We start from the raw sequence: 123,283 nt of genomic DNA on the forward strand, positions 1-123,283 counted from the left end.
AGGGTATGCCCAGACGTGGGTCCCGTGCTTCCCATGCCACTGGATTCAAGCTAGCCTGGCTGATGAGGGGTGAAACCCCGCTGGGTCCAAACTGGGGTGGCATGGTGAGCAAAAGAACGATGGATTAAACCCAGATCTATGACTGGGGGTGAGTGTTTGACAATGTTCAGCATTCCGTCCATCACTTGTTGTTTTTGCTTTGTCGCCCTAAGTGGGAAGGGTATGCCCAGACGTGGGTCCCGTGCTTCCCATGCCACTGGATTCAAGCTAGCCTGGCTGATGAGGGGTGAAACCCCGAAACCGGTCCCAGGATGCTTGTTTCCGGTCCAGTGGGGACCTGGCTTGGCAGTTCGGTCTGGACTGTTCCCATGAGGAACAGGGTCAAGACTGATTTGCATATGGCTGGGTCCAAACTGGGGTGGCATGGTGAGCAAAAGAACGATGGATTAAACCCAGATCTATGACTGGGGGTGAGTGTTTGACAATGTTCAGCATTCCGTCCATCACTTGTTGTTTTTGCTTTGTCGCCCTAAGTGGGAAGGGTATGCCCAGACGTGGGTCCCATGCTTCCCATGCCACTGGATTCAAGCTAGCCTGGCTGATGAGGGGTGAAACCCCGAAACCGGTCCCAGGATGCTTGTTTCCGGTCCAGTGGGGACCTGGCTTGGCAGTTCGGTCTGGACTGTTCCCATGAGGAACAGGGTCAAGACTGATTTGCATATGGCTGGGTCCAAACTGGGGTGGCATGGTGAGCAAAAGAACGATGGATTAAACCCAGATCTATGACTGGGGGTGAGTGTTTGACAATGTTCAGCATTCCGTCCATCACTTGTTGTTTTTGCTTTGTCGCCCTAAGTGGGAAGGGTATGCCCAGACGTGGGTCCCGTGCTTCCCATGCCACTGGATTCAAGCTAGCCTGGCTGATGAGGGGTGAAACCCCGAAACCGGTCCCAGGATGCTTGTTTCCGGTCCAGTGGGGACCTGGCTTGGCAGTTCGGTCTGGACTGTTCCCATGAGGAACAGGGTCAAGACTGATTTGCATATGGCTGGGTCCAAACTGGGGTGGCATGGTGAGCAAAAGAACGATGGATTAAACCCAGATCTATGACTGGGGGTGAGTGTTTGACAATGTTCAGCATTCCGTCCATCACTTGTTGTTTTTGCTTTGTCGCCCTAAGTGGGAAAGGTATGCCCAGACGTGGGTCCCGTGCTTCCCATGCCACTGGATTCAAGCTAGCCTGGCTGATGAGGGGTGAAACCCCGAAACCGGTCCCAGGATGCTTGTTTCCGGTCCAGTGGGGACCTGGCTTGGCAGTTCGGTCTGGACTGTTCCCATGAGGAACAGGGTCAAGACTGATTTGCATATGGCTGGGTCCAAACTGGGGTGGCATGGTGAGCAAAAGAACGATGGATTAAACCCAGATCTATGACTGGGGGTGAGTGTTTGACAATGTTCAGCATTCCGTCCATCACTTGTTGTTTTTGCTTTGTCGCCCTAAGTGGGAAGGGTATGCCCAGACGTGGGTCCCGTGCTTCCCATGCCACTGGATTCAAGCTAGCCTGGCTGATGAGGGGTGAAACCCCGAAACCGGTCCCAGGATGCTTGTTTCCGGTCCAGTGGGGACCTGGCTTGGCAGTTCGGTCTGGACTGTTCCCATGAGGAACAGGGTCAAGACTGATTTGCATATGGCTGGGTCCAAACTGGGGTGGCATGGTGAGCAAAAGAACGATGGATTAAACCCAGATCTATGACTGGGGGTGAGTGTTTGACAATGTTCAGCATTCCGTCCATCACTTGTTGTTTTTGCTTTATCACATAACTCTACTGTGAATGCACAATAATTTAGGCCTTCAGTGCACCATCTTACTATTAACTTACTATAGCCTTAGAACACGCTGTAGCGGGCTATACCGGCCATTAAAGGCCCGCTCCCACGTTAAAGGCCCGAGCCGAAGGCCGCTACGGCGGATTCTAAGGCTATTAGAACATTCTGCCACTCAGGGCAGAATGTTCTACTAAATAAAACAAATTCCTCAAGAAGCCCGAGGGGATTAAAATCCCCTCGGGCTCCGTGAGGCTTTGTTCACAGCTCTTGCTGTGAACAGAGAGAATATTGGAATGTTGGCGCTGCAGGCTTTTACCGGCCAGTAAAAGCCCGGAGCACTCCACTGTTTTTAATGGAGCTGCCAACATTCCAATGTTCTAATACTGTTTAAAGTATCATAAGGGAAAAGTTGCCACATATAGATCATTACTGTGACCTCAGGTGCAGTACTAAAATGTCTGCTACATCAGTATACACGTTACCTCATCGGTTGACACCTGGAAAGGCCTTACAAACTGTTCCCCAGAACTGCAGGTTTTTAATGTTTGCACAACTGGTGTATCCCAATTCTTAAATTCCTGACTGATAATTCTGGGAAGGAGACACCAGAATTGAGGGGGTTTCAGGCAGCTGCTGTACCTGCCCCCCACTCACTTTCATACTGGAGCAGATAAGCTCTACCCAGCTGAAGGTAAAATACCTGTATACCCCCACCACCCTACACAATCCTGCATTTGGCAAACAAAAAGTTACTGTAAAATGTACCACCTTCTTTAAGCAGGTTGTAAATGCTCGAGGATTTGGGCCCATAATTTCCTCCACAAGGGGGAAAGCATGCAAGGCTGAACATGTTATTCCTCATTGTGGGGAGAAAATATATAATCCCCTTTAGAGGAGACACTAGCTGGCATTGTAAATTTGAGCTGCAGTAGTTCCCAAGACGAAATTACATGGCATTTCGAATGAGGCCCTTGGTGAACTTCAATAATTATTCCACACATCACCCAGGGTTTTCATTTCCAAGTAAGTGAGTGCGTTATGGCAGTCAGTACAGTAGGGGCGTTCATGGTGTACTTTAGCCTTTATGTGCTACTGAAAGGATGCATCCACTCTACAGAACTGACCTAATCTCTCTTTTGTGCTTGCAGTGTTATCTAATCTTTGGCTCTAAATCGATAGCCCTGGCAGCCAACCCTCATTGCTCTCTGTGTTTACAAGTCATTCCTCAGAGGCGCCAGCCGTGAGCCAGTAAGCAAAAACTTCCGACCTGTATAGGTTCAACAGTCTGCTCTTGTTTCAGAGGGATACATACATATATATATAAACATCCCCCAACCTCCTACTGCTCTGTGTTTCATTCTGTTGAAACAAAAGAACATGTACTCAACAACAATATCTCCCAAACTAGGTCGATTTTGCAGGAAGTTTTCTATACAAATATGTAATACAGTACACAGTTACAGCTAACATCAACTTGTAAACTTTGTAAGTTCCTATATTTGTCCTTAAGTACAAATAGAAAACTGCAAATGCGTACTCGGTGCCCACCAGGGTTTATTTTACACATTGTTCCTCGGTGCCACAATCAGCATTTGCACCTACTATTTGTACCCCGGCGACCACACGGTATTAAAGAGGGACTACAAATGCTTGTGCGGTCTTTTCTCTAATATGGATTGCTCTGACGCTATTGGTGTGCCAGCATGATCACCAGGGGAGTGCCCTCATTTGCGTATGGACCTGGCCCCATGCCAATGAGTGAATCCTTGGTCTCTGTGCACATCAGGTTACAAACTCAGTGGCAAAAGAGCCATCAGGAATCACACAAATACTCCATACAAAGGTGGCGCAGTCTGTTTGGCGACCATGAGCGCTATGTGAGAGGGAGGGATGCAGGCCCAGGCATCCCCCAGGCATCCCTCATGCAGGCAGGTGAAGTCACTTTCTGTCTTCCTCTGAAATGTAGGTCTTGTTGGCAAACCGGGGGGTCAGGCAGCTGGTATGCCCTTCACTCATGAGTTGTTATGTGTATTCCACTCACCTTAAGCGGAATCTCAGTGTCACTGTTGGTGAAATCCTAGAATCTGTTCCCACACTTCTAGCTTGGAAGAATGTGTTTTAGACTAGGCCAAATAACTCAATCAGGCTCACAGGGTGGTATTCGAAGCTGAGTGGCTTAACAGTTTAAATTGGTATAGATATCTGTCAGACCACTTTCAGCAAGCAGGGGCTACATGGCCACAGCTGTTTGCATTTGTGGTTGTTTGCCTCTGGTGTCCTGGTTCGGTTCTGGTATAGCTCTGCAGCAGGGTCAAGCAGTCATTGGGTTCTCCGAGAGGTCAGTCAAACAACAGGGGCAATAATGGATTGTCCAATCCAGTGCAAGAAAAGTAGTTTAATAACACCAAAACGAAATAGTACACAGAATAAATGTTAATCACCTCGTCCACACAGAAATCAGTACACTACTTTTAAGAGCAGGTGTGGGCTCACTCTGCGTGCAGATGAGCAGCTCCCCTGGTTTCTGTGACACGTAGATTGGTCCATATTTCGTTTACAAGACATTTCTCTTTAATCTGGGTTACTGTTCAAGCATGGATCTCACATAAATGTGTAGTAAAGTTCACAGTCAATGTTCAGTTCAGGGGATTAGTTCATCTGTAAAGACAAGTACTTATTAGGCTTAAGCACTAGTCTATGGGCCACATCCACACAGGTGAGCAGATGCATTCCCAGATGCCGCAAATTAGACTGGAAATTGTGTCTCCTCCTCATGTAGGGTTTGGTGCAGGTGTAATGGCTCTGTGGAAGTTGGCTTTGTTTGGACAGGTTCGGTCAAACTTGGGGGCTGCCTTCTATTATTCGTCGGTGGTGAGGGTGCCTGTCTTGGTACGCAGAAGCTAATTCAGCACAAGTCCTGTTGTCCAACTCTGTAGGCGGTTGCTGGAGGGGGCATATAGTCAATGATCTGGTATGGCTCACGGTTGACACCTGGAAAGGCCTCACAAACTGTTCCCCAGAACTGCAGGTTTTCAATGTTTGCACACCTGGTGTATCCCAATTCTTAAATTCCTGACTGATAATTCTGGGAAGGAGACACCAGAATTAAGGGGGTTTCAGGCAGCTGCTGTACCTGCCCCCCACTCACTTTCATACTGGAGCAGAAAAAGCTCTACCCAGCTGAAGGTGAAAGACCTGTATACCCCCACCACCCTACACAATCCTGCATTTGGCAAAAAAAAAGTTACTGTAAAATTCTTTAAGCAGGCTGTAAATGCTCGAGGATTTGGACCCATAATTTCCTCCACAAGGGGGAAAGCATTCAAGGCTGAACCTGATATTACTGGGTCTACATGTTATTCCTCATTGTGGGGAGAAAATATATAATCCCCTTTAGAGGAGATACTAGCTGGCATTGTAAATTTGAGCTGCAGTGGTTCTGTTGTCCAACTCTGTAGGCGGTTGCTGGAGGGGGCATATAGTCAATGATCTGGTATGGCCCACGTTGCTTAAACGTAGATACATTCAGAGAGTCCAGCAATCTTTGGTCAGACATTGGTCTATTTCAGTTACTGTTCCTCCGCAAGCAGTCTGGTCTTATGGCCACTCCTCATCTGGTCTGAACAGCCTGGTTTCTCCTTCCTCAGGCAGTCAGCCCCTGTGGGGAGCGAGATATGCTTATTCCTCATCTCAGCAGGTAAGATAGTCTCCCAGATCAAAGGTAGCCTGACGCCTCTTCCATCAAGATGCACAGACTTCAGAGGACGTTGTGAACGCTGAATTTATTACTAATGAATTTTATGTATTTTGGATTAAGAATCTGCATAGAATTTGACTAATATAGAAATAATGTGCGACTTGGAAAATGTGCCCACTTGAGTGACTGTCATAAAATACGTAATGCTTTTATTAAATGAATAATAATATTAATCGAAGTACATGTATTAAGAAAATTGTAGTAGTGTGTTATATTAATGATGACATGTTATGTATTTGCTTATTAACTGTAGGCCTTAAGTTAGCGAGGTTTGGGCCTTGTCTGCTCAACCTCATATTAAGCTGCACTGTTTAATAAAATCATGGGAATGTATGTTGTAGGAAGTTGGCTCTGTATCTACTATCTCAAAGTGAGAGATAGTGTGCACAGATTTTAGGGGTTCACCAAGAGGCTTGACAGAGGCAATAATAGATAATACTAATGCTCTATTTGGGGTAGTGTGGTCGAACATTTAGGCTTATCAGAGGGTAGTGTTAAGCATTTGTTGTACACACACAGGCAATAAATGAGAACACACACTCAATGACTTAACTCCAGGCCAATAGATTTTTATATAGAAACATATTCTTCTCTTAATTTATTTTAGGACCACAAGATTCAAATTGCAGGTAAGTACATTAAATGTAAGGTACTTTGCATAGGTATAGTTAGAACATTGAACCAAAACAGTAATGTAGACAGATTTTTATAAAATGGCAATAAGCTATTTTAAAAGTGGACACTGCAATTTTCAACAGTACCTGGAGGAGGTAAGTACAGTTTAGTTAATACGGTAAGTAAAGCACTTACAAGTTCAGTCTCCGGGGCATAGGTAGCCCACTGTTGGGGGTTCAAGTCAACCCCAAACACCCAGCAACACAGGTGCAGATGTCAAAGAGGAGCCAAAATAACATGGGCGCCTATGGAGACAGGGGTGCTCCGGTTCCGGTCTGCTGGCAAGTAAGTACCAGCGTCCTCGGAGGGCAGACTAGGGGGGTTTAGTAGAGTACTGGGGGGCCCCAAGTAGGCACACAAAACAACCTGCACAGGGGCGGCCGGGTGCAGTGGGCAAACATGGTGTGGGGTTTTCAATAGGATTCAATGGAGGTACCCGGGGGTCACTCAGACTTTGCAGGCACAGGGGGGCTTCTCGGGCCAGCCACCGACTGGGCAAGGGTGAGGGCCACATGCTGGTCGCTGCTGCACCGGTGGTCAGTTTCTCACAGGCCTGGGGGCTGCGGGTGCTGTGCTTCTCCAGGTGTCGGATTTCTTTGTCCCGGGGAGTCACTGTCCGGGGGGTCCTCGGGATTCCCTCTGCAGGCGTCGTCGTGGAGATGCAGAGAGGTCAGCCCAGGGTGGACACATCGTTGGAGTCGCCTGGGGATCCTCTCTGGGTCATTGGTTTCTCTGGATAACGGGCCAGGGGCGTCGGGTGCGGAGTGGTGGGGACTCATGCTTCTGGAGTGATGTGAGAGTCTCTTTTAAAGATGGTTTCTTCTTTCTTTGGTTGGACAGGTCCGCTGCCCACAGAGTTCATGATCCTTTGTAGTTGCAGGGCAGTCCTCTGAGTTGGCAGAAGTCGCTGGGCCCGCAGGCTGCATCGCTGGGGTGCAAGTTCTCTGAAGTAGGAGACAGGCCGGTAGGGCTGGGGCCAAAGCAGTTGTCGTCTTCCTTCTTCTCTGCGGGGGGTTTTCAGCTAAGCAGTTCTTCTTCGTTGTGGGTCACCAGGAATCTGATTTCCTGGGTTCAGGGTCACCCCTAAATACTAAATTTAGGGGTGTGTTAGGGCTGGAGGGCAGTAGCCAATGGCTACTGTCCCTGAGGGTGGCTACACCCTCCTTGTGCTTCCTCCCTTTGGGGAGGGGGCACATCCCTATTCCTATTGGGCTAAATCCTCCAAAACAAGATGGAGGATTTTCTAAGGAGCTGGTCACTTCTGCTCTGGTCACCTTAGGGGTGGACCTGGCTGGAGGGTGACTCCTCCTTGCTTTTCTCATTATCGCCCCAGACTTGCTGCCAAAAGTGGGGGCTGTGTCCGGGGGCCAGGCATCTCCACTAACTGGAGTGCCATGGGGCGCTGTAACACCAGGCTTGAGCCTTTGAGGCTCACCACCAGGTGTTACAGTTCCTGCAGGGGGAGGTGTGAAACACCTCCACCCAGGACAGGCTTTGTTCCTGGTCACAGAGTGTACAAAGGCACTCACCCCATGTGGCCAGAAACCTGTCTGGAAGTGGCAGGCTGGTAGAGACCGGTCAGCCTAGCACTAGCAGTTGGGCTGGCATGCAGGGGCATCTCTAAGATGCCCTCTGTGTGCATTTCTCAATAAATCCCGCACTGGCATCAGTGTGGATTTATTGTGCTGAGACGTTTGATACCAAACTTCCCAGTATTCAGTGCAGCTATTATGGAACTGTGGAGTTCGTGTTTGACAAACTCCCAGACCGTATACTCAGTATGGCCACCCTGCACTTACAATGTCTAAGAATTGACTTAGACACTTTAGGGGCATAGTGCTCATGCAGCTATGCCCTCACCTGTGGTATAGTGCACCCTGCCTTAGGGCTGTAAGGCCTGCTAGAGGGGAGGCTTACCTATGCCACAGGCAGTCGGTTGTTGGCATGGCACTCTGAGGGGAGTGCCATGTCACCTTAGTCCCCACCAGCACACACAAGCTGTGAGGCAGTGTGCATGTGCTGAGTGAGGGGTCCCCACGGTGGCATAATACATGCTGCAGCCCTTAGAGACCTTCCCTGTCCACAGGGCCCTTGGTACCAGGGGTACCTTTTACAAGGGACTTATCTGTGTGCCAGGGCTGTGCCAATTGTGGAGACAAAGGTACAGTTTTAGGGAAAGAACACTGGTGCTGGGGTCTGGTTAGCAGGGTCCCAGCACACTTTCAAATAAAGCTGGCATCAACAAAAGCCAAAAAGTTAGGGGGTAACCATGCCAACAGTGGCATTTTCCTACATATGTCCACAAAAATTAATACATTTATTGTTCACACTGTGTTGACAAAACGATAGCAGATGTCTTTAACTTTCTCATGAGAACTGCTTGCTAGAATCTCTTGTATTAGTAGTTGTTATATTGTAGAATTTGGTGGTGATACAGTGATGTTCCCAGGAGCTAACCATGGATGCACTGACTGGAGTATGACTGGACTACAAAAAGGTTATCTGACGAGTCTGACAATAGGAACAGGAGAAGAGGGGCAATCATCGACATGTGAAGGACAGTTTAGTTATATCTTAGATTTGGGGTTTGATCCTTCTTGGACTAATTGTAAACGTACGATTTCCTGACAACAGGGGAACTTCTAAATTAGCCGGATGGCGTAGAGGGAAGAGTGCCTTATTCTATTCTGTTTGGGGAGCTGAACAGGTACTGATATTTTATTTCTGTCTTTAACTTTATTGCTTAAATTTCTGATGCTGAATGCTGATCCCTTAGATATTGCTTCTTAAATGGTTCAGAGGTTGCTTAGAGACCCCTGTGTCTGAACCATCCCCTTTTACTTCCCGTTGCTGATGCTGACCGAACTCATGTCTTACGGACGAAGATAATTGCAGCTTGCTGATCCATACTGAGGAGAGGTATAACAAAATGCTGCTGTTCCTGTTGTAAGTTTGTTCTTTGTTTCTAGGTACCAACCGCTATTTTAACAGAGCCATTGTTAGATGTTTTCCAAATTAACAATGCTTAGTTGTTAATGCGTTAGCTAAACTGAGATTCTTTAGAAGATTTGGTCAACCGGTGTTATTCTTTTTTATCAGTTGGTTTTTAGACTAATTTATGTGATATTAGCCTTGTTAATATATGGAAATAAACATTCTAACTTTTACATAAATGTGTGGTTATTCATGACCATATGGGTCATGGTGAGCGATGGTTATTGACTCCAAAGGTATATGTTGATGTTTATTGATTATGATGATGTAATTGCATTGTACTTGGGTCTTATGGAGTCACTTGAAGCATAGTCAAACGGTCTATCGAACCTCCAACCTGTCCCCTTGTAAATCAAATCTAAAAGACCAAATAAGCACAGACGCGCTAACAACATACTCTCACCTCTGGGAGACTGTCTGTCTGAGAGACACGAGCCTGGATTTCAGCAATTCTCTGAGTACTCTGAAGAACGTTTCTTTCCTTGGTTTTGAAGAATTCACAACTGGAACCAATTGGGGTAGTTTGGTTCATGCTGTGTGGTGGTTCATTTTCAATTTTTATTCTTTTTCTGCGCTGCAGACAGAGGGCAGGTTACTCCGTCACAACGGTGACGTATGGTGCGTCCACCAAAATCTAAATCAGTCCCTGAGTCTTGGTAAAAGGTGATGGTTTTCAAAGTAGGTTGTGGCGATGTAGGCTCCAGGCAGGAGTACCCAAAACATGAGCACAATGATGTGTGAAACCTAAACACCTGGCTGTCATCAGTTTTGCTGAAGTAGTATTCGGAGAGATGCAAAGGGGCTGGTTCTACTTATCAACTTCCCTCCCTCTAACAACAGACTCTCCTGACTACTCCCATTCTGCCTCCATTAACACAAATGGCAGTACTCAGGAAGGACTAATCAGCAATCACAGACTGACAAGGTTACTAAAGAAATTCTAAAGGCAGACATTTTTCCAGTCCCTAAAAACGTGAGTGTTTAGGGTTACAAACTTCAGCTCAGGAATGCAGTGTCTATACCTCCATTGTATATGGAAGCTGTACCATCTTGTCCTATATAAAGAAATACACAGTGGAGTCCTGCTACCGTTAATGCTTTACACAACATGCACTCAATATAAACATGGCGGCTGGAATCATGAAGGTAACTTACGAGTAGTAATGTTAAGAGTGCGGAGTCTCTGTACTCAGGGCGACGTCTCTGCACTTGTGCAGAGTTTCTGCTCTCTGGGTGGAATCTTCGCACTGTGCACTGTCTGCAGTACATAGTGCAGAGACTACGCCCACAGGGCAGGAACTCCACCCTGAGTGCAGAGACTCCGCAATCATAACTTTACTACTCGTAAGTTACCTTTGTGAATCTGGCTCCGGGTATCATAGCACAAGGATCTGGGTATCTCATACAAGTGGAACTTTATATTAGTAGGGCTAGTAAGTGCCATGCATCTTCTAAATCAGAAGACGGTCTATAGAAATGGTACACTTCTTCCACCTCTTAATGTTGACAAGCCAGTCGCCCCATATCATCTTGAAGGAACACTTGGTGTGCCATTCAGGTCTCAGATCCAGGCTCTGGACCTCAGAGCCAAATGACAGGCCTTGATTTGCATGTGAGTTGAACCTCAAAGAATGAGAATACCAGGTGTTACATGCAATTGGGTCACGCAGGGCATGGGTACACATTTACCAAGCGGGGACACCGCCATCTCAACTTTTATATGTTCATCTTTTTGAGTCCAATAAAAATGTATTGATATTGCATGACTGTTTCCTAGTCGAAGTAGAAATATGTCATCCAGTAACCCAGTAGGTGGGGAATCAGGTGCAGTGAGCTCAGATTAAAGGACGAGACCAGCTGGGGCCCAAATAGGTTTCACAGTAAGTAAGTGAAATTGATAACAATGGTGAATGCAGTGCCGCAGCTCATCTGGCAACCCCACACAGGCGATGCCTGTGCAATAATAACCAGCGGGACTGTGAGCAACTATCTTTGCAGGGAAATGGAGTAATTAATAAATGCATGCATTTTTACAGGATGTCTTGAAAAAATTGAATATTGTCTGCTTTACAATCATAGTACTTGCTGCCATGGTGGAGAAGTGGTGAAACAAGATTGTAACTGGCATGCCCCTGGTGGGCCACTGACTGGACCTCTGCCCTGATTTTGTGTCACCTAGAATCATTATCCTTGAATTACCAACAGATAATCTTTCCACACTCTGGCCCTCATTAGAACATTGGCGGTAAATCCCGCCTACCGCCACGGTGATGGCCTCCAAAAGAACATCACCGTGGCTATCTGCCGTCCACCATATTATGACCATAGCCGGAATTTCACCAGAAGGCTGGTGGAATTCCAGCTACAGTCATGGTGGCGGACGGCGGTAAGGTGCCGCTGCTGGCGGCGGTAAGGTTCCTCTGCTGCCAGCAGCCGCACCACACCAGTAGAACGCCGCCGACCGTATCATGACACATGATATGGCCTGGCGGTGTTCTGCTGGTGGATGCTGCTGCTGGCAGCAGCGCCGCGTCCTGTCTCCTGCCAGAGGACCCCCTGCAAGCAGGTAAGTCAGGTTCTCCAACAGGGGAGGAGGGTGGGGTTGTTGTGGGGGGGGTGTTTGTTTTTGTATGCGTGCATGTGGGTGTGAGGCGTGTGGAATGCGTGTGCATGAATGGGTGTGAGTGTACGTGTATGTTGTGTCATGTGAATGCGGGTGTGCTTTTATGTATGTTAGTGTGTGTTGCGGTGTGTGTGTATGAATGTATGCATGCGTGGTAGATGTAGGTATGCATGTGTATTAGTATGAATGTCTGCCCGTGAAGGTGTGTGTATGTCGGGGGATCAGGAGGGGGGCGGCGGAGGAGGACTATGGGGAGGGGGGGAGCCCCTATCAGTGCCAGGGAAGGAATTCCCTGGCACTGATAGTGCCTACTGCCATGGTTTTCGTGGTGGTAAGATTGCCACGAAAACCATGGCGGTAGGTGGGGTCATAATCCCGATGGTGGGTTTGTGATGGCCGCCTGGCTCTAGCCCGGCGGCTGTTACCACCCTGGCGGACGGGGTGGTACATTGGCGGTTTGGCTTGAGCCAAACCACCAATGTCATATTTTGGGGAAAGGTACCGCCAGCCTGTTGGCTGTACCTTTCTCCAAAATAACGCCATCTGCCAGGTTCATAATGAGGGCGATGGTGTTTCAGTAATTAGCTATGTGTCATGACTAAAGTAACGTTTCTTTACAAATAAAAGTGATGGCTAGACAATGAAATATGAATTGGTATTATGGCCCTCATTATGACATTGGTAGTAAATTCCGAATACCGTCGCGGAGACTGCCGCCAACATAACACTGCAGAGGCGAACATCCTCCCGCCAGATTATGACACATACACACAAAACTGACAGACAAGAGCCACAACCACAAATCCGCCAGACCCACTGTATGTGATAAACTGTCGGAACTACCACCCATACAGTTTCCAAATTATGACCCACGAATCACCACAGCAGACATTCAACAGTGGTAAACCATTGGCGGTGAACACCGCCGTGGCGGATATGGCCACCCAAATACAAAACAGGACAACATTGGCCAGAACAAAAAACCCACACCTGACACAAATACACACACCCCATACACCCACCAACCGCACTATAAAACACACATCCACATCATCCACAATCCTTTGCTAACACGACAAGACAGCTACACTTTGCAACGCTAATCCAAAAGAGAACTGCACACACATATCACAAATACCAATTCATCCAACAAGCACCACACACCACACACCCCACCACATTACACATCACCCTCTGCACAACGTACACACACCACACAACACCCATGTGCCCACAAAGGCACCCCGTTTCACCGATGAGGGATTGCGGGTCATGGTTGAGAAAATAGTCAGGGTAGAGCCACAGCTGTTCGGACCACAGATCCAGCAGATATCCATTGCCAGGAAGATGGAGCTATGGTCGAGGATGTGGACAGGGTGAACACCATGGGACTACATCCACGCACAAGGGATGACATAAGGAAGAGGTGGAACAACCTACGGGGGAAGGTGCGTTCCATTGCAACAAGGCACCAGCTCACCATTCAGAGGACTGGCGGTGGACCCACATCTCCTCCCCCACAGCTCACAGCATGGGAGGAGCAAGTCTTGGCAATCCTGTATCCTGAGGGACTCACTGGAGTACCCAGAGGACTGGACACTGGTGAGTCAACATTTACTACCTATCACCCCCATGACTGCATGCCATCTCGACCCCTCTCCCTGACTCCCATCACCCCACTCCATCCCACACACTGCACCACCCCAATTAACAAACCTAAATGCCAAGCCATGCATCCCATACCCACTGCATGCACATCTCTTCCAGCCCTGCATGTACACCCACCACCAAGGCATGCACAGCGTGGAGAACTAACAATCCCACAATCCATCTCCATACACAAACAAAGGTGGCAGGGCAACAGAAATAATATAGGGGAAGCTAGTGATGCAGAATATGTCACAGATGTAGCATGATACACCACTTACATCCCCACAGGTTCCCCAGGCAATCTCAGCTGCAAGGAGGTGCCACGGCTACCCAATTCCCCACCAGAAGATGCCCCCAGTGATGACAGCAACTCTGGAGCTCTTGATCTGGATGAACTCCCTGGCCCATCAGGGACCACTGGTCAATCAGCTACCACAGCCCACACCCAATACACTAAAGAGCCACCCCCTCAGAATCCAACACCACAGCAGCCACCCAGGACAGGCCCAGGGGACCGACTGGCCAGGAGGCACTCACTAATGGCCTGGGGGCTTACCAACAATCCAAGGACACGAAGGGTCAGATAATAAACATCATGCAGGAGAACCAGCGGCTGCAGGGGGACCACCACCAGGAGATCAAGCAAGAATTGCAGGCCGTGAACACCACCATGGTCTCGATTGCAGGGGTGCTGGGTGATATGACCAACATCATGAGGGACTACACAGCACACCAGGGTGGGCATTTCACTAGCCAGTGTACTGACCAGCCGTCCACATCTGCTGCAGCTAGTGGACTGGAGGCTCTGCCACAGGACCCACAGGCCACCAGCACCCCTCCCCTACAGAAGGTGAACCATCCTGCAAATGGTCCCTGAGACCCAGACAGACACCAGAGACAGTTGACAAGACCAAGACCACTGACAGGAAATGAGCCCCTCCTGAATCTACCCCTTGTGTTCCACTGTGTCACCTGGTCCACTTTGAACTGCCATTGCTCCCCTTCCTATGGCCCCTTGGACACTGGACCTGTGCTACAAACAGTCTGGCCCATTACACTGGACTATTCCCAACCATCACCCCACTCTATTGTACTTTGCATTGTATACAAGTTTTTAATAAACACCCTTGGAAACAACTTGAGTAATAGTGCTTTATCTGATGGTAATGTACAATGTACTGAACTCTAATGAACTGCATGTTCATGTGTAAATGTCCAGTAATATGTTGATCCATCCTATAAATGTGTCTCAGTAGTCTGTACACATCACAGCATTACACTATTGTAGTTACAGCAACATCTGCGATAAGGGAAGGCATAGGTGACAGTCAGTTGGGATGCAAAGGTAATGACTGACATTATGCTACAGACACAAAGCACAACACTGAAATGGAGAAATGTTTAGTTCAACAGTCTTACCTGAGTGTCATTGGAAGTACTGCTGGATCATATCTGTCCTATTGTCCACATCCTTTTCCTCTTCCTCCTCCTCACTGTCCTCAGTGTCCACTGCTGCATTGTCACTCCCCTCCTCCTGCAGATAGGGCACATGCCGTCTGAGGGCCAAATTGTGCAACATGAAGTACACAACAACAATCCTGCAGACCTTCTCAGTGGAGTAGCATAGGGATCCATCTGTCAGATGGAGGCACCTAAAACTAGCCTTCAGGAGCCCGAAGGTCCTTTCAACAACCCTCCTGCTACGTCCATGAGCACCATTGTACCTATTCTCAGCCCCTGTTCTTGGATTCCTAACAGGGGTCAGGAGCCAGGACAGGTTTCGGTAGCTAGAATCACCTGCAAGAAGTGAGGGACACAAATTAGCCCTGCACAATGGCATGGTGTATAACTCCTGAAGGCATACACTGACATACATTGGGTGGGGACTCAGGCTCACTTATAAGCCACACTCTGTGCCTCTGTAGTTGTGCCATCAGCTGTGGGACACTGCTATTCTTCAGGACAAAGGCATCATGCACCGACCCAGGATACTTGACAGTGATTTGGGAGATGTACTCGTCAGCAAGGCACACCATCTGGACATTGAGTGAGTAGAAACTCTTTCTATTCCTGTACACTTGTTCATTGACCCAGGGGGGAACTAAGGCAATATGGGTCCTGTCAATGGTCCTAATAACATGTGGTATATGTCCCATTGCATAGAATTGGGGGAACGCGAGTGGCCCTGCCCATACAATAGGTGAGTATGATGTGCCTGTCCTCCAGTGTAGCCAAGTCCACAAGGGGTCTGTACACGGGTGCTTGCCTCCTTCTCCTATGCCTCTGCAGTGGTTGGTACCTAAGGGGTCCAAAAGTAAGAATGGAGTGACAACAGGAACTATGAACACATTAAAGCAGTGTACACAGAGCATGCTTGTATGTTGGACACTGGAATTATGTAGGTGTGTACATTCGACTACAATGACACACTTATTAATCTGTACATGTGTACTTGCATTAGAAAATGGCAACCGCCTGCCCTGTATGCAGGGACAGGTGGAAGTGAACTCACTCTGCCGGTGTTTACATCATGGCGGGAGGCGGTATGCACTGCAGAGCAATTCCTCATTAGCTAACATGGCCCGCTATGGAGTATGGGAACCAATGATGATCAACACCAGCGGTGACGGTGTTCTCCGCCGCTGATGTGACCGCCTTTTTATTTCGACAACTTCACTTGATTCCTAACCTTCCACAGGATGACATCTCCACTGCGTGTGCTTCTGTGACCTGTGTCTGGAACCTGCCATGGCACGTGCAACAGTGGAAGGTCCCCAGCCTTCACGTCGGAGGAGTTGGAGAGGCTCGTGGATGGGGTCCTACCACTGTATGGGCAGTTGTATGGGCCTCCAGACCAACAGGTGAGTACACCATGGGTACGTTCCATGCAACATGGATGCATGGAGATGTGTCTTTGTGCTGGCAGTGTGTTATTTGTGGGGGGGTGGCTGGTGGCAGTGTTAATGCAGGGGTACGGGTCATGTGTGTGCCTGATGAGGGGCAAATGTTTGTAGGCCAAATGTGTGATAGGCTGGGTTGTTTGGTTCATGGTGTCCCACTATTTGTGTTCCCTCTGCAGGTCAGTAACCCATCAGAAGAAGGGGTTGTGGCGTGCCATCACCAAGGACGTGCAGACCCTCGGGGTCTATAGCAGGCAGAGCACCCACTGCAGGAAACGGTAGGAGGACCTGAGACGCTGGACCCGGAAGACGGCGGAGGCCCAGCTGGGGATGGCCTCCCAAAGAGGGAGGGGTGCCCATTGGAACCTGACCCTGTGATGGCCCACATACTGGCGGTGGCCTACGCAGAGCTGGATGGGCGCTTGAGGGCATCACAGCAGCCACAAGGGGGTGAGTACAGTGTGATTGACAACCATCTCTGTTGCCTGGCATGGGATTTGGGTGCAGGGTACTGTAGGAGGCTGGCCTGGCTTATAGTGGGGACCTTGTGGTACTTACACCTTGTGCCATGTCCAGTTATCCCTTATTAGTAGATTAGTAGTGTTCTAGCAGCTTAGGATGATAGAGGTAGCTATAGCAGAGCAGCTTAGGCTGAACTAGGAGACATGCAAAGCTCCTACTATACCACTTATATCACTTAGCACTATATTATAAGAAAACACAATACTCAGAGTAACTAAAAATAAAGGTACTTTATTTTAGTGACAATATGCCAAAAGTATCTCAGAGGCTATACTCCCTTAGGAGGTAAATAATATACACAAAATATACACACAAACCAAAATCATGTATGTAAACACTTAGAAAAGTAGTGCAAACACTGTAGATCACAATAGAATGCAATAGGAGACAATAGGCCTAGGGGCAACACAAACCATATACTCCAAAAGTGGAATGCGAACCACGAATGGACCCCAGGCCTAGTGTAGTGTGTAGAGGGTCGCTGGGAGTGTAAGAAAACACTAAGGGTGTCCAAGATTCCCCAACCCAAGACCCTGAAAAGTAGGAGTAAAGTCACCCCACTACCCCAGAAAGACAGTAAAGTCGAGATAGGGGATTCTGCAAAGACAACAACTGACTGCAAAGCACTGAAGACGGATTCCTGGACCTGAGGACCTGCAAAGGAAGGGGACCAAGTCCAAGAATCACGCAAGTGTCCGGGGGGGCAGGAGCCCACTAAACCCCAGATGAAGGTGCAAAAGGGCTGCCTCCGGGCTGAAGAAGCCAAAGATTCAGCAACAACTGAAGGTGCCAGGAACTTCTCCTTTGGTCAGAAGATGTCCCACTGCATGCTGGAGGATGCAGAGTTGTTTCCACGCAGAATGACTGCAAACAAGCCTTGCTAGCTGCAAGAGTCGTGGTTGAAGATTTTGAGTGCTGCCAGGGCCCAGGAAGGACCAGGAGGTGGCCCCTTGGAGGAGGAGACAGAGCAACACAGAGAGCCCACGCAGAAGCTGGCAGCACCGGCAGAAGCACCTGAGCAGGCGTTCAGAAGATCTGAGCATGGCGGTCATCTAAACACAACAAAAGAGGGTCCCACGAAGTCGGAGTCCAACTCAGTGAGTTGGACAATGCAGGACGGAGTGCTGGGGACCTGGGCTGTGCTTTGCATGAAGGAAGTCTTGCAAAAGTGCACAGAAGCCCTAGCAGCTGCAGTTCAGGCAGTACACAGGATTACTGTCTGGCGTGGGGAGGCAATGACTTACCTCCACCAAATTTGGACACAAGGGCCACTGGAGTGTCGGGGACACTTGGATCCAGCTCCTGTGTTCCAGGGACCGCGCTCGTCAATATGAGAGGGGACCCAGAGGACCGGTGATGCAGAAGGTTGGTGCCTGCGTTAGCAGGGGGAAGATTCCGTCGACCCACAGGAGATTTCTTCTTGTCTTCCAGTGCAGGGTGAAGGCAGACAGCCCTCAGAGCATGCACAACCAGGAAACAGTCGAGAAAGCCGGCAGGATGAGGCACTACAATGTTGCTGGTAGTCTTCTTGCTACTTTGTTGCGGTTTTGCAGGTGTCCTGGAGCAGTAGGCGGTCGATCCTTTGCAGAAGTCGAAGAGAGAAGTGCAGAGGAACTCTGGTGAGCTCTTGCATTCGTTATCTGATGAGAAACCCACAGAAGAAGACCCTAAATAGCCCTCAGAGGTGGATCGGCTACAGAGAGAGGTAAGCACCTATCAGGAGGGGTCTCTGACGTCACCTGCTGGCACTGGCCACTCAGAGGTCTCCATTGTGCCCTCACACCTCTGCATTCAAGATGGCAGAGGTCTGGGACACACTGGAGGAGCTCTGAGCACCTCCCCTGGGGAGGTGCTGGTCAGGGGAGTGGTCACTTCCCTTTCTTTTGTCCAGTTTTGTGCCAGAGCAGGGCTGGGGGGATCCCTGAACCGGTGTAGACTGGCTTATGCAAGGAGAGCACCATCTGTGCCCTTCAAAGCATTTCCAGAGGCCAGGAGAGGCTACTCCCCTCAGGCCCTTAACACCTATTTCCAAAGGGAGGGGGTGTAACACCCTCTCTCAGAGGAAATCCTTTGTTCTGCCTTCCTGAGACTAGGCTGCCCAGGCCCCGGGGGGCAGAAACCTATCTGAGGGTTGGCAGCAGCGGTAGCTGCAGAGAAAACCCCAGAGAGTTAGTTTGGCAGTACCCGGGCTCTATGATGGAGCCCCAGAGATGCATGGAATTGTCCCCCCAATACCAGAATGGTATTAAGGTGACAATTCCATGATCCTAGACATGTTACTTGGCCATGTTCGGAGTTACCATTTTGACGCTACATATGGGTATTGACCTATGTGTAGTTCACGCGTGTAATGGTGTCCCCGCACTCACAAAGTCTGGGGAATTTGCCCTGAACAATGTGGGGGCACCTTGGCTAGTGCCAGGGTGCCCTCACACTTAGTAACTTTGCACCTAACCTTCACTAAGTGAGGGTTAGACATATAGGTGACTTATAAGTTACTTAAGTGCACTGTAAAATGGCTGTGAAATAACGTGGATGTTATTTCACTCAGGCTGCAGTGGCAGTCCTGTGTAAGAATTGTCTGAGCTCCCTATGGGTGGCAAAAGAAATTCTGCAGCCCATAGAGATCTCCTGGAACCCCAATACCCTGGGTACCTAGGTACCATATACTAGGGAATTGTAAGGGTGTTCCAGTGTGCCAATGAGAATTGGTAAAATTAGTCTACTAGCCTGCAGTGACAATTTTAAAAGCAGAGAGAGCATAAACACTGAGGTCCTGGTTAGCAGGGCCTCAGTGATACAGTTAGGCACCACACAGGGAACACATACAGGGCACACATTATGAGCACTGGGGTCCTGGCTAGCATGATCCCAGTGACACAGGCAAAACTAAACATACATATAAGTAAAAAATGGGGGTAACATGCCAGGCAAGATGGTACTTTCCTACAGGTACTAGTCAGTGGATGCCCCAACATGCCAGTCTAGACATTGCTGCGTGGTCCAGCTTACGTTAATAGGGTGAAATGCATGTTTGTGATAGCTAGGTAGCTGGCTTTCCATGACAGACAGGGCTTAGTTGGTCCCACTTGGTGTGTATCTCGCTGTGTTTGGCTCCTATCAGCTTTGGTACTTAGCCAATGGTATGTCAGTGTGGTCCATACTGCCCATTCTCAGTTTCAGTGTGTGACAGTGAGGTGTATGCTATCTGTGCTGATGGTGCTGTGGCCCTGTGCTCCCTTTCTGTCTCCTTTCCCCTCCTCTTGTCATCCTGTCCATGTGTGCATTAGCATCATCTGGCAAAGGAGCAGGGGCACCAGTGAGTGAGGGAGCTGCAGCCCATGGGGCCCAGAAGGCAGAGTCCACTGATGCCAAAAGAACCAGTGGGATGGAGGGCGAGGGGAGCACCACGGCGGGGACAGAAGGTGATACCACTGACTCTGATTCCTCATCCTATGGGAGCTCCCTGGTGGTGGCGGACCTCTCTGGGACCACTCCAGCTACAGGTTCTACCGCCACCCCGTACCAGCACCGCCATCCCAGTAGTCCCCAACCGAGTTGCCTGTGTCTGCTCACCCAGGAGGGTGGGCATCTCCTTCGCCCCAGGCACCTCAGGCCCTGCCCCAGTCAGCCCTGCTGCCCTCAGTAAGGATGTCATTGACCTCCTGAAATCCATCTCTGTAGGGCAATCAACCATAGTGAATTCCATCCAGGGGCTGGCATCCCAGATGCAGCAATGCAATGCCTTCCTGGAGGGCATTCACTGTGGCTTGGCGGTGCTGCAGAGATCGCTTCAGGCTCTGGCCCCCTTCACTGATGGCAGCCAGTGTCCCTGTTTCTTTTGTCCCCCCTCCAACTACCACTTCCCAGTCCCAGTCTCCTCACTCCCAACCGATCCCACGCACACATTCAGACAAGCATGCACACAAAACATCACACAAGACTCGCACAGACAAACACAGGCAGCACACTTCAGTCCACAAGCACTCACACAGCCAACACCCAGATGCAGACACAACATCATCCACTGCCTCCACTGTCTTCTCCTCCTTCTACTCCCTCACAGTCACACCCGCACTCATGCCTGTATGCACTGTATCAACAGTCCCTGAACCTGCCACCTGTACAGCCTTGCCCACAGTCACCACAACAGCAGACCCTCAGACATGCACTCCACACACCACATGCGCAGTCACCACCATCACCGCATCATGCAGCACACCCACCTCACTTGCAGACACCACCAAAACATACATCCACACATCCTGTTTGACCTCCTCCACCCTGTGTGCCTCCCTCCAAAGACACACAAACGCACTCAGACCCCCAACAGCCATCCCCTCAAACAGGCACACTGTCCATGCCCCTTCACCCAAGCAAGCACACCTCCTCCTCCTCCTACAACCACTCCCTCTACCTTCACTTCCTTACCTCCTCCCATATCCTGCCCCATTGGCCCTAAGAAGCTTTTCCTTGCCTGCCTTTACCTCTTCCCTCCCTCTACCCCCCGTCCTGCCCGTAAGAGGATGGTCCCACCCCCCCCAGCCCAGTACCTCAAGCACCCATTCTGACACTGTTGCACCCCCAAATTCTCCAGCTGCCACTCAGGGGCACATGAGTGCGATGCTGCCCCCCCACCCCAAGGACACTCCTCCGTCCCCAAAATGGACGGCTAAAGTGCCACCCCCTCCCAAACAGACAACCAAGTCCAGGAGCCACCTCCACAACCTAGGGCCAAGGAGACCCCTCCCAAGACAAAGGCCAAGGAGACCTCTCCCAAGACAAAGGGCAAAGACACCCCTCCCAAGATAAAGGCCAAGGAGGCCCCTCACAAAACTAAGGCCAAGGAGACCCCTCACAAAACTGAGGCCAACGAGCCATATCCCAAACCAGAGGCCAAGCAGCACCCTCCAGAACCAGTGGGTAAGGACCCTCCTCCATTACCAGAGGGCAAGGAGCCCCCTCAATAACAAGTGGGAAAGGAGCCCCCTCCAGAACTAGTGGGCAAGGTGCCCCTCCAGAACTAGTGGACAAGATGCCCCCTTCAGGACCAGTGGGCAAGGAGCCCCGCCCGAACCAGTGGGCAAGGAGCCCCTCAATAACCAGTGGGCAAGGAGCTCCCTCCAGAACCAGTGGGCAAGGTGCTCCCTCCAGCACCAGTGGGCAAAGTGCCCCCTTCAGAACCAGTGGGCAAGGAGCCTCCTCCAGAACCAATGGGCAAGGATCCCCCTCCAGAACCAGTGGACAAGGAGCCCCCTCCCAATGAGAAGCCCCCTCCACCACCTCGTTCCCCCTGAGGTGCCTGCCCATTTCCAACATGATGCCCCTGATCAGTGGAGTCCCGATGTTGTCAGGAGTCGAGCAGGGGCTTGGACTTTGCCCTTTGGACATTAGAGACTTTGAACTGGCCTTTGAGCCTGCATGTACATATGCAGTTGTGTGTGTCTTTGGATTTGGTATTTTCATCCAACATGATTACAGTGGTTGGAACAGAGGTATGTGTCCTGGCTTTCTTTGCTCCTGCATACTGTTACCATCGATTTACTCTGTAGCTGGTTCTGGGTGTGTGGTGTGTGTTGTGCGTGTGTGTCACTCTCCCCTTCTTCCCTCCCTCCTTTGTGTGCTAGGCGGCTGTACTCACCGTCGTCGTCTTCGTAGGCGTTGGTGCTCCAGGATGGCCATGGCATGGTACAGCATCGGGAAGACTTGCAGTTCAGGTTCCATGGCAGCCGCGGACTCCTCTGCGTCCCTGGAGGTGAGTGTCTCCTTTTATATGATGTGTTCCTGCCAGTCTTTTGGTGTCGTTGCTACCACCCCGGAAATTCTGGCTGTGGGCTATGCTATAATATGGTGGGCAGATCCTTGCCCTCTGCCTGCCTGTAGGTGGTTACCGACGTTTTCAGTGGTCTTACCGCACTGGCCGCTGGTGTGGTACATTGGCTGTCTATTGGAGGGGTCACCGCCATGGTCATTATTTGGCGGGCATTACCACTGGCCTGGCGATGGTACTACCACTATTACCGGCATGGCAGTAACCTGACCACCATGGTCATAATGACCACCTATATACTTTATTGACTTGGAAGTTTGCACTCCACATCACCTCCCTGAATAAGCCTTGGACTGCCTAACTGTATTACCTTGAGAGTCAAATGTTCAAGGAGTTAGGGCCTGATTTAGATATCGGCGGACGGGTTACTCCGAGTTGTCCCTGGCGATTCCCTGTCCACACTACAAACCTTCGCACTATCATTGTCTGGGGTGGGACTACATCCCCCAGACTGCTTGGCGGAAAGGCGGGACCCTGGAGGAGATGCACTAAAAGCGCTTGGGCTACCCTGCAGCGTGGGTTGTTCCTGGCGGTTCCCTGCTCACACTACGAACTTTGCTACTAACACTGTCTGGGGTGGGACTTCGTCCCCCAGGCTACTTGGCAGCAAGGCAGAGCATTGCAAGAGAGATACTAAAAGCACTTAGGCTGCCCCGCCGTGTGGGTTGATCCTGGCGGTTCCCTGCCCGCACTACAAAATTTGGAAGTATGACTGTCTGGGGTTGACTACATCCCCCAGACTGCTTGGCGGCAAGGCGGGCCCTGGAGGAAGTGCTTGAGTTGTCCCACAGCATGGGATGCACACAGGACACACCTGGCCGAAGACCGGACCAAGACCGGGCCCGTCTTTGCCCAGAAAAGGGTGGACTGGGCTACCCCCCTTGACTGTATTCTTTATTGACACTGGTGAGTTCTTTTGCCGCTCTGCTTTGCTATATTTTTTGTGGCTCTTGTGGGCTATACAAGTGGGAGCACGGATCATGGGCAAGAGGAAATTGACTGGAGACAAAGATAATAGTATTGCTATGTCTCAAACAGGGACTACCCTTGACTCGTTTTTGCTCGTGTGTTAGGTGTGATCACAAAGGTGATAGACCTAGCAGAAAGGCGTTTGTCTCTTGATTTGGGTGCATGGCCATGTGCCTCGCCGTCCTGTTCAAAGCTGTCACCTCTAGCTATATCTAGTGAAGTCCCCCCAAGCACTAACACCAGCCTTCATGATCCTGTTGCAAGGAACAAAAGGAAATTAAAGCAAGGGCTTGTTTCTGGCTTAACCAAAAAGCAAGGGCCTGCAACTGTTCATTCAAAAGACTCTCCCAAGTCAAAGAGTCCTAGCGTACAACACCACAACATTACCTCAGGCACTGCCAGTATGGAGATGGAGAAGGATTTCGCAACAGCCCTAGATGTCGCTGTGGCCAGGGTCGAATCTGTAGTGGCTTCTCTAATCAATCTGTTGGTTTCTACGATCAATGCACTTGAGGAGATGATAACAGCTCTATCCACTAATTTGACTCACAGGTGTTATCCACAGCTATGCTCCATCCACCCATCCAGGTTTCAGAGACTGCCCAGGTTTTTCCAAAGAGTCGTCTTGTACATTGATTGAGAAGGTGGCATGTCCTGTTGGCACCCCCGTCATCTCCAACATCTTGGTGCATCCAACTGGGGAGACAGTGAGTGTGACAACTGCTAACTACAGCCCAGCAGGGCATGGCCAGTAAGGTTGAGAGATATCTGATGGTGGTGCCACTGTCCTATGCCAATTGGTGGCTTCTTTGCAGCATAATCATGGTGACTCTCTTCCCAGCTTAGACTTACCCCCTGCTTGTTGTCCATATGTGGTGGTATTGGCTGGTGTACCATCATTATCCAATAGCAGGCAGGAGTTGGGCTTGAAAACAAAGTGTGCCATTGGCTAGTTTGGAATGCAGATGTTTCCATCTCTGAATATAATGACAGTCTTCCAGTCAGGAGGGTGAGTTGGTTAGGCCGTTCGGCAAAGTCAATTGGAGAGGACTGTGTTGTGATAAATTATAGATATCCGCCAATGGCATTGTGATTAATTACAACAGGCCCAAAGGTGAACAGACCATGGTTAGTGCTGGTACTGACACTGACACCTTACTTTTATAAACCAGTCTTACCACATTTGCTGGATAACCATAGGTCCCAGTCTTTAAGACAGGATGGTGTGAGTCCCTTTGCTGTCCCTACCAATAATAGATTTCAACCACTCTGTGATCTGGAAGGAATTCATTGACACTCAACACCCACGAGAGAGGCCAGGATCTCGTAATCTAGTGGAATGATGACAGAGGGACTCAGCAATCATAACCTCAGTGAATTGATAGGTGATATAGTCCACCCTATGATGCCAGTCACCACCCTCCCAGTCTCCAGTGGGATGACGGCGGCAGGCTCCAGTTCGCCAAACCATATTGAATTGATAGGGGATGGTGCTAACTTTCTGTTGTCAGTTGACACACCCCCAACTAATTTTGATGACACCCTCTGCCAGGGGAATACTCATACCAGAATTATTTCTTGGAACATTGTTGGGGTAAATAAAAAGCTTGCATGTCTGGAATGGGACAAGTTTGTAGGCTGTTTTGACATATGATTATTTCAGGAGACTTGGGCAATTAATCCACATTTCCGCTGTAGGTTTGCTAGCTTTGATCAAACTGCTCACTCATCAAGAAAGGGTTGGCTTTTGTGGGGGCTAGCCATTTGGGTTAAAACCGCTTTGCAATGCCCAGTTCAAGTCATCGATCTTCTCTCTCCCGATGTGGTGTGTGTTGTTCTCCAGTTTCCTTCAGGTGATTGCTTTCGTGTTTATAATGTTTATTGTAGGAGTGCAGGCACGCTAGCTAACTTCCCGGTCACTGAGTTGATTAATGCCCATCTGTTGACACTTCTGGCTGTCCACTTCAGAATTATAGCGGGTGATTTTAATTACAACTTTGACCCCCTTGGTCTTGGTGCAAGCTTTCTGGGTGATACCCTGGGTGGCGGGGAGGTCAACAATGAAGATGGTGTCCGGGCTATACCTACAATGACACTTTCCCCTATCCAGAAATGGTCTTCTGCTGCCCTTCAGCTTAACTCCTTCACCTTGAATAATGGCCTGAATGCCTGTAATGGAAGGGCTCGATCCGACAAAGAGGGAAAACATACCTTTAAACGACTGGGAAGTTCCAGTTTGATGGATTACATTTTACGAGATGTCCAACTAGGTCCACAACTGATTGATATGGGGGTGGTTTCCTGTCAGAATAGGGACCACAATGTCTTGGGCCTCACTTTGAGATCACTAGGTGCTAGACTTTGTAGAGCTGATAATGAATCCTTTGACAATGATGTAACGGATGTAAACCTAAATGGAGCGCTGTAGCCGGCAGCTCGGGCACCCGGGGCAGATCTATGAGGTCATTATTTCAGCCTTGGCAGCCGTGGAGGTAGCCAGGGTTAGTTCCAATAATTCTGCTGCTTGGGGGCTCTTTCTATTATCCACAACACCTTGTTCTCCTCTTTGAAACAACTATTTTTAGTTAAGTCCTAGGCATTTCCAAGGAGACCAAGGGTGGTGACATGGTACCCTAAACCATGTAGATTAATTAAATGGGCACTTCTAGATGCCCTAAAGGGGGGTGTAGGGCACTAATCCAGAGAGCTAGGCATACTTTTAAAGCAGTTATATCTAGGGCCAAGAGAGACTGTAAACTCGCCAAATGGGAATCCCTTTGGATTTCTGTTAGGAATAAATATCAACACTCCTTTTGGCAAGCTCTGGCTGGCAGGGGAGGGGAATACCCACTAAGATCCCTTTTAAAATCACTGCTGTTGCCTGAGTCAGTCATGTTTCACAGTTATATACAGGGAGCCCAGCACAGGATGGTGCTTAGCGTCTTGCGTCTTCTGCTTTTTTTGGGGGGAGGACTGTACATCAAGGTAGGAGAACTTTGCCCCTATTTTGGCTAGTGAGGTTGCTGAAGCAATTGATTAGATTACTTCAGGCAAAACGCCTGGATTAGACAAGGCACAAGGGAAAAAGGGGATCTTTTCAAGGCAGATAAGGACGTCCAGAGTATCTATTATGCCCTGTTATTCAATGCTATAGTGGGTGAGGCTGCCATGCCCTCTACGTGGGATCATCCCTATTTTAAGAAGTGCTTTACATTGCTACCTTCAAATTATCAGCCAATTAGCTTAATTGACTCCTCCCAGAAACACTTTAGCAGGATTCTGCTTGGTAGATTACACTCATGAATGGAAGACATGGGGCTGCTGACTCCTCTGCAGGCTAGGTTTAGAGCGTGAACTAGCACCGTCAATCAAATATTCCATTTTCAATTGCTTTTGTGGAAATAAGTCACCCTGGGTGGAGGTCGCCGATACGTGATTTTTGTGGACCTCTGATCTTCCTTTGATCTGGTGCCAAGGGAGGCTCTGTGGGGGGTGATGGTCGACTTAGGGGCCCCAAGGTACCTTGTTGATGTTATTAGCAGGCTTCATGTGAATAGCTATGCACAGTTCAGGTATGTGTCCTTTGAGGAATTACCGCCACGCATTCTTATAACACGGAGAGTCATACAGAGATGTGTTCTTGTTCTGACCTTGTTTTTACTATATATGAATGACCCGGTGGCCCAGCTAGAGCTTTGCAATCATGACACCTCATGCTGGCTAGCAGCAAGGTCCTAGTGCTCTTGTTTGCTAGTGACCACCCTGCTGGTTTCCAAATACCCTATGGACATTCAAAATCTTTTAAACCAGTTTGGGGTCTTTGGCAAACAGAGAGGCCTGGAAATTACCATATCAAAAACTAGGTTTATGGTGCTCACTCCTTGTCTGTCATCTTGCTCCCATCCTATGTTAGATGGTATCCCCTTGAAGAGAGTCCATACATTTGAATACCTTGGGTTTCTGCTTACAGAAAAATTCATTTGGGCGTTGTAGATCCAATAGAACAGACTAAAATTGGAGCAATACACAGGGGGTTTACTGAGAGCTCTAAGAGGCTTCACTCTTTTCCCAATTTCTCCTGTATCACAAATTTATAACATGCAAGCCCTTGCAGCATCATTATATGGGGGGGCTCTGGGCCATGCTAATGTTGTCAAACTGGAACTTGTGGCGAACAGGTTACTTCGCTCTTTATTTAATCTCCCAGTTAGCACCCCGCTTGTTCCATCAAGGCTTGAGTTGGGGCATAGATCCCTGCTTCTTAAAGCTGGTCTTAGAGTCTTGTTATATTGGAGGCAGATTTGGGCATCCCCCGAATTGCTGACATATTGGTTGGGTCTAGGAAACCCTGGTTTCACTTCATCAAATGTTGCCTTACTGAAATTAGTTATGAAGAGTTATAGGCAGCACCACAGAATTGTTGTGCACTCTCAAAATCGTGCTTAAGGGGGCTTATTGGCGGTATGTGGCTGAAGGGTCTTATAGGCATTAGAAGGGGGGGCTCACACACTGCTGCCTTCCTGGAATTAAAAAATGACTACAAATTGGAAGGCCACTTGGATGAGATTGAGCCACCATTGGCAAAGGCACTTTATGTGAAATTCCAAATTGGGTCCCTGCCTCTATGCAGTTACAGCCAAATGGCAGCAACCTTGTACTGACCTTGATTTGTCCTTTTTTTCTAAAGTGCCAGACTCTATTGAGCATGTTTTCATCTTTTGTCCCACAGATCATGCATCCAGGAGGAGGTGGCTTCTGCCTTTATGGCACCATTTTTGGGTCAGAGATTAGAAGATCGCCTTCAGGTTGTTTAGAACTGACACATCACAATCTGTTGTCTTTGCCGTCTCCCAGTTTCTATTAAATATGTGGCAGATTCAGCTAAATAATCTAAATTCATGATGGCGATCTGGCCTTTTTGTCTCTATAGCTTTGTATGAAGTCTTGGCTAACTGACCTTTCACTGGATTATGACTGGGCTTGATTTCATAAGTATAATCTTTTTTTAACTTTGTATTTATTTTTACTCTTGTGCTTTTGTCGCAAGCTGTTGAAATACAGATTATGATGATGATGATGATGATGATGATGGTATCAGCAGACGGGTCGTTCTGACAGATATCCCGTCTGCCAAGATATAAATTCCATTAGTCCCTGTGGGACTTATATTTCGACAGAAGGGATATCCGTCACCGTTGTGAGAGTTACCCATCCACCGATATCTAAATCAGGCTTTTAGTTGGTGCTCTGTGTATGCTTCAACATTAAAGTAAAGGCCCAAGAAACTAGCAAGAAAGGGCTTTCTTAGCTACAGGTGGAGTTGGAGAAGTTACCCCACATCAATGGCACTTTTTGGTATCAGTACTGGGTCCCTGAGTTTAGACACTTCTGGATCTTGAACTGAAACTCTATCAGAAGAACTGCTGTGCTGCCTAAAGGACTCACCTGGACTGCTTTTCTGGAAGGACTGCTTTTCTGCTTGTTGTCCTGCTGCTCTCTGGCACTGCTGTTGCAAAGCGATGCCAAGCCCAGAAAGCCTCGCCGCACAGCTCCCCGGAACAAGCACAAAGGGATACCAAGACCCTCAAAGCTTCGCCGCACAGCTTCTTGGAACCAACACCGGGTGATACAAGGGTTATCTGTAAGTGTGTACTTAGCTTACCCTGACTAGAGTGGTGGCTCCTGCTTATACAGGGCACATACTATGACAACCAGAAACCCCAGATGTAACACCCTTGATATGTGTATCCTTTGCCTACTGCAATCCCAAATGCTGATGTGCAAAAACTGCAGGAATATCTCTAGAAGCACATTGAAAGATGGAGAGAAAATTCACCTTCAGGGCCAAATGAACTACACAGACAGCAGGAGTCACTCTGAGGATAAACTGGGAGATCAGTGAAAAAATGTCCTTCACAAACCTCTTTTTTATAATCGCAGTTTATGCGGGTATTAAGCAAGTTTTCATCCTGTTAAGGAAGCTCTTCCCTCCAGGGCAATTGAAAATAGACATCTGAAGGTCCTCCAGTCAAACCAATTCACAAAGCTTCCCTTCTGCATGGACAGCTGCTATCCTCGCAGCTATAACATCTGCACCTAGGATTAGTGAGGTTCAGGCATTATGCTCCCATGAACGCTACATAATGTTCTATAAGAACAAAATGGGCATGCAGGCACATCTGAAGTTTCTATGATCCCTTAGACACAGGACTGAGCACTTCTAAGCAGCCTGTGTCCAGGTGGATGGCCTCTTGCATTCAATTATGGGACGAAAAACCAAATAGAACCCTAACTGGAAAACCAACAGCTCACTCTACTGGAGGTAATGGAACTACTGCTGCTTTAACAGCAAATGTTCCCATTGCAGAGATTTGTAAAGCAGCCTGCAGCCATCATGGCTTGATTGTCCCAAGAGGCTTTTTCATTGTCACCTAGATCTCTGGGGATTTTATGTTTTGATGAGGATTTATTTTTTAAAGTAAATTAATGGAATCGGCCAATAAAGCCTGTGTTTATAGGCTGCAAAATTATTTTATTTCACATAAGAAGATGATATGGCCTTTCTGGAGAAGGAAACTATGAAATACTTGTTTTCTTCAGAACATGTGCTCTAGTTTATCCTGAAGGAAAAAGAGGATTATAGGTAAGAAAATTATCCTGTTTCCTCCTCTAATTGATCTAAATATTAAGCGGAAAGCAAAAAAGTGATGAAATATTGTCAGTCATTGTTAAGTGCTGTAGACAGCATTAAAGTTTTTGTTTGCCCACTATCCCATCACCCTTCTTGGGGCTGGTTAACAGCTGTCCTGGTATTGCATTTTGTTGGTGCTTTATACCATGCCAAGGATGGTAATCTTTACTATGGTCGTAGTCCACCAGGGAATTGGGGGTTAAAGGAGCGGATTTCCACTATGGCCTGCTGTGCAAGAAAGAGTCTGAGGGTCATAGGTGGGTCTTGGAATGCCAGGGCTGGGGACTTGCTGGGACTGGGGAAGTTGCCACCACTAACTGTGAGCTGGAAGGTTCCCAAGGTAAACCTGTACCGTCTCCTCTGCATCCTTAGACTCGGTCAGCGTGTACTACTTACTTACTGCTATAAGGCCTGGAAACATTGACACATTTTCAACTCTGAAGAGGTAGCTCGTCAGCAGGTGTGCTGAGATGGTGAACCACCAGTCAACCGTGAGCCACCTAGTGATGTCCCTAACCACTGCCATGAATTGCCGTCCACTTCATTCAGCAGTATTCCTGAAAAGACCGTGTTTGTCTTTTCATGAACAGTACTAGTTGGCATGCCAGCCTTCTCTGCCTCGCCAGGTTCCACATCTGATGACACAAGGAGGAGGATGCGGCTTGAGGAAGCAGAGCCACCGTCCAACTGCAAAGTGCTGTAAATCTTTAAAATGGCTTCCTACTCACTAAAAGGCGGAGAATGTGGTAACCTGCAGATGGATGTCTAGATGGTGCATGTGTGTGTTGGCATACTTTAGCAACACTCCATACGACACATAGACACAATCCACAAACATTAGGCAGCACAGCTTATCTGCTAAAATGGGGCTGTCATTTATGTTATGCATAATTGTGCAAAATGAAAAGCGTCACAGTGCAGCGGGGGTCCCAGATCCTGTCAAAGGGACGGAGCGGCATGCATGGTGTGTGGGAGTCGCACGTGACACAATGATGGCCCTACTGGAGGTAATTATTGACATATGGGGAAACCCATGGCATCTGAAGACACCCAAGCCAAAAGTCCAGCTCGGGCATACTGGAGGTCATTCTTAACGTAGGAGGGAGGCAAGGACCTCAGGACATTTTTTTATTAATGAAGCAAATCTTGGAGCGCATCAGGATTCCTTGTCATACCATGAAAATAAATGGGATCTTTTATGATTGTCCTATTAGAGCTATGGCTTTTTTGCACTTCTACGTGAACATAGTGTAGGAGGCTGGCCTGGCTTGTAGTGGGTACCAAGGGGTACTTACACTCTGTACCAGGTCCAGTTATCCCTTCTCTTATTAGTGTAGAAGAGGTGTTTCTAGCAGCTTAGGCTGATAGAAGGTAGCTATAGCAGAGCAGCTTAGGCTGAACTAGGAGACATGCAAAGCTCCTACTATACCACTGGTGTCATATGCACAATATCATAAGAAAACACAATACACAGATATACTAAAAATAAAGGTACTTTATTTTTATGACAATATGCCAAAAGTATCTCAGTGAGTACCCTCAGTATGAGGATGCCAAATATACACAAGATATATGTACACAATACCAAAAATATGCAGTAATAGCAAAAGGAAGAAATGCAAGCAGCGTAAAATTACGATGTATTTCAATAGGAGCACATAGGCATAGGGGCAACACAAACCATATACTCCAAAAGTGGAATGCGAATAACGTATGGACCCCAAACCTATGTGAGCTCGTAGAGGGTCGCTGGGACTGTAAGAAAACAGTGAGGGTTAGAAAAATAGCCCACCCCAAGACCCTGAAAAGTAGGTGTAAAGTGCACCTATATTCCCCAGAGAGCACAGAAGTCGTGATAGGGGATTTCTGCAAGAAAGACCAACACCAGCAATGCAACCAAAGTGGATTTCCGGACGAGAGTACCTGTGGAACAAGGGGACCAAGTCCAAGAGTCGCGACAAAGTCGAGATTGGGCAGATGCCCAGAAAAATGCCAGCTCAGGGTGCAAAGAAGCTGCCACCAGATGGTAGAAGCTGTGGATTCTGCAAGAACGAAGAGGGCTAGAAACTTCCCCTTTAGAGGATGGATTTCCCACGTCGTGTAGAAGCTTGCAGAGGTGTTCCCACGCAGAAAGACTGCAAACAAGTCTTGCTAGCTGCAAGGGTTGCGGTTAGGGTTTTTGGATGCTGCTGTGGCCCAGGAGGGACCAGGATGTCGCCACTTGGATGAGGAGACAGAGGGGGCGCCCAGCAAGTCAGGGAGCCCTCACAGAAGCAGGCAGCACCCGCAGAAGTACTGGAACAGGCACTTGGAAGAGGAGTGAACCGGAGCTCACCCGATGACACAAAAGGGAGTCCCACAACGCCGGAGGACAACTCAGGAGGTTGTGCACTGCAGGTTAGAGTGTCTGAGACCCAGGCTTGGCTGTGCACAAAGGAAATCCTGGAAGAGTGCACAGGAGCCGGAGCAGCTGCAAATCACGCGGTACCCAGCAATGCAGTCTAGCATGGGGAGGCAAGGACTTACCTCCACCAAACTTGGACTGAAGAGTCACTGGACTGTGGGAGTCACTTGGACAGAGTTGCTGAGTTCCAGGGACCACGCTCGTCGGGCTGAGAGGGGACCCAGAGGACCGGTGATGCAGTCTTTTGTTGCCTGCGGTTGCAGGGGGAAGATTCCGTCGACCCACGGGAGATTTCTTCAGAGCTCCTAGTGCAGAGAGGAGGCAGGCTACCCCCACAGCATGCACCACCAGGAAAACAGTTGAGAAGGCGGCAGGATCAGCGATACAAGGTTGCGGTAGTCGTCTTTGCTACTTTGTTGCGGTTTTGCAGGCATCCTGAGCAGTCAGCGGTCGATCCTTTGGCAGAAGGTGAAGAGAGAGATGCAGAGGAACTCTGATGAGCTCTTGCATTCGTTATCTAAAGAATTCCCCAAAGCAGAGACCCTAAATAGCCAGAAAAGGAGGTTTGGCTACCTAGGAAGGAGGATAGGCTAGCAACCCAGGTAAGAGCCTATCAGGAGGAGTCTCTGACGTCACCTGCTGGCACTGGCCACTCAGAGCAGTCCAGTGGGCCAGCAGCACCTCTGTTTCTAAGATGGCAGAGGTCTGGAGCACACTGGAGGAGCTCTGGGCACCTCCCCTGGGAGGTGCAGGTCAGGGGAGTGGTCACTCCCCTTTCCTTTGTCCAGTTTCGTGCCAGAGCAGGGCTGGGGGATCCCTGAACCGGTGTAGACTGGCTTATGCAGAGATGGGCACCATCTGTGCCCATCAAAGCATTTACAGAGGCTGGGGGAGGCTACTCCTCCCCAGCCCTGACACCTTTTTCAAAAGGGAGAGGGTGTAACACCCTCTCTCTGAGGAAGTCCTTTGTTCTGCCTTCCTGGGCCAAGCCTGGCTGGACCCCAGGAGGGCAGAAACCTGTCTGAGGGGTTGGCAGCAGCAGCTGCAGTGAAACCCCGGGAAAGGCAGGTTGGCAGTACCTGGGTCTGTGCTAGAGACTCGGGGGATCATGGAATTGTCTCCCCAATGCCAGGATGGCATTGGAGTGACAATTCCATGATCTTAGACATGTTACATGGCCATGTTCGGAGTTACCATTGTGACGCTGTACATAGGTAGTGACCTATGTACAGTGCACGCGTGTAATGGTGTCCCCGCACTCACAAAGTCTGGGGAATTTGCCCTGAACGATGTGGGGGCACCTTGGCTAGTGCCAGGGTGCCCACACACTAAGTAACTTAGCACCCAACCTTTACCAGGTAAAGGTTAGACATATAGGTGACTTATAAGTTACTTAAGTGCAGTGGTAAATGGCTGTGAAATAACGTGGACGTTATTTCACTCAGGCTGCTGTGGCAGGCCTGTGTAAGAATTGTCGGAGCTCCCTATGGGTGGCAAAAGAAATGCTGCAGCCCATAGGGATCTCCTGGAACCCCAATACCCTGGGTACCTCAGTACCATATACTAGGGAATTATAAGGGTGTTCCAGTATGCCAATGTGAATTGGTGAAATTGGTCACTAGCCTGTTAGTGCCAATTTAGAAAGCAGTGAGAGCATAACCACTGAGGTTCTGGTTAGCAGAGCCTCAGTGAGACAGTTAGTCATCACACAGGGAACACATACAGGGCACACTTATGAGCACTGGTGCCCTGGCTGGCAGGGTCCCAGTGACACATACACTAAAACAACATATATACAGTGAAATATGGGGGTAACATGCCAGGCAAGATGGTACTTTCCCACACATAGCGCTTTAAAAGTGACACCTTTGTTTCAAAATTGAACTTGGGGACAATATCTTCCAAGCCATCATGGAAGATGTCAGGCTCACTCAGTTCCTTGGCTTGCAGACTTTTTGGACTAGTACTACACCTCACCACTTTTAGAGCTCACCAACCGCCACTGACCTATGGACGAAGAACACCTTCTACCTTTCAATTCACCTATGAAGTTCCTCTTACAATGTGGATTGGTTAGTGGTCTAAATTAAAGCATGATTTTATTCAAATCTTATATGTGGGGCTCAATTATATATGTGTTTTCCTTCTTGTATTGACTGTCAATAAAGTACCTGGATCCCCAGCACATTGGACATTGATTTCTCCCGTAGAACTTCCCATGTTAAACGAGAAAGAAAACAGCATGACTTAAAATGAATTGTCCAAAACATAGTCATGAAAATAAAGTTATTTTTATTGAATTTATAAAGAGGTAAAGTCAAAGTGCAGCTGGATTTAAGACTGTCACGAATAGCAGCCATAAATATATGGTCACAACCAGTTCAGCAGTTGTGTTTTTTGTACATTTTTCAAGACTTAAATGCATGATTTCTCTCTTAGTCGTCAATCAATCATGGCATTGGTATCACACACACTACCCAGAGGCCTCTTGGTTGTTTGCCGCAGTTTGGTAGCCTGTATATGGACTATAGCTAGAAGAGTGCCATAATACATGCTTGTTTCATTGGTTGCTGCTGTCTTCATGACATCCCTTCTATAGTGCAAGCGGTGAACAGCAGAGGATACTTGGGTGTGTTCCAAAAATATGGAATCTTATGGAATCTTATGGCTGATCTTGAATTCGCCTCATTCACAGAAACATGTAATTCCTCCAATTGTGAGTCAGAAATCATCTATTTACATATGTACATCTAGCTCCAATGGCCGTGACAAAATTAAATTTTTACTTACAGGACACAAAGCTAAGACATAATAAATAACATTAATAATACTAGGCGGTGTTGGTCTTGGAATGAGATCCAAAATCCCAAGGAGAAGGTTAAACACTGGGGATTTGTTCAGGGGGTCTGTAAAGTCTTTTGTCACGTGCGGCAGCAGTACCCACATCCTTTGTTCTTGCAGCAGTTGCAGCAGAAGGAGCAGAGCGAGAGGTGGGACTGTCTCTTGGTTCGCAGCAACGACATCTAGAAAGAGAAAGAAATAGGAGTTTGTGATTATCTATGACATAGAAACTCTTCATTAGAGTCTTTGCATTGATTATAATCCTCCCATAACAGCATCACCCTGGTAATATGGGGGATTCAAGATCCAAAGTATGGCATTTCATAATTTACCACACATCTAACATAATCTAAGGATTGTTACTAAAAATATGCCCCAAACCCTAAAAATACTTAGGATTATTTGTGGCTTCTCTTTGCAAACCTTTGATGTAATTGCTCAATAATTGCTCCTCCAGCCTTCTTGGCCATGAATGAAACAGTACTTATTGCTTGATAAATCAACACAAATTGTCATGGTGAATGCAGTGATGCTGCACAACTTTCCAAGCCCTCTTCACATTTTCCGAGACTTTTTGGATGATAAACATTCACTGCTGATTAGCTGGAAGTTGTTAGCAAGTACTTACACATCTTACTACAACCTTATCAGAGGTTCCTAGGGATTGCAGTGAGAACTTTCAACATAAAACTCTGCATTAATTAATCTAGGTTTGTGGGAAATAGTTATTCTAAAATCAATGATGAACGCAACCTGGGGTTATTGGCGGTGCAGGTTACAAAACAATCTGCCAGACTGCGCTGAAATTCCAGTTCACAGTATTTTCTGAACTACATGCCACCTTTCCCTGCAATTACAACATTTATTTTCCTGTCTCCACTTACATGTTCCTCTGAACACATTATCATGTCAATGGCATGAGATGTAATAAAGTGGTTAAGATGCCCTCAGAATTCTTTTGTAGGCTTCTTTACATGAAGGCATTATGACATTCTGAGCGAAGGATCTTCTCCATATCTCACTTCTATATCTGCTAAAATTCTATGTTTGTAGAAACCGGTTCAATATTGGCATTCAAAAGACACTAGCATATTTGACAATGACAAAGTGAAATCAGCTTCTTAAGGTTTTTTTGTCATTTGTATTAATTTGCCCCTTATGGAAAATCAAAACAACATGGTGTGTATACCTTTAACATGACATTTTAGGGCTTGGTTTGGCAGACAGGTTACTCTGTTACAATGTGACAGATATCCAGTTTTACCTTATTGCAAGTACCCTAGGATAAAATGCACTTGTAATAAAGTGGAGAGGATATCCATTGTGACAAACTAACCCATCCCCCAAACTCTAAATCTGGGTATTACTTCTAATAGAACTAACCAGAGTGTTCACGAGTTATACTTTGCCATTTCTGGATCTCCCAATTCCTATTAGGACACAAGACAATAAGAGTGACAGTACTGTGGCATGTCATATTTTTAATGCAAAATCTGAAATGGGTCTGACCCAGAGGTAACTCATAAATCAACATTTCCCACATACTAGTTCGCAACACATGAACATTTGACTCTTTTTGCTAGCATTTGTAAGTGTCCTTTGAAGATTACTGAATGCTTTCAACAAATCAACAAAGGAGGATATATATCCATTGGGCTCAGACAGATGAATGCCTCTCTGCAGGTGGAGGACGATTGTAATGCAAGTGTTGGGGACATGAGAGTCCTGTAACGTGTAATTGCTGACTATATACACACAGGCTGCCTTTTTCTTCAGGTCATACAGCGAAAGGGTATATTGTGAGATGAATATGTGCAGGGGTGTGTTGTAACTCTTATCTAAAGGATGTTGCAGGAATTCACAAGGCTTGGGAGGTCATGTTCTTAAAAGTATATTGGCATTCAGTTTTATTACATGGGAATACTGCAAGGACAGGGAGGGATTGTGGATACTGTTAATTATATTGAGTTTCTATGCAAAAACTGCTGCAAGTTCCAACAAGGGTTGGCAAATAGTTGAGGGATGATGATGGTGTCTTCCGTGGATATGAGTGCTAAAGTAAATTAAACGCAAGACACTGTGTACAGTGTATAGTTCAAATGGTGTATTGTGAAATGATATAGAATTCTTGATTGGTAATGCAAGACAAATATTTCCAGGACCATGAAGGTTCACCTTAGGGGTTAAGTTTTCTCAGTAAGAGTCTGGGCTGAACTAGTTTCAGAAGGATTCTGAGAATGTGGCTCTAAAATATCTGATCACCCCCTTTTGATGTTCATTTACTACCTTTTAACCATCACCCCCTCAATAAACACACTTTCATGGAAAATAGCTCACCAGTAAGCTCGGCTCTTCCAGGGCAGGCTCAGAAAGGCTGACGGAATGGTCCACACTGTCTCTCTGTTGAGAAAAGAGAATGGTCTGGTTATCCAACGTCAAAGCACTGATACATTTGACAAAAGCACTGAAGTGAAGGCCAAGCCAAGACCAAGGCTTGTAATCCAATGCTGCAGCTAGATGTTATACGTGTTAGATGATCATATGTCTACACTTGAGTCAGTAGGAAGATAAATAGGCTGAAATGTGTTGGATTGTGATGTGTAAAAGGTCTATGATGGAGAAGTCTGAGAGGCCAGTGTTTGGGAGTGGGTGGACTTCATCGGAGTGGATAAGGACTAGGTCAGACTTCATGAAGTGAATAACGTACATGCACGTGCCATACAACTCGATTAAAGTGAATGAGACAAATATGTGAGCCAAGAGTGAGTGGAAAGTAAAGAACATAAGCTTGTCCATGGGTCAAATTTCACTGTGTGTAGGAGGGCAGCAATGTAGGAGCTGGTGGTATTTCATTGGAGTGCATAAATCCAGTGATGAGTGAATGGGTGAGACCAAAAGAAAGTGAACGAGGTCATTTCTTCAAGATTTGCAGAATGAAGAGAATTCCCTGAACACATCCATCTGGGAGTTAATGAGACTTTGTTGCATTGGAAAGTTAGTAGTGTAGGGATGAGTGTATTGGGTCAGGAATGAGGACGCAACAGATTTAGTGAACCATGAAGACCATAGATGGGTTATTGGTCCTGTCTCTGTTGAAGCAGACACCATTGCATAGTGTGGAGCAATAGAGTGGGATCAGCGGCCATTGAAGTGCAAGAGACTCTTATGGAGGGAAGGAATAGGGCGGGAAGAGACAGGGGTGGGAGAGAAAAAGACACGCAGGACCTTATACTGAGTGCCACTGATCTGTCCAGTACCCTTGTCTCCTGGAGTTACCAATACTGGGGCACTGGGAACTCAGAGGTGGGCTTATGAGTGGAATTCTGAGGGTCCAAATAAGAAATTACTTGTGAACTTGACTATTGTGCCCCACTCCGCTGTTAATCCCTCATTCATTCACCCATATAGGTTCACCATGAAAGTTCGGCAGCTGTCACCTGCCGGATGCCCAGGTGATGCCGGATAAGCTGTCACTCTGGTGGGGTCACTAACATCCTTTAAAGGCCCCACCACAAACTTGTAACGAGGAGAAGAGGCAGGAAAGGCAGTTGTCAAAACGAAGAATAGAAGCGGGTAGGGACGGAGGCATCTTAACTTTGGTAACTCAAGCACTTTTAGATAGTAAAACAATTCGGTAAAGTATAAAGCACATTGAGTAGTCTGTAAGCGTCGAGCGGGCAGATAATGAACATTAATACGAGAGCACGTGACTCACTACGGAACAAGAGCGCGTCTGTAAATGTGGACGATGGTTTTCTCAGTGAAAGGTTACCTGAGTCCCGGAGATGCTGCGGGTCCCACCCGCGGAGGCGGAGAGGCACAGAAGGGAGCAAACCAGGCAGGCTGCGAGGAGTTTCATGTTCCTCTCTTTCCTCCTATCCGTCTCTTATTTATTTCCCTCCTTTTTTCCTCTCTCTCTTGGCTCTTTTCGTCTCTTTCTTCTTTTGTCTGTCTGGTGCCTTTCTGTCCTTATGCGCCTATCTCTCTCTCTATCTTTTCCTTCTTTCCTTCTCTCTCTACTTTGTCTTTTTTTAACTCCTTTTCTTCCTTGTCCCTCTTTCTCTTCCCGCTCGGGCCTCGCCCCTCGCTCTCGACAGCAGCGGACGGCGGTGATTCCTCTTCTGACGGTCTCCGCTGAGACCTCACAGTATTTATAGCGGGTGAGCCCGGGGTCATCGGGGGTCAGCCGTTGCCAGTAAACAGGAGCCACAAAGGTTATCTCACCTTTATCTCCTGTTTTAGAAACTTTCTGGGAATGATAAAAAAAACACAATGTTGCGCGAACAGGTGAATCGTTTTGGGAATTTTCCTGCTCTTGGGTGAAGAATGGGTCTGACGACTTCACTTAGGGCCAGGCACGGTTAAACATCTCGCAGACATTTCAATAAAGCTAAAGCGAGGTAGTGAACGCCTCATTAAGTGACTTCATTAAAGGACAGGTTATACTGAAGATCTCATTAATATAAAAGCATCAAAGCATATCAGAGTTTGTCCATTTGAAACTGCTTTGTATTAAGTTATTGTCTTTCTTTCTATATTTCTTTCTTTATTTCCATCTTTCGCTTGCCTTATTTCATTGTTGTTGTCTTTCATTATTGCATTCCTTCATTCTTTCTCTGGCCTCTCAAGTTCTTCCTTCTTTCTTTCTCTGGCCTCTCAAGTTCTTCCTTCTGTCTTTCTTTCTTTGTTTCTTTATTTCCATCTTTCGCTTGCCTTATTTCATTGTTGTTGTCTTTCATTATTGAATTCCTTCATTCTTTCTCTGGCCTCTCAAGTTCTTCCTTCTTTCTTTCTCTGGCCTCTCAAGTTCTTCCTTCTTTCTTTCTCTGGCCTCTCAAGTTCTTCCTTCTTTTTTTCTCTGGCCTCTCAAGTTCTTTCTTTCTTTCTTTCTCTGGCCTCTCAAGTTCTTTCTTTCTTTCTTTCTTTCTTTCTTTCTTTCTTTCTTTCTCTGGCCTCTCAAGGCCTCATTAAGTGACTTCATTAAAGGACAGGTTATACTGAAGATCTCATTAATATAAAAGCATCAAAGCATATCAGAGTTTGTCCATTTGAAACTGCTTTGTATTAAGTTATTGTCTTTCTTTCTATATTTCTTTCTTTATTTCCATCTTTCGCTTGCCTTATTTCATTGTTGTTGTCTTTCATTATTGCATTCCTTCATTCTTTCTCTGGCCTCTCAAGTTCTTCCTTCTTTCTTTCTCTGGCCTCTCAAGTTCTTCTTTCTTTCTTTCTTTCTTTCTTTCTTTCTTTCTTTCTTTCTATCTTTCGCTTGCCTTATTTCATTGTTGTTGTCTTTCATTATTGAATTCCTTCATTCTTTCTCTGGCCTCTCAAGTTCTTTCTTTCTTTCTTTCTCTGGCCTCTCAAGTTCTTTCTTTCTTTCTTTCTTTGCCCTCTCAAGTTCTTTCTTTCTTTCTTTCTCTGGCCTCTCAAGTTCTTTCTTTCTTTCTTTCTTTCTTTCTTTCTTTCTTTCTTTGCCCTCTCAAGTTCTTTGTTTCTTTCTTTCTTTGCCCTCTCAAGTTCGTTCTTTCTTTCTTTCTTTCTTTCTTTCTTTCTTTCTTTCTTTCTTTCTTCCTTTCTTTGCCCTCTCAAGTTCTTTGTTTCTTTCTTTCTTTCTTTATTTCTTTGCCCTCTCAAGTTCGTTCTTTCTTTCTTTCTCTTTCTTTCTTTCTTTCTTCCTTTCTTTGCCCTCTCAAGTTCTTTTTTTCTTTCTTTCTTTGCCCTCTCAAGTTCTTTGTTTCTTTCTTTCTTTGCCCTCTCAAGTTCTTTGTTTCTTTCTTTCTTTGTTTCTTTCTTTGCCCTCTCAAGTTCTTTCTTTCTTTCTTTCCTTCTTTCTTTCTTTCTTTGGCCTCTAAAGTTCTTTCTTTCTTTCTTTCGCCTCTCAAGTTCTTTCTTTCTTTCTTTCTTTCTTTCTTTCTTTCTCTGGCCTCTCAAGTTCCTTCTTTCTTTCTTTCTTTGGCCTCTCAATTTCTTTCTTTCTTCCTTTCTCTGGCCTCTCAAGTTCTTTCTTTCTTCCTTTCTTTCTTTGGCCTCTCAAGTTCTTTCTTTCTTCCTTTCTTTCTCTGGCCTCTCAAGTTCTTTCTTTCTTTCTCTTTCTTTCTTTCTTTCTTTCTCTGGCCTCTCAAGTTCTTTCTTTCTTTCTTTCTTTCTCTTTCTTTCTTTCTTTCTTTCTTTCTTTCTTTCTTTCTTTCTTTCTTTCTTTCTTTCTTTCTCTTCCCTTCCTTTCTCTTTCCTTCACTTTTCATCCTGCCTTCCTTCCTTCCCCTTTCTCCCTCTTCCTCCCTCAAAAAAAACAACTTTTTGGACCTGAAGCAGAAAATATAAATTTTTTAAGACTGAACCCAAACAAAAGAGTTCAGCAAAAACCGTGACAAAATACAAAAGAATTGCCAGAAGGCTGGGAGCGAGACCTATTGGCTTTACCAATGCTTGTTTTATTCTGGGGTATAACATATAGCAGCATATCTCTATCAATGTATCCTCCATTCCCACTCCGACTCATCCCAAATCCATTCTACTACTTTAATCTCCTAAATAACTCTGCATATGCTCTTCCCTCCGCTTCCACATCTAACTCACCAAACCTCACTTTTCTACCATGACCTCCCAAACAACCCTACTAAATTCGCCCTCATTTATCTCACCATGCCACTATGATCTCCCTAACTCCTACCACAGACTCTTCCCTCCTCGATCCCCCTTTACTCATCCCAAGCCTAAATCCTATTACCATATACTCCCAATTAACACTTCTGGATTCTTTCCTCCTCCACCCCTCCATTACTCCAGTCAATCTAACTAACAAACTCTCATATCCGCGGCTCAAATTAACTCATAATAATACTAAAACTGTACTCATATTTCCTGATACTAATCCATCACTAATTCTTGTTGGGTTCCGAAGTAGCGTGCTACTCGCCGAAAAGCGCTTCGACGCCTCGTCAGGGGTAGTAAGCGCATTATAAATACTATTACTATTACAATAATATGCATACAGAGTCACAATACTGTACAAAACAATCTGTACAATACTGTAGTTGTTTACTTTAAGTTGAAGCGAACATAATAATCTTATGTTTATTAATTTCCTTAACTTCTATTCTACTCATGCAGAATTTCGTAAGCGCCAGGCTACCAGGAAGGGCCTCTTAGCGCTATGACAACAGGTACCATACAGATAGGATCACACGTTAGAAGAGAGTTGTTTTCAGCAGTTGCCTGAATGCTGCTCTGATTTGGTTTGCCTTAGGTTCTGTGGAGTGAGTTCCAAAGCCTGGGTACTAGGAAAGTGAAGGACGACCTCCACTCCTGGACCTCATAGTCCTAGGGACTTCAAGGAGGTCCAGGAGGGACTGCCGAACGAGGAAATGTCTCCCCCCCCCCTGGAAATTTGGGGAAGGTGGTACAGCCCATGGACGCCATTTGGGCAATTTTTGGGTGTCGGGGAGGGGGATAAGTAAGGGGACATTTTGTGGAGGGCCACCATTTTGGGCAGGCGACATGGTGGCCGGTAGGCAGTAGCAGATATTTTTTCTAGTGTAGTGGTAGGCGATAGTTAAAAAATAATAATAATAATAATAATAATTAACAATACTATACATAACATAAGAATTATAGCAGGCAGAACGTACATTGTGCGTGCATTTAGTTGTGAGGGTAGTGAGGGTGTGCCAGTTCAAAGTCCGTAGGGAGCATGGGCGCGTAACCAGTCAGAGGATGACGGAGCTTACCTGTTGGTAGGCATGGCGGACTATCGAGTGCGGACGGCACACCAACTTTTCCAGGAGGCCGGGTGCATGGACTTTGTCCGCGACGGTGCATTGGAGCACCTGTGCCCGGCTAAGAGAGCGGCGGGCGGAGTGGCGGCGGCCATGCGAGGAGTGCGAGACCCCAGGTAAGACCGGGAAGCCGCGGGAAGGGGCGGGGAGCAGTGCTTAATTTGTGCTTGTTGTGTCTGGTGCTGAGCACCAGCACTTATTTTTGAGGGCCAGCGGTTATTCTTCTGCCCCAAGCATTTGCTGCGAGCAAAAGACACATATGGGAAAGACGAAGGAAGAAAGCAATGGGAGAAAGCAGAAAGCTGCAAAAGTGAGCTGAAGGAGCAGGGAGTGGCTTTAAATGGATTGAAGAGGCCCATGATGGCTTCAGGATTACGCTTCCTCAGTATTCCGTGTTCTCACATTTAATTGCAGCAGCCGCATGTTTAAGTGGAGGGCTTTGAGCACCGGCACCCTTTTATTTACAAATTAAGCACTGGCCGGGAAGGAGCGTAACGTCGCGAGGGGTGGGCAGGGAGCATGCATGGCTTCCCCGACCACAGGGCGGTAGTGCTGTCACAAACACGTCGGGTCATGGCAAGGGCCCAAGGGAGAGTGATCGCCTCGGCGCTCGGCAGCACTGGGACTGGGATCGCTGGCACTGCGGAAGGGATAGGGATGGAGCACAGTGAGTACGGAGGGAAAGCTGGGTGGGCCCAGGGGGCAGGCTTTTTTTGGGGGTGGACTTGGCAACTGGTGCTTCACGTTGAGGAGCAGGGGGCGAAGGAGATAGTGGGGCCAGACCCGAGCATTGGAACAGGCCTCCGGGCAGGTTGGGGGAATGGGAGGAGGCGGGGCCAAGGGGGGTGGGGAGTGGGAGCCAGTAGGAGTGGGGAGTGGGAGCCAGCAGTAGCAGAGCAGTGTGAGGGGGAGCCTGGTATCTCCACAGTGGCACACCTTACTTGAGTGGAGTGATGAGGAGGAGGGGGTTGTAGGTAATGTCGAGGGGGATGGGATCTCATTGAGGGTCTGTCCCCCAATGCGCACTTATGATAGACGTGGGGTACTAGAGTATGCCAAGGATCACTTGGGTGATGGTGGTGGTGCTGGGGGCCAAGGGAGGGAGTGCAGCCCGGAAGGGGTAGGGTGGGAGGACAAGGGAGCAAGGTCAGCGGGCGAGGCAGGAAACAGACAGAAAGGGGTTTGAGGCAGTGATCACCATCACAATGGGCCTATTTTGGCAGGGTGAGGCGATGGAGGAACAACGCGACCCAGGGGGGTTCTGTGCGACCCGGCTACCCTGAGATGAAGAGAAGGCGGGGCCACGAGCGGCCGGCTGGACTATATCGCCGCAGGAGCAAGGAAGCTGGGCATCGGGAGCTAAGGTTGTCCTGTGGAGACCATGTGATGGAAGGGGTTTTGCACCCGACCGCGTCACGGTCTCTGAAGGGCAGCGGACTGGCACATCAGAGCGGCTAGGAAGGATCAGGGCGGCCCCCAGACAGCCGTCGCAGGACGCGGTCCTTGGAAAGAAAGTAGTGCAAGGGTCTAAGGCCTTTGGGAGTGCCCTGCCAGGTAAGTACGCCGAGGGCGTTTATGAGGATGTATTAGATTATGATGGCAAAAGTATTGAGGATGGTAAGATCAGGGAGGATAAGGAGGAGGAGTGATGGAGCACATGGGGGGGGGTCTATCCCGGTCCCTCAGTCTTTACTGTAGAGGTGGATGTTGAGCCGAAGAGCGGCGCCCAACTGGCGAGGCGGACAGCACAGGAGCAGCCCCTGTCCTTGACATCAGGTAAGGGTTTAGAACTAAAACAGACTGGTTTGGTGTCGGTGGCGACTGAGGCGACTGAGGCGAAGGTGGACAATTCGGAGGATCAGTTACATAAAGAGGTTTATGTCTCGGATGTCAGGGTGGAAACGGAAGGGGGTGGACCAATGACTTTGTGGACAGGAGGTGAGGCGGGAAAGCCAAAAGGGGATGCAGACGCTGGCAAGGCGGATGGAAAGGTAAAGAAATTACCCTACATGGGTACAGAAAAACCCCTTGGGGCACACCTTATGTTGACTACAACAGCGAAGATTTGGACGGGAGAATACGTGGAAATGTTAAAGCTTTTACATAGGGAGGTCAGGTCCAAGGAGGGTTAGAAGGAAGAGGAGTATGAGTTAGCCAAGCGGCCAAGAGTCTCAGTTACTATTGAAAATTGGACGGCTGCATTTCAAATATTTGCGAGCTTGTACTGTGAATGCGTCCCCGAGAGGTCAGTTGCGCTATTTAAATACATGGACATCATCCATAAGGTGCAGCTGAATTATGGGGGGTATGCATGGTTACAGTACGATGAGGAGTTTCGGGCCTGAATGTCGGCTGATCCTGAAGTTCAGTGGGGGGAGATTGATATAAACTTATGGCAGCACACAATGGGCCCCTCAAAATTTGGCAAAACCATTTTTATGGCCAGCGGATTGCCCATTACTTACTGGCCCTTTTGAGAGAGTGGGGACAAGGGCAGCAAAGACAGGAGCCTGTTGGGATTACAATAAAGGATTGTGCACTTGTGAATACTGTAAATTTCAACACGTGTGTTCGCAGTGTGCAGGGAGACACGCGCTTATTAACTGCTACGCCAACGTCAACAACTGATCCCTGGGGATGGGGCAGGGTCAGGCCTATCCAGGAGGTAACCAAGAGGGACAAGGTCCAGTTTGGCCCAGGGGGGGGACCAGCCTCGTTGGGAAAAGGCTCTTATTCCAGTTCCCATTCACAGACTGCAGTTCTGGTTGGAGAGGTATGACAACAGGAGGGATGCACAGGTTTTGTCTCAGGGCTTTGTACAGGGATTTAGGTTGGGATACACAGGACCAAGACATCAACGGTGGGCTGAGAATTTGAGGTTGGTAAGAGGCAAAGAGGAGGTGGTGAGACTGAAACTTGAGAAAGAGGTGGCTGAGGGGCGCATGGAGAGCCCTTTTACAGAATGGCCTTTGGAAAACCTTATAAGTTCCCCGATTGGTGTGGTGCCTAAAAAAGAAATGGGGCAGTACAGACTTATATATCGTTTATCCTGGCCAGAGGGGTCATCCGTGAATGATTTAATTCCTGAAGAGTTGACAAAGGTTTCTTATGCGTCAGTGGATGTGGCTATTGCTATGTTGGAGTCCCTAGGCCCAGGTACATTGATGGCCAAGACGGATATTAAATCAGCCTTTAGGCAGTTGCCAGTCAATCCAAGTGACTTTGAGCTTTTGGGAATCCAATTTCAGGGGAGGTGGTATGTGGACAAGGCATTACCCATGGGTTGTTCTATTTCTTGCTCCCTATTTGAGTGTTACAGCACATGTTTGCAATGGATATTTTCCACAATCACAGGGCACAAGGAGGTGACGACTTTTTCTTTGCTGCTCCGACAGACATGGACAGGCGTGCAGTGGTGCTACGGCAGTTTCAGGAAATTAGGGGGGACCTGGGTGTACTCCTGGCCCCTGAAAAGACGGTGGGGCCCGGTACGGCCTTATCTTTCCTGGGTATTGAGTTGGACACGGAGGCTATGATGGCTCGATTTCCGGGGGAAAAACAGGCAGCTATGATTGTGATGGTAAGGGACTTGGTGCGACGGACTAAGGTGATGGCCAGGGACATTCAGGTACTACTTGGCCACCTTCACTTTGCTTGCAGGAAAGTGGGTGTGACTTTGTCAGGGCATCGGTTACCCCATCATCATGGTTTGAATGAGGATTTGAAGATGTGATGTATGTTTTTGGAATCCTTTAACGGCACACCCATACAGTTGTGGATTGTTTGCGAATGGGATGTTCAAATATTTTTGGATGCAGCGGGGACATCGGGTTTTGGTATATATTGGCAGGGCAAATACTGTGCAGAGGAATGGCAGGAGGAATGGCCGGTTGAATGGTGGTGTGGGGGGCGGAGCATTATGTTTCTTAAATTGTTTCCGCTGGTGGTGGCAGTATGCATATGGGGGTCATCTTTTGGAGCATAAAAAAAGTGTTGTTCAGGTTTGACAACCTGGCAGTGGTACAGGTTGTTAATAGGCAGTCCACAAGGGACGTACAGGTGTTGCAGTTGTTACGGGTGTTTGTGTTGGAATGTTTGAGGCGCGACATTATGTTTAGGGTGCAACATGTCCCGGGAGTGAACAATGACATTGCTGATTGTAGGATGCTGGCCTGGCTTGTAGTGGGTACCAGAGGTACTTACATCTTGTGCCAGGTACAGTTATCCCTTATTAGGTAGAAGAGGTGTTTCTAGCAGCTTAGGCTGATAGAAGGTAGCTATGGCAAAGCAGCTTAGGTTGAACTAGGAGACATGTAAAGCTCCTACTATACCACTGGTGTCATATGCACAATATCATAAGAAAACACAATACACAGAAGTACTAAAAATAAAGGTACTTTATTTTTATGACAATATGTCAAAAGTATCTAAGTGAGTACCCTCAGTATGAGGATAAGTTATATACACAAGATATATGTACACAAACCAAAATTATGCAGATAATAGCAAGAAAAGTAATGCAAGCAGTGTAAAATTACAGTAGATTCCAATAGGAGCACATAGGTATAGGGGCAACACAAACCATATACTCCAAAAGTGGAATGCGAACCACAAATTGACCCCAAACTTATGTGATCTTGTAAAGGGTCGCTGGGACTGTAAGAAAACAGTGAGGGTTAGAAAAATAGCCCACCCCAAGACCCTGAATGGTAGGTGTAAAGTGCTACTACCCCCAGAGAGCACAGAAGTCGTGATAGGGGGATTCTGCAGGAAGAACAAACACCAGCAATGCAACAACAGTGGATTTCCGGACCTGAGTACCTATAAGACAAGGTGACCAAGTCCAATAGTCGCAACAGTGTCAAGAGTGGGCAGGAGCCCAGGAAATGCCAGCTGAGGGTGCAAGGAAGCTGCCACCTGTTGGAAGAAGCTTGGAGTTCTTCAAGAAAGAAGAGGACTAGGAACTTCTCCATTGGAGGATGGATGTCCCACGTCGCGATGAAACTTGCAGAGGTGCTCCCAAGCAGAAAGACCGCAAACAAGCCTTGCTAGCTGCAAGGGTTGTGGTAGAGGTTTTTGGGTGCTGCTGTGGCCCAGGAGGGACCAAGATGTTGTCACAGGAGGAGACAGAGGGGGCGCCCAACAAGTCAAGGCAAGGAGTTACCTCCACCAAACTTGGACTGAAGAGTCACTGGACTGTGGGAGTCACTTGGACAGAGTTGCTGAGGCAAGGAGTTACCTCCACCAAACTTGGACTGAAGAGTCACTGGACTGTGGGAGTCACTTGGACAGAGTTGCTGAGGCAAGGACTTACCTCCACCAAACTTGGACTGAAGAGTCACTGGACTGTGGGAGTCACTTGGACAGAGTTGCTGAGTTCCAGGGACCACGCTCATCGTGCTGAGAGGGGACCCAGAGGACCAGCGATGCAGTCATTTGGTGCCTGCGGTTGCAGGGGGAAGATTCTGTCGACCCACAGGAGATTTCTTCAGAGCTCCTGGTGCAGAGAGGAGGCAGGCTACCCCCAGAGCATGCACCACCTGGAAACAGTTGAGAAAGCCAGCAGGATGAAGTGATACAAGGTTGCTAGTAGTCGTCTTGCTACTTTGTTGCAGTTTTGCATTCAGCGGTCGATCCTTTGGCAGAAGGTGAAGAGGGAGATGCAGAGGAACTCTGATGAGCTCTTGCATTCGTTATCTAAAGAATTCCCCAAAGCAGAGACCCTAAATAGCCAGAAAAGAAGGTTTGGCTACCAAGGAAGGAGGATTGGCTACCAAGAGAGGTAAGAGCCTATCAGAAGGAGCCTCTGACGTCACCTGCTGGCACTGGCCACTCAGAGCAGTCCAGTGTGCCACAAACACCTCTGTTTCCAAGATGGCAGAGGTCTGGGAGTTCACGCTGTTCTCTGGCCATATCCAGTTTCTGGGATATGCCCCGTAGCGCTGGGCAGACAGCTGAAGGCGGGTGACATGGATGGGGATGGAAGGGTTTTTCGACAGAGATGGAAAAGGGGTTACCGCATACCAACTTTTGGTAAAATTGAGGGGAGGTCTGAAGCTAGTGGGCCAGGACGCCTCCCATTTTGGGACCCACTCCTTCCGGGTCGGGATGGCGACAGAGGCGGGGATAAGAGGATGGAGCAGAGACGACTTAATGGGGTTAGGGATGTGGAAATCGGATACCTACAAGAAGTATGTGAGAAGTGTGGAAGGGATGGAGGAAAGGGACCGCATTTAACATGTTTTTTCTCCTTCCGCGGGTTCTGTGCAGGTGCGGCTTCCTATCAATATGGTTTGTCGGGCATTCGGTCATCAAGTGGGCCCAGAAGCAAGCAAGAGAAACCTGGACTTGGCTCGGGAGCATTACAAGGTGCGATGGGATGGGGAAGGGGGGATGAGGTGGCAGGAGATATTAGGGAGACTGCAGAAATCAAAAGCCAGGGGTCATTGTCCTGATGTCCTGTTGATACATTTAGGAGAAAATGGTTTAGTACAGGGGACAGGTTAGATATAATGAGGGGCATGAAAAAGGATTTACAGGAAATTAATCAACAGTGGTATGGGTATCACGTTATATGGACAGCTTTTGTTCTGTAGCGAGTGTGGAGAAGAGCGAAGAAACCAGGGGTAATAGAGCGGGTGCAGAGGAAAATCAATAAAGAAATGAAAGGTTTTTGTGTGGCGAAGGGATTTACATATTTAGAGCATCTGGATCTTCAGTTTGAAGACGGGGAATTTTTCAGGGGCGGCAGTGTACACCTGTCCTTCATGGGCATGGAGTTGTACCTGCTCCAAATGAAGGCGATCCTGAAGGCTTTGTTCAAGGAACAATAATAAAAAAAAATGTTTTTTAAAACACAAAGGAGGGGGCCGGCAGAGTAGTTAGATGGGGTGTGGGGGGCAGAAAAATGAAAGCATTCCTTTTAATGGTGGCGGATGCAGAGAGAGTTCACATGACAACAAAGATAGGTATGGACAGCAAATCTGCCAAGACACTTTCAGACTGAAGGGGAGTTGACAGCAGCAGGACAGGACAGACAAGAGAAACTTTGCATTAGAGGTATGCTAGTTGCAGGTTCAATAGTTAGGTGGCAGCAGGAGACAATTAAGGTGATAAAAACGGATTCAACAAAGAAATCAGTATTAAGAGACTATAATGTTAAGGGTAAAGGGAGGGGGAGGGTAAGGTGGGGAGGAGGGAGCGTTTTGGTTAGGTGAAATTTGCTGTATACTGGGGTTGTTAGTTTTGTGAGACAATAGGCCAAGCTTAATATTGTAAGTGCACCTGTTTCCAATAAAGCGGCCTTTTACACACACAGCAAATGTGCTGTGGTGTTATTTGCTCTTCCCCAAGGGGGTCCCATGGGAGACTGCCGAACGAGGAGAGGTCTCCCCCGCCCCAGGAGATTTGGGGAAAGTGGTACAGTCCACTGGCGCCTTTTGGACGATTTTTGGGCATCGGGAGGGGGATAAGTAGGGGGACATTTTGTGGAGGGCCACCATTTTGGGCAGGCGACACGGTGGCCGGTAGGCGGTAGCAGATATTTTCCCACCATCCCTCCCTACAAGCAAGTTTTAGAGAGTTGACGTGGGCTATACATGGGAGTAAGAGGGGTGCTTTTTGGATAATGGGTGCACAAGGTGTTAGCATTGTACTTTGTCGCTTGGGACAGGTGCAGGTGCGGGTGGAGGCAGAGAGAGTTCACATGACAAAGAAAATAGGGTATGGACAGTGAATCTGCCAAAACACTTTCAGATTGAAAGGGGGTGGACAGCAGCAGGACAGACAGGAAATACAGCATTAGGGTTATGCTAGTTGCAGGTTAAATTGTTAGGTGGCAGCAGGAGACAATTAAGGTGATAAAAACTGATTCGACAAAGAAATCAGTAATAAAAGGAAGAATGTATTAAGAGACTGCAAGGTTAAGGGTAAAGGGAGGGGGAAGGGTAGGAGGGAGCGTTTTGGTTAGGTGAAATTAGCTGTACAGTGAGGTTGTTAGTTTTGTGAGGCAAGAGGCCAAGGTTACTATTGTAAGTGCACCTGTTTCCAATAAAGCGACCTTTTACACACACAGCAAATGTGTTGTGGTGTTGTTCCCTCTTCCCCAAGCAGTAGATCACAGTGTTCTGGCAGGGTTGGAAGGAGTATGTAGATTATGAATCATTTTGGGATCCGTTTTGTTCATCGCTGTGTGGGTCATACACAATACCTTCAACTGCATCCTTTTGAGCACTGGCAGCCAATCGAAGCTTACCAGGGCTGTGGTAGGAGTGATGCTTGGGAGTTCTCAGGAGGATGTGTGCTGCGGCATTTTGAATAACTTGAAGTCTTTTTATAGCAGACTTCAGGCCTCTCAGGTACAAGAAATTCCCATAATCAAGTCTGGAGGTGACCAAACCTTGTATAACTATCCCACCCGATAACTCTGCTAACCATCGGAGCAATTTTCTCACGGTTCTTAATTTGCCAAAGCAAGTGCTCTCAGTTTTTTGACTTGTGTTGCCATTGTCATCTTATCATCGAGCAAAAAAACACCTAGGCCCAGATTTAGTAGGGCCCAGCGCCTCCTTGCTAATGTGGCCCAACGATGCCAAAATCGCTGCGCCACATTTACAAAGTGGTGCAATGCATGCATTGCACCACTTTGTAACCCCTTGTGCCACATTTTGGCTGCGCCAGGCATAATATTGCAAGGGAGTGTTCCCTTGTTGGGTGGAGGGTGATAAAATAGCGCAAAGAAATCTAACCGATTTCCTTGCGCCATTTTTAACGCCTACACATAGCAGGCATTAAAAGGAGGCACATCATTATTTATAATGGGCCTCAATGTGCTTTGCAGGATTAGCGTCAGAATTTGTGACGCTAATCCTGCAAAGCACCAAACTAGCATCAAGTTTTTCTCACGCTTGCTCCCTAACTACCGCCATGGTGTGCTGTATCTTTAATAAGGCGCAAACATCGTGGCATTAGGGAGGCGCTAAGGGGCGCAAGAAAATTGGTGCTGCATTGGATGCAGAAACACTTTTCTTCAATCTGCCCCTTAGTCTTTTGACCTCCGATTTTGAGACAGGTCGGCTGCCAAGAGACTCAGGCCAGCTCAGTTCCATTCATCTTGAGGGTTTTTTTCCCACCGCCATCGCCTCAGTTTTCTCCACATTAAGTTTTAGGCTGATTGCCTCCACCCACTCCACGACCTGTTTAGGACAGTCGTTGAGGGAGGCCAAGGTTTTGTCTGTTTGGCGCGAAAGGGAAATGATAATCTGGGTGTCATCGGCATAGAATATTGAGGAGAAACCATGGCTGTTTATGATTCCTGCAAGTGATACGACACACAGATTAAAAAATGTCGGGCTCAGTGAGGATCCCTGAGGGACCCCACAATTTAGAGAGTAGGTGTCTGATAATGTGGTTTCCTCACAGAAATGGAAGGTTCTGTGGTGGAGGAATGAAGTTAGCCACATAAGTGCAGATCTGGATATTCCAACTTGCTTTAACCTCGTGATCAGCACCTGGTGTGAGATGGTTTTTAATGCTAGGCTCAAAACCAGATGGATCAGAGCTGTGGTGGGACCTTTATCTAAGATGGTCTTAAACCCTTCTGTGGCTGCAACTAGAACCTTTCCCGTGCTGCTACCTGGACGGAAACTGCTGTGACGGATTTAAAATATTGTTAGTTTCAAGTATAGTGAGACATATTTCACCAAGACTTTTCTGAGCCCCGGCAAAAGAGAGATTGGCCGGCAAAAGAGAGATTGTCCGGTAGTTTTCAAATTTTTCAGGGTCAGCTTCACTCCACAATGTGAAAGATTTCCATATTCCAAGAGCTGTAAGAACCCTTAGCAATTGTATCATTACATGCAGCCCACAGTGTCAATTATTTGCAAAAATAAACATATTTATCGACTACTTCTGCCTCAAGCAAGTTCCAAACGCCTATTGAATGGCTCAGTTTTTGTTCACATTGATAAGTTAAGGCCCGCCCCCTCCTATCCAACCATCAACCACAGAAGTGACCAGTCTCTGAAGAACTGCAGAATCTGCAATTTATGGTGATGCAACTATCAAAACATCCAACAATGAAACACTATGGACAACAAGGCACATCGACTATAAGTCCAAAATAGCTGAGCTCCTCATTCAATGGAAGATCCACCCATTCTGGAGATGTGCGGTTCGACTAAACATTCTGTTCAAACAATGACAGTGGTCGCTGTTTCACATTATTAATGCTTTATAACTTTTGTTTCTTTGTATTGTTGTAGCTGTGTCCTTCTGGCATTTTATGCAGTATTAAACACACAGATACCAGGGCAGCAGAGGGCCCTTCTCACAGCACAACCTCTCTGGTCGGGAATGTATGACATTTGCATGAAGGGGACCTTGCTGCAACACCACGCGGGTGAACAGAACCAAGCACACAAACCACCAAATGTTAACTACACTGAATGGTAATCACAGTTCAAAGTGAAGAAATATACTACCATGCAACGTAAAAAATTATGAAAAATTTTAGCAATGAGTATCTGTGTAGGTGACACCTTAGTGCAATAAATCCTTGGTACATGTCCTGAAGAGGTCTTTAATCTTGGTGAGATGGCCGAAATACTCCAACATTGTTATACGAAGACCAGTACGTAAAAGTATAAATAGAGAGACTAGGGGGGTTATTACAACTTTGGAGGAGGTGTTAATCCATCCCAAATGTGACAGATATACCACCAGCCGTATTACGAGTTCCATGGGATATAATGGACTCGTAATACGGCTGGTGGTATATCCGTCACTTTACCGTCACTTTTGGGACGGATTAACACCTCCTCCAAAGTTGTAAGAACCCCCTATGTCACTTACCAACGAGAAAGGAGTGAAATACATAATCTTCTAATTAGAATTCTTGTGTTCCACAAATCAAGACAACACAACAAAGGTGTTACCAAAGAATTTGAAAACAAGGACTCACAAACTGCACAAACACATTTTAACTTTTGTAGATTATAGTTGAAGTGATGCATAAATAAAATAAGCGTAATTGGGGACAGATAATTACATGTGAACAATGGTTTCTCATTATGAGTACAACAATCTAGTAAAAAAATATAAAGAAAATAATTAGCTACCAGTAACATGTGAGCCGTAATAACATTAACCGTTTAGTGCCGAGATAATGTACTTGTGAAATTCATCCCCTAGCATGACCTCACTTGTTTTCATTCATTTCATTTTCTTTTTGCATCCCAAACTCTCTTCACCACAGTCCTTGCATAGATGAAAATTCTCACCCCTCTGGTGATATTGTTGATACATAATCCCAAGGATGCTGTTAAAAGCCAGGATCTCTTTTACAAGACGCCCAACAGCATAATTCAAGGATTATTAGTAAAATGTGATCCCAAATCCTTGGTGCAGTTACCCAGGATTGCTTTTGGCTCATCCCCCAAACATGTGGAGGTCACAGTTTAATGGATTTATAAACCTACATTGTTGTAAATTGTACTGCGGATCTGTAATCTGAACATGATCAAAACTTTTTACACCAGAATTGCTGGTTATGTCCATAATTCAAATAAAACATTGGCAGAGGAGGAGCCATCAAATAATCACAATTAAAGACTTTCTTTAATTACTAGCAATTTATTCATTCATTTTCTGTAGTGTGTTCACCTCAACGGAATTGAAAATCGGTCTTTCTCCTATCCAGAAAGGAGAAGTCCAGCCTGAATGTCTAATTTACCCCATACGTTTTTCACAGTTGTTGAGGTAATGGCATTATAACACATAGGTGCATATTTATGCCTGGGTTGCGCCATGCTTGCAGCACCCAATGTGGTACATGCGAATTGCGCAAACCACTTTAATATTTTTGGAGCCACGCATAGCCACTTTGCATAGCTTTAAATGACTTCAAAGATATGGAATAAGGCAAGACAGTGCAAATTGATGCGTGGTCTTACTCTGCCCTGGTTAGGCCTTCCATGGGCGTGGTGGTGGGTGTTCCCACGCAACTCCCTTAGATTTTGACGTATTCCCAGATCCATAAGGACTTGCGAACCTGGGAATGTGGCAGAATCTCACGCCTAACCAGAAGAGGCGTAACCAGGAGAAATATCTGTATTTTTCCTTGTTTTTTCTTCTTTCTTTGTGTGCTGCATTCTGCCCTTTCCCTGTGACACAGGGCAGCACAGCAACTCACACAGGGCAACGCTGCCCTGCACCACAAAGCCCATAAATATGGGCCATGATGTAAAGCATGAAGGTTTAACTTTTACAGCGCGATTGTACCTTAACTACAAGAATTGTGATTATCTCAGAATTTACAAGTACCAGATCTCGAATGAGTATTATACAACTTAATCAAATCTATAATAACGATTTTTTCGGGCTTAACATTTCTGAACAAGAAGAAAGAAGAGTTACTCCGATATATTTGGGCTGAGATGACTCTCTGCCATTAATGGTTTGTAGGTCTGAGTAAATTGGAGAAAAAAATTTATGGGTGGCGAAGGGGATTCATATACAAAAGGAAAACCAGGTTTTACTTTAAAATGGAAATAATGTGTTGAGCCCCTTCCTGCTTGGAATCGTCATGTCCCCTGGCAGACCTAGCTCAGGTTGTCTTCCATGAAGTAGCAATGCAGTCAGTCTTGCTCTGAGTAGGCACTCGGGAGAGTAGAGCGCTCCTTAGGATCTCTTTTCATCCCATAAGCAGGGTTTGCATCTGACCAATGTTGTGTTCACCATCTAAGGTGAAAGACAAGGATTTCCATCTGATAGACAGTTTAATCACAGGCTTCCCAAGCTACACCATCCTGAGAAAGAGCTTATTGGAAATGCTGGCTCCTTCCGCGTCGTCACACATTATCTAACTAGCACTGTGTCTACTGGCAGATCGCCCGTCACACAATTATGCTTGTTCTTTTGTTGTGGTGTTTTTGTTGTACAAGTTTTCAGTCATTATGTACCCAGAAGTGAAATTCTTTCAAGTGTGCATAAGGTGCCCTGTGTTGACAGCCTCTAAAGCATCATGTAACAAAGAGATGTCCATCTTCTGGATAGGGAAGTTGTGCATTGATGCGTACGTCTGCCTTCTTCGCTAGTGAAACAATGGGAATGTGATGACGCAAGGAGAAACTCACACGCTAGCTGGGTGAAGAGTATCATCATGGAGCTGGAAACCTGTACCTAGATACCACACAACACATAAGGCGTTGGGTGCTCTGAGGTGAAAAGAAAGGTGCACATCCTATTCATGATGCATAGACAGTATCCCTGGCAGAGGCATCTCTGGATCAACGATGAGGGATGCACAAATAATTTGTGGACTGATGTAGAGTATTTGTGGTTTCTGGAAATTAAAACCCCAGAATTGATGGTCTCCCTGTATGTTTTGCAGGTCTGCTCTCTTTTAATACATCTTGACAACATTGTCCCATTTGTACAGACAAAATAGCCCTATTTGTCCATATTAAATTCCTCCATTTTGCTCAAGTGTTACTCATTATTTGTAAATCTGTGGTTTTTTTGTGGTCTATAATGTTCACCTGGAGGACTGGATGTATTCCTTCAGATCCAAAGATCAGAATAGATGTAGGAAAGACTTGTCAGAGCAGGAATGCATTTCTGATTAAATTGGTGTTAGCATTGCGGGAGGAAAAGAGGGTGTTCGAGTTCTGTTTCTGTCCCATCAGCAACATGGCAAATCGAGTTTGGAGTTTGGACTTGTGGATTAGATGTTTGTTTCATGTTCCTTATTTGGGAAATGTTCACAAATTGTTGTGCAGAACCCACATCTGCAAAGATGGTTATTTCTGAGTAGAAAACAGTCAATTCGCCACCGACCTTTGTGTTTTTTTGGGAATTCCATAGAAAAGATACACTGATACAAAAAATAGATCAAGTATACATTTAGAAAGAATTTAAAATTCTTTTATTTAAAAGTGGGTCAGCAAATTAATATTCATAGTCTAATGACAACTCTTTCCATAATTAGAAAGAAACAAATAACACCTGATATAGTATAGTGTGTAGTGATCAATCATCTCCTGCTAAGGAGATTTTCTTCAGAGATATTGGTAGTGCTGCTTCTATGCACATAGGCTGTTACATGGCAACATTATTTTTTCATCTTGTTTAACAACATACAAACGTCTGGTGGCTGACTTTAGGTCATGATCAAAGATGTAAAGCCAACAACATAGCTACAACCGCCACTTTGCACTCGTCGAGTGGGAGATTTCCCAAGTACCTGGCGTTACCTCTCCAGGAAGGGAGAGGATTAGGATTGACCTGCTGCCTTGGACAATTCACAAAATAACACACTATGTTGTGCCAATATCATTCTAAAAAGAGGCAGGACCAGACCAGATGTGCCCAGTTACGACTATGGCCACTATGGCATCTGGGGCACACATCTTAAACTGTACTCATTATTTCCCGATACTAATCCATCACTAATTCTTGTTGGGTTCCAGATTAGCGTGCTACTCACCGAAAAGCGCTTCGACGCCTCGTCAGGGGTAGTAAGCGCTATATAAATAGATTACAATACAATACATCTTAACACTTGAACCTGTGAAGGTTTTGATGATTTGTTTTCCTTTAATGTGGTTTCTCAGTTTTCGTTTTTCCATAAATTCACAAACATCAATGAAGGCGTGCTTGTGTATTATTAATAACCCAACAGGCAAGCGCCTGCTTCATGCAGAAGTCATCTCCTTAGACTACCCTCGTATTAAATACACAAACTTGTGTCCAAGCAGAAGTTCATACCTCAATCCATTCTACTTCCATTTCTCTAAAGTACAATCCAATCGAGGTTGTTGCACAAAACAAATTTGCTCGCAACCATGAGTACCACGGTCCGATTCACTTTACTAGGTAACTCTTAAGAAAATAGCATGAGTGAGGACTGGTGAGGTTACTTTTATCAGGTAAAAGCACGGTGTGAAATATATTTGCAGTTGTTGAATAACTTGCTTTTTTGTTGAATCTTTGTTGTATTAAACTGCTGCTATTGAGTACTGTGGCCTTTGACTGATACAATGTCTTAAAATGTGTGCCTGTGTTTGCTACAGATGTTTATATTTTGATCTTACTGTATTGGTATTTCAACAGTAAATTCCAGGCAGCTGCTTGCACAGGGGCTCCGTGTTTACCCTTCCTCTCCACCTCTCACCCTCTCAAACCCTCTGTACACACCACAGTGTGTTTGGCCTGGGACCAAAGGAACAAGGCTCCTGACAGTCGCTGTCGGGCGGCAGACACCAGGGCGCCAGCGTGCACTTCTTGCCTCATCACGTCACATGGTTGGTGACCTCAGCAAACCACCAGATCCAAACACAGGGAGTCCACCAGAGGGTCGACCACACAATGAGTGGAAGACCCCAACTCATCCACTGGTTTCATCTAGTACTGGGAGATTTCCAAACACATCAGTGCCACTGATAGGGGAAAACATCTGCCAATAATTCAAAGATCAATCAGTTAGGGAAAATTGTGGATCCAAAACAGGTCCTGCTGCCTTTCTATATATTTATTTTTTTCGAGAGTTCAGACAGAAGTCAGGGACAAATTTACTAAACTGCCACCCAACGCAATGCAACTGCCAAAAATGCTTGTGTGACAGGGAGGGAGCAGGAGAGCGCTTTATCTACAGAGATATGGCTCTCTCCCAGTAGCGTAACATAGGCCCCCGCAGTTCCCTCTGCATGGGGGCCCGAACTCCAGGGGGGCCCCCTCAGCACAGTACCCTGGCCTGATTGCTCTTGACTGAGTCGGGAGGTGGGCCCGTCTATGTACAGTAAGCACACGCTCTCTCTTCTTCTCTCCCTAGGGCTGGTGCAGATTTTAGCTGCTGTGCGCCACGCACTCACCTTTGAATACAAAAAAGCCTAGGGCACGAGTTATAGTTACTTGCAATAGCTCTAACTGTAACTGCTGAATTTCTATGGTTTTGTGTGAGTAAATTCAGATCCTAACTATAACGTCCCTGTAACCTTTGTTTTTTTAAGTGAATTTCTATGTTTTTTTAATTCTTTTTCCTAATTATAACGTCCCTGTGACCTTTTTTTTAGTGTATATATATATATACACATACACATACATACTTTGAATGTCTGATAAAATGTTATTCGTTTTTACCCAGGTCTCCAATCTGGAAAGTGGAACAAGACCCACAATTTTAGTCGTAGAATCTAATAGTGAAATTGGATGGAGGCGAGATGGGTGATTTCTGTCTTCTTTTTAATTATAGGGACTATAACAGCCACCTTCCGTGACTCCAAAATCGGACCTGGATTGGGTGCCTGCAAAACCTTCGCCACTGGTAGGACCCAAAGTGTAACATTACTTTTCAAAACATCGATTGGGGCACTGTCAGGGCCCGGTGGCTTTTCTTGGCACTCGTCCTAATAGCCATGAGGACTTCCTTAATGTCAGCTGACTGGCTTAAGGCAGATGCGGTGTTAATATCCATAACAGGGTCCACTTCCTCTGCAGCTATTTTGTGGTTAATACCAGAATCAAAAACCTTAGAGTAATGCTGCACTCAGGAATTCAATGTAACTTGGCAAACAAGCTTTGGCATGTCATCATTTGAAGAATTTTTTTTTATACCAAATAGTGCATTCACAACTTTCGATTTTGCTGAAATAAAAACTGCCAAAACCCATTATCTCACCTCACTTGATTTTGTGGCAGGAATACAGAAAGATACATACCCATCGATCCAAAGTTCTCTATCATTCATATATCCCGGAACAAATTAAATCATACTTGGAAATAAAACCCACAGAATCATTATTTGATAGTTGTGCATTGCTATATGTCTTGAAAGAACCTCAGTGCCACAGGAAGCAGAGACCATGATGGGTTGGAGATGGCGGACAGGACAAGGAAGGCGGGTTGGGCCACGAAGGTTGTCAGCATCTGGCTCAATTTACATCATCGGAAAGTGTTTAGTGGAGTCAGCATTGAAAAGTCAATCAATATCTGCAATGGTTTCAAGAGGGGCAAAAAGATCCCACGTTTGAACTTTATATAAGATAGGAGTATTGCTCACTGCACGATGAGTAAAGGGACTATGACATAAGGCATAGTGTGAGGTCAATAGAAGAAATGTAAGGGTGAGCTTAGATCCTTCCTGGTAATCTAATCAAATGGTTCAAACAGTGAAGCAAGTGAGGGCTTCCTCAAATATGTCACCACACAGTCCCCAGGAAAATATTTAGAACCATGGTCAACCTAGCCCACACTTGTCATAGAGGGAATCCCTGAAAAGAAATTCTCTTTCCACCCTGAGCTGGTTTTCAACCAGTGCTCCACCTTTACATTAAGTCTTGCCAATCTTCTCTTGCAGTTGAAGGAAGTGGTGGAACCCCAGTAAAAACAATAACAGAAGGTGCTCAGTTGAAGGGTGACCTTATGATTTGTATTCAGTGCAGACTCCCTGTTCAGACCAGGCCCCTTGTCTGATTAATGATGAGCTGATCCACTGGAATAACCAGATCACATCCAGCAGGCAGGTTAACACTGTCACCGCGGACGTTCGATTGGGCTAATGCCCTGGGAATAGGACAGTAGCTCACGGTTGTAGAATTATTGTCCATCTGCGGACTAGTGCAATCAGGTAGATGAGAGCAGCCTTGATTTAAAATGGTTTGGGAATTTAATTTATATTTCAAGATACAAAGGAGCATATTTACAAGAAAGTGGCACATCAGAGCTAATTCACCACTTTTCCTGTGCTCCCCCGCCCTCCTTACCGGCACCTAACAACAGCATGTGTGCACAGTATTTACAATAGGGCACACCCTGGCGGTCGCTAGCAGAATAGTGTTAAAAAAGTTTATGCTACTGTGGCGCTTTGCTACACTAGCCTCAAAAATGTTGAAGTTAGTGCAGCAAAGCACAGGGAGGCTAATTGAATATAACGGGTGCGTCATTTTAACGCCTGAACTGAGCGTGTATTAAAAATTACAGAACAAAATGGAGCAGTGAAATGTAAATTTCACTGCGCCATTTTTTCAGGCCTTTCTTCACCGGAATGCCGGTATAGTATGGCGCATGGGTTTACAAGTAGGGCAATGCAAGCATTGCGCCACTTTGTAAATATGGCACAACAGAAACAAAACTTTAGTGCCGCCTTAGCATAAAAAAAATGACACTCTGGCAGAGCTAAGGTGGCGCAAGGGGCTTGTAAATATGCCCCAAAGTTTCTCAAGAAGTTCCAATTTTTACAACGTGTCCTCCAACTTGGCAAAAAAGTCAGGCCATCAGTTTATCTTGAAAACTATTTAAGGCAGAAGCATCCACAGCGCACTCATGATAGCAAATTTACCACCTAATTTCACCTTAACTCCAGGATATGAACCACCGAGCCTGACCCCTTGTTCTCTATATGTTCAAGTTTTTCTTTCCTCTTCCTTTTGGAGGGAGGGAGACTATCCTAATGACTGTCAGATATAGATAAAGCATCAGAAATGTCTAATACAGGATCACACACCACACAAGAGTTTGATGAAGGAATTAGTTGGGGAATAGCCATATACAAGCTCTTATCTTGGGGCTTCTGAGGAGCTTCAGGGACCCCCTTGTGGCTGTGGTGGAAGGTCTCGGTGGTACTGAATCCACAGGCAGGTTTCGTAACTGATTCTGTGAGGCCTCAATTCTTTTCTCTACCAATGTAATTTCATTATTAATTCCCCCATAATATTTGTTAAGTAATTAGTAATTTGGGCAGAAGTGGATGATAAGGGATCTTTCAATAGGAGTGCCTTCCTTTTACATTCTCTAAGGGTAAAGATATATACTGCCTACCTTAAAATAATTCTTTCAGGCTTCCCAAATGCTGAGCCAAGAGGGGTGGCCCAGCCCACCTACTTCTGGGTGATGACGGGCGAAGACTGTTCTGCACTGCAAGCTCCAAGAGCAATATTTAGGGCGCAACAACACCAGCCACAAAGGAATCATGGGCAACCAAGCCCTGGTCCAGAAATAGCAGTGTCTCAAAGTCCTTCGCTGTGGGATGCAAGTGCAATATTTATGGGGCTGAGCAACCCACCTCCTGCACAGAGGAATTATGGGCAAGCGAGTTCATGCCCGGAAACAGCAATATCAAAGCGCCTCACACTGCGGGCTCCTAGAGCGATATTTATGGTGCTGATCAAAGTCCCCACATCAGGATGGGCAAGCGAGTCCTGGCCCAGAAAACGAATCCTTGAAATCTCCTTTTCTACTCTTCTATAAACCCTAAAAACCCTAGTTCCCCTTTGTGCTATCCATTCCTGAACTCTAAGTACGCTTACTAGCCCTTGACACTGCCCTTTTGTGGGCCCTAAAAACCCTTACTACCCCTTAACATTACCTATCCCTCATTACTAAAATCAACTGTACCACTCCTTATAGCTACTTATCTTTGAACTATAAAATCCCCTTGGTACCCCCTAAATGCTACCCATTCCTATATCCCAAAACTAAAAAAAGTACTACCCCTTACAGCCACCTTACACTGAACCCTAAAAGTATCATACTACTCCTTATTGCTACCTTTGCCTGAATCATGAAATCTTACTACTCCTTAACATTACCCACCCCTGAATTCCCCTTACTATGCCTTAACACTACCCTTCCCTGAGACATATAAACCTCTTACTGCAGTTTAACGCTACTTTTGCCTCAACCGTAAAAACTCCTTACTACCCCTTAATGCTACTCTTCCCTAAACTCTAAAAACTGCTTGCTATGCCTTAATGCTACCCTTTCCTGAACCCTACAAACTCCTTATCATACCTTAACACTCCCTGAGGTGCTCTGCCTGCTGAGGTCAGGGGAGCCTTCAGCTCTTTGAGACCCTAGCGGGTGAGTAGCGCGCTTTACAAATGCTTGATTGATAGATTGAGTGAAATACTGGGATGGTATGGGAGTCAAGTTACTGATTCCGCTAGTAAATCCTCACTTCTAAGGTGACCCTCAGCATTTCACTTTGTGATCCCTGCTATTTCTATTGCCACTTCCCTCCCTGGAGTTTTCAAGGCCCCTGGTATCAGGACCTCTGGGGAGGAACTACCGGGTGAAATCAGGGGCCTCATTATAAGGCCCCTAGTGGTGTCGAGCACCATGGAAAAGCTTGCCTCTTTAAAGAGTTAAAGGGATGTTTGCAATGCATCATCAGTGGAGGCATTTTCAGGGCTACAATATGATGTTTGTGTAGCGTGAAGCTGTGCGCATGGCCAAAAGAGAGGAATAAGCTCTGCCCCCCGAATGGAGTCGTTTACAGACTGTTAGATGTTTCGCTGTTACAAGCCAATTCAATATTACCATTACCACAGCCAGTTTGCATGACATTGTCACACATTTAGAGATAAATGATCAAGCATTGTCTGTGTCTTTCTGCAATTGTTGGAAAATTAGCACCAGCTTTTTTGTATGTGCTCTGGCGCTAAGAGACACAGAATGCAGTACTTTTCTGTTAATGCAAAATAGCATTAAATACACTGAAAAACACTTTCCACACATTTCACAGGGTTTGTACAACTTCTCAAATATTCTAAATACCCCCCAACATAGTATGTTAATGAATGAAAAAATACTCCAAATATTAGCGCATGACTATTCTAAATTTTTCTTAATAATTTTTGTGAAGTAAAATTCTCTTTTTAGGTCTGGATTGGTAGAGCAGCTGTCTGTATGACATAGTGTGGTTATATGATGATTCCGTGCATGCACGCATGCCATTATCATACATTCCTTTTCCACATAGCCTTCATTGTGCATGACTTTACCACGTAGATGCTTTTACACATGGTATGTATAATAGCACACACCCTTAAAGCCTAAAATTACCCTCACCAGCCTTTACCACTACCCACCCCTAAATCCTAAATTTACCTTTACCAACCTTTACCACTGCCCACCCCTGAACTATGCATATATATATTTACCAATACTTACCATGCGCAGTAAATGCATCCGTGATAAAGGCAGAATAGTTACCTGTGGTAAAGACATTGGCCCTCATTATGACTTTGGCTGTCTTTTTCCAAGACCGCCAAAGCCGCCACTAGACCGCCAGAGCTGGTGGCCTGCAGACCACCATATTAAGACTGCTGGCAGCTTTCCACCATTCCTGAGGTGGAAAGTCACCAGCAGTCATGCTGGCGGTCAGCGGTGCAGAGGCGGTTCCACCGCCGGTTCCGCCCCCACCAAAAGGACTCGGCCAGCCGTATTATGACCTGTTATACGGCATGTCGGTGACCTGATAGTGGGGCGCTTCCAGTGGTGGGAGCTCCGGGTCCCGTCCCCTCAGGTAAGAGCACGTCGTCGGACGAGGTAAGTGTCCTCCGCAAAGGGAGGGGCGTGGGGTGTGTGAATGGATGTGTGTGGGTGTGTGTATGCGTGTCATGAATCGGGGAGGGGAGTGTTTGTGCGTGCGTGTGTGTCTGTGTGTAAATGTGGTGATGGCGATGAGTGTGTGTGTGCATGACTGTAAGGTGTTGTGAGTGTGAATGAGTGTCAGGGTGTGCGTGTCTGTGGGTTTGTGTGTGTGCGTGTATGCGGGGGTGTGGGATAGTACGGGGATCAGGGGTGAAGGGGTTACTACTGGGAGAGGGAGGGTGGGCGGGTTACTGGGGGATGAGGGAGGTGGGTGGTGGAATGTTGTAGGAGAAAGGGGGTGGGGGGGCACTTGTGTAGATTGGGGGGAAGGGGTAGTCATCTACCGGCAACAGGAATGCAAATTCCTGTCACTGGTAACCTTTCCACAGGGATTTCGTGGTGGTGCTAATGCCATAAAATCCCTGGCTGAAAGGGGACTCGTAATACCGCCAGTGGTCTTTGGTGAAACGCTGGGTCAGAGATGCTTATCTCTGGCCCGGTGGTCCGACCGCCCTGGCGGTATGAACGGGAAAGTGGACAAACTGCCACACTCGTAATCTGGTGGTCTTCACTACCGGCCTGTTGGCGGTTGGACCGCCACCGCGAGTCTGGTGGTCATTAGACTGCCAGACTCGTTATGAGGGCCATTGTGTGGTAAATGCAGTATTGTAAATGCAATTTCCCCATATTTTTAGGAATTCTTTTATTATGCATCGAGTAGGCTTTGGCTTGGCTCCAACTAAAGGAATATGCCATCAGCTGGTGCGGTATCCTCCTGCATTCCAGTAAGTGTTTCCATTGGAATGTACTAGGCATTATTGTAAATCTGACCGATACATTCAATTGTGCTGTATGCCCAGTGCTTAATTTGTAAATAAAAACGTGCTGGTGCCCAAAGCCCTCCTCTTAAACACGTGGCTGCTGCAATTAAATGTGGGAACAGGGAACACTGAGGCAGCGTAATCCAGAAGCCATCTCGGGTATCTTCAATCCATTTAAAACCACTCCCTGACCCTTCAGCTCACTTTTGCAGCTTTCTGCTTTCTCCCATTGTGATGCTTTTTCGTTTTTCTCTTCCTCCGTCTTTCCCATGTGTGTCTTTTGCTCGCAGCAAATGCCCGGCTCACACGAATAAGCGTCGGCCCTGAAAAACAAGTGCCGGTGTTCAGCACCGGAAACAACAAGCACAAATTAAGCACAGTGTGTGCCACACTGAGGTATTTTCCTCCTATACAAGTTATATTTTAAAAGTAATTTTATTTGCAACTTTTTTCCCAGCAAAGGCTAAGTCATCATGAGAGGCTTTAAGGTGACAAACCACATTTGTGCATATTATTTATGCAAACAGCATTTGTGAATGCCTTTACTTGTTGGTTCATTAAAGTCGGTACTATTGTATAACTTTTAATGAACATCCTGTGTAGGGAGCAGGAAAACACGGCGAATTAGCATTGTTCGCCATCTAGTGGAAATAGAAGGTATTTAGCTGACTCTACGCCCAGCATCATGGCGTTTTGATATTTGTAAAGCAAATAAATACGTTTTGCTGAGAATGAAGAAAAAACGGTGGAGGCAAGACAAAGACATGATTACATTTTAAAACAACTGCTTAGCGATAGAGAGTGTAGAGAATCGTGACTGTAACACGCTATCCCTTAAAAACATCGGCCATTATGTTAAATTAGTGAATCGAAACTGAAAGCATCCTACGGGTAACACCGTTTTTTTTTTTTTAACTGGCTGCGTTTGAAACGTGTGATTTGTGTCCGGCGAGGCGGAGTATCTTTGTTCCCGGGTGGTATAGCGGATCCGGCGGGCCTGTAACCTCTTCAGCAGGCAAGTGGCCATCGTTCACGCGGCGCACGAGCTGCATACATGATGCGGGTTTAATTTGTGTCTTTTGTTAAAGGGGCCTAGAGACGTTTGGGGAGTGAGAGCGGGTGCGATGTATGCGGGGTGGCTGCAGACCAGGCAGTGCTTAATTTGAGCCGGTGGGGAGCACCAGGCACTTATTTTTGGGGTCCGGCTCCTATTTTTCTGCATCAGGCATTTATTTACTGCGAACAAAAGACGCATATGTGATAGATTGAGTAAGAGGAAAACGAGAAATCCTCACACAGGGAGAAAGTAGAAAGCTGCAAGATTGAGGTAGAGGGGCAGGGAGTGCTGTAAATGGATTGAAGAGGCCGGAGATGGCTTTAGGATTAGGCAGCCTCTTTACTCGTGCTCGCATACTTAACTGCAGTAGCCACGTGATTCAGAGGCGAGTTTTGGGCACCAGCAATGGACGTCATTTAAGGGTCGCCAGGGTTCGAGGCTGCGACCCCTGGCTTGCCCCATGCTACCCTAGACACTGCATTTGACCCCTGCCCACAGAGGTGGCAAATTCAGGAGCAGCTTGTCCTAATGGTTGGGCCTGCAATCTCCTTTCTTGTCAATGTATCTTAGTCTAATAGTGAATAATACATCATTATTTGGTGAATTGACGTTCATGGCACCAGCACGTTTTTATTGACAAATTAAGCACCGAGACCAGGTTTCTTCAAGTACCTTGTGCGATGCTGGTAGCTCTGCAGCTACCAGTGTAAGTAACTCTCCTGTGTACAGCCCAGGGAACTAAACTAGAAGTTTTTGGATGGATGAGCTAATATACATATACCTAAAAGGAAAAGTACGTATTTTAAATAAAAATGTATGCGCTTTCATAATCGGCTGATGTGAGTGCACAGCTGCTAGTATCCAGTATACATTTTATTGGCTATTTGTTCTAGCTTCCCAATGGTCTAGCATGTGTGTGAATGCCCATATCTGTCTATTGATATGAGCACAGTCCTGGACCTTAAGGGGTGCACCAAGCATGCTGTCTGTTGTGTCCCTGGCACGTGTTCAAACATGTAGTGGGTGGTGACAGCATATTGTGCTTTTAGCAAACCTTCTATAACTAATTGTTTTTATCTGTGTAACAAGAGTGGTAACTTCCCGACCCACTTACATTAAGGTCCACTGCTATAGGTGAACCTGGATCCTTATGCTGCAGCCTCAAGCAGATGTGTGTATGTACGTGTGTTGCACACGTGAGTTTTTGAGTGAACCAGAGTGAAGGATGCCTGTTGGTTACATTTTGGAAACCCCTGGCCCGCTCATGCGGACATTTGTAAGACTGGAGGGAAGGAACATAGGCCCTCATTACAACATTGGCGGTAAAAGCCGCTTACCGCCGTGCAGAAGACCGCCAACACACCGCCGTGGCAGCGGAATTCCGCCACGGTCATTATGACCCACAGCTCGGAATCCGCCAAAAGTTAGACACCCACACATATCCGCCACACCAAAGGTCAATGATAAACTGGCGAAAACAAAACCGACACCGTCATGCCAACAGAAATACGCCCACATTATCACGGCCCACGAATCGACGCAGCAGTCTTTCAACCGCAGTATTCCATTGGCAGTACACACCGCCACGCTCAAAATACACACACATCTCCAAAACACAGCCACATTGGACAATTACAAATACACAAACCTGATACATACACACACCACTCCCACACACCCAATACAATATAAAACACACACCCACATCACCCACAAACCCCTATGACAAAAATCCAGAAAGAAGGCCAGAGAGAGACACTACAAACTACAACCAAGCATCCACAGGCACACAATACCATCACCCACATAACTTCCACGCACCTCACACAACACACCACTAAATATCACCCCACACAGCACAACACACCCCACTCCACACATCACCCACACCACCCCATGGCACCGAAAAGACACCCCAGGTTCTCTGAGGAGGAGCTCAGGGTCATGGTGGAGGAAATCGTCCGGGTAGATCCACAGCTATTCGGATCACAGGTGCAGCACACCTCCATTGCTAGGAAGATGAAGCTATGGCGGAGAATAGTGGACAGGGTCAACGCAGTGGGACAGCACCCAAGAACACGGGATGACATCAGGAACAGGTGGAACGACCTACGGGGGAAGGTGCGTTCCGTCGTATCAAGACACCAGCTGGCGGTTAGGAGGACTGGCGGCTGACCCCCACCTCCTCCCCCACAACTAAAATGGTAGGAGCAAGTCTTGGCTATTCTGCATCCTGAGGGCCTCGCAGGAGTAGATGGAGGAATGGACTCTGGTAAGGCAATTCTTCACTACTATATCCCCCACCCTACCTGCATGCCATCACATACCCCCACCTTCGCCCTTACCCCCATCACTCCAACTCCTCACAAATGTCCCAACATCACAAACCACACATTCCAACACCAAGCCCTGCATGCAACAACAAAGCATGGACACCCATCACCAAAGCATGGCCACTGCACATACCCATACACACCCCTAAACCATCATCACACAAGCTCCCACACAGGAATGCAAGCACTGGGGTACACGGGCACTCACCCATTGCACACCATGGCACACACAGATGCAATAATCATGCTTTTATACCCCTGCAGGACCCCTACCCAACGTCACAGCACAGGAGGGTCCAGACATGTCCACACCACCAGCAGAAGAGGCCCACAGTGATGACAGCAGCTCTGTCCAGCTGGATCTAGATGACGAGCCCGGCCCACCTGGGACCTCGGGACAGTCGGTTCCCCTCACACTGGCACAGGCCACCACAGAGCTTCCCCCCCTCTGGAAAGACCAGTACAGCACCCACCCAGCGGGCCCATACCTCTGTCCCCAGGACACGTCAATCAGCAGTGTGTCGATCACTACAGGGAACCCCAGCTAACCCACCACCCCAACAACAACAGGGGCCTGGGGGCAGTGGCAGTGGGCACACGGTCCAGGGAACAGAGGCCAAGGGAAACAGGGGAACTGGGAGGGCTGCTGTGCTACAGGGGGAGGACAGGCCCAGGGAACCCACTCTCCACAAGGCCCTCTCCAACATCCTGGGAGCCTACCATCACTCCAAGGAGACAATGGCTACTGTACTGGCCAAGTTTCAGGAGACCCAGTGGCTGCAGGAGGAACAGTATTTGGGCTTTAGGGAGGAACTCAGATCCATCAATTCCACCCTGGGCACCATCGTAGGGGTGCTGAAGGAAGTCCTCAACACCAGGAGGGACACTGTGGCACAACAAGGGGCCCCTGACACTAGCCAGGACGATGAACTCCCCACCACCTCCGCTGGCGCTAGTGGACAGGAGGCTCCGCCACAGGACCACCACACCAGCACCCCACCCCCTGCAGAGGAAGAACCACCCCGCAAGCGGTCCCTGAGATCCAGGACAAAGACAGAGATCGATGCCAAGACCTCTGCCAAGAAATGAGACCAACCTGAATGTCATCCCCCTGTCCCACTTTGTAACCCTGTCCATCCATCAACGGTCCCAGCTCCATTTCCTATGCCCCTTTGGACAATGCACCTGTGAGACCAATAGACTGGACTCTGCCATGGACATTTCTCCACCATCACCCCTCACCATTTTACAACACCCTCCAATATTTAGCACTTAAATAAACACCCCTAGAGCACAAAACAATCTGGAGTCTGTCTGTGATTTCGAAATGTTGTATTAGCAATTAAAGTGACAAAATGCTCTTTCAATAGTACTGTGAACATACCTATGTCAAACAGCTCTAGTCCACGAGGAAACAAAGCAGATGTCACACAGTGGGACCCACATCTCTGAAATCGTAAGGGAAAGTGACAACTCAGTGACCATACACTTGGTGAAAAGGACAGACAGTAGAGAGGTAGTAGTGTTAAAGTACATGTACTAGGCAGGTTTGTATTCTTACCTGTGTCTCACTGGAAGTATTGCAGGATCACAGAGTCCCTGTTGTCGACGTCCTCTTCTTCTGCTTCCTCGTCTTCACTATCCACAGGCTCCACAGCTGCCACAACACCTCCATCTGGACCATCCTTCTGCAGAAAAGGCACCTGTCGTCGCAAAGCTAAGTTGTGAAGCATACAGCAGGCCACGATGATCTGGCACAACTTCTTTGGTGAGTAGAATAGGGAACCACCTGTCATATGGAGGCAACGGAACCTGGCCTTCAGGAGGCCGAAGGTCCTCTCTATAACCCTCCTAGTTCGCCCATGTGCCTCATTGTAGCGTTCCTCTGCCCTTGTCCTGGGATTCCTCACTGGGGTCAGTAGCCATGACAGGTTGGGGTAGCCAGAGTCACCTGCGAATGTCGAGGGACAACTGTTAAACACACTAACCTGTAGGAATATCCCCAGACCCAGACAACTATTCCCAACAATTTTGTTCCAGGTGCTCACCTAATAGCCACACACGGTGCCTCTGGAGTTGCCCCATCACATAAGGGATACTGCTATTCCGCAGGATGTAAGCGTCATGCACTGAGCCAGGGAATTTGGCATTAACATGGGAGATGTACTGGTCGGCCAAACACACCATCTGCACATTCATCGAATGCTAACTCTTCCGGTTTATGTACACCTGTTCACTCCTGCGGGGGGGAACCAAGGCCACATGTGTCCCATCAATGGCACCTATGATGTTGGGGATATGTCCAAAGGCATAGAAGTCACCTTTCACTGTAGGCAAATCCTCCACCTGAGGAAACATGATATAGCTCCGCTTGTGTTTCAGCAGGGCAGACAACACTCTGGACAACACGTTGGAAAACATAGGCTGGGACATCCCTGATGCTATGGCCACTGTAGTTTGAAATGACCCACTTGCAAGGAAATGGAGTACTGACAGCACCTGCACTTGAGGGGGGATTCCTGTGGGATGGCGGATAGCTGACATCAGGTCTGGCTCCAGCTGGGCACACAATTCCAGGATTGTGGCCCGATCAAGCCTGTAGGTGATGATTACATGTCTTTTCTCCATTGTCGACAGGTCCACCAGCGGTCTGTACACCGGAGGATGCCACCATCTCCTCACATATCCCAGCGGACAGTGCCTATGAAGGACAACAGCGAGCACAGAGTCAACCAACTCAGAGGTACGTAAACACAGCTTACTCAGAAAACCATTCCTAACCCGATTTTTGCCTGTATGAGTGTTGAGGCAAGGCCTAGGTATGTGTGACGCAGTTATAAATCAAGCCATGTGGGCCCCTGAAATGGCGGCTGCCTGACCTGTAAAGTGGGACAATGGGATGTGAGGTAACTGCGCTGGCGTTGTACACCGTTGCGGTAGGCGGTCGAAGACCGCTGCGCAAATCTGCATTGGTTAACATTGGACCCTATGGGTCCCAGGAGCCAATGATGATGTACGCCGGCGGTGACGGTACGCACAACCGCGGATGTGACCGCCATTTTCTATCTGTTCAATCACTCGATATCTGATCTTCGACAGGAGAGGACCTACACTGCAAGTGCTGCTGTGACCTCAGTCTGGAAGAGACGATGGCTGGTGCGTCTGGAGAAAGGGCCCCTGCCTTCACGACGGAGGAGTTGGAGAAACTCGTGGATGGGGTCCTCCCCCAGTACACGCTACTCTACGGTCCTCCAGACAAACAGGTAAGTAAACTGGGAGCATGCTGTATGGGCAATGCCTGTGTGGAGTGTGGTGGATGAAAGAGAGGGGGGGAGAATGAGGTGTGCATGAAACGCCGGTGAGTGCATGTGCCACATGTCAAGGGTAGGGATGCGGGCCAATGACTGTGATGGTGCAGTTGGTAATAACTTCTCTTTTTCCCCTGTACAATTCCTGTAGGTCAGCGCCCACCAGAAGAAGGATATTTGGCGTGCCATCGCCAAGGAAGTACGGACCCTGGGGGTCTACCACAGACGGAGCACCCACTGACGTAAAAGATGGGAGGACATTCGCCGCTGGAGCAAGAAGACGCCGGAGGCCCAGCTGGGGATGGCCTCCCAACGTGGGAGGAGTACCTGTCGCACCATGACCCCCTGATGTTCAGGATCCTGGCGGTGGCGTACCGGGAGTTGGATGGGCGCTTGAGGGCATCACAGCAGCAACAAGGGGGTGAGTACACTCTCATTCTGCTGATTCAGCGCGCAGTGGAGATGTCTGGGTGGGGGAGGTGGGCTGTGGGTTTCCCTAGGCCAGGGCGAGTGTGCTAGTTAAGTCCCCTTTTTCAGGCAGACCCTGTGGCACCTTCCCCACCTGGGTACAGTGCCAACTACACCTAGTCCGGCTCCTGTGACATCCATGTGTGCAGATATCGGCCATAGCCTTGTAGGACATTTACCAGGCATTGAATAGTGGACCCCAAGTGCGCGGCGTAGTGCAGGGGGCTTCTGTGTCTGTCGTGTCCGCCAATGGTAGCGGTAATGCATGCACTCAACTTGTCTTTCTTCTGTCTTCCACCCCCCCTTTTTGTGGTCTCCCTGTACATGTATGCATTAGCATCATCTGGCGGAGGAGCAGTGGCACCGGAGCTGGAGGGAGCTGCATCCCACATGGGCCTGGAGGGTGATACTACGGACTCTGAGTTCACCAGTGGGACGGAGGGCGAGGGGAGCTCCACGGCTGGGACAGGAGCTGACACCAGCGATACGGACTCGTCCTCTGATGGGAGCTCCCTTGTGGTGGCGGCCCCATCTGTGCCCCACGCATCTACAGGTACAGCCGCCACCCCCCCTCCAGCACCGCCCTTCCAGCAGCCCCTCAGCCTTTGCCCCGTGGCCGCTCATCCAGGAGGGTGGGCATCTCCTTCGCCCCAGGCACCTCAGCCCCTGCCCAAGTCACCCCTGCTGCCCTCAGTGAGGAGGCCATTGACCTCCTCAGGTCCCTCACTGTTGGGCAGTCTACCATTTTGAATGCCATCCAGGGGTGTAGAGAGACAGTTGCGACAAACCAATGCATTCCTGGAGGGCATTCATTCTGGTCAGGCAGCCCTTCAGCTAGCTTTTCAGACTCTGGCCTCAGCACTGATGGCAGCCATTGTCCCTGTCTCTAGCCTCCCCCCTCCAACTTCCTCCACCCAGACCCAATCCCCCTGTACCTCAGCCTGCCCCAAGCACACCATCAGACCAGCATACACACACCTCAACACACAAGGGAAGCTCTGGCAAACATAAGCACCACACATCCCACAGGCACTCAAGCAAGCATCACACACATGCAGACCAGACATACCAACATCCACTGCCTCCACTGTGTCCCCCTCCTCCTCTTCTCCCTCCTCCCTCCTAGTCTCATCTCCACTCACACCTGCATGCACTACATCTAGAGCCACTACGTCCATCACCAACACACCCACCACCACACCCCGCTCACGTGCAGTCACCACCCCCACTACCATTCATACATCCCCTGTGTCCTCTCTCAGTGTGTCTGTGACGCCACCTCCCGAGGTACACAAACGCAGGCACACACCCACCCAACAGCCATCCACCTCACGACAGCCTCCAGCGCATGCACCTTCACCCAAACTCCCCAAACAAACACCTCCTACAACCACAAACTCTTCCTCCACTCCCAAACCCCCTCCAGCTACCCGTCCCAGTGTTCCTAATAAACTTTTCCTGGCCACCCTTGACCTCTTTCCCTCACCTCCCCCACCCCGTCAGTCTCCTAGGGCCCGACTCTCCAGTTCCCAAACTAGCACCTCAGCCACAACATCTCCGGGAACAGTGGTGCCAGTAGTCACCGGATTCTGGAGTGCACCAGGCAGCAGGGCAGCCAGTGTGGCAAGGAGCCACAGCATGGACAGTCCCCCACCTGTCAAGCATCAAAAGGTGGCCAGTGCCCGGCGGGAGAGGGGGAAGACAACAGCCATCAAAGCCGCTCCCAGGGGCACAGGTGGGAGTGTGGAGTCAGCAGCGACACCTTCCAAGGTGGGGAAGGGGCACAAGAAACCCGGAAAGTCTGAGAAGATCACCACGGCGGCTAAGACCGCCAGCAGCCCCGCTGGTCCAGACAGAACCGCCAGCAGCAGCCCCGCTGGGCCAGAGAGGACCGCCGCCAGAGAGGACCGCCAGCAGCAGCCCTGCTGGGCCAGAGAGGACCGCCAGCAGCTGAACCGCTGCCCAAGACAGGACCGCCACAAGCAGGATGAAACACTCTGGGCACCAAGCCCCTTCCAGAACCAGTGGAGTATCACATCCACTACCTCAGTCCTTGAAAGGATGAAGCACTCTGGGCACCAAGCCCCCTCCAGAACCAGTGGAGTATCACATCCACTACCTCAGTCCTTGGCAGGATGAAGCACTCTGGGCACCATGCCCCCCCCCAGAACCAGTGGAGACTGTTATCCACTTGAGAGACTGTGGCTTTTCACTCCCCAGGATATTGCAGTGGGCAAACCACCACTGTAGAGACTTGAGAGACTGTGGCTTTGCACTCCCCAGGATATAGCAGTGGGCAAACCACCCACTGCAGAGACTTGAGAGACTGTGGCTTTGCACTCCCCAGGATGCAGCAGTGGGCAACCCACCCACTGTAGAGACTTGAGAGACTTTGGCTTTGCACTCCCCAGGATTGAACAGTGGGCATGGGGCCCCCTCGTGGATTTGGCGTCGTGCACTCAACCGGCTGAGGTGCCCCCCCTTTTCCCTTCCCCCTGAGGTGCCTGTTTTATTTCTATCTGATGCCCCTGCAGTGTTCTCTCCGTCACGTTCGGATATCTTGTGTGGGCCTCCCCCATGCAGTGTGGGCCCAGTGGTCCACGGACTTTAAGGGTGGAATACCCTGGACTAATGATCTTGGTGTATATATATTTGTAAATAGTGTATGTATATGATTTGACTACTGTATTTTAATATATTGCAATTGTTCATCTCATTTCCTTTTGTCTTTGCGTTCTTCCCGGAGGGGTTGAGGGGTGTAACTGTAATGTATCATGATGATTTGTGTGTGTTGTAGTGGGTGGGGGAGGGGGTGTTGGGTGTTGCGTGTGTGTGTTCCTGTTTTTTCCCTCCCCCATCCCCTGTGTCGTAGGTGCAGTACTCACTGTGGTCTTCTGCGCCGGCGTTCGTGCTCCTGGTAGAGGAGCAAGAAGATGAAGGCTGGTAATATGTGAAGGTCTGGTTCCATGGCGTCCTGGTTCCTCGTGGGGTGTGCAGAGGTGAGCGTTTTCCCTTCGGAGTCCTGTTTCCGCTGTGTTTTTGTCCGCGGTGAATCCACCCTGGAAAAGGTGGTGGATTGGCCTCTCATGATACTGTGGGCGGTACATTGTCTCCCGCCTGTCTGTTGGCGGTGACCACTGTGCTGTTTGTTTGTACCGCAGTGGCGGTCGGAGTGTTAAAGTGGCTGTCATTGTTGGCGGTTTCCGCCACGGTTGTAATTCCATTTTTTTTTTTCCACCGGTCTGTTGGCGGTCTTACCGCTGCTTTAACACTGACCGCCAGGGTTGTAATGACCACCATAGTGAGGAAAGAGGAGCCAGATTCCCCTTAGAAATTGAATGTGCTTCTTTTTCAGCAGAGGGCTTTTGATTAGCCTCCTGGAGTTCTGCCATTTGGTGAGTGGAAGGGGTGAAGGGTGGGGCTGGGGCTGCAGTTCCTGTTGACAGAGTGTTAAGGGTCCTTTAGAAAGGTATCAGACTTCTGTCTTTCTTTCTGATGGCTGCTAGGCGTGGCCGCTGATAGCCAGGTACAGAATCCTCACACTTTTTAGCTCCTGGAAACGTGTGGCAGGAATCTAACGCACCTGCTGCTGGCTGGCCTTCCCACCAAGTGGGAGGACCATGACAAGTGCTGAAGACCATACAGAGCGAGGCCTACCACAGACACAAACTGCTGGTGAGATAACTGCAGACATTAACTGCTTGCTATTGCCTTTCAGGCCAAATGGGGGTGGGGACAATACTTCTCTTTTACAAAGAAAAGCACTTGGTTGGACGATCAAGTTAGTACACCGATGAGTTTCGTTTGAGTGCTAAGGCCCATATTTATGTAAACGTGGTGCATCAGAGCTGATGTGCCACTTTTTCTGCACCCCCCCCCTACTGGCACCTAACGACATCATGGTTGTGCTGAATTTATAATACGGCACACCATGGTGGTTGTTAGTACAATAGCGTCAACATTTTTGATGCTACTGTGGCGCTTTGCTGCACTAGCCTCAAAAATGTTGATGCTAGTGTAGCAAAGTGCACGGAGGCCCATAGGTTTCTATGGGTGCGTCATTTTAATGCTTGCTCTGAGCAGGCGTTAAAAATTACGCCAAAAATGGTGCGGTGAAATCTGTTAAATTTCACTGTGCCATTTTTGTGGGCCTCCTAGCGCCGGATCACCCCCCTTGCATACATTAGGCCTGGAGCAGGCATAATGTGGCACAAGGGGTTAGAAAGTGACACAATGCATGCTTTGCCCCACTTTGTAAATATGGCTCAGGGAAAAGGTCACCTTAGCATTAAAAAAATGATGCTAAAGAAGTGCTAAGGCAGCGCAAGGGGCTCATAAGTATGTCCCTAAGTTTATTGTACTCCCACACTAACCTCCCTGAAAAGCCTGAGGCTGCTTGCCATCGCTACCTCTGAGAGGCAAGTGCTGAAAAAAATTTACTTGGACCAGATTCAGAGCCATAGTAGGAAGACCCAACGCACATCATAGGCTACCAACCAGAGCCTCACAGGTGGGGCCCAGTAGTCCCGGCTTGCCCTGCAAGCCTCTCGAATGGGTTCTGACAAGTACGCCAAAGTTTGGCAAATATTTTTTTTTGTCTCTGATGTATTCTATACAGCACACATTTGTTTTATTTTGTTTTTCACTGCACAAGGATTCCTTAAAAAAATATTTCAGTGAGGACTCAATGCAAGGAGAATTAATGGTTTGGCCACTGGTTGTTTTTAATGGATTGCAACTAATTATATGCCCATGGAAGGGTCAGGGTGTGGATAGTCCAGACATCCTTGGTATGTCTGCTGCATAGTCCTGACGTACGGTAGAGTCGATAGAAAGGAGCATGTCTTCAGTACCCCTGTCCTGTGCATGAAGGAACTGAGTTGTCCAGATGTGAAACGAAGGAAGATCGAGAGGGAAGTTGCTTCTGACTTCTAAGTACTCCACAATTATTGTATCTACAGTAATTGTGAAGGAAGCAGCGCCTAGATTTCATCACATTTACACTAGATCTGGATTTGTATTAGTGAAAGTGTCTGGTAATTTGTAGTTTTTGTTGGGTTTTAATATTTATTATGAGTTCACTGAATGCTGGAGTTATGTAAGTGTGTGAGTGAATGGGTAACTCACTGGGTGCATGGATATGATGAATGAATGCATGGATTACTAAGCCGCAGGAGTGCGGAACAGCCTTCTGCCACCTAAATGAATGGCTATCCATGGAACTGCTCGTCACCTCACCATGTATCTGTCTGGACACTAATTCATTTGTCCACTCATCTGTCCAGCTATTCATGTATCCATTCATTCATCCATCTGTTCTTTCACCCTTTCGTTCATGCACTCTTATCCAAGCATCCATATGTTCATGCACCCAAATACTCACATCATGTACATACTCCTACATAAGCCCTGTGACGCGTTTTCACATTTATCCACTCAACAATCTGCACAACTACATACACAAAATCTCCAGTCAATGAAGAAGCACTTTAAATAAAAAACAGACATACTGGGCGTCATTATGACATTGGCTGTAAAAAACGCCTACCACCGCTGCAACGGCCACCAACGGACCGCCATGGTGGCTACCATCTGTATTATGAGCACTGCCTTACTTCCGCCACAATAAGGGCGGAAATCCGGCAGTGCTCATGCTGGTGGAAAGTGGTAAGCTGGTGGTGCTAACACCACCACCGCACCCCCAGTAGAATGCCGCCAGCCGTGTTATGACCATTAATACGGCCTGGCAGTGTTCTGCTGGTGGGGCGCTGCTGGCGGTAGCAACTCCCCTTCCTGTTGCCTGCCGGGCGACCTCCTTGCCGGACAAGGTAAGTCGGGCGTCCGACAGGGGAGAGGGTGGGGGTGTTTTGTATGAGTGCATGTGTGAATGCATCTGTGTGTTGTGTTGTTTGCGTGGTTGTATGCGTGTAAGTATGGTGAAGTGAGTGTGTGTCTGCATGTCAGTGTGATTGTGTAAGAATGTGTGAGTATGTCTGGAAGTATGCGTGTGTGATTGCGTGTATGCAGTGTGTATGAATGCTTGTAGGGCAGTGTTAGTGTATGGTTGTATGCGTGGTGCGTGTGGGTGTCTATGCGTGTATGCTGGGAGTGGGGTGATGGGTGCTGTGACTGGTGGGGGTGGTGGGAGGGGGGTGATGTGTGCATGTGTGGCTGTGGGGTCAGTTGTGTGGTGTGTTCATGTATGGGGCTGGGGGGTGTTTGTGTATCAGGGGGTGGGGGTGTGTTTGTGTATTGGGGTGGGGGGTGAGTTTGGATGGAGGGGGGTGGAGGGCGTCAGGTGAGTGTTGGGGGGGGTGAGGGTGCTGCTTACCAATGACAGGGAATGAATTCCCTGTCACCGGTAGGGCCTACCACCATGGTTTTCGTGGCATTGCTACCGCCACCGAAACCATGGCAGTAGGCCATCTTATAATGCCATGGGTGGTACTATGTCAGCCGCTGGGCTGGAAATAGACATCTCCGGCCCGGCGGCTCATACCGCCATAGCGGTATGAGTGGAGAAGTGGCGGGTTGGCTGCAGCCAACCCGCCAATCTCATAATATGGCAGTATGTACCACCAGCCTGTTGGCGGTACTACCGCCATATTAACCCTGACTGCCAGGGTCATAATGATGGCCATAGTGTTTTTTTTGTTTTGTTTTTACTTCTGTTGTGCTGGCGTATTTGTTGACAACTCCAGGCTGCAGTCTGACAATTCCTATACTGTGAAAGCCGATGACCTTTCTGAATCAGAACCAGTTGAGCCCATATCTATTTGGCTTCACCATAAAATTAGTTGTGAAATGTACTATCCTTTAATACACTGATGCATTTTACCTATTGTTAGGTCTAGCGTTAGCCAGGACCTTTTGGTTTTATTAAAATATGTATAACATGCTTACATATAGGGGCTTTCAGCCACCTCTCTTTCTCCATTGGTCTGTTGTTGTGTCATTCACATTTTGCTTCCACCTGCTACATCATATAGTATGGAGCAGTGGTTCAGCCTTCTTAAACCACTGGATTACTTTACTTTGAGTGACTGCATTTTGCTCTCTCATAAGGACCACATCCGCACGCAAGCTAGTTCACTTCAGTGCCAGTGCCTTTACTTTATAGTTACTTTATTGTTGGTTTTGTGTTTAAAGCCTGATCTGGTAGCAGGATGCTTTTGATGCACATTCCATCTTTATCAGAGCCCGTCTCCTGCCAATGCTGGTGTAGATTACTTCAAGTGTTTTGCTTTTCTGACTGCTGCTATTTTACAGCATGACAGATTGTATCCATGTGATAACATTGTTTATTAAGATATCTTTTTTTACTTTTTTATTCTCTCTTTCTTTCCTTCCTTTTTCTCTTTCCCAATGTCTTTTCTTCCTTCTTTCTTTGCTGCTGTTGTTCCATCCTTTTTTCTTTCCTTGTTTGTTTCCTTCTTTCTCTTTTCTTATTTTTTCATTCTTGCCTTTTTTTATTCTTCTTTCTCTTTCCTTCTCTCGTTCTTTCTTTCTTTGCTTTATTTTTCTTTATTTATCCTTTTGCTTTTTTTTCTTGCATTTTGTGTTTTTTCTTTCTTTCTCTTTTCTTTGTTTCTTTCTGACCTTCTTTCCTTCTTTTTCTTCCCTTCATTTTCCGTTTTTCTCTTCCATTCTCTCTTTTTTCCTTTTCCTTTCTTTCTTTTTTAATTCATTCATTCCTTCTCTTTCCTTTTCTTTCCTTTTCACTCTTTCCTTCATTTTCTTTTTCTGTCTTTTTCTTTCATTTATTCTTTCTCTCGCCTTCCTCTTTTGTCTTATCTTCCTTCTCTCATGCATTCTCTCTATCCATCTTGCCTTCTTTCTTTCTTTCTTTCTTAAAGGCAAGAGGATTGCAGCCAGTGTCAAAGTGATTTACTTTTTAAGTAATTCCCCATTCAATGCCAGGGAGAACTTTGTAATATGTGGTACTTGTGAGACCAAAAAAACGTTTTTGCATGCAGCAAATGATTTATTTTCAGATTGATGGGGACCCAGCGTATTCCTAAACAATTAAGTTTTGTAAAAATCATGGCAAAACAGAATTGCCAGAAGGCTGGCAGCCAACATCACGCCCATTGACTTTAACGGTGTGTGTTGTTTCAGTCGTACAAGTTAGGTCTGGCTTTTGAGACTCATCATAATATTGTTTTAAAAAAAATATATATATCCTCAATATACCTAGCTAGAGTGGCCAGTGGATCAGCCCGCTTCAGCCACTGGGTATGCCCAGGGTGAGTGATTGCTTTTTGCCCTTGCAAGATGTGCTTGTTCACCATAAATGCAGTCCTATTGAGTGCCAGGTTCGAGGACCAGACTTTCCCTCATTTGAAGCTTCATCTACACTCTAATGCATCTGGCAGTGAGGCCCCCGCGCAGCATCACAGCCCTTGCACACAGACTAACACCCCAGCGGTGTACCCCACGTCAGCTCTCTATTGTTGTGGCACACGCACCAGTGACGTCCCTCCCTCCAGCAGCTTCCGGTTTCCATTAGTCTGCACTCGCGAAATTCCCCGGCCTGGAAGACAGCAGCGTCCTGCCCTCCACCCTCCCTGGTCATAGTTCAGCTTTGCCCACTGCCTGGCACAGCAGAGAGCATCAAGGTGGCAACAAACTCTGGAGCCACGAGCAGCAACACCTGGTGGTTTTAGCACCAGGCTAAGTGTGCTCCACGCATACTGCCCTATCAGTTCTTCTCACTGTACTGTCTGGCCGCCATCATCCTTTATTTTACCCAGGCTTTTAGCTCCCACCTCTATCTCCCTTCATGCTCACCCGGCTGTTTGCCAGTGCCACGTTTATCCCTAAGCATTTCTGCCTTCTGCAGTGCTTAATTTGAGCCGGTGGTTTCCGGCGCGAGGCACCAGCGCTTATTTTTGGCGGCCGGAAATTATTTTTCTGCGTCCGGCATTTACTGCGAGCAAAAGACACACATGACGGATTAAGAGAAATATGGAAAAGCGTCACAAAGGGAGAAAGCAGAAAGTTGCAAGAGTGAGCTGATGGGGCAGAGTGGCTGTAAATGGATTAAAGAGGACTGGGATGGGTTAGGATTAGGCTGCCTCAGTATTCTCTGTTCACACATTTAAATGCAGCTGCCGCGTGTTTCAAAGGAGAGCTTTGGGCACCGGCACGTTTTTATTTACAAATTAAGCACTGGCCCTCTGTGTCTATATATTTGTCCACTTCGATCTGTGCCAACTCCTCTTTGTGCCTGTGCTGTCTGCCCCTATCATTCCGCTCCTCCCCTGTGCTCTGGTCAAGTGTCACTCAATATCACGCATAAGAAGTAAGCATTCTTAAAATAGGAAACTGTCACATGAGCAGACTGAAGACTTGACCGCTATGCCTCCCTCCAAGCAGCTTCCCCTCTGCCAATCCCCAGGCCACGTGATGAATGAACATTTTTTTCTTATCTGCACTGTGACAGGTGAAGGAAGCACTGCGCAATCGACGAGTTTTTTTCTCGATTTTAAAGTTTGTAAAATACGTGGTTTGCCTTAGCTTAAGAGTAGCACTTTTCAAAGGGCAGCGAAAACTGACAGCAAAATGTTTTAATCACGAATGCCAATTTTTTTTAGGGATTGAAGCAGGAAATGTTTTCCCCTACAGTGCCACATCAGAAGTCCGGAGGGATTATTTACAGCAGCCTACCTTGAAATATTTCACTCTCACTTTTAAAACGTGCTTCGTTCTAGGAAGGTGCATATCTTAAAGCTGATTTTATGCTTAAAATGTCTTCAGTACCATGTGTTTCCTCTCTTCATATTGTAACAAAACACCTGCTACAGCTATCCACAGAGAAATATGTTTTAATTTTTAATTATTTCTCTGTCTGCAAGTCATCCACCACTCCAACCATTGCCTTCCCTCAATCTTTTTCTCACTTTTTCATTTCTTTCATTCCTTCAATCTTTCTCTCTTGTATGTCTTTCTGCATGATGAGAGAGTGAGAAAGAGATAAAGCCATTTTTAGGTCGAGTGTTAGCGTTCGGCCTGCTGTATACCAAAGTAAACAATAGAGTGAGTTCTAGCGTTCTGATTTCTTAGTTGCAGTGGCCTTCAAAAATCCTTGCTTGCTAGTGGTCAGTTCTGCCTCTTTGTCCTGCCTTTTTTCACTTTGGGAGCAGCACAAAGTACTGTGTAATTACGCTATGTCCTGTTTATCGCTTCTGTAAGGGACTTTTTTTGGCATTTGCCTGTTTCACCGCAACAGTGTGGGTGCTTGTTCAGTTACTCCTCCCCACCAGCTCCCTCTGTAAACATAAACCAACAGCAGAGGGGGCTTTTCCAGGGCGCACACAGAAGACTATTGCATTCCAAATGCTTGTTGTGTTTCACCACCACGGGGCTGCATGGAAGTGTTGGAGTACCCTATGCTGCTGGCGCCTTGTGCCCGGTCCGAGCTGCTCCTCAGAGAAGTCACGGAAAGGCCTAACATGGCTTCCTTCTAGCAGCGGAAGGACCCGACTTCCAAACACTTAAAAAGCAGATCCCTCACCCTCTAAGTTCATGCTGACAAGGGCTCTGAGGCCCAGTGCACGCTACTTCTATCCCAGTTGATCTCTTGTTCCTCCCTCTCCCTCTCATGCCTTTACTGTTCCGCAGTATGCAGGAAACACACAGACCAGCACGACAGGGCGTTCTGTTCCTTCGCTTCTGTAACACCCCCAAACCCGTCCCTTCCCTCTTCAGCCTTCTTATTACTTCTCAGTCACCGCCTTGCCTCTCCTGCTCCTCGCAGCGCTTTGAGCGCTGTACAAACTCCCACCACGGCATTAGGGTGAAACAATTTCCAACAAACAAAACCAGATTCAGAGTCTGAGTGGACAGAGATTAATGAACAGGAGTGAGCAGGTGAAAAGGTGGATGACCTCGAGTGCCTTCTTCCTGTTGCCATGCACAGCCTTTCTTATCCAGCTGCTCTTGTTGATCACAATAAATAAATAAAAGTATATTGAGAGTATAAAATGTAAGGCATGCTTCGGTGGATATAGGCAATGGCCAAGAGCAAGATTCAAGCCTCAAATATGGGGGTGCAGTTTTTCCCACAACACTAAATGAGGTCGCTGTTGGTAAAGGGGTTCCTCGTGCCTGTAATTCAATTTTCTAATGTGCAGCTTATATTCAGGTTCCAAGCCCAGCAGGGCCAACTCAGCCATTTATTGTTCAGAAGACAAGAACATGTGGCACAGGGTCACCAGATTACACCTGATGTACCCATGACAAAACGTTGCAACCAGTGCATGGATCTAATTAATACTGGTAAGTTTAGCTCAGGGGTCTCTGGCCTTTTCATTAATAAGAGCTACACAGGTTTAATGAAAATCATGCCGAGCTACTAATATTATTTGTGTTGTATACATCACACAAGATTGCATTAGTGGCCTCCATACACAGGATTACGAGCCATGACCACTTCAGGGCAGGATTGCCACAGCAATGTAAAAAGGCTTTGTGAATGTGGAATGCATCTTGAAAGGAAACACATAACAGCCACAGCTGCAATGCCCCGGTACTAAGATAATTATACCAAGGTAATTATTATATTAGTAATAAGTCTCCCAATGCTGCATGATTTATCATTCAAATATCAGCTTTAAACATCTTTTGGAAGTTATAGGCTCTGCAAATACACACATTGTTGTTGTGTTCATTACAAAATTAGACAAGCAGTGCCATGTGACTGGCTGTCATAAGTCCCAGTGTTGATGATTAAGTGCCGGTGCTGAGCTCCAGAAACCACCGGCTCAAATTAAGCATTGCCTCTGGTGCTGTATGGGTATAACAGAAGAAGAGGTTTTCGCTCTCTCAGGACAGGGTTGAGGCTAAGTCGACCTGAACCCGTTGGAAACTCCAAATGTTATCAGATTGAGGATAAATATGTATATATCAGCAGGGTTCATGAAATTGCTATTATGGTGTTTATTAACTTAGTTCCTCCACTTTTGCCCAACAGGAAACCCGGTCCGCCATTTAAGTTAGATCAGTAGGAGCCGGATGGGAAAGATATCATGGGCCCAATTCACAAAGGGCCTCCTCGCTCGTGGACTAGACCCCGCTCTTGTTCCAGGACGTCTGTACTGCATTTGGCCACAGCGGAGGCCCCGCCACATGTGCGGACCTCCGTCACCACTGAGCAATGCCACTGCACAACAACACCCCCCTCCCCGCCCAAAGATTGCCGGGTCTCCACTACCAGTGCAGGGGCCCTTTGTGAATCCACCCCCATGATTGGAGTAGTCCTGGCAAAATAAACCAGTGTCTGCACCATGAAGTGCGCGTAGCATTCTTTTGTTATATAAGTTTAACCAGGGAACAGAACTGCCCACTTTTTTACTCATGGGTTATCAGTCAATTTGCTCGTTTTGAGACTGAGTCATGAAGAATATGCTTTAGAACTTTGATCTTCAGTCACTCAGATCTTGGTGATTAACAAGGGACCGCTATAAATCCAGTGTGTTTGCATTTTTCCCCTCGTGACAGTTGTATACACTTTTCGTGATCGCATTACTTCAGGGTTGTTTCCTACACCTCTTGATCCTTTTGATTGTGATTCTTCCATTCTCCCAGGAGCTCACGCGACTGAGCAGACAGCAGGATCATTCCGTCCCTCAGTTGTACGCACTGCTGTGGGTTGCGTCAGAATAATAGTGTGCGACTACAATATCATATCAAAATATCAGCTGCCAACATATTATTGAGGTAGTATTATGTAGGGAGTTTTACATGTAGTATTCTTTATGCCACATTAACATACCTCGACCCTATATTTCCAAGGGACATACATTTAGAGTTTAGTACAGCAAATCTTTTGTTGTCCTGGATCAAGGTTTTATTCGCTGATCCTCCTGCCCAGGTAAAGACCGGCAAGAGTTTCCCGTTTAGTGGAAAACCCACAGAGGCAGGGCTCCCCCTTTTGCCTCTACGTTTTGCCCCCATGATGGAATCATTAGGCAGTAGTATACTCCAGGCAGGCAAGCACCTTGGCCTAGCCTTAGCCGGCCACAAGCACTCCATCTCGTTATGTGCAGAAGATGTTCTGGTTTATCAGATGGACATTACACTGGGCCATTGTATATCCAAGATGCTTTTGGAGCAGTATTGTGATTAATGGGCAACAAGGTAAGTCCTGCATATTCGCATTGACTAATGCCTGCACATGGTGAGAAGGATCCATCTGCAATGAAATATCTAGGGGTGTACATATAAAGGTGTTTAAAAGACATCAAAGAAGGTAACCTGGATAAAACACTGGCATGCCTAAGGTGCTCCTTCACGTTTTTGAGAAATCTTCCACCGTCTCCGTTAGGACGCATGGCATAGTATTGTCCAATATGGTGGCCTACCTCGCCTCCTGTACTTATTTTCAAATTTGCCCTTGATGCTACATCAGCCGGTGTTCCGCAAACTAAATGGCTGGCCTATTGAGTTGGTGTAGGGGATGGGCAGACGAGGGTAGCTCTTGATAAATTGTTCCTACCACTGGAGGCCGGTGGCCAGAGTCCCACTACCTTGCAGTGCAGTTCAGGGGATTGCGACTTGGGTTGATCTGAACACATTCTTGAAATGGGCTATTTAAAGTGCTGCACGAGGAGCTCTTTTTGGAATACACCTTGGGTGACTGCCCTCATGCTGCGTCAGAGACCCTTCTCCTTCAGGTCGCCCGCATCTGTTGGTGCCAATATCTTTGCAGGTTATGTGGCAAGGTTGCTTCCTTGCTGGATTTACCACTGTGGTGCCTGTCTAGTGTTTCCAAAGTGGGAGTGCAACAGCCAAGTGTGCCTGCAGAGTTGCCTGAGTTTTATGATCTGCCCATTGGGCAATTTTTGACACATGTAGCCCTTCGCATGACAGTGACATATGGGGTGAGCTCAACGTGGAACCAGAAACTGATGTGGCATTGCATACATTGCTGACATGGAACTCGAAACGCATAGAGTCACAGACATATACTGTGCACTTAGGAGGAGCCAAGTGCTGCCCCTGACAACCCTCAAGCTCAAATAGAGCCAGGATCTTCAAACTGAGTTGACTGACAAAGATGGGGACACACTTCTTCGTCACATGCCCAAGGTTTCCATGAATGTGTGTCTTTAACTTTTGCAGTTTAACTACTTATCACACTTCATCCCACCCATATTGCACTGATTTTTAGGTTGAGCGCGCAAGTGCTTTGTATTGTGGGCTTTTAATCACGCCCACCGCAGGCCCATCACTTTCAGTTGTTTGTGGGCTCGCCTTTCAAAAATCCTTTGTTATCATTGGTAAATGCTTTACGTTTGTCCCTCCTTGGGGCAGTTTTGTTACTGCCTTGCAGACTGACCCTGTTACATGGACAATTGTCGATACGTTTGACTGCGAGCAAACTTCTTTTTTTTTTGGTGTCTCTCTGTGCTTTAACCGGCTCTCTTATGTCAAATGTTTTAGTTTTCATTTTCAATTTAAGTGGCAAGTAATGTCCAGTTAGGAATTTACAACGCTAATGGCTCTAACTCCAGCAAACCGAGACCCATTGCATTGCAAATGCTTGTTTTTTGTACAATTGATGTCTTTTAGGTTGTTGGAAAGTGTCATTCCTCTTCTTAGCAGAAATTTCTTCTGTAGACGCTCAGCTTGCCCAGTGGCTGCCGTTGTCACTGCAGAAGGGGCAGGGCATTTGTCACCAAACTGAAAGCTAAAAGAGTTCCACAGGATGGGTAGTCTGCAAACTAACGTGGCCTCATGACACAGTAAGTAAGCGCTTGTGTGCATGACGTCACAAGCAGGCGTTTATGTTCTCAGGTTTATCCAAGTCTCATACACATGTAAATCACTGTCCTGTTTCTGTAGCTCACTGTTTGCCTGCCTAAAAATGTGGAGCTCCTGATAAAAGTGGGGTTTTACTAGCACTCAAAAATGAGTGTCTTTGACATATGTCACCTAATTTGTTAATACAAATGAGTTAGAAATTGGGTCTAGTTAGCAGAGGTTTGCACCCTGAACAAGTAGAGACAACAATCCCAGTTAGGGGAAATAAGATACACACTAAAAGTGTACCTGTGCTCACCCTGTGGCAGCTTGGCACAGAGCAGTCAGGCTAATGAGGCAATGTGTGAAGTATTTGTGCACACACACAGTAACACAGTGAAAATACCACAAAAGAACACACCAGTTTAGAAAAATAGCCAAAATTTATCTGAGTCAAACAAGACCAAAATGACAAAAATCGGATATACACAAGTCATGATTTTTTAAAGATTAAATGAAAACTGCAGTGTTTAGAAGTCAATAGCTCAGCCAGGGCTATCTGGTCACGCTAGACCGGGGCAAAACCAAAGTTCAGTCCAGACCATGATGGAGTGCGGGCCGGGTACAGGAGTCATGCAGACCATTTAACAGTACCTTGGATGCAATGATGCTCGGTGATGATATGTTGATCCAATGGAGGGGATGTGTCGCTATTGCAGGCAATACATAATTTTCTGATTGAGCAACATCGTTGAATCGTCTGTCCAGAAGCGATGTGCGCCGCTTTCAATGCGTCAGTGCTGCATTAACCAAGTCGGGGCTTGTTAGACTTTTCATCCTTGGCGTGGTCTCCCTTAACTTTTTGCCTCTGTTCCCCAAGTTGTTGATGTGTGCTGGTCTCTGATTTTGCTGTTTTTGTTACTCTGGGCACTTTACCACCGCTAACCAGTGCTAAAGTGCAAGTGCTCCTTTACAAAATGTGTGTGTAATTGGCTTATCCATGATTGGCATATTTGATTTACTAGTAAGTCCCTAATAAAGTGCACTGGAGGTGCCAAGGCCTGTAAATCGAATGCTACTAGTGGGCCTGAAGCACTGGTTGTGCCACCCACATAAGTAGCTCTGTAATCATATCTCAGACCTGCCACTGCAGTGTCTGTGTGTGCAGCTTTAACTGTAATTTCAACTTGACAAGTGCACCCACTTGCCAGGCCTAAACCTTCCCTTTTCTTACATGTCAGACACACCTAAGGTAGGCCCTAGGCAGCCCGAAGGTAGGATATATAGTAATGTGTTTTATATGTCCTAACAGTGAAATATTGCTACATTTGTTTTTCACTGGTGCATGGCCTGTCCCTCTCATAAGTTAACATAGGGGCTACCTTTAAATCTGATTAAAGTATAGATTCCCTTTGGGAGCGGATGGACATGTGGAGTTTGGGGTCTCTGAGCTCACAATTTAAAAATACATCTTTTAGTAAAGTTTATTTTAAGATTGTGTGTTTGAAAATGCCACTTTTAGAAAGTGAGCATTTTCTTGCTTATACCATTTCTGTGACTCTGCCTGTTTGTGGATTCCCTGTCTGGGTCAGTTTGACAGTTGGGCTGGTTGCACCTCACACTAGACAGTGGCAAAAAGGGAGCTGGGGTGTAACCTGCATATCCCGATGAGCCATCTGTGCTAGGAGGGAGGGGAGGAGTGGTCACTTACACCTGAAAGGGCTGTGCCTGCCCTTACACAATACAGTCTCCGACCCCCTGGTGAGTGTCTGGGGCCTGGCCTGGGCAAGGCAGGATTTCACATTCAAAAGAGACTTTACTTTGAAGTAGGCCTACTTCAAAGGAGAAATTGGGTATAAGAAGGGCACCCAAAACCACAGACTTTAGGAACATTTCTGGAAACAAGAGGAACCTCTGCCTGGAGAAGAGCTGAAGAGCTGAGGAAGAAGAGCTGCTCTGCCTGTGACTCTGCTTTGTGGAGCTATCCTGCAGTTGCTGCTTCTGCCAGAGTAAAAGGGCAAAGACTGGACTTTGTGTGCCTTCCATCTTGTGAAGAAATCTCCAAGGGCTTGATTTAGAGCTTGCATCCTGATGTTTGAAGTCTTAGGGACAGCAAAGATTTCTCTCTGCCAGCACCTGGAGTCTCTGGAGAGACTCCTGCTCTGACAAGTGGTGCCCTTTCCAGTCCCTGGGCCCTTGAAAGGAAAAGCTGGTGAAAATTCAAGGAAATTGACTTCAGACGACTCCGGACCGACGCCGCTGCTGAATCCGGTGACGCCGCCTGCAACCGACTCCGTGATCTTTGCTGGAACACGATGTCCTTCGCAGGCCCTACACCGCTGCAGCCCCACCGAAGTCCGCGACTCCGTGGAGGTTGCCGCACCACATCGTGACTGAAGGCGCTCGAAGTGCGTGGATTCAACATTTCACACCGACGCCGCGATCCCCGACTTCACGCATCGGCTTGTTTTCACTCTTCTCCAAAGGTACTGTATCTGGGGGTATACGCGACTTTGTGTCCGGCGCCGCTGGTGTCGGATTGTTGGGAACGACTCCGTCACGATGCCGTGTTAACACCTCATCGAAGCATTTTGTGTTTCTAAGCGCTATTTTTGAGTTTAATCTTTAAAAATTCATAACTTGACTTGTGTATGTCAGATTTTTGTCGTTTTGGTCTTGTTTTGTTTAGATAAATATTTGCTATTTTTCTTAACCTGTGTTGTGTCATTTTGTAGTGTTTTCATTAAGTTACTGTGTGTGTTGGTACAAATACTTTACACCTAGCACTCTGAAGTTAAGCCTACTGCTCTGCCAAGCTACCAAGGGGGTAAGCAGGGGTTAGCTGAGGGTGATTCTCTTTTACCCTGACTAGAGTGAGGTTCCTTGCTTGAACAGGGGTTAACCTGACTGTCAACCAATGACCCCATTTCTAGCAGGGCTACATTGAAAGTCTGGGTCATATTGTTGCGCAGTCAGTGAGCAGTGTCCGCAGCTTTGGTACAGACAGCGGCAAGGTGCTGTTTCGCCAGCGTGATGCTCTATTTCTGATGGACGCGCCAGGTTTGATGCATCGGTTCCAAATGCACCTGTGCTTATGCATCAGTTTCATGAGTTGCAGCACCACACTCTCAAGGGGCCCAGGACTCGCATTTGGCACTACTTACCAAAGCAGGACTCACAACAGAGGAGTCTAGGTGTTGGTAGCACGATGCAGGTGAAGTCTTTGTCCCTGAGACTTCAGAACCAGGAGGCAAGCGCAGTCAGGCCCTTGCCGAGACATTTTAGATTGCAGGATGTAAAGAGTTAAGTCCAGTCCTCTCACTCCCAGGCAAGAAGCAGCAGGCCCACACAGAAAAGCAAACAGCAAAGTAGAAGTCCCTCCTGGCAGCACAGCAGTAATTCTTCCTGGCAGAATGTTCTCAGTCCAGAAGTGTTCAGAGAATATAGTTTCAGAGGTCCAGTATTTATCCCTAAAAAGGCCTTTGCTCTAGAGGTGACTTCAAAGGAACTATCTGAAGTACACAAGGATCCCTCTCAACCTACCCCTGGCCCCAGACTACCAGTAGGGGGTAAATCAACCCTTTGTGTGAGGGCAGGACCCAGCCAATTCAGATGTTAAGTGTGAATTACCTTTCCCTCCCCCTGCCGAAGAAGAGTATCAGTATGCAGATGTACCTCCTGTCACACCCATCCCTTCCTGTGTTGTGGCTGTCTAGAGAAAATGCACAAGTGTAACTGTCACCTAAACCCAGACGTGTATTCAGAAACAGGCTAAGGAACAGAATGGTTAAAGTAAGAAAATTGCATTTTCTGACCTCCAATTTAAAATCCAACCTTACCATCAGCTGTGTTTTTAAATTGTGAGTCCAAAAACACTAAACTCCATCTTTCTATCTTTTCCCCTTTGGAAATTACACTTAAAAGCTGTTTAATGTATCCCCAGTGTTAGCCTAGGGGGAAGATAGTACTTACAATAGTGAGAAACAAACTTAAGAGTTTTTCACTACCTGGACATGTAAAACTTTGGGGTACATGTCCAACTTTTTAAATACACTGCACCCTGCTCTTGGGGTTACCTTGTGCCTACCTTAGGGGCGACTTACATGTAATAAAAAGGAAGGTTTGGGCCTGGCAAGTGGGTCCACCTGCCAGGTCGAAATGACAGTTTAAAACTGCACACACAGGTTCTGCAGTGGCAGGCCTGAGACATGTTTGAAAGGCTAATGCAGTAGGTGGCACAATCAGTGCTGCAGGCCCACTAGTAGCATTTCATTTAGAGGCCCTGGGCACACATAGGGCAGTTCACTAGGGACTGACAAGTAAATTAAATATGCCAATCCTGATAAGACCCAATGTATCACACTATAGACATAGGACACATGCACTTTATCACTGGTCCGCAATCCTAAAGCCAGCAAAAACAAAGTTCAGCACACAGTCAAAGATCAGAAACAAAAGTCAAGGGGAACCACACCAAAAGATGCCAGGTCTAACAAAATTTAATTAATTAATTCACTAGGAGCCACTTTGTTTAGTGAGTCATCAGAAGTCAGGCTGTGCTGCCCTTCCTTTCCTGCAGAGTGGAAGTTGAAGAACCTTGGATTGGGAAAGTTTAAATTGTTTCCAAGCTGTTCTTTGAAATGGTTGTGTCCCAGGGGCAATAGAGAGATTAATATCTGTGTTTCAGAATTCAGCCCATGGAATCCTAGATCAGTGGAGCAGTCAGTGCAGTGACATATATGGGGATTTTATTTTATAGCTTGTTTAGTGAGCAGAAGTAGATGACCTCGTAGCGCTGTTTGATTAATTTTGTTCAATCCCCCCTTAGTTTGCGAAATTAGTGATGGAGTGTTTAACTTTTGGACTCGCATCACATACAACAAAGGGAAGCCCACATTTTCTATAGCTCAAGATGTAACCTTCCTGCTTCCTGTAACCCATCTGAAGAAAACAACCAAACTAAGGTTCTTAACACATTTGATTTTATTTTTTACATTTTGAAACTATTTTATTTATTTTTATTTACACATCCACATATTGATCATGGACTGCACTGTACTAAAGGCGCGTCTCTAGTTTTCTCCACTGAGCACATTATTATATAAAACATGAAAACATATAAAATAAATGTTCTTTTTCATAATCCTTGTTCAAATTCTTAGATGGGTGAGTTAGTGAAAGTCCTGATACCGGCCTTTGTAGGGCTGTAGGCCAGAACACCACAGATGCTGTATGTTCAACTTGGACAAGACTTAAGATTAGATAAGTAAGCCTAGTGAAATGTATAACCTGGTTACTAATGGTTCTTTTGTATGAAACTCAAATATTTACACAGATGTAACAAAACGTTATTGTGTTTGGAGATTTACTACCCTTACAGAGCAGCTTTATTTTCAGCCATTTTTAGCATTGGTGTATGCAGAATACTTCCCTCTGCAGGATTTTGACCTCTGTAATAAGTACCTAGGTTGTGTAGGCTTACAGGAAGGCATATGAAATGATTATTGTGCTCTTGGCAGCAACAGCAGTATTGTAGAGGCCTGTGACGCGGACACTGTGGATCTGATTCTCAAAGAGCATATGCACTTGGGGCGGAGGCCCCACAGTCGTGGTAGAGCCTCCACACTCATGTCAAAATCTTATTGCGGAGATTCCACCATGACTGTGGGGTCTCCGCTACTAATGTGGAGGCCCTTTGTGAATCAGGCACTGAGCGTGCGTGACCTTTGGAGGACTAACTGAAGCATAGTGTGTACTCTAATGCAGGGGTGGCTGGTGTTCAAGGGCTAAGGGGATGCGCCCCTAGCCTTTTCTGGCCTCTCTAGTCAAGCATATATTTAATTACATGATGAAAGTAAAACATTTTCTGCACAACATTTTCCGTGTGAAAGTTGTGCACTTTCAAAAGCCCCACTGCGCCTGCGTGAGTATGTGGCTGAAAGCTGCACAGTAGGGCTGACAGGGCTTGCCCACGCAAAGCACTTACGTTTTCTCAGAACGCAGTGACGTCCCTGGCTTATCTCCTCCTCCACCAGAAGCCCTGACAGTATTCAGCCTGGAGCGTTTTTTGTTCAGCCCGGGTTTCTGAAAACTTCATGCCACTCCAATATTATTATCCACCCTTTCCTATATAATCAAATGGTGGGGTGTGATCAGAAGGGTCTACGTACCAGAGGTCACATTTTATTTAAAGAATGTGCCATTGCGCAAAGAAAATCCTCTTTTCCTGCATTACAAGCAGTCTGTGGCAGAGAAATGGAATAAATACAATAAATAACTCCATCCAGGGCTCTCTGGGAGACAGGAGTGTGACCTGAAGACCTCAAGTCATAAATAGGCCAAAGACAACCCTGCACACAAGTAAGTTGGAGCGCTATCTTTTTTACAGACAATAAGAAAAAAATCTGTTCTCTCAGCTCTCCTCTCCCTTCAATGCCTCTGTAGGTGATTTCGTCTCTCAAAGGCAGTAATGGTTCCAGTAATTTATCATGGCTAGTTATGCTCGTTTTATTTGTTCTGCAGACTAATGACGTGATATGTCATATTAAACATGTAATCTGCAGCTCAAATAAACGTGTAGCTTTTATCACTGAAACTGCTGGATACTGGATGGGTGAGGCAATGTGTGTTTGTTTGAATAAGTGTTTTGCAGGGCTTGACTGAAGTGGCTGAGAAAATGTGGGTCTCTGTGTATAAGAGTTGTGTGAATGGCAGTGGATGACAATGTGGATGAGTAAATGGGTAGGTAACCAAAGGCAGTAGGTGAGTAGGTGAATGGAAATACGTGGGTAGTGAGGCTCACTCACAAGGTGCCGTCTTGTATTTCCAGGGCTTTCTCAAATTGGCAGCAATCCACATTACACAGAAAGAGGAGAATTTCCATCTTTTTAATAGGCCATTATTATTACATTAGTGGAAAGTAGCTGTTTTCTCATGTTACTTGAGACAGTTGTTTAACTTCTGATTTACAGTGCAAACCATAATTTGTGTTTTGTTTGCCATTAAGGGAAAAGATCTCTTCTTCTGCAAAGCATGAACTACTGCTCAGACCGCTATCTTGGCAAGGGTTGCTGTGGCAAAGTGCGTAAAGGATGGTATGAAGGCACATCAGCCGCTATCAAAATTATCCCATGTCATAAAATGGATGAGGATGACCTTAAAAGAGAATGTCGAGTCTATGCGTGAGTACTCTATAGAAAAATAATGTTATTCTTTTTTTTAACCACCTTCCTCCAGGTCATTACGGACTACTTTTCCAGTCCTGGTTCTTGTGTGGTAGCCTAATACATTCTGGGCATCTAATCTTGTTTTGCTTCCATTGAATTATTTAGACCAACACACTAAAAATCAGATATTTGAAGGTGACTAAGTCAGAGCTGGAGACAGTCATTAATGGCCTGGAGTATACTTGTTTCGACTTGCCGCGTCTGAAGTTGTTTCGTTCCCTGGGGGTGGGACTACATCCCCCAGAGCACCACTCCTACAGCAGAGACGGGGCTGCCACCACCAACCACCTCTAAAAACACGTCCTGACTCACATGGGATGCGCATGGGATTCAAGGTCAAGACTGGGCCCATCTTTGCCTGTCATTGCCCAAGAGAGCCCAAGTCCTCCCTCTTTCATTGCCCCTTTAGGTTTTCTCTTATTGATCTTTGCAGGTACCTAAACTTTTAGTATTTGGTGCATTTTAACATCATGGGGAAGCACAAGGCCACTGAGGTAACCACTTTAACTGCTAAAATAACCAAAATGCCACATGCTGGTGGGAATTGCCCTACTATCTCTGCGGGCAGAGTTAGTACTATCAAGGCCCTAGACCACAAAATTTGAGAAGTCCAAAATATATTAAACACTGACTCTCCAAAACACTACAGCATCCGGGACAGTACCAGAAGTGTTCAAGAGGAATGCCCTTAAATCAAGATCTGATACCGGCTGGATAGAGAGGGCCCTTTCTGACTCCACAGCTGTTGGAATACAATCAGGCCAGACAGCCTCTTTCTGCTCAGCTAACTGTAGGTGCCCCTAATGTTGTGTGTTCAAACAAGTACTCTCTTCTGACAATGTGACAGTCCACACTTTTGATGCTTATGAGCCTGAGACAACAACTGAAAGTGATAGTTTTTTCTTTCTTCACCAGAGCTGGATAAACTGTTGGTTATAGCTTCTGAAATATTTGATTGGCTTAAAAAGGGTCCCACTAATGTAGGTGCTGCTTGCTTGTAGCTACTGCTACCATGAGAGCGATATGCCTGCTTCTTTAACAAACTTGGGCCCTTCTTCTGGTACTGAACAAGTTGCATTGAGTTGTGGCCCAGGGCCCCCGCTCCACGATAAATTACGTTACACTACACGGAATCTGGGCACCAATTTAGTCTATGGTAATCCCAGTATCTGTAGAACAGAACACGAAGCAGCAAGAGGAAACTCCAGCTTCAGTACATATCCACGCAGGGCAGCTGCGGTCTGCGGCAGCTACTAATCATCTTGATCCATTTACTAGTTGTCACAAAAGATCAGCCTACCAACACAGGAGATTACTCCAGCTCCCTTGGTCACTAACGTATATTTTAATTGCCACACGGATAACCTTTCTGCAAGTTTTGCCAGAGGCAATTCAAGAAAATTGATTTATTTGACTCAAATACCAAGGCTAGAGAGCAGTGCCTGTGAGGATCCTGCATCTTTAATAAATAAAGTAACTCACTGGATCAGGGTGAGACGTTGTTACGACTCAGTCGTCCCATTTCTAGGGGGCGCTGTAAGGGTACTGCCGTTAGCCTGGAAATCACCTTGAACACTTATCTAGAGACCCTTGCTGACTCCCGTTTGTTTCTCTTTTCGCCATGGTATACTTTTGTAGTATTACATTTTCTTCCTGGGACTGCAAATCCCATAATTCACAGCCTGGTAGTCAGGAAAGCCTGGATTCTGTTTCCCTTTGTTTTCTATGGGAGAAGTCCAGTTGCTCCTTTTCACTGGATCCTCTCCTCCAGGACTTGAAAGTGTCTGAAACTACACACACCTGAGACCTCTCCTGTGCAGCCCAGTTATGTGATTCCTCCTGGGGTTTTCTACAGCTTGGAACTGCTTATAAGCAGCCATTTCCTCAAGATCTTTTGTCGTGCATTGGAGTTCGATTCCTTTGTGTTACAGACCCCTTATCGGATGGTGTTCCAGTCTTGATCCTGTTCTGTTCCAGCATGAACCTGTTTCCTGTTTCTCTGCCCTGCTCCTGATTGTTCCAGACAGAGTCTGCTCCCTATCTCTAAGCCTTGTACCTGTTTGTTTCTTCCAGAGCCTTCTCCCTGTTTCTCTGTCCTGCTCCTGCCTTGTTTCAGCCTGAACCTGCTCTCTGTTTCCCAGTCCTGTTTACTGCTTATTCCTACTCCCTGTATTCCAGCCCTCTCCTTTCCTGTTCCAGCCAGAGCCTGCTCTCTGTTTCCCAGTCCTCTCTCGGTTCCAGCCAGACGTTTGCACCCTGTTTTCCAGTCCTCGTCCTGCCTTTGCTTCAGCCTGAGCCTGTTCCCAGTTCCTGCCTCTGTCTCTTAGTTTGTTCCTTCTGTTTCCGTTTCCTCTCGGTATTTGTGTCTGGTAAGTGTCCTATCAGTCTTCACCAGTGTATCAGTGTCCTCCTTTGTACTGGGGTTGGGCTCCTGGTTTCCAGGAGGCAATTCCAGCCCCTATCCTTGTCTAGTGTTATACGTTGTCTTTCGTGCCTAACAGTGACAGTGTGCTATTGCTGTTTTTCCAGGAATCGCCACTGTGTTTCCAGCTGGACACACAAGAGCTTGTCTTGTGTATGTAAGTACTATTCTTGTTTGTGCTCTAGGGTCCAGAGACAGAATCACATCTGCTGCCTCCTTTCTATGGGGCTGGCAGGGTGACTATCTGTAAGAGCAAACTGCACAGAGGCATTGACATTCCCCGTCACTGTGGGAGGTTCTGTGCCCTACTCTGTGTACAACCCCAGCGTGCTTGTACATTAGTAGTCCGTTTCCTATTTGTTCACACAAGGGTTGCTCTGCTTTTACTTTCCTGTTTCCTGTGCCTGTCTATAGCTGTCCTTTCCGTGTATGCCTTTAGCTGCTCTTCTGCCCCAGTACACTACCTCTTTAGGATATTCGGTGACCTCAAGGGGTGTCCCAACCAGAGTCCTGATCAGACCCGCCCGAAACCGTGACAGACGTGTTTATTAGTTGTGAGATCCGACATAGGCTATACTGAAAGGTGCAATAACGGCTCCACCAGTCATGACTACATTGCTCTATCTTTAAAAAGTTTAATCAATTTTGAAACTCCACACTTGCCATTTGCTTGATACTTGGGCCACTGCTATAAAGTTCAAACTTTCTCCTCTGCATTCTATCACCATTGCGGTCAAGGACACCCAGAAGATGCTCAATCAACAACCCCTGCCAAAGCGTTATATCTGTGGCTCTAAGACCTGCTGCCCAGAATCTCGATTAAATTTAGTTGGCTGACATTCACAGCAAGGAAACCTGGTCCAGAAGGATACCTTGCCTAATACAAATGCCATAATCTGCACAACTACGGTAATCTCTACTAAGTGCGTAAGGACAGAGACTCCAACTAGTAAGTGGTGTTAGAGTCTTCCAGGACACTTGGGCTGTGGGGAAAGTGCAAAATTAATGGTTACATCACACAGTGTTGAAGCTGTCCCCCTGCTGAGGGAGGGCTTCAGAAGGCCTTCTGATTTTGGTGAAACATACTATTGCCTGTGCATATAAACAGCTGTAGATCGACTCACTAGATATAATGGGGGTACAGTTTAGGTTCCCAACAGGGCTGAGCTTGATTTTGTTTATGTTCATGTAAGATCTACTCCCTTTAACACAGATTCTCCAATTTTATCGATGCTGGCTGATTTGTTTGGTGCCTATCAGCAACAGGCCAAGATTTTTATAGGGGATTTTAATGATCCATTTGAGCCTTCATTATCAATTATAGTGCTTACTGAGGATGAAGATAAATTGTGGAACATACCTGGTTTGTCTAGCAGAGCGCAAAGCTTTGTTTCCAACATTGCTCTTCAGTTAGCATCTGTAGTGATAGGGAGGAGCCTTAGAGCATGTAACGGTAGGACCCGTTCTGACTCTATTGGGTCTTCTGCGTTTAAAAGAGGTCTCCACACTAGCATTATAGATTATATTATTCTGGTTGTAAGCGCTTGGCCATTGCTCAGTGACATGGAAGATATTTTCTGCATTGACAGTGACCATAACTCTCTGTTGCTATCTCTTGAGTGAGACCTTCTCAACAGTGACCTCACTCTGTGTTATACTTCAGCCCGTGAGCCTATTATAGCTAGCTCATAATCTTTTTTTCTAATTTGAAAGAGGTTGGCCATTTGTTAATTTCAATTTTAGATATTCATAAAAATGTTTTTGCCAAAACAGCAAGGTGTGTTCTGCAAGGGAATCGATCAGAAGAAAATCTTGCAAAAAAAGACGCAAAAATGGTACCATACAGAGTGTAAACACTGAAGAAAGCTCTAAGGAAGGCTTTTAAAGGCTGAAGCCACTCTGACTTCACCGAGGTACGACACAGATATAAAGTTGCCCTTGTTAAAGCCAAAAGCAAATTGGTTGGGAAGAACTGGCAGGACTTGCTCCAGGCAACCATAACAAATGACAATCAAGCATTTTATTGCCCACGTAAGCCTAGATAGCATTCATTTTCATGCTCATCATGTCCAGTGTGAGAAATGGGTGGATCATTTCTATTCACTTTATGCTGAACAGGGAGGAGGCACTTCTCAGGTACTATTGATTGAGTCCATCACCCCTACTGGAGATGTGTGTCCACCTGATAGTATTATGGTTTTCAGTTTTAGCCTTGAAGATACTGTCATACTTAGAACCTTCGCAGCGCTCGCCTCACTCTAAGGAGCCCTCGCATTCCAAGATATGTAAAAGAATTCTGGAGGTCAGTTGGAGTGAGGGCAAGGGATAGATCATTGTTGCAGGTCGATTAAAGGATCTTGCCCTGCACTGTGAACGACTATCTCTTTATTTTTACCACAGATACCCTCTCTGCAATTAGCTGCTTAAAATTAGCAAAAGCTCTTATATTAGATCACATACCTGGTGACGTATACAAATCCGAACCTCAGATATAAGCCCCATATGTAAATCTTCTGTCCAATGCCATACTGCTTGGAGGTGGGCTATGGAGGTGGTCCTATGGAGCCGAAACATGGAGGTGGGCTATGAATATCCCAATTTCAAAAAGGGTGCTGCCCAATCTACTTCCAACTTCGGGCCAGTAAGCTTAATTGATAATCTGCCAAAGATTTGTGCAAGACAGGCACTTGACAAATTACAGGCCTGGATGGATAATAATCATACTTTGTCCCCTCCTTGAAGCAGGGTTTAGTGCCAAGACCAGCATGTGTGATCACGTTTTTAGGTTCACTCTTCTCTACTGGAAATACGCTTACTTTGAACTTGTGCCCGGTAAGAAACTGTGGGCAACCCTAATGGAAATGGGGGCACCTGCTAATTTGGACACTATGATTGCCAGGTTACATAAAGACAATTTTGCCCAGGTGCATTGGGGTAGTTTGGGAGAAGTGACTGACAGAATCACCATAAAGCAGGGGGTACGGCAGGGGTTTGTCCTTACACCGACCCTGTTCACATTGTTTATAAATGATGTGGTTAAGGATCTTGCCAGCTGTAGAAATGACTCCCTATCGTAAATAGATATATAAAGATCCCAATTCTGCCTTTTGCAGATGATTCATTCTTAATTTCTAAGACCCGACAGGCCTCCAGAACTTAGTTGATACATTCTTGGCCTTTTGTGCTTCTGGTGGGCTAGAACTAAATGCATCCAAAACCAAATATGTGGTGTTTGGAAAGAGCAAAAATAAGAATAGCATTGTTAAAATTAACGGCGAATCACTTGAAAGTGTCTACAGTTTGATTACGTGGGTGTTAGGTTGACTGAAAAGCTTAATTGGGAATCACAACTTTGCAAAAGCTCTCTGCTTTTAAAGCAGGGACCAAATGCGGTGGTGCATTTCTATAAACATACACAATCACAACCCATAACTCCTGCCCTAGAAGTTTATAGGGCTAAGGCTCGAAGTGCTGCATTTTATGGTGCTCAGATCTGGGAGCATGAAGATACCTGGAAATTGACATTAGACGAAAATAAGTTTGTTAGATCTCTTGTTATGTTCCCGGTTAGTACTCCCCTAACCACATTGTTAAGGGATGTTGCCCAACTAAGACCCTTGATGTGCTGGGTAAGAATTTGGTATACCCCTGAATTATCTGAATATCAAGACTTTCTGGCTGAATTGTTGAAGTTGAATAGCACTGTTAATATCTCTTGGCTAAAATTTGTCTCTCCTTGGTTTAAGAAACTAGGGTTGGAAAGACTATGTAGTCATCCTGAAGAAATTCAGAAGGCAAAGGTTCTAGTCTTAAAATCCAACTATTGTGCATACGTTAATAATCAGTATATGTCAAGTGATAGAATAGGTTGGATGTCCAATCAGTTTTTTCATTTTAAGTTATGCCCGAAGTTTGAATTCTTTTTAGACCAGATCACTCCCACTTTGGTTAAAGGTTTGTATGTCCGATTCCGTCTGGGCGTCTTACTGCTCAGGGCTTTCAGTAGTAGATAGTCTACAAATTCTACTCCTGACACATGCCCTGCCTGCAGCCTGGCACCCGAGTCGGAGGAGCAAGTGTTTTTCTTCTGTCCTGAGTATTGCAATCCCTGCAGGAGATGGATTCGGCCTGTGTGTCTGAATCTGAGGGTCATGCGTTATGGTGTTGCTTTTAGAATTTTAAAATCGGACATGACAGGACCAATTGTGTATTCAGTTTCCCAGTTTTTACTTAACATCTGGCCCAAATGCACAAAGTTGGCACTTAAGTCACAGGGATGAGTTACAGCTTGTATGCTTATTTGTATAAAACCTAAATGTTAGTTTTGTATTTGAATATATCTAATTAACTTAGCATGCTTTTTATCAATGACTGAAATTTTGAATCTGTTTCTAAGAAATGTAGTGTTTTGTAAAAATTGGCAGAGTGCTATTAATTTTCTGAGTTCTAAATATTTGAATGCCATCTCAAACGATGAGCAGTTTTATATCATTATATGCATGTGTTAGATTTCTTTTTGTTTTATCCTGTTGAATTAAAATAATCACTCGTACTACCGTATGCACAGTGATTTTTGTCTTTGCTATGCTTTGTTGGTTTCTGGTAAACAAAATAAAGTTTCTTTGATGACGATGATGGCCTGGAGTAAGGTGGTCCCCCTATAGAGTTTTGTCATGTCAAACAGCATAATTCATTTTTTGTATTGAGTCCTTGAGTTAAAATAATAACATTCAACAGAACTTCAGATTATGTTGTGCACATCACCACCCACATTCCACAGTGCATTGATTAGATCATAAATATGGAAGGCATGTTCCATCAGGAACATGACCTCAGGATTCTCTTTAGTTCTGGGAAGATCTTTGTAGCCATCTGTCTTCTATGACTCAAGGTGCTAATCCAAGCCTGGCTGATGAAGGGTGATACTCTGAAACCGGTCCCAGGTTGCTTGTTTCCACTCAATCAATAAATCAATCAAGCAAACAAATTTCTTAAGCGCACTACTCACCCAAGGTAGGGTCTCAAGGCGCTGAGGGTGGGGGGTTTACTGCTCGAAAAGCTATGTTTTGAGGTGCTTTCTGAAGGTTAGGAGGTCCTGGGTCTTGCGTAGATTGGTGGGGAGGGAGTTCCAGGTCTTGGCGGCAAAGTGGGAGAACGATCTGCCGCTGGAGGTGGTGCGTTGGATGTGGGGGACTGTAGCGAGGGTGAGGTAGACGGAGCAGAGCTGTTGAGTTGGTTTGTGGAAGTTGATTCGTTCGTTGAGGTAGGCTGGTCCGGTGTGGTGGAGAGCTTTGTGAGCATGGACAAGGATTTTGAAGATGATCCTTTTGTTGATAGTCAGCCAGTGTAGGGATCTGAGGTGAGCGGAGATGTGTTTGTGGCGGGGGAGGTTGAGGATGAGACGTGCGGCTGCGTTCTGGATTCGCTGGAGTTCTCTGAAGCTTGGCTGTGGTCCCTGCGTAGAGGGCGTTGCTGTAGTCCAGTCTGCTGCTTATGAGGGCGTGAGTGACCGTTCTTCTTGTTTCTAAAGGAATCCATTTGAAAGTCTTGCGTAGCATGCAAGGGTGTTGAAGCAGGAGGATGATATGGCGTTGATTTGCTGAGTCATGGAGATAGATGAGTCCAGTATGATGCCAAGATTGCGTGCATGGGTGGGTGTGGTCCAAGGGTGGTGGGCCACCAAGAGTTGTTCCATGCTGTCTTGTTGGGGCCGAAGATGATGATCTTGGTTTTTTTCTGAGTTCAATTTGAGGTGGGTTGCTGTCATCCAGTTAGCGAAGGAGAGGAGTCCAGGGAGGACCTGTCCTGGCAGTTTGGGCTGGACTGTTCCCATGGGGGAACAGGGTCAAGACTGATTTGCCTGTGGCTGGGTCCTACCTGCGGTGGCTTGGTGAGCAAAAGAACAATGGATTAAACCCAGATCTGTGACTTGGGGTGAGTGTTTGAAAAGTTTCGGCACTCCATCCATCATCCTTTTGTGTTGCTAAAGCCACCCTAATTGGGAAGGGTATCCCCAGACGTGGGTCCTGTGCTCACTTTGCCACTGGATTCAAGCTAGCCTGGGGGATGAAGGGTGATATCCAGGAATGTTCTGGAGGGCCCTCATTGTTCTTGAGCAAGTAAGCAATCTAGCGCCTTCTGTAAAAAAATCTAACAATGGATACTGTGTTTTATTGAATTTCTTCCCTGTGCCCAAGATGTCATCGGAGACTTTCTTCATTCTCAGCAAATGCCCTATTCCGTTGTGCAAGCATATTATGTGCATCTACTTTCCCCATTCCCCCAGCAGTGTCTGTTTACCCCAACATCAGTACTTATTTCTTAGTGGCTACTGCAGATTCAATTCATGTCAGGTATTCTACCCAGAAGGACATTCAGAACTAGCACAGGAATCCTAATGCCCATGATCAGCTGTGTGGCATTTAGTATTTACAGCTAATATTGGAGCTGTGCCACATAACATTAGACAGACTCCCTTTCCCCTCAGGTTCTTCAACATGGACATGATTTAGTGGCATTAGAAGTGTGCAGCCTAATTGGGGAATAGTGCCACTGTTATAAAGGTATGAGGCCTTTCTATATACCAGCCACCTTTGTACCTTCTTTAGCCACGAGCTGCACTATGGACTACCATTCTGGTTCACTCAGAGAGTTAATACCTTATCTCAACCCTTGTGGAAGTTCTATTTAGGGGAATATTCCACCACCCATAGGCATTGATACTGTTTCACTATTAAGTGTTTAGCTGACGTCTGCAAGAGTTTGTAAAAAATCATCAAAATACGTGAGGCTTGAGATGTAACAAATTGATGTAATGCTCAGGGGTGCAACCTATTGTTTGGAATCGTTTAATTTCTCCCAACGCAAAATCATGTTTCACTTGATCAAAGGAGCCGTGCTCCTATATCGAAGCGTTCACCCAACTTCATGCCTAAATTGACCACCCATTGTTTCAAAGCTTTGCGAGTCATATTGGCTGGAAAATATGAATCATGAAAAAGAGACTAGTAAAGTGGGATGGGTAGCTTGTAAAGCCTTTGTATTCACCCATTGGTTCCCTGATTAGTTTTAAGTTAAAAAATCCACAGCCTACTACCACGCAGCTCTATTTTTTTCTTACCTATTGGAGTTTCCATAGCTAATGCCCTGCCATTGTGTGGTCCACAAAGTACCACTGGCACCCATTCTCCATTCTGAACCATTCAGTACAAGTTTTGGTTGGGAGCCCCTGTACTAATTCACTAAATCTTGGATCCCCAAGTCTCCCTTTCTCAGCTGTAGGAAGGAAGAGGATCCTCAGAAAGTCCACCACTTTATAGATGTTATACAGTCCAGCCCAAAGAGATGCATATTGCTCCATCTCTGAATGTCTTTCAGGATGCTATAAATAGAGGTAGACAGTTTGCATTATATAGCTTTGGCAAGTAGATGTCAGGTGAACCCTATGCAGCCCCCAAGTACCCTTTCCATTGGAATGGAAGGGATTCCTTAGATGATCTAAATGTATTCTGAGAAGATGTAAAGTTTAACTTCTCTTTTTCTGTGGCATTGAGCTTGTAACCCGCGTTTTGCCATCATTGATTTGCACTCCCCCACCAGGGCTGGGATTGACGACACTGGAGATAAAGATGTCGTCCACAGACATTGTCCATTTAAACATGTTAGGTCCCAGTCTGGTCCTTTTCATAGCCTTATTCTTTCTAATTGTATGAGTTAGAGGCTTTAGATCAAATGCAAAAGGAATTGGGGTGAAGGGACACACCTGTCTTCTTCCTCTGTTGATCTGAATCTCCTCCGAACCTAGCTTATTGATTCTGATTTATGCCTTCGGGTCTGCATAGGCTGCCCATGTTATACATATTCATTATGAGTCCATTGCTTCCCATGGATAGCCCCATTTCAACCTATCAAAAGTCTTCATACAGTTCGATGAGAGAAACATCAACCCACCCTTGACATTTGGTGACACTACGATTAAATGGCCTGTTTTTTTAAATATATTCGCCTGCACTGTGGCCTTTCATAAAGCTGGACTGATCTAAATGTATCATTTCAGGGAGCAACTTATTCAGCCTTGTTTCTAGCATTTGTGTGGAAATCTGGGTCTCCACAGTTATTAATGAAATCGGCCAATACGACCCGCATTCTTTCTCATTTTCCCTGGCTTAGCTAGCACTACAATTCTAGCTTCTGCCACTGAAGATTTATCTGATCCACGGTGGCCAAACCCTTAAGTCATGTAGTCAAAAGTCTTGCAAGTTAGGCCAGAAATGCTATTGCAAATTGCAGTAAAGCCATCTGCACCCAGAGCTTTGTACTCTTTGATGCCTTTTGTTTCTTTTATAACTTTATCTTTAGGATGGGTTGTTCCAAAAACTCCACCTGATCTGGAGAAAGTCTGTCTTTACCCCTAACTCCATCAAATTCTTTAATTGCTTGTGGGTCAGATGGTTTTGTGCTAAAGAACTCTTGGTAAAATGGCAGAACCCGTCTGCCTTCTCCAATTTTTTTCATCCCAGTTAGTGTCTATGTATGACTGCATGTTTTTTCGGTTTTACTCTGGATGCCGACAGCCTTCCTGCTTTATTTCCCCTTCATAAAATCTTTGACTTTTATCTAGGGAATATTCTGCACGTCCAAAATTCTGCGTTGGCCTTTTAGGCTCAACACCTTGGATCACAATTGTGTTTTTTGTGTGGTGGAATTCCGCCTCTTTCAGTATCATCCATGATTTAAGTCTACCATCTTCCCAAACTTTTATCAGCCACGCCCCTTCGGCTATTAGGAATCCACTTATAACTGCCCTAAATAAATCCCAGACTAGTTAGAACTTTGTCTGGTCAAATGCACTAAACTGGAGGTAGGCTTTAACTTGCAATATCACTGCGCCCTCGCCACGGGATCTCGCATGAGGGAATCATTAAGTTGCCACGTGTTCCTTCCCAAATTTCCTCTGTTGCAGTGTATATTGTGTATCACTGGAGCATGATCCCATATGGAAATCACTTCATGCTCAGCCTTCGCCATCATGAGCTTGAGGGTGTGATCTATAAATATTAGATCTAGGCATGTGTAAGATCCGTGTGCAACAGAGTGAGGCAAATAATCTACTTTACTTGTGTTCAGTTCCCTTCAAAAGTCTACTAGCCCACCTTAGACTGTGATTGTGCCTCCATATTTCTGTGCTGTTGGCTCTTTGGTTGCATTTCAACACCTTTGGTTAAAGCAAGCATTCGCCTGAACCCTAAAAATATGTCTGTTTCTTTTGTTCCAGAAAGTTGAAGCACAAAAATGTGGTGAAGCTGCTAGGCCCACCGGTAAAGCGTAAGCACAACTGGCACATCCCACTACAACTGATTGAGGGGTGCACTCTGGAAGATCTGGTATTCCCCTCTTGCACGGTAATGTATAGCACCAGTCACCTGTGCTGTCGCAGTCTCTCTAAAGCTGCTTTGGATCATTTAGTTGTGGAAATTGAAAAATGTCTGAAGTGAAAAAGCAGTAAAAAAGGAGGAGTGGTGGCTGCGAGTATGTGGTTGCTACAAGTTGTAACGCGCAGTGGAGAGAAGGCCAGTGCCTATAGGTTTTTATTAAAGTGAAGGTGTGGCATTTTGTTTTAAAGCTACTGACAAAACTTTCCAGAGAGACCTCCATTCAACTTGATTTCATGTAATGCCACCATGTGTAAGTGCATTGCACTTTCTGGTGGGCTGGTTACAGAGCTAAAGAGTGGTGCTCGTCCACACCAGCCTGTGTGTAACACGGGCAATTCAAACCCCAGCCCTAACTTCTCATCTTTTTTTTAATAAAGAACCCCAATACGTAACCACTCTCAAAAATTGACCTAGGATGCCACCAGTCATGTTTTTTAACCTTGCTACTTGGTCAGCATTGTGGTATATTACTTCCTGGTAATCCTCACCAACACCATGGGGCTTATTTACAAGCCCCTAGTGCCACTGGAGCGTCACATAAGCAATCATTCTGCAGCACACATAGAAGTAACAAACCACCATTATTGATTGTTTATGTGCAGGAAGGGACACCTTCCTGCAGATAACCAATCATTCCCTGCAACGCCGTCACCCTTGCACTATGGTTAGAGGGTGCCTGCGTTGGTGCTAGGCAGCCAATCTTAGCACCAGCACTAGAGAAAACACAGGGGTGAGCCATATTGTAAATATGGTGCATCCCTGCGTTTTTTAAATGTCGGAGCGCTGCACTACCCAATTTGGCGCAGCTCTGCGCTCCGACATTTCTTTGTAAATGAGGCCCCATGTTCCTTGGCATCACAACCAGTTTCCTCTCCTCTGCTTTGTACTCAGCATCACCTCCACTCACCTCATTATCAAACCTCATGAAAACATTTTTAACTGTTAAGCAACTCAGCGGAGAAAAGGAAGGTGGCCATTTTCTTTTAATGCAGACAAGTCAAACCAGCAGTGACTTTTCCTTTTGCTCAGGGATATGTGAGTGAACTGCGTGTAGCCTGCTAACATCTTAGATCTTGAGGGTGTTGGTGAGGTGGAGGCTTACATAACTAGGTGAGGTTCTAAGCGAGACACACAGAACTTCAAACTCAATCGTCTGTTTTAGGGGGAGTAAGTTCAGTTATTTTGACCTTACATGGTTTTGATATTTTAGTTAATTCTAGAAATACTTATAGTTGTAGTTGTCTAATACCTATTTTGCGATATGTTAAAAGAAAACTGTAGTGAGTACATTTTCATGTGAGGCATAAGAAGTAGTTCAATAGTAGTATAAATAGGATTATGGTAAAATGTCTTAAGAAACTTTAGATTCGTTAAACACTTGAACACATCTTTTGGTTAAAGAAAAAAACGCTTTTGGCTTCTAGTCCTGCTTTGTTCCTGTTTTAGCCCAATACGATAAACCTGTAGTCATTGTCAAAAGTCCTGATCTAATATGCATGTTTATATAGCGCTATTTCCCAATTCCTTCAATAATATTCTTGTGTCAAGTATTTTTTTTAATCTGTAATTTTCATTCTGTCATTTGTATTGTTCTGTTTATCCGGTAATTATGCAAAGAAGTATGTTCTCAAAGTATATGGAGCTATATGTGGCTCTTCTTCAGGAGTTCACAAATGCTAGTGTTTTATGGCTATGAATCCAACCGTATGGTGTCCAGCTACAATTACATTGTGGTTTAAAACATCTGGGGCCATATGTACGAACACTTTTTCCCATAGACACAGAATGGGTAAAAACCTTTGCTACATCTGGCCCCTAGCCACTTCAGTACTCTGCAGTCGGAACATCCTGTTGCATGGGATCTTTGTCATAGCAGATCTTCAGTGTGTAAATTGTAAGTACGTTTTTCTTTAAATACAACACTTTTGGTGACACCACTGTCCAGGACATGCCTTTGGATGGACACATATGGAGTCTTCATAGAATGCAATTAAGGTTTACCGCTTTCCTCTTCTAATGTGGACTCTAGAAGTGAGATTGGTGTAGGGATTACCAGAAGCAGCATACTGGAAATAGCTATTTTTCTCATAGGGGAAAATACTGGAATAAAAACCCTCTTACAAACAGATAGAAGAATGAATTTTAGCAGAAATTGGTAGCTGACATTTCCAGCCCAAAAAGGAGAAACCTTTGTGATACATCAAATGTCACTACTTACCACCTTATGTAGTGAGAGTAAAGATATTACCTGTAAAGGGAACCACATATAGGGGGTCATTCTGACCCCGGCGGTCTAAGACCGCTGGGGCCAGGGTCGGCGGGAGCACCGCCGACAGGCCGGCGGTGCCCCGCAGGGCATTCTGACCGCGGCGCTTCGGCCGCGGTCAGAAGAGGCAAACCGGCGGTCTCCCGCCGGTTTACCGCTGCCCTTTGAATCCCCCATGGCGGCGCAGCTTGCTGCGCCGCCATGGGGGATTCTGACACCCCCTACCGCCATCCTGTTCCTGGCGGTTCGCCCGCCAGGAACAGGATGGCGGTAGGGGGTGCCGCGGGGCCCCTGGGGGCCCCGCAAAGTATTTCAGTGTCTGCTAAGCAGACACTGAAATACGCGACGGGTGCAAACTGCACCCGTCGCACCCCTGCAACTCTGCCGGCTCAATTCTGAGCCGGCGTCCTCGTTGCAGGGGCATTTCCTCTGGGCCGGCGGGCGCTCTTTTGGAGAGCGCCCGCCGGCCCAGAGGAAATGTCTAAATGGCCGCCGCGGTCTTTTGACCGCGGTGCGGTCATTCAGCGGCGGTAGCTTGGCGGGCGGCTCCTGCCGCCCGCCAACATTAGAATCAGGCCCATAGTCTAAAACGGCTAGGGAATGAATTACTAAACAGCCCTCAACTAATTTGTAACTATATTCAAAACATCGGTGTTCAGTTTTAGCAATAACTCCATAATCCCCTAAATTGCTGTATCCTTCTGAACAGTCCTCAGGAAAAGCTCATTAAAGGTCTTGTCTCTACAGTCCTCTTTAGCTGTGTGTTGGGCAGTCCTGCTGTTTTTAATATATTACATATATTTAGAGTGGGGTTTAGGTTGGCCCCATCTCTTTTGCTTATGAGTAGATGGCTTTGTTGTCTATTTCACTTCCTTATTCGTGATTTCCTGGGTCCTGCCCAGTAGCATGTTGGTTTTACAAGTTCTCTGATTGGATGTTGTATACTCCCATTACTGAATTCATACTTTGCCTTGCTGAGCATGTGAGGGACTATTTTATCCCTTTTCCCTGTCTCTTCGGTGCCCCTGGTGCCCCTCCTTCCCTCCCCCCCACTCCACCAGACATTAAGTCCCACCACCTCCCTCCCAGGTCTCATGCGCTTCCAGGGCCGCCTTCAGTACTATTTGCAGGCACAACTTAAAAAATATCTTTTTAACCAGTTTATTATGGTTGCATTTTATCAGGCACCAATTTTAATATGGCTTTTTAAGCATTATCATCATGCACACATGCGTGGGAGGCATATTTGGAAAATATCTTTCAATACTTTAACATGATACATCAAAATGCATTAAAACAATTTGCCCTGAGGCTGCAAGTCTATACACAGCCATTGTCTTTGTATGTATTTTAATAAAACATTAAGAAAGTCTGTTTTTCCAATCTCTACCCACATCCATCCTGGCAGACGACATCTTGCGCTTGCAGCAAGACTTGCGCTCCTTCGTCTGGGGTGGTAAACGTCCCAGGCTTGCAAATTCTGCGCCCATGTTGCTCAACCTCCTAGAATCCTACTCGGCTGCCCACTTGGCGCTGTATATCGGAATGGGTAGTTTGTGAAAGCAACAGGAATGGTTTCCACGTGGATCAGGCGGTGGCCGGATGCCCTTTGTGGGATTTGGCTGCCTGCCCAAACATGCCCGACCAAGAAGTGCATAGGTGGCCACTCCTACCAGGACAGACCTTAACATATGGGACAGAGTATCCTCTAAAAAAGGTCCCCTTGAATGTGAAGTTGTTTTTTTATTTTCTCCGTGGAGATACTTTTGAAAACTCCTCTGTCATCAGCAAACTAAAGTCCATTACCAAAGTAAGGGTTGAACTGCACCTATTTAGTGTAGCATTCTTTTATCTTTGAAATTATTTTATTTCACAGCATAAGGAAGGTTTGAGTGGAATACGTTGCATCATATAATTTCCTAAATATTTACGTCTACTTGACCCTACCATTGTTCTACATTGTATTGTAAACTTCAATGGCTTTTGCGGGTGAGGGATATAATAGCGCCAGGCAGGTGAGATCTCTTGGGACTCAAATGAAGCCAAGGAGCATCACATGACTTTATGATGAAATGTGAGCAGGATGTTATGTATATTTTTTTTTAATTAAAAGAGTGACGATCCTATACTATTTTATTGCTACATCAATGATATTATCCTTGTTTGGAAAGACATATCAGAGAAACTACCAAATAATATTTAATTATTAAACAACTAGTAACAAAAAGTTGTACTCCTCTTATGAATGAGTCTTCTTCAAAATGTGGTCAAGTCATTGAGGGGGATAAGATAGATGGAGCGCCAGGTAGGGATGCTGCAGGATAGGGGAAGGGAGGGAGCGGCGTTGGAGTAGGATATGGCGTATGGCAGTGGTTCCCAACCTTTTGATTTCTGTGGACCCCCACTTAAACATTGATGGAACCCAGGGACCCCCACTGAATCATCATGGGAATCCAGGGACCCCCGCCTGAGTCATTACTGGAAGCTGGGGACCTAATTTGTCAACATTTGTTCATATTTTTTAATTTTCTAGGCTCTCGCGGACCCCCTGAGAAGGCTTCGCGGACCCCCAGGGGTCCCCGGACCACAGATTGGGAACCACTGGCATATGGTATTCATTTTGTCGAACTAGTAGTTCACTTTTGGATCGACTAGGTGACTGACAGGTGGTGGAAGTTGATTCACGTCTTGGTTTACGTGGCTAGTTCGGGTGTAGTTGAGTTGAAAGCAGTTGAATTGAGACTGGTAGACATGCTACACTCACCCATGTGCACTTTACACGTGCATGGAAAGACAGAGCAAGGCTCTGGGGTGCATATAACAGCAGAACTTCACATGAGACTGTCCTCTCTCACACGAATGATTCACAAGACTTGGTACACTACCACCACTGCTTCATGTGATTCACCCATGGCATGTATAGTGGTCATATGCCTACTATAAAGGCACACTTTGCGCACTGCTCCAGGTAGGATAACAGGTTGTGGAGTTCTGGACCTTATTATCTATCTGTCTATCTATCTATCTGTCTATCTATCTGTCTATCTTTCTATCTATCTATCTATCTCTGTCTGCCCCCCACCATAATGGCAGTGATGTCACAGTAGGCTACAGATGGGGATGATTCTGCCATGACCGACTGCATGCCAAGTTTTCACACAAACTGGCAAGGGGAGCCTTGGTTTGGCTAAGGATGCAAACAGTATGGAGAGAATGGGCATTATTTTGCCAGGATCACTATTAAGGAGTGCTGCACAACATAATGGCAGTCATGTCCACATTATATCAAGGACAGCCATAATTTTGCCAGGACTACCCACCATTATTCTGTGCATGGACACAGTTCGGCGGTGGGTGGCCACGTCAGGCCAGGAGATGTTGAAATGATATGATGGATGGCCACCGTTATGTTAAGGGGCACCCACAGTTAGGAGGGTTGTCTCAGAGATGCCTGCTGCTGGCTGCGAGAGCGTCCAACCTTCTCTCCCTCTCTCCGCCAATGACATGCAGGTTTTGGAGCCCCTTGTTACTGTAACACACCTGATAGTAATATATGTTTGCTCTGCTTGTTACTAGTATTTGTATCATGATTGTTTGTTGGATCTTAAAAAATGAAAATAAAATTAAAAAAGATGGCTGCTGCTGTGCCAGGCAGCCAACACAGCGAAGGCAAGAATACCGGACATATTTTAGGAAGAGTCACCCTATGCCATGACCACCACTGCGTTAGGGTTGCCTGGCACTGTGCCAGAGAAGACACAGCAGGGCAGCATATTCCCTTATTGTCATCATTGTTCTTGTTTTTTCATTCATATAACACACAGTCTGGCATGGTTATCACAGCCTGCGCTTTCCCATTGCCAGAGGTTGACATGGGGGACAGACATAGGATGCACGCAGTATGACCAAGACACATCACTGTGGTTATAGACCCAGACTGCTCACACGTGCAGATGCAGACACATCTGTGCACACTCTCCCAGACACAGCAGATGAGGAAGCCACATGTCACTGCTCCCACTTCTGCCTCCCTCTTTCATCTGGCCTGCACCCCCAGCAAGCTCACACATCTGAGCTGATCTCATAAAACTATTCACACAACTCAGTCCCCGTTCGAGCTCATACAGTTACCACTGCCATTCTGTACACTGCCTCTCACTATTCCGCACGCACACTCTTCCTCTTTCCTTTCTCTCTCTCCTCCCTTTCTGTCTCCTCTTTCTTTGCTCTCCGTTGATACAGTGGAAAGAATGCAGCACAACCCCACTCCAGGCCCTTTGAATGACCTATCGGGCTGGGAACTTGGAGAGGTACCGCCAGCTCTCAAGCTACTTGTTGGAGATTCATGACTTAAAATGCAATCAAAATAACATGAATGTCAGAAAGCTAATGTTATCTTTTTTTTGGTGCAACTGGGTAAATAATTTCCTTCACTCCTCCATTCCATGCTTAAACTCAGAGCAGCCATGCTACAAGTTTGCACATATATCCAGTTGATCCTCAAAAGTGAAGCCCTTTCATAAGGAATTAAAATCTTGGGTTTTCACTACTTCACTGGACTGACTCCTCTTCTCTTTCAAACTCTTTTTGTACCAGTGTCTCTCATCCCTCCACTGATTACTGGAGCTAGCACTGTGACATCCTCTGTCTGGTTAGGTTTGCTTCTCAGATTTCATTTCTTTCTATGGAAACTTTAAAGTGAAAACTATTATCTTTTTTAAAGCTGAGCACATGACTGGGGCCTTGGTGCCAGGCTTCAGCTCCTTCAAAGACCATGATCTGAGAGGTGGAGTACAGTAAATATATACAGTTCTTTCACACACCATTTCAACATGACCCCTCACACACCAATAAGAGCTCACTTGCATTGCCATTGCAAAAATCTGCTACTTTCAGGACAAACACTTCTGTGATTATTTTCAGATTATATTCATTATGATGCTGAGTATACCATGGGTAGGATGCTGCCAACTGCAGGGGGTTGTAGACCAGCTGTTTCTTTTTTGAAGGTTGCCACTAGTATCTCACTCTTGTTTTACTGGTTCAAAATTTAATCTGGGTTTTATTCTTCTCAAAGTTATCAGCTGCAGAAAAAGACCATATCATCCTTGGAATGTGCAAAGGTCTACGCTACCTCCATAAGAAAAATATTGTGCATCAGGATCTGAAGCCAAACAATGTTATGGTAAGTAGATAAGTGAATGGATGTGAGACTATCAAAGCAGCTATGTGACCTATCATTCCTGATATGAGTAGCACATGCTCCACTCAGCCACCCAACAGTGATTCATTTTACTGTTTTTAAATCTCATATTGTATGCCTGGGTAAAAATGTCTGAATGTGTCAATGCTAACACTGCATTAGTAAAATGGTCATGGTGTAGTCTGTGCTGAATATCTTACAACTCCCTGCATTAGGTAAGATAACTACCTTTTGTAATAATGCTCAATGTTTTAGTGATAATTTTCATTGCAAGGAGTCTAGGAAAAAAGGAACCACACTAGCCCTGTTAAAAAAATTGTCCCTCGGCTTGTCATAAGGACAAAGCTAGCTAATCTCTCAGTTGAATATGAGATTCCATTTTTATTGTCCAAACAGACTGACAAAAGTCAGAGACGCAGGCTGTACGATTTGCAGAATGGGAGAAAGCTAGGATGGGACTTGAGGGCTGAAAAGTAATAGTAGGACTTAGTGAAGAGTAGGCCTAACAAGAGGTTTACCAAAGGGAATAACGATTTGGGGCCTTGCATAGAGACCTATTGCAGCCTCCTTATTTGTACATTTGGAGTACCCAGATGGCTTGCAGGTTGCTCCACAAATATTTTTAATATCCTCTAAAATGGGAGTGCTATCGTTGGAAGTAAATTTGCCTCTCTTGTTTTAAGACTGCTTGGTGCTCCAGTGACCCCTCAATGGCGCCGAGTGTCAGTGCAGTTAATTTGACTGCTTCTTAGTCCATGGATCCTTGAGCATAAGCTTTTAACTTTTGCCTTTGTTTCTTTTCAGGCAACACTTTTTAACATTATTCTTTTATTTGTAATTCGGATTTTCCTTAGTTGAGCCTTCAGTCACAGTACTATCACTATTCACATGTTATTAGTATTCATGTCAGTCAAGTGTTTTAGTAAATATTGTTTAGCAAGAGGGAATCTGAGTAGCAGTTTGTCGTCAAGCTGAGCTTTGTATGCTAGGGAAATGTGAAAAATATATCCCTCTAGCTCAGGGTGACAGCGCACCAAGGGGGGATGCATTCCATACATGGAACCTCATTTGGACGGATTTAAGACCTCCAGAGCTACCACTGAGTCATGATACCATCATAAACCTGGAAATTGTGATTACAAAAAACTTTGACATCTACAGCCTCCCTGTCTCTCACAACTGATATCTAGCCCAGTGTGAAGATATTTCATGTAGAAACATTGTTTGCCGTAGAAAAGTTTGATATACGATGCCTTGCTAGATAACATGTAGGTTTCCTCCTGAACATCAAGAGCTCATGACTCTTTGCCCCATTCCCCAGCCAAGCTGAGGAACATGTAGGAATCACTGACAAAGGTCCAATTGCAACATCCGGCTTCCTCTCAAGATCTCAAGTCTTATCCTCTTGGACCAAAAATATTAACCTCTTAGACTAATATCAGACCTGCCTCCTCCCACACTGGAGGCCTTAGACCCAGAGGTCTCAGAGCTCCCACCCAAATATGAGGACAACATCTTTCAGAAGAGACTAGAGTTCACACCCTCTCCTCAAGAAAATATCCTACCTCACCAGACTCAATAACCATTGGATTTCACCACTGGAAGACATCATTCCATTTAATGAGGTGGCAAACAAGCCTGCCAATAAATTAATTATCAAAGCACCACTTGTCTTCTGTAAATTCATATAATATGTAAAGCTCTTTGTTGTCTTTGTCATTCTCCCACCTCCTTCTAAATAAAGCAAGCATATAAATGTGTTTTTTTTCACATCCCCGGGGCTGTAAGCTTTTCAGCCTTCCAAGGTTCAATAATAAATCCTGGGTCTCTGTAGAAAAATGATCCAATCTCTTCCCCAAGAACAAGAGAAGATTGCAATAAGTTCTCAAGGATGACATGCTGGTCTTGCACCATATCCTCACCGTGGTGAAGAGTGTGAAAGATGTTTCTTCTCACATTTACTCCCAAGGAACGTCTAATTAGTTACTGAGAAGTGAATGCTGAGCTCTTAGAGGAGGAGGAGCGAGCTGCGGCAAAATTGAAAATTAAACATTTTTAAAATATCATTTTTTTAAAAACTTTCTTAGGTCGGGGACCTGGATTCTAATAATGACTTTGTGTGGGCCCCCTAACTTCAATAATGACTCAATGGGGGGTCTTCAGAAGTCAAACGGTTAAGAAACACTGTTATAGTGGATCTGTAGCATCTGCCTTCAGCAAAACCAACGAGTGGGATTAATCAAATAAGGAAGTACAGAGCCTAGATGTGTGGCAGGTATTCATGTTAGAATTTTACTGTCACCTTTTATTAGAAACAAAGGTTAAAATGTATTGTTTATCTGGATATCTGTACCTTGTTTGTGGATAAGATTCAGGGTAGCCTTTATAAGGGAGTCTTGGGAGCCAGTTCTTCCTGGCGTGATTGATCAAAGTCCAGAGTGAGACGATGAGGGCCTGGAGCTTCCCTTTTCCTTTATGGCTTGTATTCTGTTGGCTACTTCTAACTGCATTATGTGCAGTCCTATGTAGGACATATTGGGGGCGTCGAAGCCCAGTGGTTTCCTGACTAGCAAATTATCACCTTCATTTCCACCTGCATGGTATTTATCTTGATGATTAAAAGGATATGATCGGCTGCCAGAGTGCGCCCTTTGTTGAACTCTAACTTTAACAGAAGAGGTGTATGCATTGTTGGAGGGTTTTATTGAACTGATTTTCCAACTTTTTAATGTGCTACAGTAATGCTTTTAATTAAAATTAACCAGAAGAAGTTTTGCTTTATCAATGAAGAGCCGATGATGGTGAATGATGAGTCCTTATTCAATTTTGTTTTATTTGAATCTAGCATTGTGGAGCATTGCTCAACAAAGTTAATAACTAAAAGACTCACTAAAATATATTTGTGCGCTGAATGTATTATTGCAATTAAATGGATATTTGTTCTGCTCTAATAGGTTGAACATGCAACGAAAAGGGCTGTTATTATTGATCTGGGATTAGCAAAGTTTATTAACTACACTGAAAGCAGGAGTCCTGAGACCAGCGGTCAAAATAAGGGGTTCCATAAATATGCTGCCCCGGAGGCCCATGCAGGAAAGATCCGCACCAGAAGATCAGATGTGTGGTCGATGGGGAAGGTGATCGCTGAAGTCCTCTTGAAAGAGATGCTCCACTGGGATGATTGCACAACAAAAAATATTCGCAAATGGCTTAAGCGGTCGAGGTATGCTGACATAGTTCCTGAAATGCTGCACAAACATCCAGACAAACGGCTATCTATGGACAAGGTGGTGCGACTTGTTAAAAGTGTTAAGACCGCCACCAAGATTGAATGCATGAGCACCTTGGAATTTATCAGCTTGTTGGAGGTGCACTTCTGGGATTATTAGTTATGTCAGCAAAATATGTGTGATAGGCCTTCTGAAGATTGAAAACTCCTTTACTTGGCTGGTAGCCTAACTCTCTCCAATCCCCCCCTGAGCAGTGGCAGAGGACGAGTGGAAATGTGTATGTCGTTACTAACACTTTCAAAGTGACTTCTCAGGCTACCATTTAACACACCAGTCTGCCTCTGGTGTTCTCTCTGCAGAGGTCTCTCCGTTGGGTTCTCTACTCTCTGCAGAATGACTTGTCCTCTACAAGAGCTTTTGATTGCTTTAGTCAGGTCTTAAAGATAACTCCTCAGTCTGATAGTTGTTAATGACGTTCATATCCCTAATATGAAGGATGGGGATACAGTTACATGATTTCACTTGGGTAAAATAAATACCAAAAAAGTCTAATTTGACAATAACATATCTGAGCTTGTATGTCGTGGCGATGTTCTAACCAAATTCCTTTACATAGTCTGCATGTACTCATATATATTGCACCGCGCTTACATAAAATCCTTTTGAAGGCAATGGTAACCATGTGATATTATAAAAGTTTCAGTGACTGTCATATCTATGTTAAAATGTGTAAGTTTATCGTCTACTTTCAGACGATTCCAATGCTTATTAAGTTTTGCATTTGTTGTATAGGTATATGTCATTCGTACAGTGGTTTACTGTACAAGTAATTTTATTTACACTTTTTCTTTTAACTCTGGGTATTCATTCTGTCCAATTGGACAACTTACTTTTCCGATATCTCCATTGATTTATTACCTTATCCTGTCTGTTTCTATATGGTTAGCAGGATATTTGCTTATTTTTACTTTCTTCATACATACTGAAATTAAGTTGCCCCTGGAATGTGATGTTTAGGAAGGTTTTGCAATGGAATCAAAATGTAGTTGATATTGGTTTCCTGACTGTACTTGATTCTAATGCAAATCTTTATACTAAGCATCTTCATCCAAAACATGATATATTTTGTTAAGCAAACTCTACAGTGATACTGTGTTTTAAGATGTCCATAATATGTTGCCTTCCTGTGCACGCTGACATATAATTAGCAGGTCGTTTATATAGCTACCAGAGCAGAAGATTTAGCTAGTATATTGAACTACCTAAGAGGACCAAGCATGCTGTCTTGCATACTGACCCACAAACAGGTTGGTATGTGAGGGAGCAAACATAGGTCCAATCATGGCGCCTTGTGTTTCAATGAATGTCTTCTCCAGATTTACAAGAAATGTAAAATTATGCCTTCAGATTGCACTAATTTACCTGTTTTGGGGATTTGAGCGCATCCCTAAGGGTGCTTGTAAAACTATGCAACTCCTAGATTTTATTGTGTTCGTCTACTGCCCTGCGCCTATTCTTGAAGATTATCTAAGGCTCCATCAATTTTCAGGCATACATAAGAAACCTGAGTATTGGTTCATATGACTTTTTCCATCTTTACACCACATTATTATCTAGAAATTGAAACCCTTTCCCCTTAAACAGATTAAAATGTATGGATATTGGTTATTTTAACACCATATTTACGTACTTAACACAGCATTTACAAGCAATAAAGTTTATGATGCACATTGGATGTTCATGATTATTTATGAGTACCCGCAAAATTATCACTTTGTTGGCTTTCATGACATTCCCAGTAGCGAAAACCATGTTCCTACTCCTTTCCTCAAACCTACAATTTCAGAAAATCCCTATATTTTCAGACTTTTTCCCAGTAACATGGTCCATCATCGAGTGTATATGAGTGGAAATCCTGATTCTTTGAGTCTGGATTAGAGCTCAAGTGGGTGGATGCTGCAATAACCATGGCTCGAAAAGAAAATAAGAAAAATGTAGCTCAAATGTGAACGATAAGTACCTACAAGTGTTTGGAGGACTGTTTGTAATCGTAAATGTTAGCTGCTTATGAGGAGGCAAGAGGTTTTAACCGAACAGAGTGAAACTAGAGGCCAGAAAAATGGTCTTAGATTACTCCTGATATGGACAGAAGATGAATGGCCCTTAGCTGCTTCCCAAAGTTGGTAGGGAGTCAGAGTTCCATGATAAGGTCGCTCCTTCAAAGAATGCACTTCTGAGCATAGGAAGGTCTAAACCCAGTTATTAAATCCCTAGAGTATTAGTGCAATAGAGGTCTCTTAGGCCTCCCGAGATTGGTAGAAGAGATAAAGTGTTGTTCAGAGCTACTGCTTTTATGCACACCAGCGAAATGTGAATGTGATCCTCCCATTACCTATTAACCAGTGTGGCTCCCGGAAAATGAGGAAAAGTTGGTATTTTTGTTTTTCAAAAAAGTAATCAATCTGGCTTAGGAGTGGAGGATGGCTTTGACATCAGTCATGTGACTTAGGATCTCCGATCACAATGGAGTTTCTGAAGAAGCAGTCTTGAGATCACTAGAACCTGGACCACAATTTTCCAGTGGTCCTTTGGTTTGAGATGTTTCATTTTGAGGGCGTGGACGAAAGGTGGGCAGCACTGGTGATATTGTTCTCGTGTTACTATTGTCAGGGGGGACGCAGGGTGAAGTGCAGGAATTTCACAGAACTGTAGAGTCTATGACTGAAAAAAGTCCAGATTCACAGGACCCAGGAGTTAGGAATTGAGTTTGCATCTGAGTGAGGGAGAGAAGAGGAGGAACTCTGTCCTATTGCAATTAAGTAGAAGGAAGTTTTCATCCATCCAGTTTTGCATTATCTTAATGCAGGATCTTAGAAAACAGATGTCCACAGAGGTGATTGTTTTGAGGTATATTTGCATGTTATTGTCATATTGGTAAAGTGACGCATCTGCCTACACAAGTACCGGACTCAGGGTCTCAAGGTGAACAGAGCAGGCACGGGAATGGAAACTTGATGTACATCCTGGGCATATTAGCCTCTCTGGAGGAGTAAAATCCCAGTTTCGCCAATTGCCATTGATTGGTGAGTAAGGATTGGAACCATCTAAACCAGGCCCTTGATGCTTACGCAGTGCTCCAAGGAAGCCTGCCCCCTGGCCAGCTGTATCAGAGGCCACTAACAAGTGAAGACTGAGGAGGCAGGCAGGTCCTGTAATACATAGTAAATCGCATCCAGGACATTTCAAATTGCGGTTTTGATACTGTGCGCTGATGAAAGTTGGTTCGGTGGGTAGACAGCAATTGTTCTTTGTTGATGTACTTGTTCAGTTGGAGACTAAGCTAGTTTGACACTCCACAGTGGTTTAAAAGAAGCTCTTGGTCAAATATTTTTTTGGGGTCCTACTTGTCGCTTCTTTAAGAAGGCAGAGATAATTCCTTGCAACATGGATGTGTTGGTCAAACCGCAACTAGTGGTATTGAAGTTTCCTTGGACGATCATGAAATGGATATGGTCAATTTATTAGTTTGTTGGTTTCAACGTATGATGATCTGGGAGAGAGTTTTGCTTTAGACAGGAGTTAAGACATCCCCTAAATTGAAGTCTTTAGGTCGCGGATGATCTGCAAGTATGAAGAATCTGTTCATTTAACATTTGTTTCTAGCAGATCTTGATTTTTCACCTGAAGCCACAGATATTTCTGAGTCAGTCTCCCTTTCAGGTCCAACTCCTATAAGTCAGTGCCTTATCCCCATTGCATTCCACGTCGCACCATGTCCTTCAATCCCTCCCTATCTGCGTGTTTCATAAGCAGTATTAGAAGTTTTGGGGCTACTCTAAAGGAAAGCGATTGCCGGTGGCTGAGATTAATTCAAGTATTTCATCTCTCACCTTGTTTTTGATACCCTAAGTGTGACAGGTGTGCCCAGACATGGGTACCACACTCACTGGAGCCAAGCAATATCTGGCTGAAGAGCCTTAATAAGGGTGAACCGCTCCTGGGTTGCTTGTGTTCCAGTTCACAGAGGACCTGGCCTGGCAGTTTGGGCTGGACTGTTCCCACTGGAGCAGGGTGAGGACTGATTTCCATATGACTCAGTGCAAATGGAGGTGGATAAGTTGGGATGCAGCCGGACCAATTGCCAGTGGCTAAGATTAATTCAATCATTCTATCTATCACCTTGTTTTTGATGCTGTTAAAGTAACAGCAGCAAAAACGTCACACCCTGTACATCAGCCCATGTAAAACTTTAAGAGCATCAGGGACAGGCGCAGTAGAAAAGGCCACTTTACTCTCCCTTGGGCAAGCACTTGCACCTCAGGAGGATGAGGGGGAGCTGTTTTGACAGCTCTGGTGTTCCGTTACATTGGATGGGTGGGTCCTACATCTTGTTCAGTTTAGGTATACCATGCCCTTTCAAGATAATCCTACCCACATCCCGTTTGTTTATCTAGCAGGTTCCGTGGATCCCTCAAAGAGTCTCTCCAAAGAGGTGTTGACTCTAGGCACCAACGGTACCATCAAGCTAGTGCCTGATTGGAGGCTGGACAAGGCTGCTACTGCCACTACTTCTGGTTCCCAGGAAGCCTCCGACCGATTCTGGGCTTCAGGGTACTGGGCTTGTTCCTCTAGAAGAAGAAATTCCAGATTCACTCCCTTTCTCAGTTTCTTACATCCGTCCTTGCAGTCTTTCCAAAGGTCATGTTAGTGGCTATGGTTAGACATATTTCTGTATTTTGACATAGGAGTTTGATACATCTGGTGTCAGACCAGCTGCAGAGCACAATATGGCTGCTGGTTAACTGGGCGGTTTCAATCAAGAGGTCCTCTTCATTCCTGCAGTGAGTGTGGATTCAGGTTCTGATTTTGATGTTTCAAACAAAAGCTTTTCTTCCAGCACTGTCACTTTTATGCCTGCGGAACCTTGCAGGCTCATGCATCCTGTTGGAACCTTTGAATTGGTGGCACATACGGTTCCTCCAGTGAAAGCTTCACATTCAGTACGCTTAGTACTAGGGGTGTCTTTCAGATGAGATCCACATCTCTGAGGCAGCTTGTTAGGATCTGCTGACAGACTCCAATCTAAATTGTGGCAGGCCCGTCAGTCCACCTCCCCCATTTGCTATGGTAGTGACCGATGCCTAATTTCTCAGAAAGGATCCCACTTTTGGCAGCATGGAGGTTCGAGGTCTTTGGCCTCATGAAAATAGTGCTCTCACATAAATTTATGCAATTCGGCTTGTATGCAATTTTTCTGGGCTCAAAGGTGTTTCTGGCACTGATCAAGGACAGGTGGGCCCATGTTTATAGCAACATGTCAACTACCACTTGTGTATGTATGTATTATTTGTATAGCGTAAACCTTGCCAAATGGCAGCCCATTGTTGTACAATGCCAAATGCAAAGATCTAGCCTTTGAGTGAATGGAGAAGTAGTGGGGTTCTGGGAGCCTTTGTAGATTGTTGTATAGTGGTTGAGGGCCTGATTCACAAAGGTCCTCCTCACTTCTGGCAAAGGCCCCTGCAGTCGTGGCAGGACCTCCGCATTGGGCAAACTGCAGTACGGAGGTCCAGCCATGGATGCAGGAGGGGACTTTGCCAAAACTGAGGAGGCCCTTTGTGAATCAGGCTCACGCTGTTTTTTAAAGATGTGCTCTTTCAACTGAAACTGGGGAGGGCCTGGTAGAATACAGGGATGGTTTTCTGGATGCTTCGATGAGAAAGATTGTTGTCTTGGTTTTCTTTTTGCTTAGATGATATCTCTGTGTCATAGGGTCCTTCTTTCCTAGTTCTTAACTAATGTCTACCCTAGCAACAAAATACCATGAATGGAAATTTTCTAAGTGGCCTGACACAAACATACCTGTTCAAAGGGTCTTTCAGTCTGCAGCCTGCTTCTCTTCATTGTGTTGTGTCACAGTTCTGTCAAGAAGCAGATAGTT

At 46.2% G+C, this 123,283-nt stretch overlaps 2 protein-coding genes across 3 annotated transcripts; one reads left to right on the plus strand and one right to left on the minus strand.

Moving 5' to 3' along the window:
• Positions 1-35,122: 35,122 nt before the first annotated feature.
• On the minus strand, positions 35,123-39,793 carry HAMP (hepcidin antimicrobial peptide). Its single transcript, XM_069202068.1, has 3 exons — positions 39,455-39,793; positions 38,020-38,082; positions 35,123-35,864 (listed from the first exon to the last, which is right to left on the minus strand). The coding sequence occupies exons 1-3, from the start codon at positions 39,539-39,541 to the stop codon at positions 35,763-35,765; spliced, it is 252 nt and encodes an 83-aa protein (XP_069058169.1). The 5' UTR covers positions 39,542-39,793; the 3' UTR covers positions 35,123-35,762.
• Positions 39,794-66,478: 26,685 nt separating this feature from the next.
• Positions 66,479-119,072, plus strand: LOC138246531 (uncharacterized). 2 transcript variants are annotated; one of them, XM_069201191.1, is made up of 6 exons: positions 66,479-66,665; positions 94,568-94,742; positions 97,317-97,366; positions 106,484-106,610; positions 113,987-114,094; positions 117,067-119,072. In XM_069201191.1, exons 2-6 carry the CDS (start codon positions 94,728-94,730, stop codon positions 117,499-117,501), a joined length of 735 nt encoding a protein of 244 aa, XP_069057292.1. In that variant the 5' UTR covers positions 66,479-66,665; positions 94,568-94,727; the 3' UTR covers positions 117,502-119,072. The 2 variants fall into 2 exon arrangements, with proteins under 2 accessions (XP_069057292.1, XP_069057291.1); XM_069201190.1 differs by lacking the exon at positions 97,317-97,366 and having other exon boundaries at positions 66,502-66,665.
• Positions 119,073-123,283: the final 4,211 nt, after the last annotated feature.

This window comes from Pleurodeles waltl, chromosome 7 (assembly GCF_031143425.1).
Source record: "Pleurodeles waltl isolate 20211129_DDA chromosome 7, aPleWal1.hap1.20221129, whole genome shotgun sequence".
Lineage (NCBI taxonomy): Eukaryota > Metazoa > Chordata > Amphibia > Caudata > Salamandridae > Pleurodeles > Pleurodeles waltl.

Coding starts and splice junctions, on each gene's coding strand:
- HAMP (XM_069202068.1), bottom strand. CDS start 39,541: ATGAAACTCCTCGCAGCCTGCCTGGTTTGCTCCCTTCTGTGCCTCTCC. Junction 38,083..39,454: donor GCAGCATCTCCGGGACTCAG/GTAACCTTTCAC, acceptor TTTTCTCAACAG/AGAGACAGTGTGGACCATTC. Junction 35,865..38,019: donor TGGAAGAGCCGAGCTTACTG/GTGAGCTATTTT, acceptor TTCTCTTTCTAG/ATGTCGTTGCTGCGAACCAA.
- LOC138246531 (XM_069201190.1), top strand. CDS start 94,594: ATGAACTACTGCTCAGACCGCTATCTTGGCAAGGGTTGCTGTGGCAAA. Junction 106,611..113,986: donor TGGTATTCCCCTCTTGCACG/GTAATGTATAGC, acceptor TTCTTCTCAAAG/TTATCAGCTGCAGAAAAAGA. Junction 114,095..117,066: donor TGAAGCCAAACAATGTTATG/GTAAGTAGATAA, acceptor CTGCTCTAATAG/GTTGAACATGCAACGAAAAG.